Source organism: Sorex araneus, chromosome 9, assembly GCF_027595985.1.
Source record: "Sorex araneus isolate mSorAra2 chromosome 9, mSorAra2.pri, whole genome shotgun sequence".
Classification (NCBI taxonomy): domain Eukaryota; kingdom Metazoa; phylum Chordata; class Mammalia; order Eulipotyphla; family Soricidae; genus Sorex; species Sorex araneus.
Genome location: NC_073310.1, coordinates 61,423,531 through 61,545,426, shown reverse-complemented (window position 1 = coordinate 61,545,426; position 121,896 = coordinate 61,423,531). Strand labels below are relative to the sequence as shown.

General features: G+C 42.5%; 1 protein-coding gene across 5 annotated transcripts; it reads left to right on the top strand.

Moving 5' to 3' along the window:
• Positions 1–4,016: 4,016 nt before the first annotated feature.
• SLC39A12 (solute carrier family 39 member 12) lies at positions 4,017–96,109 on the top strand. 5 transcript variants are annotated; one of them, XM_055147489.1, is made up of 13 exons: positions 4,017–4,112; positions 4,908–5,284; positions 10,072–10,353; positions 11,873–12,080; positions 21,416–21,588; positions 24,755–24,929; positions 26,913–27,085; positions 30,381–30,533; positions 32,017–32,124; positions 34,619–34,685; positions 39,071–39,229; positions 41,575–41,762; positions 95,233–96,109. In XM_055147489.1, the coding sequence occupies exons 2-13, from the start codon at positions 5,027–5,029 to the stop codon at positions 95,263–95,265; spliced, it is 1,977 nt and encodes a 658-aa protein (XP_055003464.1). In that variant the 5' UTR covers positions 4,017–4,112; positions 4,908–5,026; the 3' UTR covers positions 95,266–96,109. The 5 variants fall into 5 exon arrangements, with proteins under 5 accessions (XP_055003464.1, XP_055003462.1, XP_055003461.1 ...); XM_055147487.1 differs by lacking the exon at positions 95,233–96,109 and adding an exon at positions 75,427–77,036 and having other exon boundaries at positions 24,776–24,929; XM_055147486.1 differs by lacking the exon at positions 95,233–96,109 and adding an exon at positions 75,427–77,036.
• The last annotated feature ends 25,787 nt before the right edge of the window (positions 96,110–121,896 follow it).

Sequence of the window (121,896 nt, the reverse complement as noted above, 5' to 3'; positions counted from 1 at the left end):
CTCCTGTGTGGGGGACTCCAACTTCCACCGGCCTCCCTCAGGCAGCCCGCAGCCTGCTGACCCCAGACCATTGGGGAGAGCTATGTGGGGAGAGCTGTCCGTCCTGGCTGCCCTTTCTTTGCAGGAAAGAAATCAGGTCCGACCTTTGCCCGGGTCTCCCGGGTTCACCGTGTCTTCTTGCAAAAAGGAATTTCGGGAGAAGACCTGGGGGAAGAGGTCTTGTCTAGGGAGCATGAGGAGAGAGGAGAGCCCGAGCAGAGGGCTGGGGGCACGGCCAGAGAGAAGGCTCAGGGGATGCGCTTGCAGAGCTGCCTCTCAGGCCTTTCCCAAGTGGCGCCGGCAGGGGAGCTTCTGTGCAGAGAAGTGTCTGTTGCTAGGGCGTTGCCAAGGAATAAGGACTCCGAGTCCTGGGTTGGCGCTGAGCCTCATGCGGAGGGTCCTATCCTGCAGGTTCTGTCCTGGGGGTCTCCAGCCCCTGAGCTTTGGGTGGCATTCTAGTGCTGGACGGGGGTGGGAGGGGGTGCAGGCAGCAGAAATGCCTCTTTCCTTCTTTCTATTTTTTTTTTTTGGCCCACAGCCCGTAGGGGTTTTCCAGGTTTGCTCCTGGCTCCATCACCCCCGACAGAGTTATGGGACCTTGTGCCGTGTAGGGGATCAAACAAGACAAATGCCCCCCGCTGTCTCTGGCCCCAGAACTCCTCTTCAAGTCACATCTCGGTTTTGACAGCTTCTTGAACGCCACTGCCAAGGGCGCCCCTTCCCTTCCCTGCCTCCCCTCTTCACCTTGCCAGGAAAGCACAAAGACACGTGGGCAGACCGGAGCGATGGCGGGAAAGGCGGCTGCTCCCCCGAGGGACTTGTGCCCGAGTTTCAGATCCCCAATTTCGGAGAAACCAGGTCCACACACGATAATGCACGAACAAAAGACGTTTATTGCTAGCTTGAACTAGGGTCCAAGTCTCATCCAACGCAGTGGAGTCTTGACAAGGACCCTGACCCCGAGTCACAAGCAGTTTGTAAAGGGTTCAGTTAAGAAGCGGCTTACATACTGGCCTGGTGTTAGCATTGCCCTATTGCAGCAGTGGTGAGCAACTGGACAGCAGGTACCAGGAACAGTTTGGGGTTTTTCCAAGAAGCCCCTCGTGACTGGCCAGATCCAACTGCCCAGTGTCTTCTTATCTAGGTGAATTACTCAATTGGGAGTTTACCAGAAACTCCAAGTCCTGCTTTGGGGAAACAGAAACTGAGGCCTAGTTGAGACTTAATGTTAGTTGTAGCCTGTCATGGCATCACAGACTAATGCCTTGTCAAGAAGTCTGTCTGCGGTGGCTTGTTACCCTGGGAATCTTATCACCCCTAGAAGAGGAGGGAGCAAGAAACTGGCACAGGGGAGAGGCTGATTTCAGGCTGGTCGGGGAAGCAGGTGCGTTGGGCCAGGAACTTCTGCTCCCAATCAGAATCGGGACGGCAGGGCTGAGTGTGTTTATCAGTCCTGTTCCTTCTGAGACCAGCCTGCCTCAGAGCCAGTCCAGGGGTCCCCCGGCGCCCACTTCCCAGGGCCCCTGGGAGGGCAGGAAGCGCCTCCTAGAGCGTGGGCGGGATTGTTGGTCACTTGGGGCAGAACCAGATGCCCAGATGCGGGGCATGCTGGGAGCAGCTGGAGCTAGTGATGGTTGATTGACAGCTCGTGCTGGAGAGTCCCACGGGGAGGGCCCGGGGAGGATGGGGGGAGGGCTGTGAGGCCGGGAGAGCTGGGACTTTCAGGCTGGACAGTCGTGTCGGGGAGCTAACAATTAGGTCCCCAAGTCCCCCAGTAGGGCAGCGGCTCAGTTCTGCAGCCGTTGGGCAGGGCTTGCAGAGTGGCTGGGGTGCGGGGAGGCACCCAGGGCTGATTTGGGGGCCGGTTCCTGAGCTTGGGGCCGAGAAAGGAGGCTTCACTCCAGGAACAGGGCCAAGCCAAGGTGCTTCGAGGTGGCCGGGGGAGCGGGCCTGGATTCCAGCGCCACCCGAGCACCAGTCGGCGAGATTTGGGGGCACGGGGCGGGCGCTGTGCTCGCCAGTGCGTTTCTGGAGCCCGCGGAGAGTTTGGCCCCAGCCCGTGTGCCCCTCCCTTGGGTCCCGAGCCCCCTCTTCGCTTCCTTCTCCCGCTCACCCTCCCTCCTCGGTGAGGCTGGACTCACCTCCCAGTTTATGTCACACAGACTCAGAGAGGCCCGGTCGGTCCCCTCCTGCCGGGCGGAGGCTAGAGAGAAGCCGAGCTTTCCCGGGAACGTTTGCTCTCGGGTGCCCGGCCTCCATCCCGCCGGCAGTGCTCACCCTCTGGCTCCGGAGTTCACCAGCCCGTGCTGGTAGAGAAGACTGATGACCCCCACTCTTTCTCACCCCTGTGCTCCTCCGCCCCCCACCACCCCCGAGATGAGCTCAGGGCAACCCCCCTCCCACATCTCAGGTTCACTCTGTTTCTGTGTCCCTTGTTTCATTTGTCTGTTTGTTTGTTTATTTATTTATTTATTTATTTATTTATTTATTTATTTATTTTTGTGTTGAATCCCCGTGAAATGCGGTGTTACAAAGCTGTTCACGGTTAGGCTTCAGTCACACAGTGTTCCTCCACCCATTCCTCCAACAATGTCTCCAGTTTCTCCCCCACCACCCTCCTGCCAGCCTGTCTCTGTGGCAGGCACTTTACGCTCTCTCTTGCTCTCTCTCTCTCTCTCTCTCTCTCTCTCTCTCTCTCTCTCTCTCCTCTCTCTCTCTCTTTCTCTCTCTCTCATTATGGTTTGCAATACAGATACCGAGAGGTTATCAAGTTTGTTCCTTTCCCTATTTTCAGCACACGGTTCTTATCCAGAGTGATCATTTCCAACCATCCTTGTCATAAAGATCCTGAGTTTCACTTATACCCAGCTCTCAGTCCCTTTTGATTTCTAGGGCTCCAGCTCTCTTCCCTTCTAGAAAACATCATCATTCCACAACAAATATGGGACCCCTTTCCCCCCACTCCTGAAGGGGCCTTGAATGATTGAGCCCAGCATAGCCACTGAGTTGGTTGGTCTCTGGGGCTCACTGGCCTCCTTTATCCCACAAGAACTCCAGGCCTCAAAAAAATTCATTTTGTCTTGTGTCCATGACCATGCTCTTAACTTATAGTTAAGTATTGTGGCGCTTTGTCCAGGCCCGTTTCGATGTCAGGGTAGCTCACAACTTGCCCTGAGTCCATCCAGTTCCTCGTTGGGACCCTGGGGTGCTAGGAAGTAAGGGCAAGTGAGGCTTAAGTCGAGAGAACAGATGCCCAGGAATGAATATTATTAGGAGTCAGTTAGTTCCCAAGTTACAAAAGCATAGTGTTAACTGTCTTCCTGCATCTATACAAAAAGGACATTGCTCTGAAGTAAGTATGCAAAGAACTTAAGGAAAAGAGAAAAGCAATATTTACAAGTTAACAGGGTCTGATTAGGAGATATAGGTGATTGACCAGTTGGGGGCGCAAAGCACAAAGAAAGAGTTTACAGATAAACACAGAGGAATGGGAGCACTGTGATGGGAGTACCCAATAAACCTAAGCTCCCTGTGGCAAGGCAGAAAGAACAAACCAATGTTATCCTACAGTCTTGTTGGAAAAGCTCTATTTAAAAGCACCCTACCCCTTCTAAACCTCTGAACCACGGAAAATAAATTAGGTCCTCAACAGTCTGTTGGGCCAACAGTCCCGGCTCCAGTGTAGATCAAAGGTATCAAGACAGACTGCAAAGAGAGAAACGATCAGTGTTTTTCACTGTGAAGGTGAAATTCTTTGGCCTCCGTTTGTCCCTTAAAAGGCCGGGGACAGGATGATTCTAAGGTCTGTGATGAAGTTGGGAAACTTTGCACACCAATTTGTTTTCCTGAAAATTTGCCAGGCAGAAAATTCTGCCTTTTATCCGCCTTCATTGTTACCTTCCGAGCAGCTTTCCCCATAGCAACTGAAAACTTCTTTGGACTGAAATTATCCTGCCCAGCTCCCAGCGCACAGTTGAGGAATTTTAAAAACAGGCTTTTGTGGCCATGAAATGCACTGAGATTTAGAAGACCTCAGTGTTGCAGGCAAGTCTTCATTCATCTTCCTTCCCAAGGTAAGTCCCAGCTTTCCAAATATTGTTTGTGTCATCCTCTGTCATTAAAGAAATGCGAACATACAAATCTGAAACGTTTTTAACCATAAAAGTAGACCCAGAATCGTTGTTATTACCCCAGAGTCATTATTAAACTCATCTCTGGGCCAAGATCTGAAGTGAGAGGCTGCTAACATTTCACATTCCTTAAGCAGTCTTACTAAGAGATGTTTGTTTGGGTTTTAAAACTTTTTTCCAGAAAGCTGATTGGCTGTAAAATCACACACCAGCTTTTTTGGTGAGTGTGTGGCTTTATCGTGGCTCATGAGCTCTTGAAACACTTTGTTTTCTTAAGATAGTTTCTACTACTCTTAATAAATCAGAAACTGGAAAGTTCTAGAAAGTTCTAATCCCTATGTTATCATCATTTCCCCAGCCTCTCCTGTCTAACGTCTTGTAACTCAACCAGATTTGGTAACTTATTAACATTTCTCTCTTGATTATTTATTACGTAGAGATATCAACCTTGCCTCTCCGAGATTTCCTTTACAATGGAATTAAGTGGGGGCTATTTCCTGTTCCCAGGATTTGGAGGGGAAACAGAGAAATGTATTCTTCTCAATTTTAACTTTTGGTTCAGAGAGAGGCCCTAGAACAAACTCCTCGGATGGGTTATAGTTGGAAAATCTCAAACCATGGTGGCTTCCTGCCGATTTGGGTTACAAACCACTTACAGACGCCCTGTTGTTCAGAAACAGCTTGTCATGGCAAATCAGCTTAGCTGCCCAATTAAGGGACCTTTCAAACGTGTCGCAGGAGTGATCATTACAGCCGGGATTTCTCGCCTTCTCAGAAATTCCTCCAATTCCAAGTCCACGCTGTGACCACCAGCCCAGCCACCAGCCCTGACAGTCCAGGGGGACAGCCGGGCAGAAATGTGCGTGTGGAAGCTCTGGGCTCTCTGGGTGCTGTCCTCTCTCCTGCTCGGCCTGGTCCCCGCCTCCGAGACAGAAAGCCCCTCCACCCAGGACAGTGGTGGTCCTTGGCGTCCAGGCCTGCTGATGGAGGTCCTCCAGGATCTGTCTGCAGGTGACCATCCACCCCAGCGCCACCCAGGAAGCCCCCTCTGGACCTTGCTGGAAAAGTCTGCATGCCCACGGAGGGCCGGGAGACCACCAGGGGACTGCAATCAGGTTAGTGCCGTAGAGCAGGGTCCCGAGCGGAGCACGTCGGAAAGAGCAGTGGGGAAGCTCATGGGGCAGAGCTGCCAGTGCCCGCCTGGGGCTGGTAATCCCCTTGCAGATGGAGGAGAGCGCCAACCACCCAGCGGGGACCAATCCCGTAACTCAGCACCTGGCCTCTGAGTCCTTGCCAGAAGTGACCCCTGAGTCAGGAGGACGCGCTGAGCGTCGCTGGGTGTGCCCCGGCAGGCTTTGCTGTGTGTCCGCCTGCTGACAGTGCCTCTGCAGGCTGGGAGGGTTTACTCTGCCACTGCGAACTCAGTTCTGCTGTCCGACCCTCTCTTCAGAGGAGCAACAAGCTGGCCCGCGCCCAGTTAGAGGGATGCGGTGACTCCAGGAGAGTCTTTCCCAGCCAAGGGCTTTGTCCTGACAGAAGGGTCTTGCTAATAGAATTTCCCCCTCTGTGCAAACAATAAATACATGATTCAACAACTGGTAAAATTCCCGAGGGTTCCTGGAGAGAATGTGTTATCAGCGCTGCCATTAGTTTATATAGAGGCTCCCCACTGGAAATAAGGAGAAGTCAGAGCTTGTTAAGGTCCTCTGAGAATTTGGTTCAGGGAAATATTCCCTGAGGACTTGAAGCCTTTCTTAAGGCTGGCTGGCTCCCAGTCAGGGGAAGAATGTAAACATGCAAAGTTGTGTTCTCTCTCTTCTCTCTCTCTCTCTCTCCCTCCCTCCCCTCCCTCCTCCTTCCCCTCCCCCTCTATCTCTCCCTTCCCTCTCCCTCTCCCACTCTCCCCCTTCCTCTTCCTCCCCCTCTCCCTCTCTCCCTTCCCTCTCTCTCCCTTTCCCTCTCTCCCTTCCCTCTCTCCTTTTCCCTCTCTCCCTTCCCTTTCTCTCCCTTTCCCTCTTTCTTGTTTCTTTCTCCCTCTCCCCCTCTCCTGCCCCCTCTCTCCCTCTCCCTCTCTCCCTGTCAATCCTCCCTCTCCCTCTCTCTCTCCTCTCTCTCTCCCCTCCCTCCCACTCCCCCCCACCCCCCCCAACCCCGTTATTTTCTACTTGTGTTCTGTAACATGGTCAGAGCTGGGCCAATTGTATTTCCGTTTGAAATAATTCCCTTCCCAGGGAGTGGAAGCCGCTCTATTTGTCAGCTCCTTCACTTTCTTTGTGGGAGAGAGGAAGGACCAGGGCCAGTGTCCGTGGGCTTCTCTAGCTAGATTGCGCTCGCATGCGTGTGTGTGTGTGTGTGTGTGTGTGTGTGTGTGGTGGGGAGGTGCCACTGAAATACCTGGGAAGCATTAAATAGTGCATGTTTTATAAAAACCTGGGGGGAAAAACATGTTCTGAGACCCCTCCCCCAAGCCTACTGCTGGGCTTGATCCAGGGCACAAGCTTGTGGGTGGGTGATTGTTTTGGGTCTTTTCTAGAACTTTCTCCACAAAGAAGCAGGGTTAATTTGAGAAAGCTGTGATAAAGAGAGGGTGAAAGGGTTATTTCATACTCCTGAGTGCCTAGCAGAAAGGGGGTGTAGGAGAGGACAGTTTACATCTTGGATTTGTGGGGAGAAAACTTTTAGTCACGATTTTATTTTAGAACCCACTGGAACGGCCTTTTCATTTCCCTGCAAAGCGATCAGAAGTCGTGGAGAACAGCACTCATTTAAAATAAATCCATTCAAGGTGCCACCCTTTGGAAAATGAATAATGTGGTCTCATGGTAACTCTTGGCTTTTCAGTGATGGAGGGTCTGATTGTCCATACTGCTCACGAGGTTTTCCGTGCACAAAATTCCAACAAGGCGGGGCAGAGGGAGCTGTCATGAATTCAGTGAGGGATTAAGTATCAGTAAAGAATAAATTCCACTTCGCCAATGATGGAACTGCAGCTTCCCGCAGCTGCAGGTGAAGGAAACGTAGCTGAGTCAGCAGCACCATGTTCCGGCACCTCCTAGGCCTGGGTCACACTGGGTCTCTCTTCCCCGTCCATAGACAAGGTGAAGACCACCTCCTCGGGCAGCCCTGCAGGGATGCACGTGTGGGTACAGGTGCTTGCACAGGAGCTGAGGCCGCTGGCCCCTGTGTCCCAGGTCCCTGCTGGTCGGCCCTGGCTCCCTCCGTTCCCGTAACATATTTACACGACTTTGTGGTGTGGCAGAGAACTGCGACTTCTGCAGCCTCTGGGTTGGCTCCCAGCCCTTCGCCTCCCCTGGTGGGTGGAGAACTGCTTCTTTTAAGTCCCCTCTGTCCCTCTTGCCACTCTCCTTTTCCTCTCTCTCTCTCTCTCTCTCTCTCTCTCTCTCTCTCTCTCTCTCTCTCTCTCTCTCTCTCTCTCTCTCTCTCTCTCTCTCTCTGTCTCATTGGTAAAGTGGGAAAGTTTTGTCTTGCAAGTTTATTTTTTAACTCGTCTCACCTAAGATGTTTTTGTCAGCCTAAGATGCCACGAATTCTAGCACAACACCCACAAAATCCCACCCAGAGTTTTGTCCTTCCGTCACCAGCTCTCGTCCTTTTGGTCCCTGAGTTGGCAGGGAAAAGCGTCCATTGTCGTCTTGTACTCGAGCTGCGTCGCTAGGCTGCTCCCTACCTTACAGAAGTCTAAGACTGACACAGAGGGCAGCGGATTTGTTCTTAACCCAAATCAAATTCTAAATCTCTTTGGGGCTTAAACCCTACAGGTCTGGCAATCGTCAACTAAATGACAGGATGGAACCACCTATCACCTTTGCTTTGGATCCCCAGGGCTCTCCGTTGGTCTATGTCAAGCTGAACTAAGATTTGATGCTCTAGAAAATTCTATCAAATATTCTGGTAATACAGTTAATTTAGTTAGGAGGGCTTCTTGTATCTAAAGTTGGGGAGGGCTTCTTGTATATTAAGTTGGCTTCCTGCATTAAAGTTTATCCCCCTAAAGCTTCTCATTATTAAGCCTTCAAAAAGAATGACAGAATCTGTGTTTTCTCCTTGAAACCTTCTGCTCCACCTGACATGATTAAGAGGCAAATCAATGGATTATGCCTGAATGAGTCCTTTCTTCTTTAACAAAGAATGCCTGCACCAGCTTCAGGGTCCAAGATAGATTTTTTTAAATAGGTTTTATTGGATCACCGTGAAATACAGTTACAAACTTTCATGATTATGTTTCAGTCATACAATGCTCGAGCACCCATCCCTCCACCTGTGCACATTTTCCACCATTATTCCCAGTGTCCCACCCACCACCTCTACCCCATCCCACTCCATACCTCTGTGGCAGGTACATGGATGGATCTTTGTGGTGTGTGTGTGTATGTGTGTGTGTGACTCCCAGCGATGCTCAGGAGTTACTCCTGGTTCTACACTCAGAAATTACTCCTGGTGGTGCATGGGGGACCATATGGGATGCTGGGGATTGAACCTGGGCTGGCTGCGTGCAAGGCAAATGCCCTTCTCACTGTACTATAGCTCACAAACAAAGTCATATTAGAAAACCAACTGATGTAGGGCCAGAGCGATAGCACAGAGGGTAAGGCTCTCACCTTGCACATGATTGATCCAGGTTCCATCCCCCGGCATCCCGTATAATCCTCCGAGCACTGCCAGGAGTGATTTCAGCGTGGAGAGTTGGAGTAAGCTTTGGGCACCGTCAGGAGCCTGAATGAAACAAAAACAAAAGCTGTGAAGAGAGTAAGAGACTGAGATTGCCCAAGCTGTCACTTGCTGCTTGCAGCTGCCAGGGCCCCTGGGAGAGTGGCTCATCCCAGTGGTGGTATGGGATCTACACCAGGTCCCCGAGATGTAGCTCAACACACACAGAGTCAAGTTGCTTGTGAAGAACATTCTATAATTCTGCAGCAATCTAAAGCTTACTTTGCACAACTAGAAACCTCGTGCTCGTGTGCATGCATGTGTGTCTGCATCCGTGTACTTGCATGTGTGCATGTGCGTGTGCATTTCTCTATATGTGTGTGTATGTGTGTGTTGTGAGATAGAACCCAGGTGTGATTCTTGCCAGGCAGGTGTTTTACGTGGAGCCAGTCTCCAGCCTGAAGTGGCAATTCAACCCTGTTACTAAAATAATTCATCCCATTTTCCTGATAGCTGTGAAAGGGGCCACTGAAACGTTTTCAATGACCCTCATGCTGACACATTGGCTTTTATTTTCTTCCTGGGTTAGAGGAGGGCATCTATTTCCAATGGAGTGTTTTGGTGTGGTGGTGGGGGGTCGCTAAAGCAGCTAACGTAGACCTCGTTCTGCAGTTGAGAGGGAGGAATGGTGGACAGTTCTCAGCAGGGGCTACCCAGGAAGGAGGGAAGCATGATGCAAACGTCCATCCTCGCCTCTCTTGCTTGGATCTGGCTTGTCTCCCGTCCCTCCCCCACAATGATAAGCAGCAAAGGCTTGTGGTGTGGTCCTAGCTAGAACTACAGTTGACCCCGAACAAGGATCGTCAATTAGGGGTGCCCCCAACACAGGGGACAATTTGAATGGAACTTTGTCTGCCCTAAACTTAGCCACTCACAGTCTATCATTGACCATAATTCTGTCTTAATCCATGAGACAGTCGATTGATGCATCTTTTCTCTGTGATACGCGTGGGATACGTTATCAGAATAAAGTTAACCACAGAGCATGAAACATGATTTAGAAATCACAAGGAGCAAAAAAAATATATTTACAGTTGCAAATTGTATCTATGAAAACCGGACGTTTACAAAGACGATTTCCATGGAAGTGGACCGACTTGCTCACTTCAAACCTGTGTGGTTGAGAACCCAGTGTGTTTGCAAAGCGTTTTTGTTCCTTCCTTTTTTTGCACAGTGCTTTGAGCCAGATGCTCTGTTACTAATGGCTGGAGGAGATTCTGAAGGGTCACCGAGAGAGGAAGTGGCCCAGAGACTGTCGCTTCTTCTCCTCTATTACATTATTCACCGGGAAGAGGTCTGCGCCTCCAAACTCAACATGAGTCACGAAGGGTATGAGTTTTACTTGCGCAGCCTCCTCAGCCTCCGGCAGGACGAAGACCCTTCCTTCCTGTCACAGAACGAGACCGAAGATATCCTGGCCCTCACCTGGCAGTACTTTGAGCCTTCAGGAAGCCAGGTAAGAAGGGCAAAGTGAGCCTGGAGTTAGACCAAAAATGTTTGAGGCATCCTAAGTGAGTGAAGCGTTTCGGGGATTTCAGTGAAAGGCAGTGAGTGACAGAACTTCAGGAAAGGGGAAAGAGAATGACTCATGATCGTAAGTGGCTTAGCCACGAGCTGGGTGGGTGGTTGGGTGGATGACGGGCCAGCTCTCATCCCTCTGCATTCCCTGAGCATTCAAGTAGGTGTGACTCACGGTTTTGGACTGCGCTCCACAGTGTGCAATGGAGCGTGAGGGCAGTGTGGCGGATTGCCTTGTCTTTGGGCCAGGGAAGGAGAAGGATAGACCAATTTGGAAGAGATGCTTTTATCAGCAACTATCTCAGCAAAGCAATGGGTAGCTTTGATGGGAGTTAGCAGTTTCACCTTTCCTCCCCTTCCCTTCCTACCTTCTCCCCTTCCCTCCCCTTCCCTTCCCTCCCTCCTCCCCTCTCCTCCCCTTGCCTCTCCTCTCCTCCCCTCCCCTCCCCTCCCCTCCTTCGCTTCCTCTCTCTTTTTCTCCTTCCCTTCTCCCCTCCACTTTACTCCCCTCCAGTGCTTCCCTGTCTCTTCTCTCCTCTCCTCTGGGGATCATATGGTGCCAGTGATTGAACTGAGGGCTCTTGAAAGAGAAGCATGTGTTCGGTCCTTTGAGCCACCTCCCCAACCTGTGTTGTGGTTTTTATTTGCATGCCTATGGTCCCCAGTGGTATTTCCTTTCCCTTCCGTTCCCTGTTCCCTGTTAGAATAGCTAGTCTGACCCCCAGTGCTCTTTGTGACTGTCCCAGCCCACCATTTCTTTTACCTTTTCTGCACTGTGTGGCAAGTTTGAGCAGCTAAAGTTTATTGAATGTAAGACCATTAAAACTGTCTTTTCTCAAAGAATTCATTGAGAAGTCACTCATACTTTTGCCAGGGAGTCAGGAAATGAGTTTTCATTCTCTTAAATGATTCATTGGCCTGAGTCTTAGCCTGTTGGGTCTCTATAATAAAAGGACCCCTGTAAAGGTGGCTATGAACAATGGAAACTTATTTCTCGTGGTTCTGGAGATTGGGAAGTTCCAGACCAAGGCTCTCTGGTGAATTGATGTCTGGTGTGAGCCTCCATACTGGATCTGAGACAGGTATCTGATCTCTGGTCCCTGATGCTGGATGGGGAAGAGATTCCCTGAAACAGGGCACTAATTCCATTTGTGAGGGCTACACCCACTTGACCTACTCAACTTCAAAGATCATGAATAAACCCCAGTCCTCAATGCCCTCATATTAGTGTCTGTGATTTTAACCTAGGAATTTAGGGGATTTATATACATTCCATCTATGGTAACATGTAGAACAGAATTTTATTCTCGGCCATGTTCCCACAAACACCCCATGCATTTTGAAAGGAATTATTTCCTGGTGATTGTTTTAGGGTTGAAAGGGGATCTAGGTGACTTTGGATCAAAATAACTTCAGAAACTAATATTGTCCTCTCTTGATTTTGTACCTGATTTTAGTGTATGGAAACCAGAACATTGCTGGAACAGTCTGGAATCCTGAGCAGTAATGGTGCGGACGAAAATACCCTTCCCCAGCTGGCAGCCACCGTGATGGCCTTGTCCCTCCGAGGGGTTTGTCTGGGACAAAGACACTTACCTTCCCCAGACTACTTCACAAAATATATTTTCACTTCTTTGAATAGTACAAATACTCTCCACCTCTCCGGTAAGTATGTTTCCAGAAATTTAATTCCAGGTACACACCTATTAGCTAAATAGTATCAAAAAGCAAAGATGAAAACTTTGATGGCTAAATTTATTTTGGTTTTATTTTCAACACTATTTAGTCTTAGCTCAGGTGGCCTTTGGGGGGCAAACTGCTAGGATGTGTAGGTGATGAAGAAGTGATTCCAGCCATAAAGGAAGAATTATCCCTGCAAAGGTGTGGTGTGTGTGTGTGTGTGTGTGTGTGTGTGGTGTGGTGTGGTGTGGTGTGGTGTTGGGAGTGGGGTGAGTTGTGAGCTGCATATCAGCTAAAATCTTGAATACTTGATCTTAGTGCAGGGTTCAGGGTCTGGGGGAAAATATTGTGTAGAATGATGAATTGATATTCTAAACAGAGCAAGAGGTTTAGTAGCAGTTCCCTGGGCTCCATGAAAGTCACTTAATTTGAAAGAAAAGTAACATGAACTAGTCATCTTGACTGCCAAATTGGGGAGACTGAGCCAGACTGAGTTATCAAAATGGATTCAAAATGTTGGCATCACCATTTTTCTTTCTCCCTTCCTCCCTCCCTCCCACCCTCCCTCCCTCCTTCCCTTCCTCCCACCCTCCCACCCTCCCTCCCTCCTTCCCTTCCTCCCACCCTCCCACCCTCCCTCCCACCCTCCCATCCTCCCATCCCCCCCTCATCTCTCCTTCCTTCCTTCCTTCCTTCCTTCCTTCCTTCCTTCCTTCCTTCCTTCCTTCCTTCCTTCCTTCCTTCCTTTCTTCCTTCCTTCCTCCCTCCCCTTCCTCCCTCCCTCCCATTCCTTCCTTCCTTCCTTCCTTCCTTCCTTCCTTCCTTCCTTCCTTCCTTCCTTCCTTCCTTCCTTTCTTTCTTCCTCCCTCCCTCCCTCCCTTCCTTCCTTCATTCCTCCCTCCCTCACTTCCTTCCTTCCTTCCTTCCTTCCTTCCTTCCTTCCTTCCTTCCTTCCTTCCTTCCTTCCTTTCTTCCTTCCTTCCTCCCTCCCCTTCCTCCCTCCCTCCCCTTCTTTCCTTCCTTCCTTCCTTCCTTCCTTCCTTCCTTCCTTCCTTCCTTCCTTCCTTCCTTCCTTCCTTCCTTCCTTCCTTCCTTCCTTTCTTCCTTTCTTCCTTCCTCCCTCCCTCCCTCCCTTCCTTCCTCCCTCCCTCACTTCCTTCCTTCCTTCCTTCCTTCCTTCCTTCCTTCCTTCCTTCCTTCCTTCCTTCCTTCCTTCCTTCCTTCCTTCCTTCCTCCCTCCCCTTCCTCCCTCCCTCCCTCCCTCCCCTTCCTCTCTTCCTTCCTCCCCTTCCTTTCTTCCTCCCTTCCTCCCTCCCTCCCTCCTCTTCCTCCCTTCCTCCCTCCCTCCCTCCCTCCCTCCTCTTCCTCCCTCCCTCCCCTTCCTCCCTTCCTCCCTCCCTCCCTCCTCCTCCTCCCTCCCTCCCCTTCCTCCCTTCTTCCCTCCCTCCCATTCTTCCCTCCCTCCCCCTCCTCCCTTCCTCCCTCCCTCCCTCCATCCCTTCCTTCCTTCCTTCCTTCCTTCCTTCCTTCCTTCCTTCCTTCCTTCCTTCCTTCCTTCCTTCCTTCCTTCCTTCCTTCCTTCTTTCCTTCTTTCCTTTCTTCCCCTTTCAAGGTATTAAAAGTGAAAAGATTTTTTTTAACTGTATCAAAATGGCCTGCTTTGCACACTAGGGCTTCTAAGTATGTCTCCTAAACATTTTTACTGTTTCTAAAACACTTTCTCTAGGGAAGTCACAGAATAAAATACGATAGGAGTTTAACCACGGAACAGAAGATCTTCCTATTTGGAATAGATCTTCCAATGTGGAACCAAGAGCACAGGAGTTGGAGCTCAGCAGTGTAGCTGTTGTTACCAACTTGTTTGCTCAGCAAATTGAAGGCCAGATGTGTTTTCTTATAATTCATTTGGATTTTCTGTTAAGATGAAAGTTGAAATACAATTAAATCATGGTGCCGGGCTATCCTAACCAGGGAACGGTCCTGTGGAAGGCGTGGTATGGTGAGAATAATTTTTATTTTTCTGAGAAATAGGAATTGTGACTTGGAGTGATAGGGTTTTAGTTAGAGAGTTTTTATTGCAGTGGAAGGAATGTAGTGATTCTACTTTTCAACTTACGGGAAAATGTGTGTCACTTGCTCTTCCTAAGAGCTAGGAAGAGACCTCTGGCTGTAATACAGAATACAGTTAGATGTGAGTTGTACTGTGTTTTGCTCATTCTTTTTGGGAGCTTTGTAAAAATGCCTAAATAATCGCTCGTGAGAGATGCTCAATGCATCCATTTGGGCAAATCAGCAGCTTTGCTTTTGAGAAGCCAGAATTCCACTCTGGAGTATCATTATTGTCTCAGTGTAACGGATGCTGCAGAGAGGCCGAGAGAATTTGGCTCTGCAGCTGCCTTTGATCTAGAGTTGTGTTGCTATGTTTGTATTTTGGAAAGACGATGAAATGTGCCTGTTTTAAGTAGCACTGTACCTAAGCGGGCACCAGTAATGTCACCATTTCAAGACTTGTTGTTACTGTTTTTGGCATATCAAATACGCCACGGGGAGCTTGCCAGGCTCTGCCGTATGGGCAGCATACTCGAGGTACCTTGCCAGGCTCTCCAAGAGGGACGGAGGAATCGAACCCGGGTCAGCCGCATGCCAGGCAAACGCTCTACCTGCTGTGCTATCACTCCAGTCCCTGTTTTAAGTAGCACTGTCATCCTGTTGTTCATCAATTTGCTTGAGCGGGCACCAGTAACATCTCTATTGTGAAATTTGTTGTTACTGTTTTTGCCATATCGAATATGCCATGGGTAGTTTGTCAGGCTCTGCCATGGGGGCAGGATACTCTTGGTAGATTGGTGGGCTCTCCGAGAGGGATGGAGGAATCAAACCCAGGTCAGCCATGTGCAAGCCCTGTTTTAAGTAATTTTTAAAAATGTATCTATAATATCATTAAAGTTCTATTTATTTTCATATTTTTCTGATTTCAAAATATTTCATTTTTTTCTCTATCAGGTGCTAAAAAATTCTGTAAAATTCAAATGGTTTTATGTCTCTTAATTTTCCTTTATGAACATTATGCCACCCCTCCATTATTTGTGTGTGTGTGTGTGTGTTGTGGTAGGGAGTGTTTGAACTGTACTCAGCGGTGCTTAGGGCCTATTCCCAGTTGTGTACAGTCATAAACGTAGGTTGTAATACTTGGGGGACCATATATGGTGCCGGGAATTTGGGCTATGTTCAGTCTCATGCAAGGCAAGTGCTTTGCTGCCTGTATTATCACTTTGGCCCCTTTCGCTATCTCTTATTAAAATGTTTTCCTTGGGAGAAAGAGAGAGTGGTTTGTTCCATCTGGACTTTGCTGATTGGTTCACATGACCTTTGTGTAGATTGCTTGTCACAGAGAGAGACTTCATAGCTTTGGGTTGTTTATTTGAAAGCTCTTTCTTACAGTTTGGCAGTTTGGACCTTATATCAGGAGGTAAATAACATTGGGTTGTTTCATTCTGAGGAATTTTAATCTGTTGAAAAGCTTTGCTAGATTGATTACTTAGAGCTTATTAAACAAATGAACTTCTGGGGCCAGGGGGAGAAACAGTGATAGTGCAAAAAGCCTTGCATGTTGCTGACCTGGGTTTCATACCTGGTGTCCCATATGGTTCCCCGAGCCCACCAGGAGTAATCCCTGAGCACAGAACTAAGTGTATCTCTGACCATAGTGGAGTGTGGCCCAAAATCCAACCAAACGACCAAACAACACATTTCTAATCTGCTTTTTTTCTTCATTTTTTTTAGTGTAACTCTCTTCTATTGAAGAAATTTCCCCCTCATCATAAGTTTATTTTATTGCTTTTTAAGGAAAATAACACATTATTTTTATTGTATTGTTTTATTAATATTACTATGACTCAGCTCTTTTTATTGAGGTATTGTGATTTGCAATAGTATTAATTTTTTAATATACTTGCAATACTACCTTTCCCCTTCCACCAGCATGTCAACAGGATATAGTACATTCTGTTGTTTTGTTTGTTACGGTTTGGGGGCCATAACCTACTGTGCTCAGAGATTATTCCTGCCTTCCCACTCAGGGATTACTCTTGGCAGGATGTGGGGGACTATATGGGGTATTAGGGATTGAACCCAGGTCAATTGCAAGCAAGGCAACCATCCTACCCACTGCATTATCTCTGCAGTCCCAATAGTATATTATTGTGTAATTTACCACTTTTCAAAATAATGACATAGTTTCCTTGCATTTTTCTTTTCTTTTTTATAATTTATTTTATTTTTCACTGAATCACCAGGAGAGGTAGTTGCGAAGCTTTTGTGATCAGGTTTTAGTCATACAATGTTCCAACACCCATATCCACCAGTGTACATTTTCCAGCACCAATATTCCCCATATCCTTCCTGCTACCAGCCTGCTTCTATGGCAAACACTTTTAATCTCTGTCTCTCTCTGTCTCTCTGTCTCTGTCTCTGTCTCCCCCCCTCCCCAACTCCTCCGCCTTTTGGGCATTATAATCTGCAATACAGATACTGAGAGGCCATCATGTATGGTCTTTTACCCACTTTCAGCACACATCTCCTTGGATTTTGCAAAGAACAATGAGCTTTTCTTTTTGAGTCATTATGATTTGATATCTCTCAATCTACTGTCATTTTATACTAATTGGTGCTCCAATGGTCTCTTCCACGAGTGAAACCTTATTCAAGTGGATTCTTACATCCTTTTGACAGAATCATTCAAACAGGTCCCTCCTTCTCTCCGATATAAGATATTGCAGGTTGATCTTGTGTATTTCCTGCCTAGGCCTGGAATCAGTCATGTCTCCAGATGCTTTATATCTTTATCTAAACAAATCAAACCTTTCTCATAACACTCTCGAATTTTGATGTGCTTTCTTTTAGTACTCTCATGTTTTCATTTTGGATCCCTTTTGAATGAATTTTGGTGTATGCTGTGCGGAGTTGATCTATCTTTCTTACATAAATACACAGTTTCCTATGAATTCTTCCTCTGATTTGAGATGCTGCTATAATATAAATCTATGATATAGGTGGTAGATATGTATTTATTTTCTATTCAATTCTATTGCTGCATCTGTCTCTTTATGTGCCAGTAATATTCTATTTTGCTGTATAGTTGACTTTAGAGTTCAATGTCTGGCAGGACTTAGCTTTCATCATTGTTCCCAGGGTTATTTGTTTTCTTAAACTAATATTAGCAGTGTCCAGCTATAGAATAAAAACTTTATGATCATTTCATTATTTATCAAATTTCATTATATATAAATAACTTAGGGAGAAATGCTCTAAGATGTTGGGTTTATAACTAAGGAAATGTTTGTCTTTCTGTGGTACTTGTCTCTGTATGTGCTTTTGTGTAATGTTTTGTTATTTTTCTCACATAGTTTTCTGTTTTGTGTTTTTGGATGGGAGCATTGTGCAGTCTGACTCTGGTGGTGCTCCGGTACTATTCCTGGCTCTGTGTTTTAAAATGACTCTAGCTGTGCTCAGGGACCAATGGTGGTGTTTAGATTGAACTGGGTCATCTGCATGCAACTCAAGAGCTTTATCTCTTGTATCTTCTATCTTATTCAGTGTACCCTACTCTAGAAAGTGAGTGGGAGAATAGATTTTTTTAGGGTGCTGAGAGTTAGAATCCTAGCAGCTATCCCCCACTAAGATGGGACAGATTCTGCATCTTTCCAAGACCTTTCATAGTTTCTAGAGCCAGAATGAACGTGCCAAGTCATATATGGATTTGATTCAGCATCTCTCCCACAAAACAGGGGACCCAGAACTCCGCATTTCCAGAGACCAACTCTGGTTCTGCTTTAAAGTAGTTTATGAGGGGCTGGAGCGATAGCACAGCGGGTAGGGCGTTCGCCTTGTACACGGCCGACCCGGGTTCGATCCTCGGCATCCCATATGGTCCCCCAAGCACCGCCAGGAGTAATTCCTGAGTGCAAAGCCAGGAGTAACCCCTGAGCATCGCTGGGTGTGACCCAAAAAGCAAAATAAATAAATATAAATAAATAAATAAATAAATAAAAATAAAGTAGTTTATGAGGTAAACCCATGGTTTCCAGATGAAGGAACTCTTGAAACCAAGATTTGGAAAAAAGTTAAGAAAAATGTCTATAAGGCATATAAGGAAGGGACTAAGATTCCCATGGAATTCTGGGTTACATGGGAGATTATTGATTCTATTCTCCTGTTTGGGGAAAATACGGTCGAGGAGGAGGAGAATGAAGAAGAGGAGAATATTAGTGATAATACGGCCTCAGCTCCTCTCGTACCTAAGTCTCAAAAGGATTTTCATAGTGAAAATATTTCTAAGGCTGAATATAGCTCCGCTTCCAGTGCATCAAATGAAAGTGATATGGATTATGAGTCTGATGCCACTCCCTCAGATTCTGAGTCAGATGAGCGGCCTCCAGACCGCTCGGGACATGCTCCCAATCACCCAGTCCAGATGGAGAAGAAGCAGCTTCCATCTTATCACAGGTTAAGAATAGACTCACTCAGTCATTTCAAAAGGGTCTGTACCTCGTACGGACCTACATCTCTGTACTGTAGAGAGTTTCTTGCAGTTTGGAGTAAAAAGGCTCTTTGGGTACCTCAAGATTTTCACATGGTCGCTAAGATGTGTTTAAGCCCTTCTCAGTACTTGCACTGGATGGTTCAGTGATGAGGCCAAGGCAAGCCTTCAGGGCCTACGCCATGCTGGATGAAAATTTTCAGGGATTAAATTGGTTTATGAGATGTTAATAGGTGAAGGGAAATGTCGCGACCCAAAAAGGCAAGTCACCTTGCCTCGTGCTGTTTTTCGTAAGATCTCTTGTATCGCTGTCCCTCACAGAGCCCTAGACTTTACCTGTTGGATTTTTACCCAGACATTAACGTTTTTTTGGCTATCTTACATGGGGTCCTCTTCTAACTTACCTTTGTATGTATGAAGGGTACTGATAATTTGAAAACTTGATCTTTTAACACATTCCATGATAGATTTTTAATTTTTTTCGTATCTGAGGGTTTTCATATATAATATCTCCAAATGAAAATAATTTCTCCTCATTACAATTTTTATGCCTATATTTACTTCTTACATGACTTCACTGGGCTGGAGCAATAGCACAGCTGGTAGGGCGTTTGCCTTGCATGCGGCCGACCGGGTTCGATTCCTCCATCCCTCTTGGAGAGCCCGACAAGCTACCGAAAGTATCTCGCCCGCACGGCAGAGCCTGGCAAGCTACCCGTGGCATATTTGATGTGCCAAAAACAGTAACAACAAGTCTCACGATGGAGATGTTACTGGTGCCCGCTCGAGCAAATCGATGAGCAATGGGATGAGAGTGACAGTGACAGATGTCTTCATTTGGCAAATAACTCCTGTTTATTACTGGTAGATAATAATGACTATGGATTGTGTTCTTTTTCCTTCTTCTCTTTTGGCTTTTGGCTCACACCTCGCAATGTTCAGGAATCACCCTTGGCTCTGCGCTCAGGAATTACTCCTAGCAGTGCTTGGGGACCATATGAAATGCCAGGGAATGAACCTGGATTGGCCATGTGCAAGGCAAATGACCTACCCACTGTACATTGCTCTGGTCCCAGGACTGCATTCTTATCGAGTTTATAATGTTGAAAAAAGATGCACTTATCTCTTTAGTTCAAAGTCTTTTTCAACATCTAGAGCTTTCTTTCACAGCTTAAAGTTCTGATTAATGTTTTAACAGTAATCCACATATTTATGTTTATAATGTTCTTTATTTTTCCTATAGACTCAATTTACCATTCAGTTCATTACTTTTTTAATGTAAAGATCTTCATTCAGTATTTCTTATAAAGCAGTCAATGAATTCACTGATGTATGCCTGAGAATTACTTTATGTCACATTCTATTTGAAGAATTATTAACCTTTTTATTGAAAGATTTTTCTTCTCACATTAACTTTCTGGACTCCATCATCCAATAGAGAAGGTGGCTATTAATTAATTATATTAATGTTCTTTTATATGCAATGAGTTCAATTTTATATTCAGCATATTTATAATGCTACCTTGAAGTACTTTGCTAAACCTCATTTCTTGGAAAGATGCATTTATTTATTACTTCCTCTACAAACCAAACCCAAGTTGAGCCACACCTTCCCATTTATTTGCAAATCTCAGATATTTTTCTTGAAAACTAGTCATTTTAATAAAAATATTGCAGCAACTCTATAATTTTTCCTTTCACTGAGATAGCATTTAGGAAAAGATGAGATATTTAATTCACAAGCAAATAGATTCATCGAAAAATTCACTGTTATATTCAATTTTTTCCTATCAATCACCTTTTTAAAAAGGTCCAATGGGGAACTAAACTGTAGCCTATAATGCCGCAATTTACCACAGGAAAGCCAATAGGATTTACACCTTAAACCTCCATCCTGCTACATCTGTGCCAGAGAATGAGACAAAAACACGAAGACTATCCAAGCCTTAGGGTCACCTGAGCAGCCCTTAACAAGTTTACAGGCTGGCCCTTTAAGATACAGGCTGGCCCTTCACATCCCAACTCTGGCTCCCAACCTGTGAGCCATTGTTTAAGTTGACAGAGACTTTAAGGACAATTAGTAAGCCCATGAAAATTTAAGATATGTTAAGAACAGAGGATATTACACATAGCCAATCATCAGACACCCTTGATGACTGTAGAGTAAAATCCTGACAGTTGTCTTTCCTGGGCACACTGAAGTCTTGTTATCAAAAAGATCAAAATTGTTTTACCCTGGGGACTATGAGACCTTGAGGTGGCTACCTTGTCACAGGAGCTTTGGGAGACGAGTTCTAGTTTATCTGTTCAACCTCAGATTCTTTCATTTCTACTCTGTGCATCAACACTGAAGAGATACATACTTTGTTCGATTTCCCAATCCAAGTTATGGATAATCTACTAGAGCCTTAAGGGAATATATTTTATATGGATGAAGCCAGTGTCATCTTTTGTTTATATTTTTATTGACACCTAGAAAAAGGTATCATCTGACTCTGTAAAGCCTCTCCATTTGGTGGAATTGCCCGTTTCATCATTTCCAGGAATGACAATGGTGGGGATCACTTGGTGAGATGGATTCTGTCCCCAAAGCCAGTCAGGATGTTGGGAGGGAATCAGTATCGATTAGAAGAAAGAATTATCTTTATTCTCCTTCAGGGTGAAATCTTGACTTGGTATCAGGACAAATTTCATTTAGTAAAATACCCAGTGAAATCATGACCGTTCTGAAATTGACCTGTCTTTATACTACGTGACACCACATTTTGTATGAAATTTCTAGAACTAGACCTACTCCTCAATACTCTCTGGGCCCAAAATACCTGTGTCAGAAAGGATAGTAGCCACCGGCTTCAAAGGAAAGAAAACAATGTAGGAGTTCGTGCTTGGGATTCCCCTAATCATCCTGCTTCCCGGAACCAAGAGGCAGAGGATGGTCCAGATTCCTGGGATCAGGTACTGCCGTTATTCTTACCACACCCTCAATCGCTGTTGTTAAGGAAGCCCAGTTATGAACATGCTAGAAGACTTATAGAGAACTTAAATGAAAGTGTGTTTCCTAAAATGTAAAATCAATATATTTCCATAAAGTGCTTATGCTTTTTCCCTCTCTATCATGGATCTCTGTAAACATAAACAAGATTTTTTTGGACTAAGAATTACATATACTTCTATAAATATATGATATTATTTGTGTTGAGAGAAAATGATCAATTAACCTTTCCTTTCTTAGGTCTAACTAGAATGTATGTCTAATCCAACAAATATAGCTTAAGTATTTACTCTGAGCTGGTCACCATCATACGGATAAGGGGCACAGGACTGAGGTAAATAGGCACAAACTTCGGTGCAGCTTACAGAGATGTGGGGAGGTAGAGAAAGGACATAAATGCTTTGAATAATGAATTAACATTTTCAACCTAGACTGAACTCTAAAACAGACTACTTCAGGCTGTGAGAAGCAGGAATGTTTGTGCAGTAGGCAGTACTGAGTTTTTAATAAGAGAGCTAGCTGAGCTGGTAATCATACCCACATCAGTATTTTCTCAAGTGCATTCCAAACTTCACTCATGAGTCTCTCTTGATGCTCCTTGAAATGGGGTGCTGTGGTTATAAAAATTTGGGAAATACTGGGATATACATTAGCATATCAAGGTGCTGGGAGAACAGGAGTAAAAAAATTTCTTAATCTTACCGAATCCATCACTTTTCAAGTTTTGGTTATAGAATCTCCTCAATTCTAGTTAGTTAAAATTCCCCCAAATTGGTGTTCATGAGAATTATTTATATTTATTGAGTCTTTACTCCGTGTAAGATACTGCCATTTCAAAAATATATTACCTTGTAGTAATATGTGTATAGCCTTATACACACAGACACACACACACACATAGCCTTATAGCAACTATATGGAGTTAGGCTATTTTATCTTACAGGTGAGGAAATTGAGGTGAGGAAATTTATATATATATATAGATAGATAGATGTGAGGATATATATAAATCTATATATATACATCCATATCCTCACAACCATATATAATACATATATAGTATGTACATCTATATGTTTTCTGATGACATATGCTGTGTGCTTGATAATGTTCTTATTGGGAAATATTGATTTAACTAAGTAAAGCTATCTTTATTATCTATATCTCAGATGAGCAATATTCCCTTTGAGCAGAATCTGTATCTTAAAAGAGAAAAATATTTTTAATGTTACTCAAATAATACTTAATATTGTTTCCTTAATTATGAACACATGACTGGGTAGTACATCATATTTTTAGCTATGATATCCATCTGGTGGTGCATATGTTGTGGTGCTAAGTGTCCTCCTGGCTCTGTGCTTAGAGATCACTCCTAGCAGTGCTCCTCAGACCACACGGGGTTCCAGCGATTGAATCAGGGTCGAATGCATGCAAACCAAGTGCCTTGTTCCCCTGTACTATCCCCTAGTCCCACTATTGTATGCCTTTTAGAATGAATTTCTGTTACTTTGGGCATATATATGTATATATATGTGTATATATATACACGTAGAGAGGCATATATCAAGCACATTCTTTCAAATTTATGCTTATAGTAGGGCTGGAGGGATAGCACAGCGGGTACAGTGTTTGCCTTGCACGCGGCCGACCCAGGTTCAATTCCTCTGCCCCTCTCAAAGAGCCCGGCAAGCTACCAAGAATATCTCGGCCCCACAGCAGAGCCTGGCAAGCTCCCTATGGCATATTCAATATGCCAAAAACAGTAACAACAAGTCTCACATGGAGATGTTACTGGTGCCTGCTTGAGCAGTTTGATGAGCAACGGGATGACCGTGACAGTTACAAGTAGTTAGCCAAAGGGGACTAACATCGACACCTGTATTAGTGGTTTGCTGTGAAACTTTTCTTAACTACTTCTTCAGGCCTAGATTTTAGGTGGGAATCAGATCTGTGTGCCGGAGACACTGTTTGCACAAAGAACAGGCTGTTCTTGTTTTGTTTAAATGTAGGGATCACCTACTTTAGGCATATCTCCTCTAAAACTAGTCACCTTTTTGTTTGTTTTGGGGATCACACCTGGTGGTGCTTAGGTCTTACTCCTGGCTCTGTGCTCAGGGATCATTCCTGGTTGTGCTTAGGACCATGTGCGGCACTGGGATCAATCCCATGTTAGCCATGTGCCAATGTTGACAGGGTGGTCCTAACATTTATTGTCCACACTCCAGCGGGCTAACAGTTCAGTTTTTAAAAGTTACTTTAGGAGCTGGAGCAATAGCATAATGGGAAGGATGTTTGCCTTGCATGTAACTGACCTGGGTTTGATTTCCAGCATCCCATATGGTCCCCTGAGCACCACCAGGAGTAATTCCCGAGTGCAAAGCTAAGAGTAAGCCCTGTGCATTGCCAGGTGTGACCCAAAAAGAACAAAAAAGTTACTTTAATTGGTTCTGACAAAAACACGTCAACCTAGGCTCAAGATCATTAAAAACAGGAATCTCACAATCTTGTAGCTCCTGGTACTCGCAGTTTTAGCTGGCTTGTGAAAAACTATCCCTTTTGAGGTGCTGGGAGAAGGCAGAAGTTAGGGTCTGGCCAACGTGTATCCATCACAGGTTTGACTCTCAATGCCACATGGTCTCCTGAGCATCGTCTGCGACAATCCTGGAAGTCCCCAGCATTTCTGGGGTGTCCAGCTAACCTCAGAGCCTTAGGGTCTAAGCAGCACTTCCCCCCAAGTCTATCCCCACTGAAAAATAACAAAGGCATCAATATCTCCTTTGGATGCTGGGAAGAGCACATTCAGTACAGCGTGAAAAACAGCTTTCAGTGTTTGGGAAATAATACCTTGCAAACTCATACTATTCGACGTTATTAAATGGTAGTATTGCTATTAGTATTGCCACTATTATTTAGTACTAAGAATGGAAGTGAGACCCTGTTGTCTTTGATCAGATATTTGAAATAATCCTTGGAATTATTTTTGGATAAAAGTCAGAGGAAAAAGTGTGTGGAGGAAGGCTTCGTTGTCTTAGCAAATCTCGTTAGAATCTTGCTCTTCCTCCAGCTTGGCAGCTGATGATGTGTTTGGGTCAGAGCTGAGAGTCATAACAAAGGGTTTCTCCCATGCAGACTTGCTTCTCTGCCCGGCAGCTGGTGGAGATCTACCTACAAAGCAGCCGTGTGCCCATTTCTAAGGAAGACTTTAAGCAAATGAGTCCAGGGATCATCCAGCAACTGCTCAGCTGCTCTTGCCAGCGGCCTCTGCTCACCCCACAAGCAAAGCTGCCACCCACAGCTCTGGAGAGTAAGTCCTAGTTCTCGTAGAAAGGGATTGGGGGAAAGGGGGCGCACGCTGGAGTGATAGCATAGTGAGGAGGGCATTTGTCTTGCTCACAGCTGACCTGGGTTCAATCCCTGGCATCCCATTGGGTCCCTTGAGCACTGCCAGGAGTAATTCCTGAGTGTAGAGCCAGAAGTAAGACCTGAGCTTCACCAGGTTTGACCCAAAACAATAACTGTCACTGTCATCCCATTGCTCATCGATTTGCTCGAGTGGGCACCAGTAACGTCTCCATTGTAAGATTTGTTGTTACTATGTTTGGCATATCGGATACACCACGGGTAGCTTGCCAGGCTTTGCCGTATGGGCGGGATACTCTCAGTAGCTTGCCGGGCTCTCCGAGAGGGTCAGAAGAATCAACCCGGGTCAGCTGTGTGCAAGGCAAACGCCCTACCACTGTGCTGTCGCTCCAGCTCCCCACACAACAACAACAACAAAGGTGGGGGAGAATGCACAAGGTGTATGTAAGCAGAGTAGCTGGTGGATTCTTGCCATCTAGTGCATGTGCTTCTAAGCACTTTTATTCTTTTTCTTTTGTGGCCACACCCAGCAGTGCTCAGGGCTCATTTCTGGTTTTGTGCTCAGGGATCACTCCTGGGAGGGCTCAATTGGGATGCTGGGACTTTTCAAAAGGCCTGTTTAACTCTTCCTCGTTGGTTTAATAACATTTAAAATGGAGGACAGTCATATTTTTCTAAACTCTTTAGAGGGTATGACTTAGTTGGAAACTATTCCCCAGAAAGTTCTAGAACATAATTTTAATGGATCTTGTGTGGGATTCCGCCCACCCCCCACCCGCCACCACCACCACCCCTGGAATTTAAGGTGATTTTTATGTGGTCTGTTCACCGGATATTATGCCAGGTTGTGAGAGAGAGACACATTCAGGGAAGTGTCTGGGTGCCCTAGTTTGCTCTCATCATGATTCCGAACCATGACTGAGCATCAAGGAGCTGAACTACTGAGCTGCCCATCTATCTATCTATCTATCTATCTATCTATCTATCTATCTATCTATCTATCTATCTATCTACATACACGCACACATACACACACAAACACACACACATGCATGCACACACACACATTTGGCTTTGGGGCGACACCTGTAGGTGCTCAGGGATCATTCCTGATGGGCTCAGGGATGATATGGGGTGCTGGGATAACTAGGATCAGCACTGCGCAAGGTGAGGACTCTTCCTCCATGCTGTCTCTCGCCCCTGTGCTTCCCGCTTTAAATGAAGCAAGCATCACTTCATCTTAACTCTTCAGGGCTAGTATGGTGGCGAGGTTTTCCTTTTTTCCACATAAAATCCTCAAATAGTCACTGGACGTATTTGATTTTGCTTAGATAATCTAAAAAGTTGCACTTGACTGCTTAAAAAAATCTAGAAACCCAGGATAAATGTAGGGATTGTTAAAAATTATTGTCTTCATCCAAAATGGGGGTTACCTAAGCTTAGAACGTCACCCACAAGAGTGCTCAGTCTGACCATGATAAATGCATCGAGCCCGACAAATCCAACTTGTTCTTTAGAGCTTTGGGAAGAAACGCCATCAGATGCAGCAGACATGCCAGGAGCCCCAGGTCTACTCGTTCGCTCCGTGAGACCCACCTGAAGGTTCCACTGGGGGGGCATCAGCCCGCTGTTGCACTGCAGATGTTTCAGTTGAATGTCAGAGAAGTTAATCAGCTGGGGTGGGAGTGAACGAGGGCCTCGCTTGGCGATGCTGATTGCCTTTTAACAAGGGGTTGTCACAGTACCTTAAAAGCAAGAGGGTTATTTGATGAAACGCTCTAATGTCCTCCCTTAAAAATGTAGCCTTTTGGTCCCGTGTAATGCTGGCAAAAGAGTTTCAGAGCCGTCTGCTGCCCGGCCTGAGCGTGCCGGCAGGCCTCGGCCCAGACCCAGGCGCTGACTGTGTCTCCGTCTCCCTCTGCCCCAGAGTACGGCTACAGCACAGTGGCCGTGGCCCTGCTCACGCTGGGCTCCATGCTGGGGACCACGCTGATCCTTTTCCGAGGCTGCGAGGAGAACTACCGGCTGATCTTACAGCTGTTCGTGGGCCTCGCCGTGGGGACGCTGTCTGGGGACGCTCTCCTCCACCTGATCCCTCAGGTAACCCCCCGCCCCCATATTCCTCTGAAATGCAGCCTTTTGAGTTCCTCTTTTAAGTCTTTCAAGATATTGGGGCAAAACCATACCGTGGCTTGCACCGGCAAACAGGCTGAAGTGTTTGCCGTGGAAATAAACGGGACCTTCCTCAAAGCCCCTTTAGGAGAGAAATGACGGTCGGGCCTTAGGATTCACTATGTAGATTGTGCATGAAGGAAACTTCCAGAAACACGTGGCCATAATCTACAAATCAGAAGCCTTGGACAGTAAGATGCTGTTCTCTGCTCGCTTCTGCACCCTGGGGCTTGAATGAGTCCTCTGCTCCCTCGCGGGCTGGTGCTTGTTGGGTCTGGTCAGAAGGAGGCATCCGGGAAACCAGATGGGGAGGAAGGAAGGAGAAAAAGGTATTTCCTTCTTGCTCCCCCTCAGCACAGAAGCCCCTGATACACTCCAATGCCAAGTTCCACGGCCTGCAAAGTCGTTAGTTGTAGCTCCTCCCTTTTATCCTTTGACTCCAAGGATGCCCATGCCTTTGGGGGCTTGTTAGCTTCACTCTCTCTTATTAGCACCCCTGAGCCTGTCCACACAGTGGAATAGCACCGTCAATGACCTCTCTTCCCTGGAGAGGGGGGAAGCAGATTTCTCAGCAGCAGTGGCCCCTGTGGGTGGGAACATGGGACTGTAACCTGGTTCTCCGTTCTGGACACCAGTGGAGAGATGCTGTATGATCCACCTCCCCGCAAAGACACACCGAAAAGAATCCAACAAGATGCAAGCACTGCCCTGTCCGGCAGCATTATTCACGGCAGATGAGAGTTGGGAACAACCAGAGAAACGGGGCCAGGAGACAGGTTATACAGCTGCCATGAGACGTCATTAAGCTTTCAAGTGAAACCCTGCCTTTGTAATCAGCATGGACGGTGCTGGGTGTTTACTGAAATAAACCAAACACCAGGCAATTTCACTCCTGTATGACCGATAGACAGAACAAATGAATGGAGGCAAAAAATAAATAAATAAAATAGCAAACGCTTATAAGAACAAATTAATGGTCCCCGAAAGGGAGAGGACGTGGTTAACACATTAAAGGGGTCAGTTGTACAACGGAGGATGGAAGCCTAAACTTCTGGGTTGAGCCTGCTGTAACCTAGAAAGACGCTGGCCCTCGGACTGTGTACCCAGAACCTGTGTAATCAAACAGTGTTGCTGCTAGACAAAAAGAAAAAGGAAAGAAAAGAAAGAAAAGAAAAAATAGTTTTTTTCTTTCTCTTGCCCAATTAAATAGCATCAAGAAAAATATCAACATTAGGAAACTGTCTTAACAGGAGTTTTCCAAGATATTTTTTTCTGGAGATGAAAGGATACGAATGAAGATTCAGGAACTCCGGCGCTCTGCGTGATGGGTCATGTGATGGGTCATGTGATGCATCTGTGATGGGTCACGACAGATGGGCTGAGAGCCTCGTACTCAGCACCCGGATGCCCAACTCCACGGGCCTCTGGCAGTGCCCACGGGTGGCTCATTGCCTCAAGGCTCAGAGATTATTAGATGTTCTTTTTAGTGCCCCTTGACATTTCATTTTCTAGAAATTTCTTAAGGCTTATTGGCTTGGGGTGGTTTTTCTAGGTTCAGGGTTGCAGGGCTGTACCTGTTCAGGACCCAGGGAACCAATAAAAGGAATTTCTGCTGCCTGGGCCCTCTGCTGGCCTCATGTCTCAGGGAAGCAGGGGTAAATTTGGGGGTGGGGCGGGTTTGACTGCTCAAACCGGGCATTTAAAGATTAGCTGTAGTTCAGGAAATTTAAAAGGCAGACTTTTTGGTTTCATTATGTAGTGTTTTGTTTGTTTGTTTTTCACTGAAAAAAAAGAAAAGAGATGAGGACAGAATTTATTGATAAAAGAGAAAAATATTCAGGAAATATATGATGAAGATAAACAAAACAAAACTAAAAAACCCAGTTATTCCACTATGGAATCCGTGGCAGGTTGTCCGGCAAACCAGAAAAGTCAGTTGTGATTTGTTTTAACTGGGTGTATTCTAGGAGAGAGCTAAATGCATGCTGATATTGTGGTGATTTCTTCTGTTTTGTGATATATTCTGATGCCTATTTTATGAAATGAGAAAAGTTAGAAATATTAGGTGGCTACCTTTTAATATCTTTATTCAAAGGAAAAGTTTGACTAAGATATATGGGTTTTGAGTTATGTCTATGAATTCAAATGTACAGATATAAATACAGACATGTGCACATGTGTATAGATCTACAGATATGTATGAACACATGTACACACAGAATCTTACATATAGTTTCTCCTTCCCAATTTCCAACAATTTCCTAAATGTTGCAAACCACTGAGCTATTTTCCACAGTGCCTTTTCCTGGAGTGGGAGACAATGACACGTAATGATTTTCTAACTGGCAAAACAACCAATAGGATAGGATGAGAAGATTTCTGATGTTTTCATTGTGTTCTCTTGGGACCTAGAAGCTGATAATATTGTTGGCCAGAGAAGTTTACACTCAGCAGAAAAAGCCTTCTGGTAGATTTCTGACTTGTATAAACATTTATTGAAAGTTTTCTTTCATTGCGGTGGGTCACAAGGGAAATAAATCTCGAATGAATGGTTGAAAACTGTGGTGTGTGTGTGCATGTGTAAATTATATTGTTCTATTATAAAGCCGGGCTGGAGTGATAGCACAGCAGGTAGGGCATTTGCCTTGCACGCAGCCGACCCGGGTTCAATTCCTTTATCCCTCTCGGAGAGCCCGGCAAGCTACTGATAGTATCCCACCCCCATGGCAGAGCCTGGCAAGCTCCCCATGGTGTATTCAATATGCCAAAAACAGTAACAACAAGTCTCACAATGGAGACGTTACTGGTGCCCGCTCAAGCAAATCGATGAACAACAGGATGACAGTGCTACAGTGCATTATAAAGGCATTATCTGCAAACAGTAGATTGAACTCCTAGAAGAGAAATTCAGCTAAAATGAAGTATCTGAAAATGCAGTGGTTTTTGCTGAAAAATACTTAGGCTTTTTACTTATGATCAGAAGCTGTTCAAAGTCTTCTTTCTTTCTTCTCACACACATTTTATTTAACCTTGATTCTGACATGGCATGCAATACTTCAAGCATCTAAAAGCAAACTGTGCTTCGAATGGTTTTAGGTGCTGTCATGGGGTTTCTCAGAACGAAATGAAAGTTAGGTATATTTAATACCAGCCTTGCTATAATTAATAAAGGTCTCTCTCTCTCACCACCCCCTCCTCCTCCTCCTCCTTCCCATTCCTCCAGATTCTTGGCTCATACAAGCACGAGTCCTCAGACTTTGAACATCTCCATGAAAGCAAGGACCATATTTGGAAACTGTTGGGCTTGATTGGAGGAATTCATGGATTTTTTGTGATAGAAAAATGTTTTATTCTTTTTGTATCACCAAGTACTGAGGTATACTTCAAATTTTATTTATCTTTTGTTTGGACTTCTTAAGGCTTATCTTTTTGCTCAAAAGGACTTTGTCAAAAAGGAAATGGTATGTGTAGGCTGTCTGAGGCTCTGCTTTCCAGAATATGCAGATCATTTTGACGAACAGCACCTCTGTGGGTATTGTTATTGACTTTTTAAACATCTGTTGCTTGCTCCTTTCTTTTATGTCTGGTTTCTAGGAGGTTATTTCATATTTGGTAATGAAGTTTTCCCAATAGAGGACTGCATACTAGTCAGTGCCTGGGATTTCTTTCTTGCCAAAATAAAGTAAATAAACAGAAGAAAGATTTTTTAAACATAATGTTAGGGCTGGGGAGATTACTCAGAGGGCAGCAGGACCTACTGGGCACGCAGGAAGCCCAGGTTTGATCCCTACAACTGCTTGGTCTCCTGAGCACTGAATTGAGAGTAACCCCCAACCACCACTGGGCATGACCCTGAAAACAAAATATGTTTTACAAGATTACCCATCATTTTCTCTCTTAAGAGCATTTAAAATAATGAAAAAAATGCTCAGGAAGAGACTGTGGTCTATTCTATTTGTTTATTTTTGGAGTGGGGGGGACCAGGCAGGATTGGGAATCAAACCCAGGCCTTCTGCATGCAAAACACATGCTCTACCCATTGAGTTAGGTGTGTCTATAATTTTTTTGAATTTTTTTCTTTCATTTTAGGAGCATTTATAGATTTCGACATATATGGTAAACATCAAGCACAAAATGGTTTACTTACAGATTTTTTTTATTTTTTTACTGTTGTCCTTATACATTATGCTTGGTGAAAATTAGTGAACTGTTGAGATGGTGAGATTCATAATGTGACTCAGTGGAAAATGACATGCTTTGCATGCGTGAGTCCCAGAGTTTCAGTACCATCAATGTTTTAGAAAGACTTCAGAAAAATTAGAATACATTTTTCTTTCTTACAATGTCTCTGAGTTCTCAGTGCTCAGTCCTTTATCAATGCTAATGATCTCTGACTCTTCCTGGCCAGAGTACATGCTTTTCCCCAAATATCAACACTTGTTTGTTATCACTCCTAAACTCTTTTCAAAATTCTATTTTGTGATCAAACCTCCAATTCAGGTTCGATCCTCAGCATCACATATGGTCTCATGATCCGGGAACCATCCCTGCACTCAGAGCCAGAGTAAGCCCTGAGCACAGCTGGGTGTGGCCCTAAGATGAAAAACAAAGTGAAATGATAACTATCCTTGAAGTTGCGCTTTAAAAGCATTCCAAATATGCATGATGTTTCAAAATAGTCTGGTGCTTCTCCAAGGTGAGACATTTGGGCAAATATTTATCGTGATGAGACTCTCTGGCTCTTTTTCTGCCACCCACCACTTTGGCCAATAAGCAGAACATTCCAAGAAACATGGAATTGTCTGAGGCTGCACTGGTGACCTTTAGCACTAATTTTAAACCTCCCTCCTCTCTGGCAGGATCTGTCACTGGTTCATGGGCATGGAGGACAGTCCCAACATCTTGCTCTCAACTCTGAATTAAGTGACTCATCAGGCAGAGGCAAATCAACTTCAACAATCCAGTTGGTAGGTTACTGATCCGAAGCAGTTTACTGATTTGATTATCCTCTTTCCTTAATTCTTTGATGAATAGATGGAAATCAGTAGGATAGATAAGTCGAATCTGCTTCTGATTTGTCTATTCTTGACCACAGTAATTATTGTTTGGAAAACTTTGCCCAGCCCCTGGAAATCCAGAGCGTCAAGAGCATAGCTCCCAGATTCTAATCAACTCTCTCTACTCTGCACATCTACTTTATTTTTAAAATGTCATAAGCCCATTGACCTTTAGTTTGTTTCATTCTGACTAATCGTTAGTCATGATGAGGTGGGTGCAGAGAACTGGTGAACAAAGAATTTAATGCATCTGAACTGGGGTGTTTGTTTCGTAACGAAGGGTGAATAGATCTGCCTCTGGCGAGGTCTCATAGGATGTGCCTTCTGTTACATTGAATGTTTCGTGACAAAACTCTTTCATGGTCTTGAAATACACCTCAATCAGGTTCTAAATAGCATTCCCATCCTAATGGGACAGGAAAATATGAAGGGAATAGGTAGCATAAAACATGCCTCCTATCCCTAGGACCTTAGGAAAGGGGGCAGCAATTTAAGAACAAGTTCTTGAATCTGTTATACAAAGAAACTAACAACCTGGCATTTGATTGCAGACCCAGGCTAACTCAGAGGTAGGAGCAAAGTTGGGTTTCTAAAGCAATCCACTCAAAGCCTTGTTGTGTTTATTATTTAGAAACTTCACATATGGGTTGAAAGCAGATAATGTCATCAAGCTGATTCTCAGACTGAGAGTCTTTAGAAATCACTTTAGTGTCGGCTTGATTACTTCTTTTGGAATAAGGAGTTCGGAAGCCCCAGGTGCATCTAAGCAACTGTCTGGAGCTCCCTGGATGAGTGATAAACAAGTTGAATATTCGAGCTCACCTCCGTTTGTTATTTATAATGTATGACCAGCCCATACTGGAAACAGAACGATATAAAATTTTAAGATTGCTGGACTAGTTGGATTTCCTGTTGTCATGTTTTTAGGATGGCAGGGAACTTCCAATTCTTTTTAATCAAAAGGAGTCTTGAATGTTTATCCAAATTCCTTCACACGTTGTGACTATTTAAGGTTTTTGGGGGGATGTGGGGTGGGGGCGGACTTGGAATAAATATTTGAACTCCTATATTTAATAGACCCAGACAGCCTTTGATTATACTCAGGGTTTTAATAGAAGATATTAAAAAAAAATCACATAATTTTTTTCTAGGCCCATCAGTTTCCAGCAGAAGACACATAACCCTATCATCTGACTCAGCTATCTCTCTAAATGACTGTGTCATTGCATCTTTTGAATGAATAATTGCTATTTATTCTAACACAGCATTCACTTTTGTCCTTGTTTCCTCCTTGTGACCCCCTTTTCTACCTGTTGATCCCCAAATCTTTCAGTTCTCCATTTCCATGATTTTCACCTGTGAACTATCCAGGGGGGTATATGGCCCCTGGTGGAGAAATGCTGTTATAACCAATGAATGCTAGGTTTACTTTCTCTGTTTTGTTTAAAAAAATAAATAAATAAAAGATGATTCTGCTCTCATTTGAAATCTGTCCCAATGTTTCCATAACTTGACTAAAATGAATAATGGTTTTTCAGAGAGCGTGTTCAATGGGCAGAGAAAGGTATTTTTCTCCTATAATAGAAGAATCCGTAGCAGAGAGAAAGGAAGTGACTTGTCTGAAATTGAGTTCCGAGTCAGTCTCAGACATAAAAATCACATCATCTTCATACAGAGAATTCAGTTTCCAAATGTCATTTCTCCGTCATATGAAAAAAATTTCCAAGAACCTTATTGTATCTAACTTTTAGGGCTTGTTGAATTATTTAATTAGCAGTATTCTTTTGTCAACTGGCAAAGCAACAAAACAGAAAATTCAGCTATAATAAATGAAATAAGGGATTGGGTTTTTATTGGCACCTCTGTCTCCTGTAGGGGAGAAGTGCCAAATTAGGTCAAGAATTAAGAATTGGTTTTTAATTCCCCACAAGTTTTGAATTTCATAAAGACTTGCATAATTTATGTATTAATATTGATTTGGAGGAGCCAGTGATGCTCTGGGCTTACTTCAGTGTTTCCTCAGGGAGCACTCCTGGCAAGCTAGGGAGATTGGATGCGGAGTTGGGGACCCAATCCAGGTTAGCCTGTCCGAGCACCTTAGCTTCTGTACTAGCTGTCTGCCCCCTGCCCGCAAGCTTACATAATTTAAGAGTCTGAATTACACTGTCTAAGTAGCCTCTGGCTCTAAATGGAGTTGTGTGATTCACAAAAGTACTAGTTTTTGTCTAAACTGGTGCAAAACTCTGTAGATATTCAACTCTGTCTTCAATGTTTATTTCCAAAATTTGTTTCATTGTGCTCTAGTGTTTTAAAATACCTCGAGGAGTAAACATAACTCTCCAGATTTTTTTTTAAAAATGATGGATTATCTTTCATTGGCTGTTTCTTTTTTCATTTAAAATAGAAAGGCCCAGAAGATTCACAGGCAGCTGAAATTCTTCCAGGCAGTATGACATCCCCTCGCAGAAAACGTGAGTACCAGTTCAGGAGGTCAACTTTATTTTCAGAGAAAAAAGCTTGTTTGATTTCTAATATGTAGGTCAAAACCATACAGAATTTATTTGGGGATTGGCATTTTATTATTGAAACATTTGCCATACAAAGTTTAATACTCATTCCTAATAGATGCCATGAATGACAATGTTATTTCCTTCTTTGAAAGTGATGTTTTTCTTCAGTTATTGAGAACAAGTCCTCTGAAAACATCAGTTATTACCTGCCTGTGCCTAACTCTCTGGGCTCCTGAAAACTCAGGCTTTTCTGAGGAGCCAAGCCTTTCCCAGTTGTTGGGCTTATTTCACATCTACTGCGATTCATGTCTGCCTCTTTTCTTATATTGTTTTGAGATGTTGGACAGCAACTCAGTGAAACCTTGTTATCAAATATTATTCTACAACTACTTTCTTCCTCTCTGTGATTTCTTTCCCTCCCACTCTGCATAATTTTTTCCTTTTCCTTCCCATAATTTATCCATCAATTTATCCTTTCCATGATTTCCCCCTATTTATGAATTTCATTGACCACGGTGGTCTGTGTGGTGTGTGTATGTGGGGGGGAGGGGGGTCATAAAACTTTATTCTCTTTCGCTTATATTTCTGAATAATTTTATGAATTTTCATTTACTTTTGATATTTAGTTTTTTTAATTGATTTGCTCCTATTTCTTTCCCTCCATCACTCTTTTGTGATATGAATTTGTTTCACTGTCCCCTCCCCCATTTTTATTGAAACACTATGATTTACAGTACCGTTAATGATAACTTCATGCAGCCATCATTCTGACACCACACCCACCACCAAAGAACTACTTCTCTCACAGTGTCCCTTATCTTAATAGTCTAAGGGCAAGATGTCATGATCAGTTATTCTCTTTCTACCACTGTTACCTGGTAATAAAAAACGGCAGCCTTTTATCAAATACTTCTTATCACACCTAACATAGGTGATTTCATTTAATCCTTCTACAACTTGGTGAAGCAATTGTCATTATTACCCAGCCATACAAGTGAAGAAACTAAGTATAGAAGAACTTAAGTCAGTGCCCAGGGCTGCACTTTGGTTCCAATCTTGAGGAACTCAAGAAATGCTCATAGGGGTTGGAGCGGTAGCACAGTGGGTAGGGCATTTGCCTTGCACGCAGCCTACCCGGGTTTGATCTCAGGCATCCCATATGGTTCCTCAAGCACTGCCAGGAGTAATTCCTGAGTGCAAAGCCCGGAGTAACCCCTGAGCGTCGCTGGGTGTGACCCAAAAAGCAAAAAAAAAAAGAAAAAGAAAGAAAGAAATGCTCAGAGCCAGAAGTTGTACAACTGGTGTGGCACTTGCCTTGCATGAGGCTGACCTGGCTTGATCCCAACATCTTATATGGTCCCCTGAGCACTATCAGAAGTGCCCCCTGAGCATGGAGCCAGAGGCACAGCATGCTGTGGCCTGCAAACCAAACAATAAATAAAGAACTGCCAATGTCACGACGGTATCCTTCTGACCCTTAATTTGGACATCCATGCATTTTCTCCCCTTCTTTCATGATGTTGGAAGGGGCTGGGAAATGGGCACAGGTCTAGCATCACCAGGTCAGCCTGGGGAGCCCAGCTGGGCCCAGAAGCCTGGCATCCTCTAGCTCTTGTTTTGAACCGATGGCTCCGTTTGCCGAGGAGAATCACAGTGAGGATTCTGGGCCTCCTGGAAACTTCTTGGGAGATCCGACATCCCCTCCCTCACCCCCCAAGAAATGTCTGCAGATATGTCATCTTTCTAATGCTGTCTGCAACTAGAGAATGAAGGTCTTCCTCTCTATGATAAAGTTGGGAATAAACATACAAATAAAAACAGGCATGACTCAAAACATGTTTGATGTGGTAACTCCTGTCATCTATGCATTTGATTCCAAGTATGGAAATACAGCCTGCCCACATTTTTCTTTCAGTCTTTAGTGGCAGAAGTTTGTTTTAGCATGCTTGGTATCCAATAGGACTACCATAGACATTTCTTTCTATCTTCTTTTAAAAGAAGGATGAGTAAAGAAGAGAAAGCCCTAGAAGTAGGAGCAGAGAACAGAAGCTTGATCAGGGAGTAGTGATGGTTTTGCTGGAGTGTTTCTAGGACCTCGTATCTTTCCACTTCAGATATCAAGCCTTGCATGCAGAATGGATAGTGAACAAATCCAAATTTGATTACTCGGTGTTCTTTTGCCAGGAACAGATTGAATTAGCTTCAAATATTTGATTGCTTGTTTCATGTTACCTCATTGGTGAAGCTCAGCTTGTGTTTCAAAAGACAGGATGTGAAAATCCTCACCACCGTGTGATTTGAATAAACAAAAAGCAAAATGATACAAGGCCCAGACCTTATATCACCCCAGAAAACCTCTGATAAGTCAGAAACATGGAACTTAATTTGACTACCAAGTGCATGAGGAAAGGTAAAATACTCCCGATAATTCTCTTGTGAGTACATTGTTACCAGCAAAAGCTTGTCTGATCTTCCCCTATACAGTGTTTACATGATCTTAAAAAGTACGTGCACAGTATGTCCCTGTGGCTTGCGTGCAAATATGTTACATTTGCCTTGTGGTTTGTTACATGTCCACGATCTGACATTTAGGAACCCACAATCAGAAATAATAAAATAACAGGCAACAAAACATGTCACTTTGTTTCTTAGAAGAGCAAACATTTGGTGAAAATTTTCCATCTGAATATATGCTCTCAATATCAAAACAGTATGTAAGCATGTGGAAATCACAGTTCATTTGCATGTTGTGATGCTGTTAAATGCATTGTTTTATTTTCACCAACCAGAGTCTCATTTCTAAAAATTGGCAGGAACAGCTCAATGACCTGGAAGCATTATTAGATTCTGAGAGCTTCCAGGCAATGCCAGTAAGCATTCCCAGAATTCAACAACTTGATATTTACTCTGTGATTTTTTGACCGTTGCCAAAAGTTCATTTTTTTCTACTGAAGGATAAAATGAATTAGTAAACCACAGAACGATATAAGACAGACTTACAGAGATAGTCCTAAATGAAAGAAGGATGATTTGGGAGGAAGTAAAAGACACGGATGAATTTTTAATATAGTTAATAAATCTCCTGGCTGTTGGACTGGGCTAACTCAGCTGTTTACTGAAGTTATTTTTTTTATGGTGCAGGATATGAAATGAGTCAAACCATATTCCGCCAATAAAAAAAGTGAGCCATATTATATGACACCCTCCCTTGCAGCCTTAATGTAACAGAAACCAGTACCCTTTCTGGTTTTAATTGAGAGTGTAATTATTAGAACATTGTGTTCCTTTCTAACAGTAACAGCTGTTACTACTTACACCTGACAGTAAGTAGCCAGCAATGAAGTTATTAATGAAGTTTCAGACTTTGACAATTGATTTCAATGGCCATACATAGCAAATGCATACCGAGGTAGGTTACTTTCACTAAAGTGTTCTACCTGAAATGCTGTTTGTCACTGTTGGCTCTTCAACTCTGTCACGAACCCATGAATATTTCATGAATGAAGGTATTTAATGAATTAAGCCCATTATGGTCTGTTATGGACTGGAGCTATAGCACAGTGGGTAGGGCGTTCTCCTTTCACTCGGCCGACCTGTGTTCGATTCCTCCGCCCCTCTCGGAGAGCCCAACAAACTACCGAGAGTATTGCACCCACACGGCAGAGCCTGGCAAGCTACCTGTGGTATATCAGATATGCCAAAAACAGTAACAAATTAGTCTCACAATGAGAAATGTTACTGGTGCTCTCTTGAACAAATCAATGAGCAACGGGATGACAGTGACAGTGACAGTGATGTCTATTATGCCATTGAATATCAATGAATTTAAAAGTCGGCGTCATATAATAGAAGCCTACAAATATGACTTCTCTTTATTGCGTTTATTGCCTCACCAATCTAGTACTGAAGGCTACTTTCAGGAAAAACAAGGGATTTTTGGCCCAGAGCTGATTTGGGCGCCTGGCAGGACTGATAGAAATGGTGTCTTGGTCCCAGTTGGGGAACGAATGGGGCACTCTGACATGAGATTCATACCCACCAACAAAAATATATGCAGAGGTCACTAAAGGGCAGACAACTCCTTGACCATCTGTCTGCAGATTGACATGAAGGATAGTCTGACCCAGACCAGAAAGTTCTGGTAAATAGCCTCCATCTTAAAGACACTCCACAAGGAAATTCTTAAGTTATTTTTAAAATGCTTCACAAAAGATACAGCTAAATCATTTAAAAATGTTTCACAAAACATACTCCCGTGGTATGGGTGGAGTGTTTTTGCTTCTTTGGACGTGGTCCATCCCACCAACGGGCAGCGCTCTGCTAATGCCTCTCACACCTTTCTACAGGCAAGAGCATGAGCCTGCTGGCAATAATGATTCTCGTTGGGGACAGCTTGCATAACTTTGCCGATGGCTTAGTGATTGGGGCAGCCTTCTCGTCTTCATTAGAGTCGGGTGTGACGACAACCATTGCTATCTTGTGCCACGAGATCCCACATGAGATGGGTAAGTCCCGTGCAGCCATCAGTATCCTGCTTATTGAGATACCCCATTTCTACCTTCTCCACATACAATGGAAAGGTGAACACGTTCTGCTCACAACACCTTCTTTAGACCAGGAGAAGGGGAAACCTAGAGGGAAAGTTCCTGAACCTTGGAATGCAATCCCATTAAACTCCTTTCTGATTATTTCCCAAGATCAGAGGGACATTCAAATTCTGGAGTATTCTCCTTGGGAGAACAACATTCAGAGAATCCTCTAAAGAACTCTGGCAAGATGGATATCTGTATATTCAATGGGGGGGCATGAAGAGGAGAAATTTGTCCATTGTGTGGGCAGACAGGCCAATGAGATAAAATAACATTTAAATTAAAGTCAAACTGTGGTTTTATCAATCTGATTTATACAAAAAAAAAAAACCATGTTGAAAACCAAGCATAAAATTAAGGCGACAAGCGTATAGTAGCAGATGCGCCTAAGACTCTTTGGGGGAATAATCTTAATAGCCCTGAAATTCAAACCCTGCCTCCCAGGACCCAAGATGAGATAGTGGAGAGATTTCTGAAACAGTCCCAGGAAGAGCAGAGACACACTCCTGCAGGGTCTGGAGACACAGTTTGGGCTGCCCCCACTAGCAGGGTACATTCCTCCTTGGAGCAGCCCTCATCCTCGTGGGGCTCCATGGTCAAAGGTCCATAATCCTGTCACCAACTCATCAATGACTCATCCCCCGTGGGAGCATTTATCTGAAGACCTTCAGGATCCATTAGAACATTCCTGGGCAGGAGCATTTGTCCTCTGCCCCCACTTTTCCCTAGTACCCTAGCAAACCCCCAGAAGATGGAGCAGTCTAAAGTAGGCCAGCCAGGAAGTGTGACTAAGACCTCTTCCTCATTTCTATTTTCATACTGTATAAAAAACACAGAATGAGACTAATGCCTAAGGACAGTAGAAATGAGGGACGGGGGAATGGTCCACGGTGGGAAAATTGTCACAAGTAGGGTAAAGAAGGCAATTGGGACAGACAAGAAACGTCTATGACAATTAATTGGAAATGATCACTTTGGACAAGAACTGAGTGCTTAAAAATAGGAATATACATGGTAACCTTTCAGTACCCATATTGCAAACCATAATGCACCAAAGGAGAGAGAGACTGAGAGAGAGAGTGAGAAAGAGAGAGAGAGGGAAGAGAGAGAGTGCCTGCCATAGAGAAGGCTGTGGTGGGGTGACAGGAGGAAAACTGGGGACATTGGTGGTGGGGAATGCACACTGGGTGAAGGGATGGATGTTGAAATAGTGTATGACTGAAACCCAATCATGAACAACTTTGTAACTGTGTACCTCATGATGATTCAATTAAATAATATTTTAAAAAATTAATAAGACCGCTTCCTAGAACCAATTAAGCCATGAATTGAGGAAATACAGTTTTTGGGTGTCTCTTGACTGGATTTCAGCCTCTTCTCGGTTCACCAAACTAATGGTAAGAAGCTCTCAGATTCAGCAATTGTTCTTTTGCTAGGAAGATATGGAGAGGAAATTGTTTCCTGGCCCCCAGAACCCTAAAATTATTAAGATAATAAAACATATTCTAGGGGAAAAATTGGTTTCACTGAACAACTTTGGCAATGATTTAAAAATCTTCAACTTAGGTGGTCTTTTCTCATGGTTATTTCTGCATCCGAAGTAAGAAATAGCCTGAAGGGGTTCACCACCTCTCATTTTGCCCAACATATGCCCAGACAGCAATGCTTGGGGAGCCTGGGACCACACCGGCGTTACTCTGCATGGATCACTGTCACTGTCACTGTCATCCCATTGCTCATGAATTTGCTTGAGTGGGCATCAGTAACGTCTCCATTGTGAGACTTGTTGTTACTATTTTTGGCATATTAAATACTCCTTGGCTAGCTTGACAGGCTCTGCCGTGCGCGTGAGATACTCTCGGTAGCATGCCGGGTTCTCCCAAGAGGGGCTGAGGAATCGAACCCAGGTTGGCCACGTGCAAGGCAAACGCCCTACCGGCTGTGCTATCGCTCCAACCCCATTTTGTATGGATGTAAGATGAAAATATCACAGACCAACAGGAGCTATAAAGTTTTAGGCTTTGTTCAGGAGCTGTGAAGGGAAGAGAGTTCTTGAAATACAACTTCCTAATTGAATCATGAGGCGATGAGTCCTAGAGAAATTGCAGAAAGCACTTTATGAACTGACCTTTCCACCGTTATCAGATTTGTATAGTTGTGGAAATTTTAAACAACCTAATACTTGCATATATGCAAGTATTATAACCGAAGGTATCATCCATTAAATGATCATGATTATTTTGCTTTCTCTTAAACTTCAGGAGACTTTGCTGTGCTGTTAAGCTCCGGTCTTCCCACCAAGCTTGCCATCCTGATGAACCTCGTCAGTGCTCTGACGGCCTTCGTTGGCCTCTACATTGGTCTTTCAGTCTCTACGGATCCTTGTGTCCAAAACTGGATCCTAACAGTTACTGCTGGGATGTTCTTATATTTATCTTTGGTGGAAATGGTAAGTTTGGGGAAATTCCCATTCTCTTTTTCTAAACAGTGAGAGCAGAAAAGAGAAAAAACATGAGAGGTTAGAGGAGGAGAAGAGAATTATACAGATGGCATTGTGAAAGATTCTGGGTAGTCCTGGAGTGGCAAGCAGAGAAGACATCATCTGTAAGTGAACAATATCAACTTTCTTTTGGTGGATTTAAGTGGAATGAAATTTCTATCGTTGCCAGGAAGGGATCATCAATTTTCTCTGCTCTGCCTCTGGGTCTATACATGATGCCAGCTTTAAAAATGAAAGGTTCTGCTTTAACCAGCTACTTCATTTATACTCTGGAAAAATAGTTCAACAGAGTTTGTCTTTCAATGAAGTAGCTTTAAATCAAGGAATTGAACCTGGGTTTGATTCATGCTGGGCAAGCATCCTAATTTCTGTACTTACTCCCAGCCCCAATGGTTAAGGTTACCTTCTATTGGATTTGCTTACAACTTGAAGTCTTGTAGTGAAAATCTTTATTATCCTTTTTCATAGGTTGGAATAGAGTTAATTTTTAACATGCCATGTATCAACAAAAATGCCAGCATTGTGATCTCTCACTATGTCTCTCATTAGTGAGGTCCTGGGTTCAAACACCAGCATCTAAAAAGTGAAATGAAGACTGGAAATCAAGAGAAATATATTATTTTGCATAACTCATATAACAAGTCCATTTAGATGAATTTATAATGGGTCATATCTAATTATTATTCTGGAAATAAATAAAGAGCAATGTCTTTTGCAGGAACTTGCATTGACCAAATCTGTATAATGGCTCTAAAAGTTGACTTTAATCAGGCATCACCCGGAAAACACCAATATTTTGAAAAATGTTATTGAAATGCTTTATCTACAATGAGTACATTTTTTAAAAGGGCGGGGCTGGAGCAATAGCACAGTGGGTAGGGCATTTGCCTTGCACGTGGCCAACCTGGGTTTGATTCCCAGCATCCCATATGGTCCCCCAAGCACCGCCAGGAGTAATTCCTGAGTGCACAAGCCAGGAGTAACCCCTGTGCATCGCCAGGTGTGATCCAAAAAGCAAAAAGAGATAGAGAGAGAAAGAGAGAGAGAGAGAGGAGAAAGAGAGGGACAGACAGAAATATTGGAAATATTGCATTCATTTGTGGAATATAAAGTAACAGAATGGGAGACTAACACCCAAGAATAGTATCAATAAGTACCAGGAGGTTCATTCCATGCCTTGGAAGCCGGCCTTACATGCTGAGGGAAAAGGCAGCTCAGATAGAGAAGGAACACCAAGTAAAGTGTGTTTAGAGGGCCCATTTGGGATGGGAGATGTGTGCTGAAAGTAGACTATAGACCAAACATGAAGGCCATTCAATACTTGCCTTGCAGACCACAACACCCTAAAGGAAAGAGAAAGTTAAAGGAAATGCGCCCACCACAGAGGCAGGGGTGGGGGTGGGGGGAGAGGAGTGGGGAGGATGGGAGAGATACTGGGAACATTGGTGGTGGAGAACAGGCACTGGTGCAGGGATGGGTACTCGATCATTGTATGACTGAAACGTAAGCACGAAAGTTTGTAAGTCTGTAACTCTACGTCACAGTGATTCATTAAAAATTAAGAAAAAGAGTAAAGAAGAGACTGGACAATTAGCTCAAATGATAGGCCCTGAGTTCAATCCCTGACAGCACATGTACCTCCCAACCCAGCACCACCAGAAATAGCTCTGGGGAATTCCTCTCCCCAAATATCACTGGACTCTAGCACCGCCCCATAAGGCTAGTATCTTCTGGTGAAGAATCACAGGGGGATTAGCCCCCAAGCCCTCAGCAATGCCAGGTATGCCCCTATTTCAAAAATAGGCACAAAGAAAGATGAAAAGTGGTTTCATTGCTAATGTTTCCTAGTTTCTAAGAAGTTACCTCTTAATGAGTTGACAACTGCTCCCACAGATTGCTGGAGGAAAGAGTTAAACTCCAAGCACCTAACCCCATTGGCAGGTGGAGGACATCCTGGGATGAGACAGTCTGAGGGAACAGAGTGGGACAGGGTGGGGGAGAGCACAGCACCACCCTTGTCACAGCCTGGAGCCCAGGAGGGGAGCCAGTAGCAGGGAACTGACCCTCTCAGAGGTGTTGCTCCAAGAGATCGTCCCAGACCTCAGCCCCTCAGTTGTGAGGTTGATTCGGAGTGTTGGGAAAGGCTCTGTGCCCTGGCCAGGCTTCCAGATCTCTCTATTCCAGCACAACATGCAGGTGGGTGCCTTTGGACCCTTGTGGTACCTCATACCATCCCGTGAGTACCAAGCACCATCCACCAGTTCCCATGAGGAGAGCGACCCCAATATCTAAAGGCACAGAGTAAACATGTCTGAATTCCTGGCGGGGCACCCTCCTTCTCCTGTCTCACCTCAGACAGATGATGCCAACGCCACACCATGTTTGAAACTGCTCTTGGAGACTCTTGGTGATATCCAGATAGTTTCTTAGACTCAGATGAAGAGAGCTAAAGCGATTACATTTTTTTTAAAAAAATGAAACATTAGTTCATTATTTAAAAAGTATAAAATCCCTTAGCAAGCGAAGACTAAATGGACATGTCTTAATTGAGTAAAGACAACCCTGGCTCCATTAACAAGTGTCAAACTCAGTGGCCAAGTGAAGCGATAACTCTTTTTTTTTCCTTTTTGTGTCATACCCGACAATGCACAGGGGTCACTCCTGGCTCTACACTCAGGAATCAGCCCTGGCGGTGCTCAGGGGACCATATGGGATGCTGGGAATCGAAGCCAGGTTGGCCGTGTGCAAGGCAAACGCCCTACCGGCTGTGCTATCGCTACAGGACCCAGAAGCGATAACTCTTAATCCTGTGACTCAGCGTAAAAAATCTGTATCTGTTGTCTTTTGTGGGCCAAGGGCCCTAATCGGGGAATGGTGGGAGTTACCTTTGGTTTTAACTAAATATCATCATCATCATCATCATCATCATCATCATCATCATCATCCCATTGATTGTCAATTTTCTCGAGCGGTCTCAGTAACATCTCCATTCATCCTAGCCCTGAGATTTTAGAAGCCTCTCTTTACTCATCCTTCCCAATGGTGCTGCATTGGAGGATCGTTAAGGGTCAGGGAAATGAGACCCATCATTGTTACTTGTTTTGGCATATGAATACGCCACAGCGAGTTTTCCAGGCCCTCCCATGCCAGCAGGAAACTCTTGGTAGCTTGCCAGATTCTCCAAGAAGGAGAAGTAGGTTATAAGATGTCAACTAAATATATGTTCTCAAATTCATTGTCCCACCTTTTGATTTCAGTTTTCTTTTTGTAATGATTTCCTCACTTATGAATAGGTGGAGGGCAGCTTCTCCTTTTAAATCTATTCTGGCTGTCCTTACTACACCTCCTTTTCTTAAACATGGAGTCTGGATCTCCCCTCAAGAGCGATACATTCAATGTATGTAATCAGAATCTCCTTCAAGAGCAGTACATTCAATGTATGTCATCAATTAATCCTTTTTTCTTCGTTAGTCTACTCTTCCAAAATTAACCTTGGGAAATGATGAAAAGCCACTTTTATCATCATGAAAGACTAAGCTAAATAGATTATTGTCTCTCAATGGGTCTGCCTGTCTCATAAGAGTGAACCATTGCTTTTAAGAAAGCAGTGTGGGCTGGAGTAATAGTATAGCAAGGAGGGCATTTGCCTTGCATGCAGCCAACCCAAGTTCAATTCCCAGCATTCCATCTGCACATTCCTGAGCACTGCCAGGAGTAATTCCTGAGTGCAGAGCCAGGAGTAACCCCTGAGCATTGCTGGGTGTGACTCAAAAAGAAAAAAAAAAGAACAGTGTGGCTGATAGCTGCAGAGAGTCCAACTAGAATAAATCTTGACCTTACTGCAGATTATCATCAGCCTAGGAAAAGCCAGCATCCTGGCAAAAAGACAGGGAAGAAAATATTCTGAGTTTCCTGGGGCTACTTCCTATAATCCAGGTCGCCTGCTCTCACGGCCTTTTGAGTAACTTCTAAACAAATATGACTCTTTCACATAGCGGAAAGTTTAACTGTTGCTCTGCCCTGGGTCAGTGCCAACGAAAATAGTCTTTTGTCATCTAAAAGGAAGAAAACAAGGTTTCACAACTCTGCGAAATGGCAAAGAAAATAAATGAGAGTAACTGAAGGGTAAGAAGGATCCCTTTCAAGCCCTGTTCTTCACTAAACACTGGAAACTGGCCAGGTACCTTCTGAGCTGGTTTAATGGGTAAAGATTAGCTCCATTTTTTTTGCTTGTTTGTTTCAAAGAAATTGGATGTGTTATTTCAATGTTTAGAGAGAAAAAGAATTTGGTGCAAAAAGGCGGGGGGTGGTGGGGTAGCTCTTAACAATGAAGTCAATAAGGAAAAAAAGTCTTCTCCATGGAGATGCAACATCTGAATTCTGCCAATGATACGGCCTCATCCAAGCGCACCACCCCCCAGCTCATGGTGGTTTCTAAGGAGGAGAGAATGCAGGCCACTCTGGGTGGCCTGAGGAAATGCATTCTCTATTATGAGATCAGTGCCCAGGACTGGCTGTCTCTAGGCAGATGCTGAGGCGCTAAGGTGATTGCTTCCCGAGAGGATCCCAGGTAGGAGGGGAAAGGGGCAGGCGGGGGTGAAGGAGAAAGGCATGAGAAGTCAATGAAACTTGTTTGATGAAGTTGACCACTTCTTAAGAGAAACACACACAACTGCCCACCTGGCTTTATCCATGCTACCCCCCACCCGGGCATCAGGTTCCCCCTACATAAGTCTCTGGCCTTGGATTCCCATGGTAGTGCCCTGGCATGGCTTCAGAGCAAGCCCATGCAGGATCGAAAGGAACGCTGGTGTGGCTAGTGGCAAAGCTATGCCAGAGTAACCAGCATCCTCTTAGAGCTGGTCTCTGTGTTAGAGACTGGGCCTAGAGAATGGGAACTTGCACCTAACTGATGTCTACTAAGCATCTACCTCCTGGAGGGAAGCCAGTACTCTGCTGGTGGTACAGTGTTGGGACGATGCTGGCGTGGAATTCTCATTCAGAGTGTGAAAAAGCACAGTACTTCAATAAACATGGGAACCAAAAAGAATCTACTTCTCCCACCCCTCAAATAAATTCAGGTTCTCCTTGTAAATCCCAACTCTCCTGCTGTCTCTTTATGGTGGTCGGCAACCTAGCTCGGTAAAGACTTAGCTATTGACTTAACGTTGAGAAAAGCGTGGACTCCAGGTGGGATGTTCATCATCTCTGTCCTCAGGCACCTGGTTTTACTCTCTGTACCTGCAGACAGCTCTTTGGTTGACCTCATTTGTTACCAGGTAGGAGAATCCATGTCTCTGTTAGGACATGTCATTGTTTACTCTTGCCATCAGGCATGGGAGCACCAAGACATGCTCCTAAAGTCCCTGAGATGGATCATCTTCTAGAAAAGTCCATTGCGTAGCAATAACTTCAGTCCTCCTGGTCATTAATGACAGCTACTCCCTCTAGTATCACCACTTTGTTCTCCATTGGTTGGTCCATAGGTGTGATAAGCTCAAAGAACCTAGTGGCACTCACAGTTTTGAGTTCAGTGAAAAGGTTGCCTGATGTGTGCGCCTCAAGGGCAAGGCTCTGGGGTCTGGCCAGTCCCCAGATTTGTTGGAACAGGAAGTACACATTCCACAAGTGGAAAAAACTGGCAAAGATTATACAACATTGCCTCACGAAGTTCTCTTCTGTTTTTGCTCTTATCTCTCATATTTCCTGTTTGTGCTCACTTTGAGCTTGATTTCCTGTTTATTTCCTTGCACTATAAAGTATAGTGCACATCACTGGTTTTAAATCTTCTTTCCTAAGATAAAAGCTGTAAATTCCCCTCTATGCACTGTATCACAGAACCCCATAGGTACTAATATGTTGTGTTTTTCATTCCTAACCATTTTGAAATTAAAAATTTTTTTCTCATGATTTTTTTTGATTCACATACTATGTGGAAGTATGTTGCCCAAGTTCTCAATGTTTGGAAATTTTCAAATTCTTTGATTCTTAATTTTAGTTTAATTCCTCTATAGTCAGAATATGCGCTCCATTTAATTTTAGTCCTCTGCAATATTTTAATTTGTTTTATGGCCCAGTATCTGGTAGCACCTATGGAATTATCCCCTGTATTTGGAAAGTACAGATCCCTGGCTATTCGGGTTCTGAGCCCCACCCCTCCCTGGAATCCTCATTCTGTTTGGTTTTTGTGTGTGTTTTGGGCCAGCAATGCTCAGGGCTTACTCTTAGCTCTGAGCTCAGGGGTCACTATTGGCAGAGCTTGGGGGACTTTGTTTTCTACCATATGTTTTCACAATGATATTGTGAAACACAAAAAGGAAGGAAGGAAGGAAGGAAGGAAGGAAGGAAGGAAGGAAGGAAGGAAGGAAGGAAGGAAGGAAGGAAGGAAGGAAGGAAGGAAGGAAGGAAGGAAGGAAGGAAGGAAAGGAAGGAAGGAAGGAAGGAAGGAAGGAAGGAAGGAAGGGAGGGAGGGAGGGAGGGAGGGAGGGAGGGAGGGAGGGAGGGAGGTAAAGTATGGAGCATATTAAAAGTGGATTTAGGATGCTCTGCTTTTTGAAGAAAATTTTTTTGTAGACATCATAACTTATAAATTTGTTCACGATAAAGTTGTTCCAGATATACAATGTTCCAACACCAACCCCACCACCAATGTCCTCTTCCCTCCATCTGCCCATAGTTGTCTCACAGGTGGGTCCCAGTAGCTTCTATACCTAACTGAGTCATATTAGGATACTGTGCTTTTAATGTAGACTCAAACACACAAAAATAAGCTCCAAGTGTCAAATGCAGACAATGAATTGGATGAACAGTACTGCCATGGGCACTGGGATGAGAGGATCACGCAGAACAAGGAACAGTAGAGACCCCCTGTAGCCTGCCCTCCACCACGCCTCCACCCTGGGCTGCCCCCAAAACTATTTTACAGTTCAGCAAATGTAACAGCCTCAAGATAGTAAATGAGGTAAAAGAACATAAATTGGTGGCAAAACTGCTACTTTCTGATGACATGTCTTCTCAATCATGACTATAATATTAAACAGACACATAGACCTTTAGGATAGACATCTATTACTTGCTCTTCATCATTATTTATCTTCCAGTTTGCTGAGTTTGATCAAGTCTGTTTTTCAGAGAAACTTAGGTAAGTCATTGCTGGTACACCAATGAGCTATAATCATCAAGTTGGGCCTAGTGAATGAGACTGTTCTCCCTCAAGAAAATAACAATCTTTTCCTTAGAATTTTCTGACACATAGGTATATTATCTTTTTAAAAATATTCATTGCATGGACCAGAGAGATAGTATAGCAGGTAGGGTGCTTGCCTTGCATGTGGTCAAACTGGGTTCTATCCCTGGCATCCCCTATGGTTCTCTGATTACGACCAGAAGTGATCTATGAGCACTGAGACAGGAGTAGGTGCTGAGCACATCCAGGTGTGGCCCAAAGTAAAACAAAAATAAATCCATTTTATGTAGGTGACATTTACCTTGAAAAATATATAAAATAGTATTGATATACATATTTGCTTTCAACAAATATTGTACTTGAAACCAGCAAGTGAAAAAGACATTTAAATATTCCTTTGCTTTGAAAATTATGTACATTTAAAAATCATTTAAGGCAGAAAAATTAGTACAACTTAATATTCACAATTATTCCTTCATAAAAGCAAGTATAAATCACTCTTGCCAATTATTCTGAAAGTCTTCTTTCTATACTTTTTTAAAAAAAATATTAATTCGGGGCTGGAGCAATAGCACAGCGGGTAGGGCGTTTGCCTTGCACGCGGTCGACCTGGGTTCTAATCCCAGCATCCCATATGGTCCCCTGAGCACCGCCAGGGGTAATTACTGAGTGAAGAGCCAGGAGTAACCCCTGTGCATCGCCGGGTGTGACCCAAAAACCAAAAAAAAATTATTAATTCACCGTGAGATACAGTAACAAAAATCTCATGTTTGAACTTTGATCGTACAGTCAACCATCCATCCCTTCCACCACCAAAATCCCCAGTTTCACCCCTCATTCCACCCCACCCCCTCATCCCCCTGCCTGTATGGCAGACAATTTGCAAAATATTCTTTCTCTACTTTAGTTACCTTAGATATTTCAAGACCACTCCTACCACCCCTAATATTTGCTGAAAATGCAATGCTAGACAATGTGTTTTGTATTGCTTGTTATGGATATAATATAATGTCGCTCAAGGAATTCTAAGTGTTTAATAATTAGGGTTTGAAGAAATCACTGCAGCAAGCTGCTCAGGTCTGAGATTCATGCCTGTGTCTCCGGATCGTGGCCACGTGGGAGCTTAAGTAGACAGTGGGCGAATGTGACATCATCTCGGCATCCCATCAGAGTGGGGGAAAGGACGGCCCACTCCTCCCCTGTCCCTTGAGACTTGGGATTTGCCATCACCAAGAACTGGTACCTGGTGCTTCTCGCTGGCTTCTAGAAAATGGCACCCACTGAAGCTCTTAGAGGGCAGGCAGAGGGACAGCATCTGACCCCACCTGGAGCAGCCCAGTGGAGAAGGCCTTTTGTAAAGTCCAGGGACATCTCTGCTGCAAGTTGCTCAGGTTCAAGATTCACCTTGGTGTCTTTCTTCCTATACTTTTTTTTTTAAAAAAAATCAAGCTCTATACTTCTGTTTTCTCTACTGATAAAATGATTAGTAATCCCACATTTGTGAAATGCTGAGGTCTGTAATTTATAAAAATTGATCACCAGGAATCTGTGTTTTTCAGCTTTCTAGGACTCTCTTATTCTTTTTTTTTAGTTTTTAATCTGTTATTATTTATTTATTTTTTTTTATTGAATCACCATGTGGAAGGTTACAAAGCTTTCAGGCTTAAGTCTCAGTTACACAATGCTCGAACACTCATCCCTTCACCAGTGCACATATTCCACCACCAAGAACCACAGTAAACATCCCCCCACCCCTTCACCCCCAGCCCCCCACTCCACCTGTGCAGCTGATAAATTTAACTTTACTTTCTCTTTACTTTGATTACATTCAAACAAAAAACTCACTATTATTGTTTGGAGTTCCCCCCGTCCCAGAGTCGGACCTGCTGGAAAGGAAGCATTTGATGATTTGTTTTCCATTGCTGAGAATGAAGAGATATGAGGTCATGCAGCCACAATAGCAGCCGAGAGGTTTTGGATTTCCGTATTTTAGTATTTTAGTAACAAAGTTCAGAGGAATTTCTGCCAGAAGTTGCATCATTGCTAGCTCGTACCTCTCTGCTACTTTATATTCCACATATGAGTGCAATCTTTCCATGTCTGTCTCTTTCTTTTTGATTCTCTCTTTCTTTCTAATTTCACTCAACATGATACTTTCCATGTTGATCCACTTATATGCAAATTTCATGACTTCATCTTTTCTAACAGCTGCATAGTATTCCATTGTGTAGATGTACCAAAGTTTCTTTAACCAGTAATCTGGTTTTGGGCACTCTGGTTTTTTCCAGATTGTGGCTATTGTAAACAGTGCTGCAATGAACATAGAAATGCAACTGTCATTTCTACTATACCTTTTTGCCTCTCCTGGGTATATTCCAAGGAGTGGTATTGCTGGGTCAAATGGGAGCTCAATTTCTAATTTTTTTGAGAATCATCCATATTGTTTTCCAAAAGGACTGAACAAGTCGGCATTCCACCAGCAGTGAAAAAGAGTCCCTTTCTCCCCCCATCTGCGCCAACACAGGTTGCTTTTGTTTTTTTTGGATGTGGACCAGTCTCTGTGGTGTGATATGGTATCTCATTGTTTTTTTGATCTGCATCTCCCTGATGATTAGTGATGTCAAGCATTTTCTCATGTGCCTCTCAGCCATTCAGATTTCTTCTTTGGGGAAGTTTCTGTTTATTTCATCACCCCATTTTTTTATCGGGTCGACAGTTTTCTTCTTGTTGAGTTCAACCAGTGCCTTGTATATCGTTGATATCAACCCCTTATCGGATGGGTATCACTTGTATCACTTGTAGTCCCGTTGATCTTCATTTGCTCGAGTGGGAGCCAGTAACATCTCCATTTGTCCCTGTTGTGATCTAGTATAGCCCAATGATACCTGCTCGCTCCAGGAACAGAAAGAGCCTCAAATTGTTCACTCAAAGATTTGACGAAGAAATCTGACCATCTAGTTGGTGGGCGGCCACGAGGTCTTCTGACATCCCATGGAATCCAGTCTGTAACAGCTCTAGTCCAACAGTCATCTCTGAATCACATTACATGACCGGCCCATCTGATTTTTGATGTCTTGGCAAATGAGACAGCATCCCTGATTTTTGACCGTCGACGGAGGTCAGAACTCCGGATTCCTTCTCTCACGTGAGTGAGACATGATATTCCCAGCATAGCTCTTTCGATTCCTCTTTGGGATACCCTAATAGCATTCTCATCCTGCTTGCGTAGGGCCCAGGTCTCTGAGGCATATGTTAGTGCAGGAAGAACGGTGGCATAGAAAAGATGTGACCGGAGTCGGAGGTTCTTCGTTCTCTTAACCACCTCTTCGACGCTCTTGAAGGCATTCCACGCTGCTCTGTTCCTCCTGCGCAGTTCTGGCACCAAGTCATTCCTCATGTTGATTTCTCGACCCAGGTACACATAGCTGCTGCATTTGGAGATGTTCATTCCATTGAGAGCAAATGGAGCTCCATTTGCTCTCAATGGAATCGGATGGGTATTGAGTAAATATCCTTTCCCATTCTGTAGGGTGTCTTTGTACTTTGGCCATTGTATCTTTTTTTTTTTGGCTTTTTGGGTCACACCCAGCGATGCTCAGGGGTTACTCCTGGCTTTGCACTCAGGAATTGCTCCTGGCAGTGCTTGGGGGACCATATAGGATGCCGGGGATAGAACCCAGGTCAGCCACGTGCAAGGCAAATGCCCTACCCGCTGTGCTATCGCTCCGGCCCGGCCATTGTATCTTTTGAGGTGCAGAAGCTTCTTAGTTTTGTTGTTGTTGTTGTTGTTTAATTTTATTGAATCACCATGTGAAAAGTTATAAAGTTCTCAGGCTTATGTCTCAGTTATACTATGTTCAAACACCCGTCCCTTCACCAGTGCCCATATTCCACCACCAAAAAACCCAGTATGCCTCCCACCCCCACCCCTCACCCCCGCCTGGGTAACTGATAAATTTCACTCTTCTCTTTACCTTGATTACATTCCATATTTCAACACAAAACTCACTATTGTTGTTGGAGTTTCAACACAGACTGACTATTTTTGTTGGAATTTATCCCCCAAGAATACAGCCCTATTGACAAGGAAATATTTGGTATTGAGTTTTTCACTGATGAGAATGAAGAGATAAAAAGTCGCGCGGCTGCTACCGCGGCTGCGCGGTTTACAATTTCTGTGTTTTAGTAATTAAATCCAGGGAGATTAAAGTTGGAAATTGAATCATTTCCCTTCCTGGAGCAGCGTGGAGCAAAAGCTTAGTTCACAGTCCGCATACACAGTTGCAAGCACTCGCCAGAACCCCAAGTCTTATAGCTGCCTCTGGTTCCTGCTCGTTCGGCATTCACTCGGCTGTGCAGAGGCATGGCCACCCGGGTCGAATCTCGGCCGAGCTCCGGCCCTGGCCCGAGCCTGCCCAGGTGTCCCGGTTTCAAGTTCGCTTCTTAGTTTAAGGTAAGGTAGTCCCATTTATTTATCTCTGTTTTCACTTGCTTGGCCAGTGACGTGTCAGCTTTGAAGATACTGTTGGCTACAATGTTGTGGAGGGTTTTGCCGACCTTGTCTTCAATGTACCTTAGGGATTCTGGTCTGATGTTGAGGTCTTTAATCCATTTTGATCTGACTTTTGTACATGGTGATAGGTGGAGATCTGAGTCCATTTTTTTGCCTATTAGCTGTCCAGTTTTGCCAGCACAATTTGTTAAACATGCTTTCCTTGCTCCACTTCACATTTCCTGCTTGCTTATCAAATATTAGATGATCATATATTTGGGGTGGTGTGTCAGAATATTCAACCCTGTTCCATTGATCTGCAGCTCTGCCTTTGTTCCAGCATCATGCTGTTTTAATTACTACGACTTTGTAGTGGAGTTTGAAGTTGGGGAGGTTGATTCCTCCCATTTCCTTTTTCCCAGGAATTGCTTTAGCTATTCGTGAGTGCTTATTGTTCCATATGAATTTCAGGAGTGCTTGTTCAATTTCTTTGAAGAATGTCCAGGGTATCCTTACAGGGATCGCATTGAATTTGTACAATGCTTTGGGGAGTATTGCCATTTTGATAATTCTTCCAATCCATGAGCAGGGGATATCTTTCCATTTCTTCATGTCCTCTTTTATTTCCTGAAGTCGCATTTTGTAGTTTTCATTATACAAGTAAGTCCTTTATCTCCTCAGTTAAGTCGATTCCGAGGTATTTGATTGTTTGAGGCACAATTGTGAATGGGATTGATTTTATCATGTCGCTTTCTTCTCTCTCATTATTTGCGTATAGGAAAGCCATGGACTTTTGGGTGTTGATTTTATAGCCTGCAACTTTATTATACAAGTCTATTGTTTCTAAGAGTTTCTTGGTAGAGGTTTAAAGGTTCTCTAAGTACAGTATCATATCGTCTGCAAATAGTGAGAGTTTGATTTCTTCCTTTCCTACCTGAATGCCCTTAATACCTTTTTCTTGCCTAACCGCTATTGCAAGTACTTCCAGTACTATATTGAACAGGAGAGGAGAGAGTGGGCATCCTTTTCTCGTATGACTCTTTTATTCTAAGAATTTCTCAAACTGTGCACACACACGCACACAGATAAATGTTCCAAATGTTCCATTTGCAGTGAAGGACTAAAAAAGTTGAGGGCTCATTTCTGTGCTGTGAATATAAGCATTTATTTATCCTTTCAGGAAAGCAAATGGGGAGGGGGAATATTCAGTACCAGTAAGAAGCAAATCGCACTTTGCATCTCCTATATATATCAAACAATGGCGTGGCTTTTATCTTGTAGGTCAATTTGCAAAAGAAAAATTATTTTTTTCTCAAACTTTCTTAATCTTTTGGAGAGATACCATTGATAACCTAGACGTTTGCAATAATCTTCTATATTTGAATATTCAGCAAGTAAAAGTCTGAGGCCAAATATGAAGATTCACCTCAGTGAAGCCTCCAGTTTGGATACCTCTCAGATATACCTGACCAAGTAGTTCTGGCAGTCCTTCTCTGTGAAGAAAATGAGAACTGCCCTAAGAAGCTGTTTGATAGAATAACAGCTATTTTTAAAAGTCTGCTATTCTCAATAGGCCCCATGTCACTTGTCACTTGTCATCTTGTTGGTCTTTGATTTGCTCGAGTGGGCTCCAGTAATGGCTCCATTTGTACCTGTCGTGTGCAAGTGTAGCCCAGTGGTATCTGCTCTCTCCAGGAATAGAATCATTCATTCAGGGTTTTGACGAAGCCTGACAATCTCGTTGGTGGGCGGCCACGTGGTCTTTTGAATCCAGAATCCAGTCGGTATAGCTCTAGTCCAGCGGTCATCTCTGAATCGCATTACGTGTCTGGCCCATCTGATTTTTGACACCTTGGCAAATCAGACAGCATCCCTGATTCTTGACCATCGACGAAGATCAGAACTCCGGATCCCTTCTCTCACTTGAGTGAAATGTGATACTCTTAGCAAGGCTCTTTCGATTCCTCTTTGGGATACCCGAATAGCGTTCTCATCCTGTTTTCGTAGAGCCCAGGTCTCTGAGGTGTACGTTAGTGCAGAAAGAAAGGTGGAATCGAAAAGATGTGCCTGGAGCCAGAGGTTCTTCATCCTCTTAACCACTTCTTCGACGCTCTTGAAGGCGTTCCACGCTGCTCTCTTCCTCCTGCGCAGTTCTGGTGTCAAGTCATTCCTCATGTTGAGTTTTCAACCCAGGTACACAGAGCTGCTGCATTTGGAGATGTTCATTTTGTTGAGAGCAAATGGAACATCAAGGACTAGTTCATTTTTTCATGAACATCGTTTTGCTGAGATTTAGCTGCAGTCCGACCTTTCCACGCTTGCAGTGGAAATCTACCAGCATTTATGCTGCTTGACTAATGTTTGGCATTATGAGAATGATATCATCAGTGAAGTGGAGGTGGTGTAGTTGCTGACCGTATATATATATATCCACTCCCATTCCTCCCCATTTCAGTTGTCACATCAGTGGGAACAGATGCTGTTGTTGAATCAACCTAGACATCTGTGTTGAGGGTCAACAACCAAATATAATGCTAAAGTAGAAAACCCTCTTCTGTAACCCTATCAGGAGATTGCGAACAGCAAGGTGGTCTGATTTTGGTCTGATATTGAGGATGTGAAGCACACCCTGCGCTGAAGATACACGAATGCCTTGTGGTCACTCTGAGTGAAGATGATGTGTGTTTCTCTTTGTAGTGGAACTCTAGACAGTCTCTATAGTTTACCGGTTTTTCTCCAAGATGTGATTTCAGCGGTGACTCCTTCAGAACATTTTCTTGGAAACAGAACAGGACCAAGAATCCTATATATCAGGTGTTAGGTTTTGTGGCTACAAGATAAACTTGTGCATGTTAAAACCCCGTCATAAATCTCTTCCCCCCTATTTAATGGGAGAACTTCTCCATATGCCATGTAATCTCTTTTCTATGATTTAATATTAATGGATATTATCAAATGATCCCTCAGAAGCTCTAGAGAATTGTTACCTTAATATTTAACATTGCTGTCGCTATCTGGAAGAATGAATAATCAAAATACTATTCTTTCTCATGAATTAATGTCCCAGTGATTCTTTGTAAAGTGTGATCATAGGTAATCATTTGAAAAAAATGTAGCCACATTAATGGTATAAAACTATAGCAAATGTTTGTAAGAAATAAAAAAACCTTCCTGTCTTGAATATAAATAGTAGACTTTTAAATGGCAGTGTCTAGTTTGGCCTTAGAGACCAAACAGTCCGGCAACTCAAAATATGCTTTAGTTTTTCCTTCTTCTGCTTCTTTTTTTCTATTTTTTTATTTTTAGAGTAGTAGGAATGTGTGGGTGGGGCATAATAAATGCAAAATAATCCACAACCATTCTGATTCTTCTCCCAGTGGACTTGTATTTCCCACTCAAATAAGAATATTCCTTTAATTTACACTAGTGTTAGCTCTTTATTCTAGCCTGCAACTCTCCACATGTGATTCTTCTATCAAGCACTTGAAGTGCAGTTAGGATGACTAAAAAATGGGGTGTTTTTTAAATTAGAGAACTTAAGTTTTTCAAGCAAGATTAGGTTCATGGCAAAACTGAGCAGACTCTGTAGGGAATTTCCTTAGAAATTTCTTAATAGAGAGAGCCTTCTAAAATCTCAGGGCTTGGATGAATGGAGATGTTACTGAGACTACTCTCGAAATTTGACAATCAACGGGATGATGATGATGATGATGATGATTCCTTAGAACATCTGGCCCACTGCCACCTCCTCCACCTGCTAACTCCATTTCTTACCAGGTTTCCCATCTGTCATGATGAATGACACTTACCTTGCCACATTGTCCTCACCCAGAGTCCAGAGTTTCATTAGCATTTTTTCTGTGGTATTATATCTATGGGTTTGGACAAGTGACTGTGTCCACCATTGCAATGTCGTACAGCAACTTCCCTGTCCCCAAATGCCTCTGTGTTATATATACTAATTACTTGCTCTCTGTGAACTTCTGGAAGCTATGAACATTTTAATTGTCAGTATAGTTTTACTTTTTTCCAGGATGTGAAGTAGTTATAATCATGTGGAATGACTCTCGATATTGGGTTCTTTCACTCCAGAATATGTAACTTTAAGTTCTTAGTTTATAAAGATTGTTTTTATAGCCTTTCTTTTTTAAAAGTAAAATAGAAAAATATTTCACTGTCTAGACTGATCATATTTTATACCATCACACACTTACTGCTTGCTTCCACATTTTGACAATTATGAATAAAGCTGCTACCATTATCCATGTACAGATTTTTGTGTTTGCAATCTTTAGTTTTAGGTCTATTTGGGTAAATTTTGAGAAGTATAATTATTGGATCTTATGGTAAGAATATATTTAGTCTTGCAAAGAACAAATGCAACAAAAATAATCAATGATTAAATAATTTATTCATAAATTTTCTTTATAAATTACTGTATTACTGTCATCTCGTTGCTCATTGATTTGCTCGAGCAAGCACCAGTAACATATCCATTGTGAGACTTATTGTTACTGTTTTTGGCATATCGAATATGCCATGGGTAGCTTGCCAGGCTCTGCTGTGTGAGCGAGATACTCTCAGTAGCTTGCCAGACTCTCTGAGAGGGATGGAGAAATCGAACCTGGATCGGCCGCGTGCACAACACCCTACCTGCTATGCTATCACTCCAGACTTCCTTATGAATAAATAAATAAAAAGAACCAGTGATGTAGCTCAGAGATAGAGCATTCCTTGCATGGTGAGAACCTGGATTCCTACCCCTACAAAACTAAGAAATGTCCAACTCTTTTCCAAAGTGATGTACTGTTTTGATTGTCATTAGCAGTGTATGAATTCTCATCCCCCCACATTCCCATCAGCCTTTAGTGTTGTCAGTATGTGGACTGGGGTCATACTCATAGGCGCATAATATTCCACTATTTTAATTTGCATTTCACTGCTGACATAGAATGTGGGGAAACTTTTCATACGCTTACTCGCTCTCTCTCTTGTGGGGATGTCTGTTTAGGTTTTTGCCCATTAAGAAAATCTAGGCTGTTAATTTTCTTACTGTTGAATTTTGAGTTCTTTGTATACTTTTATAGCAGTCTTTTATCAGATATATCTTTTACAAATACTTTCTCCCATCTTATGGCTTATCTTATAATTGTTTTCATATTGTCGACAGAACAAAGTCTTTTAAAATTTTATTTTAATTAAGTCCTTCTATAAATTATTTATTTCAAGAATTATGTGTTAGATGTTGGACTTAAAAAGGCATCACTATTCCAAATATTATCTAGTTTTTTCCCTATATTATATGCTAGGAGTTTTATATTTTCCTTTAGATCTATAATCTTTTCTTGGTTTTTGTGAAGGGTGAAAACTCTATTTGTGTAGCTTTATGATGGTTTTTTGGTATGTGATTATACAGTACTTCTAACACTATTTGTGGGAAGATTATATTTGTTCCATTTTATTTCCTTTGCTCCTTTGTCAAAGTCAATTGACTGTATTTATGCAGATATATTCCTTGTCTCTATTCTGCTTCATTGATCTGTCTTTTATCAGTACGTCAGTCTTGATTATTATGCTTCTATAGTGGTTTTCTCTTTCTCTTATTTTACTTTTTTAGATTTAATTTTCTACATTTACTTTAACTTTTTTAGATCTTGCTTTTAGATTTTATTTTTTTAGTTTTACTTTATTTGTTAATATTATTGCACCACATTTGTCTCAGTCTTACTTTCTTCACTTAGCACAATTCCATGAGTTCCATGGCAGTGTTTCCTTCTTTGTCCCCCTTGCCTTGCCTGTGTTGTCATTGCTGTATTGTAGCAAGATCACATAATTTGTAGTGGCACTTGTATGTGTTCAATGGTGGTATGCTGGAAGTTACCTATCTGGTACATGTTGCAGATAGCATGCAGTGTGGAGCAGTGCCCATGACCACATTTTTGTTTCACGGGTGTAAGTGCAGATGCTCTACCACTACCCAAATTCCCCGGACACCCCTATTAAGAGCCTTGAATCAGGTAGTATCAATTCTCTAACTTCGTTCTTCTTTAATATTTTGTTGGTTCTTCTGGGTCTTTTACATATCCATGTAACTTTTGACATTTTTTAAAATCACCATCTATGAAATAACTTGCTGGATTTAAAAAATTCCTAAAATTTCCCTCTAATCATTTTTTATACTTTTCAACAACAGGTTCACTGGGAAAGTGGAGGACAGTAGCCTAGACATGGCTAATTCCCTTTGCTTAATCCCACAGACTTTGGCAAGCTGTATTTTCATTTTATTCAAAATATCAAACAAATTGTTTAGCCTTTTCTTCTCTGAATCTTGTGCTATTGAGAAATGTTATTTGATTTCTATGTTTTGGAGGATTTTTTCAGCTCTCTTTCTGTTATTGATATATTTAAGTCCATGATTAAAGCAGACATTGCATGGGATTTCTGTTCTTTAATATATATACAGATGTGCTTTATGACCTGGAATTTGGTGCTTACTGATTAATGTTACAGGTGAGCTTGAGAAGAATGTATATTCTGCTTTTATCAGATACTGTAATCTATGGATGTGTATTGCACTCAGTTGATTGATAGTACTCTTTAGGTTGACTGTAATCTTACTCTTTTCTGACATTTATTCTGTCCATTTTTGATAGGGGGATGTCAATGTTCAATGTCTCCCTCTATATTTGTAGATTCATCTCTTCCTCCTTGTTGTTCTATCAATTTTTGCCTTGTGCATTTTTTTGCCTTTTTGGGTCACACCCACCAATGCTCAGGGGTTACTCCTGGCTCTACATTCAGAAATTACTCCTGGTGGTGCTTGGGGGACTGTATGGGATGCCAAGGATCGAACACAGTCTAGCTGCATGCAAGGCAAACACCCTACCTGCTGTACACTGGCCCCACCTTGTGTTTTTTTTACTTTCTTTTTTGCAATGTTATATATTTTATTTTCATAAAGTAGTGCACAATAGTTCATTACAGATAATATTCAAACACCAATCCCACCACCAAGCACCTTCCCACCGCAATAAGAGGAAGTTGTGTGAAGATTGTTGTATTTCATTGTGGAGCCTATAAGCCCGTCTATAAAAGAATACAAGCAAGTATGTTAAAACCAAACAGATGTGGACTACTTTTAGTAAGTGAGCTAGAGTATAAGAGGTCGCGTGGCCACGTGCTCCAGGAAATTCTGTGTCTCTCTCTTCTGGGAGCTTTAGTTTAAAGTTTTTGGATCTTGGCCATTGATGAGATTACATGGCGCTGGGGGCAGTTTGTGGGTGTGACAGCCAGGCTGCTGGAAAACTGGGGAGCTGGGGGAGGAGGCCCAGTTGCGATCTGAGCAGGCTTGGAGGTCTCAGTCATCACAGGTCCTGCATTACCTGGGTCTTTCTGCCTGTTCCCCCTTGGTGAGTCTCGTCACAGTGTGTGGAGAGTGGCCTTGAGCATGGCTGCAGCTGGGCTCTGGAGGTTTTCGGCTGCCAGGGTTCTTCTTGGGGTGGGGAGGGAAACTCAATCCGCTCCCCTCCGAGGTGCCCCGGTGAAGACAGCCTGGCACTGGGTCAGGACATTCTGCCACCTTGTGTATTCTTCTAGTTTGTTGTTAGATATGTGCACATTAGATTGTTTTGTTTTCTTGTTTTTTTGTGTGTGTCTTTAATCCTATTTAATGCTGATCTGATAACTCTGCTTGCTGTGAGGTCAGCCTTGTCTGACATTGTGTAACTGTTTTTACTTTCTTTTGATCAGTGTTGGCATGATGTGTATTCCTCCACTCCATTAACCTGTATGTATCTTTATATTTAAAGTTTCTGTAAACAGCACATAGTTCGATTTTCTTTTTTGATCTCCTTGAAAATCAGTTTTAAACTGATGTGTTTAAACCAGTGTCACTTAGACTGATTATTTATTTGGTTGGATTAAATCTGCCAGATTTGCCACTGTTTTCTTATTATAGCCCTGATCTTTGTTATTACCTTTTATTTTCTATATTTATCAGTCTTTTCATTTTAATTAAGCCACTTGAATCCTTTCTTAGGACATTAATCATACTTCCTTTTTTGTTTTTCAAATGGTTGCTTTGGAGTTTTCAATATATACTTATAACTAATCTAACTCTGCTTTCAAGTAATGGTGTGCCAACTCATGGATAATATAAGTACCAATTATAGCAAAACATTTCTCACCCATCCTTCACTCCTGTTGAGTCATTGCTATGATTCATTTAACTAGTACATAAGCTTATATAAGCAAACACACACACAAACACAGACACACACAGCTTATATAATTGAATACAACATTGTTATCATTTTAAACAAATTGATATCAGTTCAATTATAAGAAGAAAATAAAAATTAAAAATGAAAGTTTCTATTTTACTTCCCTTCATTTATTTTCTGAGATTCTTCCTTTCTCTACAGATCCTAGTTTCTGACCTAGGTCATTTCCTTCTGAAGAAGTTAGTTGAATATTTCTTATAATACAAGTATAATGGCAACATATAATCTAAATATTTGTTTGATCAATTCTTTATTCTTCACTTTGGGGTTGGAGGGCTTGGAGGAGGATGGGGGCACACCAGCAGTGCTCAGGGCTTACATCTTGCTCTGCACTCAGGGATCACTCCTGGTGGGAATTGAGGGACCGTCTGGGATATTGAGGACTGATTCTGTGTTGTCCACATACAATGCAAGCTCCCCATCCGCTGTACTATCTGTCCATTTCCCTTCATTTTTAAGGGTCAGTTTGGTGGGTATAGAATTTTAGGTTGGTGGATTTTGCCCTCAGCACATTAAATATTTTACTTTACTCATTTGCTTACATAGTTTCTTTACCTTGCTGTGTAACATGATGTATTTATGTATATATTATTGTCCATATTTTATATATTATAATTCTGTGTCATTTGGGGGCACACCTGGAAGTGCTCAGAGATCACTCCCAGTAGTACTCAGAGTACCGTGTTGTGCTGGGGAATTGAACCCAGGTTCTTTGAGTTCTTTGAGCCACCTCCTCAGCCCTATAATTGTAATTCTTTATTTCTTTCCTTTTTTTTTGCTTTTGGGGTTACACCCAGCAATGCTCTAGGGTTACTCCTGGTTCTGAACTCAGGAATTACTCCTGGCAGTGCTCAGAGGACTATATGGGTTGCTGGGGATTGAACCTAGGTTGACCACATGCAAAGCAAACATCCTACCTACTGTGCAATAATTCCAGCACCTATATTAATTATTAACTATTAACCTTGTACTTCTTTAGTAAGATTATTTTTCTTCTAGCCGCTTTCAGGAGTTTTTTAATCTTTGATTTTTCCGGGGGAAAAGAAAATCTTATATGTAGGGTTTTTCTGGCATGTAGTAGCCTGATTAATTTTCTCTAAGCATCCTGGATCTGTGACTTGATGATTTGGTTCTGATTGGGACACATTGTCAGTCATTGTTGTTTTCAGACACAGATGCTGCTGTCTTTCTGCTGTCCTCATTACATATATGTTAGATCTTTTCTATGTGTCCTATGACTCTTGGATACATGTTTGTTTGTTTATAGCATATTTTCTCTGCTTTCTACTTGGGGAAGCTTCTAATATTCAACTTGAGCCCAGAGAGTCCAGCTGTGTTTGATTTATTTTGGAGTTTTCAGAGCCTTTCTCATTTCTGTTCATGCTTTTTATCTCTAACATTTCTTCTTCGTTCTCTTAGGATTTCTATCTCTCTGCACAGAGTATCTATAGTTGATTGCTTATGATTTACTTTCCATCCTATAGCTTTAAGCAAAAATGAATCACAACCTTTGAAATTCTCGGTCTGATATGCCAGTCTTCTTTTTTTATCTGGGCCTGATGATGCTCATCTCTGCAACCTATGTTTTTATATTCCTTGCTGTTTTGTTGGGAAAGATGATGTAACATGCTGAGTGAAACTGTGGTCAATAAATGTCCGAGTCAGGCGTGGAGCAAGGGGACGCTTTCTGTGGTACTCCACTTGGGCTAAGTCCTTAAAGAAACTTTCCTCCCAGCCTGTCAGCTTCCTGAGTGAAAGAAATGGCAAGGCAACTGGAGTTGGGTATTTCCCTTTCCCCTTGGGCTAATAAAATTGTTTCTCCCTGGGGCAGGACTTGTTCAGAAGAGAGAGCTTTCCAGGGTGAGATACAACAATCGTCACACACTTTCTTCTAAGGAAGTCCTTTTTGATCATTTTTAGCAAATTATTCATAACAAGCAATACAAAATGAATTATTTAGGGCCTGCTATTGGGGCAGGCTTGGCTGGTTGTTGGGAAACTTGGAAATAATGGTAGTGGGAAGATGTCATGGTGGGATTGATGTTGGAATATTGAATGTAATAAATCATCATGAACAACTTTATAAAAATAAAATTAAATTAAAAAAATAAATTTTCAATCCCCGTTTTGAAAAAAAAAACAGAAGAGAAAGCTTTGATATATTCAAGATGTTTCTCTTTGCCCTTCTTCTCCTTCGCTTCCCTTCCTCATGAGAGGATTTTGCTCTAAAGTTTACTGTGAGAATTTGGTGGCTGCTGGCAAGAAAATTTACCAGTGTGGGTGGGGAGAGGCTAGGGGGTTCCCCACAATGACCTCCCTTCTCCACTATGATTTCCTTTCAACCCAGAGTTTTTAGGTTTTGGACGCTTTTGTCTGTAGTGAGCTGCTCACAGCATGTCAGCTACAGGCCAGGGTTCTCTACCCTGGTGAGGATGCTTTTGAAATTGCGTTCAGGAAAACATTCAGAAAGTTCTCGACTGTGTCTTAGTGCTCACTGATTTGAGTTTAGAAACTCCCTAAGCATGGAGGGAGGTAGAAGGAATGAGGGGAAATGTCTCCCTCCTCCTCACCCAAACATTGGCTTTGTCTCTGATAAATTGTGTTTCTCTGTATCCACCTGTCCTTCTTCCTACCTTTGGGCCCATAGTTTTCTTTGGGACCTCACTTCTCTGACATAGCTGAGAATAATTGTTAAATTTTCCATGTGTGTGGCCACTCAATGCCTGTAGTTCAAAGTACAATACCCAAAAGGAAAGAGAAAACAAAAGGGAATACCCTGCTACAGAGGTGGGTAGGGCGGTGGTGGGGGGAGGGGGCTGACGGGAGGGATATTGGGATCATTGGTGGTGGAGAATGGGCACTGGTAGAAAGATGGGTACTCGATCATTGTATGACTGAAATGCAAGCACGAAAGTTTGCAATCTGTACCGCACGGTGATTCACTAATTAAAAATTTTTTCTTTTAAATTTTCATGTGTTCTGCTTTTCAATTGTTGTTAGATAAAGCGGACACCTATAATGTTCTTTTTGGCTACCTGATAAGTTGGAGGTCTTCCATATTCCCTTTGAGGTGTACAGTTTTCCCAGGCAAATAGGTTGTTACAGATTTGCAAGCCAGATGGTGACTTCTGGGAACAGGTTTTCATTTTGTTCTCAGATACAAATCTTCAGCAAGAAGGAGAGTCACCATTAAGAAATCAAGTCACCTTGTAGATTATGTACGCATTGAATTCTACAAAATAAGTTTTTGAGTTTAGTTTGTCCTCCTCCTCTTTCTTAGAAATAACCAGGGTTCTTATCAAATGCAAATGTATACCTGACACAAGTGCCTCATGGGTTTTAGGGTCCCTCTATAAAGATCAAATAAATCAATTGCAATTGAGTTTGATGAATGAAGAAAGAAAGAATTTCTCTTGAAAGCTGATGATGAATGGCAAAAACTCTCTATTCCTGAGTGAGAAATAAAACTGAATGATAAATTTGCCTTTAAAAGAGACATCACCAAATTTCTTCATTAACTGAATGCTGAATCTCTAAATTTGAATTATTAATGTTAATAATAAAACAACTTTGAATTTGTTTACTGTGTTTTAGAAGCATTGATGACTTAATTTTCTTTTTAGTATTAAGCCTGAAACTTAAATGTACAAGGAGAAGATACAAAAATCTTAATGCTAGTGAGGATTTATAGATTATAGACTTTTCTTTGTGACAGGTCCTTCCTAGTACGTAATTTGTCCATGGAAACATGACATTATTATTCATCCACTCTCTTTACTTATGTGTCTTAACATTCTCCATGAACATTCATTTTAATGTTTCAGCTTGATCAGAAATATAAACATAAGGACTTCTTTTTTTTCTATATTGTTCCCCAAACTTCTGAATTACTTTTTAATTAAATCACCATGTGGAAAGTTACAAATCTTTCAGGCTTAAGTCTCAGTTTTACAATGCTCAAACACCCATCCCTTCACCAGTGCACCTATTCCACCACCAGGAACCCCAGTATACCTCATCCCCCACCCTTCCCCCACCCCCAGACTGTGTAGCTGATAAATTTCACTTTACTTTTCTCTTTACTTTGATTACATTCAATAGTTCAACAAAAAACTCACTATAATTGTTTGGAGTTTCCCCCCGAAAGTCAGACCTATTGAAAAGGAAGCATTTGATAATTTGTTTTCCATTGCTGACAATGAAGAGATATGAGGCCGCTATTGCGGCCGCGTGGTTTTGGATTTCTGTATTTTAGTAACTAAGTCCAGGGGAAATTCTGCCAGAAATTGCATCACTGCAAGCTCGTAGCTCCCTTTTGTGGTTGTCATAAGATGGTGGCCGGGGCTCAGTTCACAGTCTAGAGACATTTCTGCAAGAAGCTGCTGGTGCCCAGGGTAGTTTAGCTGGCCTCCAGGGCCATGGTCGTGCAGCAGCGGAGAGCGAGGACTTTACTTCTTATCACTTTCTAAACTCTTAAGAGTTAGTAGTTGATCAGCCTAATTGCATCCTTAGTTAGAACTAAATCAGTTTTTTGGTAGACTTGGTACACTAATGTATAATATAAAAAATGAGATTAAAAAAATTTCATTAAGGCAGAGGGATTTATAAGACTATTAATGATAGGTTTTCATGCATACAACCTTCCAACACTGCACTGTCCTTCCCTATTATCTCAGCAGCCCCAAACTCTACCCACTGTCCCCCTCCCTTGGTAAGCTCAGTTCTGTAGGCCAGTTTCATGATCTATTGCTTTTGTGCTTTTATCATTTCCTTGCTTTGTTCCTTTATGTTCCACATATGAGAAAAATCTGTCCCTCTTCTTTTGATAACTTCACGCTGCCTGATTAACTCTCATGTAGCGGCAAATCACATGGTTTCATCTACACCAGATTTAAAATTGAAAAGAAAACTATGCAGTAAAATGTTCAAGGACTAAATCTTAAGTAGGAAACATTCAGAAAGTTAGCGACTCCCTGTCTTAGTGCTCACTGATTTGAATTTTGAAACTCTCTAAGCATGGAGGGAAGTAGAGGAAGGAGAGGAAATGTCTCCCTCCTTCTCTGAGTCCTCTTTGAGTTGTATCATCAAATAACATCAGTTAGAGCAGGAGGAGAAAAAGCAAATTATTACATGTATATGGAGAATTTCTATCCATCTGTAAAGTCAGTGATTAAAAAAATGGGCGTTTTCATCCTGAGCCCAGGAGAGTGGAAGACACCTGGTGATGAAAAAGGGAGTGAGCTATATGCGAAAGAGACAATTTCTAAAACTAGGCATTTGTTCTTTCAGATAGATAGGTTTTTCAGATAGAGAGATCACTCCTAGCAATTATCCTACAGCTGAGTCAGACCCCAATTTTCATTCTTTTAGGAGTTAAAGTTGTCATAGGAAGGTTCCTGTCAGCTTGCAGCACCTCAGTTGACTTCAGATCCAAAAAATTCATGTGCTCAAGGAGCTGCCAGTTCTGAGCATCTCGGACAGTCCTCTCCTTCAGAAGCATACAAGGAAGCTACTTTACACTTCAAGCTTTCCAAGTTTTCAGGCAGAAATCTAAAGAACATTTCCGTTAGCTCTATCTCTGGGCTTTTTGCTAATATTTTATCTCTCCGTCCCTCCCCGAACTTTTATTTCTGTTTTAACACACGCTAACCATCATCTCACCCCACCCCCGGTCTTAAGGTATAATTCATCATCTGTAAAATTCTTCTGTAATGGACTTTAGTTGCCCTGAAGAGAAAAGATGCTTGAGGTGAAAAAGAGGAAAATGCTTGAGGTGGAAAAGAGGAAAACGCTTATTGAGAACATTAAAAACAGAAGCATATATGTACGTTTGGAAATTAATTCGCATATTTATTTTCCTTTATAATTTAGTAACTAAAATTATTTTGAATAGAGTGCATTTGGACAAAATGAAATTCTATAATCAGATAGGGGTTGAGCTTTGGCATTTCATGTTTGTATCTTTTGGACAGCCTTCCTTTACGCTTCTCTGGTATTTTGGTATGCATCCAAGGAGACATTATGGTTCATATGTTCATCCATAATCATCTAAAAGAGAGTCAACGATTGGTTCAAAAACAATCTCATCTGGGTTTTTTTCCTAAACCATCTATGTGTTGACATAAAAAAAATCATAAGGCGATCCAAATGAAGATGAAAGCTTTTGTATCAGATGACAATACTTTGAAATGTTGATTTTTATATGAAGGGAGCATAATTGGCCACCCCAAAATATGCCGTTTTGGCTTAAAGATTATTTTGAGCTGGTTATTTTTAAGAAACAGCAGACTTAGGGAAAACACTGAAAAATCAAGTAGAATAACCCATTTGTGAGAGGTATTTATGCATGTAAGGGGAAAGTCTCCATTTGTAAAGGTATTTCCCCTGTTTTGTTAGTGAGAGGTAAGATGAGGTCTTGGAAATCTCCTACTTGCAGAGATGGTGTGAATTAAATCTGCATAATTAGTAGTGCCTCTGGCTAATATGTTTTTCCTAATAATTGCCCATAACTGACCTTCCCATCCTTCCCATCTTCACACACACACACACACACACACACACACACACACACACACAAACACACACAGAGTCAATTTCTTTGTCTTCGCTGGAGGTATTATCTAAGTTGCTATTTTATTGGGTCACTCAATTTTCTCAAATCTGTATGCTGGAAATATACATGCTATTAAAGCTTTGTTTTTCTCCTGTTTTTTTTTTTATCAGTTTTATAGACCATTACTGGCAGTGCTCAGGGCTTACTTTTGTCTCTTTGCTCAGGGATCACTTCTGGTGGTACTCAGAGGCCTGTGTAGGGGAGCAGGGATTGAAATTGGGTCCACTGCATGCAGGGCAAGTGTTTTGCTCACTGTACTATCACTCTTGTCCCCATTTTCCTCCTGTTAGTCTTTTATTATAAAGGCTATCTCAGGAACTTAGACAGGGAATAGAAGGGGGGAAAATTTCCCCTTGCCACAGTTTTTTTTCTATAGTTTTATAGTTTTATAGCGTTTTATAGCGTTTTTAAGTGCGGATTGTGTTTCTTGAAAACAGAAGTAGAGACAAATCTGTAACACAAAACGTAATAACATAGGACCAAAGGCAAAACAAGGAGAACTGGTCCACACAATTGAGTGGGTGGTGTGTATGTGAGAAGTGAAAAGCGTCACTGAAATGGAGAGTGTTGGTTTCCTCGGGGGAGGGAGGTGGGACCCTGCTGATGGGTTTAGTGTCGGAATTTTATGCATGAAAGACCGTCATTAATAGTGAAGTCTGGGGGCTCCCACAGGTGGCTTATGTGAGGCAGAGGGGACAGAGACAGTCACGTTCTCTGATCTCCCTCTGCCACCCCTGGACGGGCTGGGAAGGCTAGGCTAGGACCGAGAAGGTCTGCGGATGAGCCCCGATGCCACACGGGCCAAACCCCCGCCAGCTCCACCAGTTACCGTCAAGCCATACCTGACGTCCGCTTGGTCTTAGCACAGGAGTTAATCCCTATGAACCGATTTTCTCAGGGAGCTGTGAACTCGGGCTGGAATGAGGAATTGATCTTTGCAGGAAAAGAAAGCCAGTCCTAGACCTTAGCTACCTCCCATCTCCCAGAAAGGAATCTCGGGAGGAAATGAACAGTCAAGTGAAAACAGATTTTATTTGGAGCCTTTTAGGAAGGAGAAGGAGGGAGAGGTAAGTGGGAGTAACACATACAAGAGAGAATCAGGGTTTTTCCAAAGGCAGAGAGAGCCCCAGTTCACATCTTAAGAGGGGAGACGCGGGCAACACGTGCTCAGCCTCATGGGCACAATCGGCCCATGGGCTTGGGCAGCATATGGCATGCTTCCTTTGTTCAAGGTGCCTTTTATAGGGTTTCTCCAAAGTGCCCCCATGTGGGGCTTTCTAGCTAGGTAGGAATCCAGTGCTAGGGTTGCCGAGGAGATAGAATTGAGAGTGGTCGATGGTCCTCTTTAAAATTCCTTTCCTTGGCCTTTGTTCCGCTGGAGGTTCTCTTGGAAGGGGGTCCAGCTTTTTCTGGATCTGTTGCTGGTACCAGGTGAGGGTCTTAGTCAGGCCTTAGTTCCTGTTTCTGCAAAGTTGGCATTTTGCAGCCACAGGGCCATTGCTTTTTATTACTTCCTAGGAATTTCACTGCCATGGGGCCTTTCCCTGTCTACCTGCCTACATCAACAGTATTGTAAATCATTGTATCTCAAGCCTTATATCATTTTGCGCTGTATTTTTATCATATGGAGTGACTGATTTATACCTAACTGGTTATTTTTAGTGTTGACATTTTCTGCTTCATTTGAATTAATTAACAGTGTACTAATTGTAGATGGGGGTGAGTCTCGATACAGAGCTGGTGTTTGCAGGTCTTGGTATGACCTCTACAGTAAAGATTTTTCAGCTACTGGTCTATGAACCACTGCTTGTTCTTAGCATAAGAAGGTTGAAATCCACTGGCCTGCTGCAATGGTTATTGACTGCCAGGTCAAGAGTCAGGTCAAGGGTCAGTGCTGAGACCAGTGCCATCCTTTGGTATAAAACAGTTGAGAACCTCTGCTCTTCAGTATGGGATGGTTGCCTTCTTGTCCAGGTGTTGAGATTGCCTGTGACTTTGGCTAAGTTATTCACTAGCCTTCAGCTGTGTGTTCTCAAAATGAAAATATAGTAAAATTTTTAAAAAGCCCAAACTTTAAAATATTTTTTTTTTTTTTGCTTTTTGGGTCACACCTGGCGATGCACAGGGGTTACTCCTGGCTCTGCACTCAGGAATCACCCCTGGCCGTGCTCAGGGGACCATATGGGATGCTGGGATTCAAACCCGGGTCGGCCGCGTGCAAGGCAAACGCCCTACCCGCTGTGCTATCGCTCCAGCCCCAAACTTTAAAATATTTTAAAATAATTTAAAAGATAAGTAGAAACTATAAAAATGGCATGTCAAATTGTAGATGTAAATCAACATAAGCATTATAGAGTTCAACCTAAAGATTCAGATGACAGTTTAAAAAGGCATAGGATATTTACTTAGGAATAAAAGAGTTGCAATTTGGGATACACAGATTCATCTTGAAAGCTGGAGACATGCCCATCGGAAGGGACAAAGTCCAGGGTTTAGGGATAAGAGAAGAGGAAAATGAAATAAACGGAATTGTACATGTAGTGCGTATTCATATGCATATACATCTATTTGTGTATATTCATATACATGCATATATTGTGTGTATTCACATGTTTTCATATTTATATGAATTTATATGTACGTTTTTCTATAGTCATATGTACTGAGAAGCTTAAGCTTTTCTTGGCCTGCCAAAAATTGGTTGCTGATCCACTGAAAAGGATGAAGAAAAGAACTGATTGATTCTACACTGTGGATACATGTTTTTGAGCATAGTTCTCAGACAATTTGTTGGTTCCTTAAAACTATTGCTTTCATCCCAGTTCAGAGACCTGTGATGTAGGTCAAAGAAGACAGTGAATGCAATTTCTTTGTAGTGGCTCAATGGCATCGTTTTAAAAATAGTTTAAACGACTTTGCACACACCTAAGATCTTTCATCCTCCCCATCTCTCCCCCCTCTCCCACGCACACCCACACATAGGGTACTGGGAACTACTAGAGGAAGGTGAACTGTGAGACAACCAAGAGAACGGAGGGCAGCAGTCATTGAATCAATTGTTATAAACAATGCATACAAGCAGGAAGACCTTTGCAGTACTTACCAGAATACCTTCTGTTCTCTGGGGATGGATGGTGCCTTGGATGGTGACATCTAGTACTCAGAATACAGTCCCGTGGGTTTCCTCACTGGGACAATGCAGCCAGTGTCAGATTCTATTATAATCACCTCACAGTCAAGACAATGTATGTAAATATCTGGAGTGTGAGGTTAGGCTAAAGAAAATAGCTCTAAATCTCTCTCTCTCTCTCTCTCCCTCCCTCTCTCTCTCTCTCTCTCTCTCTCTCTCTCTCTCTCTCTCTCTCTCTCTCTCTCTCTCCCCCTCTCTGTGTGTATGTATGTGTGTTTAAGGTGACATTTTTAAAGTTAGGACACAAATTGGAAATTTTTGCAGAAATTCTTAAGACACTAACTTAATCTCTGTGGTTTTTGTACTGAAAAACTTTAATTATTAAATCTACACTAATCAAGCCCAGCTTCTTCCCAACCAAAGAATCAGTGGAAAACTGGAAATCAGAAAATGAATTTAGTCAGATATAAATTCATTAAGACACTTACGAGGGTTGGAGAGATAGTACAGTGGGCAGGGTGCTTGTCTTGCACACACCTAGCCCAGGTTCAATACATAGTATCCCATATGGTCCCTGGAGCCCACCAGGATTGATTCCTAAGCACAGAGCCAGGAGCAACCCTTGAACACAGCTGGGTGTGACCCCCAAACAAAAACAACAACAGCAAAAGACACTGTTGATTTGAAAATGCACCACAAGTCCTGACTATTGAACTAGAGCCATTTTTACCATGCTTGTATTTTGTCTGAAGTACCTTTACAAAAAGTCATGGAAAACAAATCCCAATGGGTTCAGAAAATGGTTCATATTTTATAAGCACTTCTCAAGTAGATCTTTGTAGAAACTGCTCTGCTTTATCAAAGATGAGTAGAGGTCCCTTTGGACCCTGCTGCGGAGCGAGCATGATGGAAGAGCCCAAGGAAGCGCCCTTGGACTCCAAGCAGCCCACTGAACTAATTCCGGCACGGGATCGGAGAACACACGGCGGGCTGAAACAGTGGGAACCGGGCATCCCCCAATTCTTTTAACCTCTCTCTCTCAACCCCTTCCTCCCGAGCACAGCGCAGGGTCCTCGGCTTTCTGAGCGCAAAATGGAGACGCCGAGCCTCTCTCTAGGTTTCTCCATCTTATGAGCACCATAAAAGGGTAAAAGTTTGTAGTGATGTTATTTCTGGTTGTACTTTCCCTGGACTTTATACAGAAACCCAGCGGCTGCGCGACCTAATGTCATCTTAGCATCAGCAATATGTAATGGTTCCTTTTTAAGGGTCGGACTTTTGTGGGAGATCCTAACAAGAATAGTAAGTCTTTTGCTGAAATATTGAAGGCAATCAAAGTGGTAGCCATCTCTCTAGACTGAACTAAGCTATATCCCCACGCCAGCTGAGAAGAAATTTTCTTCTTTCTCGGGAAGAAACGCGGCGTGGCGTCAACCATAGTGTGATGTCCATTAAGCAAACAGACCTGGTGGCGTGGGAATGGAATATAAGGGGAAAAATTATGTACATGGAACAGTGGGACGCTGGTGGAATCTCGAGCCGGAGCCGATACCAGCGCAAGACCTTTGGTTCCAGAAACTGCTTGCAGACACTCTACTAGACTATCAACTAAGCCAGAGCCCCACGCCTGCTGATGACGGGAAATAACCATCCTTTTTGGTTTTTTTCCCTTTGTCAGACAGCGTGGCGATTACTAAACAGGCGTGAACTCGGTGGCACGGGGCAAGGGGGAAAAAGAAAAGTTATGTAACAAACAGCGGGACTTAATATCTCTATATTCTTAGCAATGGAGAACTATCAAATGCCTCCTTGGCAATAGGACTGTCTTTTTCTTTTTGGGGGGAAACCCCAACAACGGTAGGGAGTTGTGTGTTGAAACATGGAATGTAATCGAGATAAAGCGTAAACGAAGTGAAACTTATCACTTATAAGGGTGGGGACTGGGGAGGTGGGAGGGGGCGGCAGGTATACTGGGGGGGTTGGTGATGAAAGATGGGCACTGGTGAAGGGAAAGGTGTTTGAGTATTGTATAACTGACATAATCCTGAGAACTATGTAACCCTCCACATGGTGATTCAATAAAATTTAAAAAAAAAGCCAGCCAGCCAGCCAAAGTAATATATATATTAAATCATTATAATTTTCATGCCCCACCTCAATTTTCAAAGACTTCATTTGCCACATACAAACCGATCCACAATTGGGACTTTTTCTGAACTCTGTGGTCATCTTTGTGTGACTATCCAACTGTTTTAATTACTAGAGCTTTATAGCACTTTTTTTTTTGTTTAAGTTTCACTCCAGCCGTGCTCAGGGCTTACAAAAAAAAAAGATGAGTAGAGGTAAAATGAATTGTTAATCAGCCAAATATTATATAAATGGATATTAAGAGCAATACAAAGACCCAATCCTAGTATTTGGAAATAAGGTTCATCAAAGTTCAAGACTACATGACCAGAGATGGCATAATTATGTCTCAGAGATTGGTGTGAAGTACAAATTACTGAGACAAAAGAATGCCAGGTATTTCATCGAAATTTGGAGTAAGCTAATATAAGTTGCTTGAAAACTACTGAGAATCAGATGCAATCGGGAACCCCAGTCCATATTCTTGTTATCCTTCCAAGAGTGTCATTGATTACAAACTTTTTGAGAACATTCTATGAATTTTCAATCTATTTATAACCTCTCATGAATCATCTAGGTTGTCTCTAATGTGGCATGACTGATGTCATGTTTAAACATGGGAGAAAAAAATATCAAACAGGGCAACATACTAGATTTTTTTTTTTAGTTTACTATCCAAGAGACAGTCTGGATCCTAGTAGATCTCACTGTTTTGGTCCACTGCTCTACGTAGAAATGCTACAAAATAGCAGAATCCAACAATCCTCACACCTTCATCATAGCAAATGAAGAAATATCCATTTCAAGCCTTGACAAACAGCCTTCAGAAAGTTCTAGTAGAGGAATTAAAAAGAGAAGTCAACGTCAACCTATATTCCAAAGCTCTAAATCTATAAACTTTGCATGTTTCATTTCTCAACCTTTTCCTTGCTAAATAAAATAACTGAGTGGTTCCCAACTGCAGGTGATTTTTATTGCCCAAGAAATATTTGACAATATCCAAAGACGTTTTTGGTGGTGGGAACTGAGGGCAGTGCCATCTAGTGGAAAGAAACCAGGGATACGGCTGGTGTCCGACGGCACACAGGAGGGACTCCACAGCAAATGATCCAGTCTGAAATGTCAGCAATGTGTGTGAGGCTTGAGTTCAGTTTTGTATCATTTGACTTGAGCCTCTTCTCCAACTAAACTGACACTATGGTAAAAGAAGTAAACTCACTCTTTCCTTCACTGGGTGAGTGATTTAAAGTAATGGGACTAGCAGACATTTGAGTGAAACTTTTCCTTGAAAGGGTGTTAAAACATTTCACAAAATGATTGCACTTGTCCCTATGAGAATAAAATTTAGCCTTGGGAATGAATTCCTCTTTTGTCAAAGGTCAGCAAGTCTTTGTTCATCCATTTGAAAATAAATACATGCTTTGTACTAATGAGTGCATTTAACAATTTCATAAACCGCTAGAACCACTATTGAAGTATTTCCTTGAAAATAAAGCATAAGAAGATTTTATTTTAACAGTTGATAACTATGCCCTCCTTTTAAGCAAAATAACTATGTCATCGATTTTAAGAATTCTGGAAACACAAGGATTCTTCTAACCACAAGCAAATGGCTTAATCTTACCAAAATCTTTGGTCAGAGAAGGTATTAGGCATCATGTAACTGGGGAATTTGAAAGGTTATTAAGTTCTAAATAACAAGAGTCCCTTGAGTTTTCCCACCAAACTTTTCCCAGCAGTGAATATATCTGGATCTTACTCTGGTTTTTTATTCTTTTTTTAGCTTCCTGAAATGACTCATGTTCAAACACGGCGACCCTGGTTGATGTTTCTCCTGCAGAACTTTGGATTGTTTGTAGGTTGGCTTTCTCTCTTACTCTTGGCTATATATGAACAAAATATTACAATATGAACTTCAAAACCCTTAAAAATAAATTTATGTGGCCTCATTTTGTTTCTTTCACTGCATTCTATGGAGATTGGCACATTTGGTTTTTATATTGTTCAAGAGATGTCTTCTCTTTCCTTAACTTATTAATTTTATAATACATTTTTTGTTTGTATAGTGTGTCCTCTGAGTTCTTCGGCAATATGATGTTCATACCTTGCAGTAATTCTTGAATTTTAAATTATTTCTAAGCATTAACAGCATTGTTTCCTTAATAAAGAATGTGTGCAGTGTCTAAAGTGCATAGTCGATGGGTGGGATAAAATCTGCTTCAACTTCTTTGATGTCAATAATATGTATATTTTTTCCCTGAGATCACAAACCACAAGCAAAATTACAAACAAATGTGATGAAGTTTTAATGTGATGGTTTGTATTACCTTCTATGACTGGATGTCAGGTTTGGAATATATTGCTCACCCAACAAACATGGAACATTCACCTGCAAGCACTGCCCATTGGCACATAAATGCTAATAAGGAAGCAAACGTGTAAGCCAAGAGGATACGACGTCAGCAATCTTCTCGGTAATCACCAAGTGAAATCTTTTCTATGCAAAAAGGACTGGAAACAAAAGATGCAGTTCTGATATCTTTAAAATAACAAAGCCTGAGCGGGAAGGAGAAGGATGTATAAACATTCAGATATTTAGCATAGGAAACATATTTTATATTCTCCAGGGAAACAGAGAACCCCAAACTTTGTGTCAGTAAGTAACTGCATGCAATAGGCAGGCAAAGTGGCTGACCTAGAAAAATGATTAAAAGAGAAAACAGCTCTGTGTTTTTAGTCATTGTTTTTTGGAAAATCAATGCCTATTATTGGGCCTGATATATTTCAACAAGGGAAAAAGTTCGTTTTTCTGCCAAAATGACTCTTGGCATTCAAATACATCCCCTGTCTTCTACTCATCAGTGGAAAGGCCTGCTGTGGCCTGTCTTTTCATAAAATCTTTTCCAGTCACCTTTCTTTGATTTCCAAAGTTACGTTCTTTCTTCAGGAGAGCTTGATGGAAGTGGACTTCTCTAGAGAGTGAAATGACTCCCCAAAGTTTGCAACGTGAGGATCAACTCTGAAACCCAGGCAGGGGCTCGGCTTCATCCCAACTGTTCCTGCTTCTGTGGGCCTGGGTGAGAGCTCAATTTCGAACAATTTACAGATGATTTGGATGTAGGTACTGCTGGTCCTGATTCCCCTCTGAGTTAGTTCTCTACTGAACAAGCAGAAATCAGCAGCTCCTAGAAAGAGCAGGCGCACAATGCAGGCACCCAAGAACCACGTGATTTCTCTACAGTTGGAGTTTCCAGAGTCAAAACCTCCTTCTTTTTGCCTGCTTGTCTCTGAGCATCAGATGGGTCCCGGCTTGAGTACCGCATGAAGACTCTGCTGAGAATACATTTATTCACTTTTTCCTTTATAATAAATAACCACCTGAGTATTTCTGTATCACTGTCATCCCATTGCTCATTGATTTGCTCGAGCGGGCACCAGTAACGCCTCCATTGTGAGACTTGTTACTGTCTTTGGCATATCAAATATGCCACAGGTAGCTTGACAGGCTTTGCCGTGTGGGTGGGATACTCTCAGTAGCTTGCTGGGCTCTCCGAGAGGGACAGAGGAATTGAACCCAAGTTGGCCTCATGCAAGGCGACCAGTCTGAGTATTTCTAATTAAAAGAATGTAAATGAAGGCTAATAACAAGTTCAGAGGACTGGAGCAATAGCACAGCGGATAGGGCACTTGCCTTGCATGTGGCCGACCTGGGTTTGATTCCCAGCATCCCATATGGTCCCCTGAGCACCGCCAGGAGTAATTCCTGAGTGCAGAGCCAGGATTAACCCCTGTGCATCTCCAGGTGTGACAGAAAAAAAGCAAAAATAAAAGAGAGAGAGATAAAATGGCGTCACCCTCAGGCCCTTGCATTGAGCCCACGATCTGGTTGGCTGAAAATTGTCGGGTGGAGGACACCACTTAGGAAGCCCCTGCAAAATGCTGTAGCTCCCAACTATTCATTCCGTAGCCTTCAGCATCTAGCAGGTTCAAACTTAACCATTAGGTGAAGTTGTAGCTAGAACTCATAGGGTCTTCTGAGATCACTGCCAGGGGTAGCCAAGGAATAAAACTTGCCTGCGGCCATCTCCAGTAACCCTCGTCCCTACGCCCACTCCCTTCCTTCTTGGTTCATCTGCATCAGGTGGAATCTTTTGCTACTCCTTAGCAACCATCCAGGAGCCTGAGGTGAACCTCCAATCACCAGCAGTTTTAGAATTGCTAGAAACCCTCTTGTGTTTGAAATTGAGTGGTGCTGATAAAAGCTGTCATGACAATGATTTGCTCCTAAATATGGACTGAGTCTAAATTTAGGCTGGCTGAATATCCTCCTGCCTTTAAATTGTGTAAGTTATGTGTTACTCACCAAGTTTGGGGGTAAATGGTGTTATCTTTGAGACCCCGTTTCTCAGTCATGCTCGAATAGTCTTGGTTGGCCTAAATTTAGGATTATGCTGTATATATACTTGATGATTGATTTGTTTGTTTTTGCTCACTGAAAAAGAAATGCTCCTGAGACAAAACCAGAGAGGAAGTTACACAGAATTCTTACTTGAGTTTTCATCATCCCCTGACAGGCCATCTTCCAGAAGAGGAGACTGGTACCCCATCTTGGGAAAGCTGAGTGTTAGTCTTTGGATCAGGGCCCAGGGTTGCATCACTGAATGAGACCAGGTAGCATGTAATTGTGCCCAGAAATTATAGCTATCACCCACACCTCACCACTCAGAATTCAGACTTTGAAGGTGAGTCTCATTGACCTTGGAAGACTACACTTGGCCATCTTCCTTTCTCTTCTATGCCTGAAGGGACGAGTTGGGTCCCAAGTCTGCTAATCACTAGTGTGGACCGTGCAGAGCAGTTCAGGAATCTGATGTGATCCCTCAGAATTAAGATTCTGAACTGAGATCTTGGTTCGAATGCCAGTACTGTCACATAACAATAAGAGAGCAGCATTTCCTCTCATGTCTAATGTGACTAAACATTAGACATCTCCTACCTCAAATATCACTCGGGATTACTCAGTGCTCATGAAGCTCTAGTTTAGTGCCTTAGACTACCAATAACTCAATAAAGATTAAAACACCACCCACCATCATTGCTAATCCCTTCGCTCAGCCGTTCCATGACTTACATGTGGTGGGTGGGAAATGTCCTTGCTTGGTGGAGAATATAAATCACACCTTCATGAGTATTCACCTTGACTCACTTCCTGAGCCAGAGAGACCAAGAATTGCCCAGTTCACCCTACTCTGCCTGTCTCCCCGAAAACATGGGGCTGCAGTGTTGGGATGGCGAGTCTTGACAGAACCCTCTCGTCTCCCTTTGGAATGGCTCTTTCATCAAGGAAACCTGCTGTCTTCCCACTCCCAGCACTCGTCTAAGGACAGGGGTATTGTGTGCCGGGTCCTATTGGAGAGGAAGCACGAGGGTCAGGGTGATCACAAATTGATTTCAACCCCGAGTTCTGATTCCAAATCATGTCCTAGGGTGTCTGCCAAGGGGGTGAACTGGCTGTGGTCGTGGCTGCCCCTCGGGGTCCAAGGAGCTCAGTAGGGGTTGCCCTGGAAGAGGTTGCCCACCCTGCACCATGTACAGTGTGCTGCATGCCACTCAGGGGCAGCCTGTGCCCTCGTTAGCACCCTCGCTGCAGGGATTTTGAGTCATGCCTTACCAGGCTATGACTCACTTTGGCTCCTCTCAAAATCCAGTAGAAACTGTCAAACGTTTGAGAAACTAGAGAATTAGAGTGGTGTTCCCAGACCCAAAGACATGCCATTGCCATTGGAAGGGCCCATGACAATTTTTTTTCTGGCCTATTCCCCACTAACTTTCCCTTCCCCACTGATCCGGATCCCACAGGCAGAACTCCCCCGACCCCACTCCTTATTTTGCAATGTCTCTGGTTTCCCAGCAGCTACTTTTATTGTATCATCAATTTTCCTCACCCCTAATAATAATCAACACCTGAGTCTTTCTCTTCCCCTACACACCATGGAAGCTTCATTCCTGTGTGGCCCATCTAGGGTTCAACAGATTCCATCCATACCCTTGGCGTTGCTCACACTTTTCTTTCTTCTCTTTGTTTGGTTTTGGGGCCGTACCAGCAGTGTTCAGGGCTTACTCCTGACTCTGTGCTCAGGGATCACTCCTGTTGACAGGGCTCGGGAGACACATGTGATGCCTGGAATCAAACAGGCAAAGCAGACGTGCAAAGCGAGTGCCCTACCTACTGTCTTATTGCGCTGGCCCTACACTTTTCACAAGTATCTGGGATTTGTGGCTTTATAGTTTTGGTGAAACCTTAGATCTCAGCATTTCTTTTCAATATCCCGGTATACCACAACACCCAACCAGAGAGTTAATGAAGGGCTTTGATTTTATAATAGTGGCATTGTAGCATTACTTTTATAGTATTTTGTATGTGGTAGATATTATTAAAAAGTGCTCGATGGGTGTCATTTACTTTTAGAACCCTGAGAATATAGGTCTAAAATTTTTCAGGGAGAAGAGAGATAATATGAGGGTAAGGCACTTGCCTTGGTGCTGGCAGCCCCTGTTTGATCTTAGGCACCACATATGGTCCCCTGAGCACCACCAGGAGTGACCCCTGAGCACAGAACCAGGACTAAGTCCTGCATACCACTAGGTGTTGTCCCCAAACCAAACCAAACTGTTTTCATGTCACTTTCTGAGCAGTAAGGCTCAGAGATGCCAATTAAGTTTCTTAAGGTTGTAGAGCAAACATTCAGAACTTCTGTCCATTTTCAGCGAATATTTTTGCTCTCAATCTACGTGAATATATTTTGTGTCTGAATCCTTTGCTGTAGATATGATTTGTAACTTTCATTCCACAAGTCACTTTTTCATCTTGTTGGTGATTTCTTTAGCTGTGCAGAAGCCCCTTGGCTTTATTTGGTCATTCGTATATTCACTTTTAGTTATGTTAGCTTTTGATATCAAATTGCCAGAGCTATGTCAAAACCTCCCTACATTTTCCTTTAGGAGTTTTTGCGATATAGACCTTATGTTTAAGTCTAATTTTTCTTGCATTGACCTTTGTGTATGGTATAAGATAGGAATTGATTTGCATTTGTTATAAGATTTAGATTCTTGCTGGCTTGTCCCCTTATATCTTTATATGATGACCTCATCTCTTATTGCTGTCTTGGTCTCAAAGTCTATTTTACTATTAATTTAAAGTATATTGCAACAATGACATACATAAAATAATCTAGCTTTCTTTTGATTTCCATTTCAATTTGTATCAATCTTTTCCCCTTCACTTTCTCTCTGTCGTGTCCTTATATTTGAAGTGAGTCTCTAGTAGACTCACTTAGGGAGATTTGTTTTTATAATCTGTTAATCCATTCTGTGTATTTGATTGGGAAATCTAGGCCACTTACATTTCAAGTGTTTGTGGATGGCACTTACTGTCATTCTGTTCATTATTTGCTATCTGGTTTGAAATTCCTTTATTCCCGGTCTTCTCTTGTTTTCATTGTGAAGTGATGATTTTGTATGTTTTTATGCCTCGATTCTCATTTGTGTACAGCGATAGCCTTTGCTCTATGGTTACCATGAAGATTACATGAAGTATCTTGTATTGCAAAAACTCAAACTTTGTACCACATGCAATCAGGGAAGAGAAGCACTTTCCCATCTATTTTTGGTGCTGATTTGTGTTTGCCAACTATATCTGGGTGTTCTTTTCTCAAATATCCAGGTCACTATCATAGCACTTAGCAAAAATTTTTGAAGTTAACTCTTTACTAGTCAGTCTTTTCCATGAGACTCTTGGTTCTTTGAGGAAGTTTTTTGTAGTCTTAGAATGAATCCTACTGCTCAAAAGGTGCTAAATAAAAAACCTGTACAAATGAATTGTCTGAAAAACAAATAGCATTGAGTCACTCTCCTTTTTAAAATATTTTGTGTTTCCTGATTGCCTCCAAAGAAATGACCAACTTATGCTTCACAGGGAATAAAGATCTCTGGCTTGTCTTTTTTCTGCTTCTCCTCTTGCATTTTCCAATTCTTCCTTACTGTTTTGTATTCCAATCAAGAAGGATTGCTTATGCATTCCTTCTATTACTGCTTCTGTCTGTGTATTTATAAGGTTATTCTCTAGAATGTCTTAAGCATGACCCCGTCCAGAATTTCTTCTCTCCTTCCTCTAGGTCTGTCCAATCCTAGTGGGATGACATCTTCCAGCCTCCTACTGAAGTTCTATCATGTCTCCCATGGCTTGTCATCTATCTGTGATATTCACTGTCTAGGCAGCCCTCTTCCCACAGAGCAGAAATCTTAGAACAGAGATTGCATTTTGCTCATTTACAGGTTTCTGAAACTGTGATATTTACCTGGCTTAGAGAAGGCAACCGGTTTTAATGTTTTAATGAATGTATGAATCAACCAAAATACTTTGATAACAACATTGGAATTTATCTGACTGAAGCATTTTTAAATTCTCTTCAAAGTCTATTGATAATTCATGGAAATTCCTTAAATATCCCAAATTCTTTGTCTTCATAACCAAGCAGATCAAATTTGCCTAATGACAATCTATGGTAGAAACCATCTGTTTACTTTACTGAGGATAATTATCTGGCTACTTCAGAGGTTTCTAAGTTGTTTTGATTAGCCGAGGTGTGCTTAGGAAACTGGCTTTCTGCTGTGTTTCAGAGTTATTCATGGGAACTCTGCTAATCCCTGATAGATTGTACAAATCTTGACATATAGAAAAATTAATTTGCATACTTTTTTTTAAAAAAGGGCATACAATTCTTCTTCCAACATCATTTCAATCAAGTGTTTCAGGAGGCTTGGGTTATCAGAAAGTTAGGTTTATTCCTTACATTTTTTTCTGGAATAAATAAAAAATTCTCCACCTCCAAGACCACCATCTTCTTCTGTAGAGTCTCACTAAACCACAGGCACTAGGCAGGCACAGTGAGGAATATACAGTACAGCATGGAGGCAGTACATGATATTTAGGATATTTAGCAGCCATGCAAAAGGATCATTCAATGATTCAGGTTAATTTACTACATGGAATTTGTTGAGTCCATAGTCCAGAGTATTGCAATAACACAGGCTTTGAGGTCTGATTTTGGCTCAGTGCTAAATTAAACAAATCCTTTAACCTTCCTTAATCCCATCTCTGTCAGGGATGTAACATTTTCTGCCTTGTAAGGCTGGTGTGATATGGCTAAGCAACAAAGTTTCTGGTGTAATGTGTAATTCATAAATTCATCTTAGTATTCTTATCAGTCCATTTATAAAAATGTGAGTACAGCTCGAGTGTATTCAAAAGCAGCAATAGTGTTAGAAATATATGGCAAGCATTTTATGTGGGAAAGTATTTACAGTGAGCTGTATCATACTTACTGACACCTCTCCCCTGTCCTTTTGGGGGCTATTATGTGAAGCAAAGAGTAAATACTTCTAAGTAGTCTAGTTTCTGAGAGATGATTAAGGCTCTGTGTACTTTCTAAACTGAAAGAAGTAAGATGCCATTATTTCTCTCACTTATTAGGAAAACTGACTCACAGAAATTAAACAACTTGGCCAAAGTTTATGGGACTGAAAAACAGTATGGCTGGAACCCAAACCACCTGGCAGGCCAGTTTCTATTCCTCACACTTCAAGGTCATGCTCAAGGGTACTGAAATTTCCCACAGAGCAGCAGATTATGCATCAGGATGGGGAGAGTGATTCACTGTGGGGTTACCTACTTGGTTCCTTAAATAATCTCTCTCTTTCTCTCTCTTTCTCTCTCTCTCTCTCTCTCTCTCTCTCTCTCTCTCTCTCTCTCTCTCTCTCTTTTCTCTCTATGGGTGGCCCTTTGTCTGCAGGAAGTAGCTCAAATCTGCAGGCTCTTTTCTTTTTAATCACATAGGGACCTTGAAAGTCATTGTTCTCTCTCAAAAGTCTTAGTTGTCAAAAGTCTTAGTTGAAACCAACCCACTTTCCGTCCACACAGTGAGTGAATTGCAGGTCAACCCAGATCTGAAATATCCCTATCTCTTGCCCCCTGTCAGTTCCTCCAGAATGCTCCTAGTCGCCGCTGTGCATGAATCTGTCATTTGCCCGGACTCCCAGGAAACCCATTCTGGAAAACATCTGTCTGCCCGTCAGTGTGACTTTCACAGGAGAATCTTGTAGGCACCTTTGGGCCCGCAAGTCGGAATGAGGGAGCTGAATCCAGAGGCGGGAACAGGAGCGCAGGATCCTTGTTCGTGCCATCTTGAACCTTTGCTTCCCCGTGAATTCCCTGTCTCATGCGGGTCTGCACAAAACCCCCCTACCTCTGTCCTCTAAGTCTGAAATGTAGACTAGCAGATTGTTAGAAAAATAAAAATAAAAGTCACCGTTATTTGAATTCACTGCTCCTGGGCCTGTTTTGGCTTTTCCAGTGCTCAAAGTTCTTCAACATAGTGAGATGAAAAACATATTGTGCCTCCCCCTCCTCGCCCCGGGGGTGCTTTAAAATGTAAAATATAAATATTTCTCCTTTGAATGTCCTTAGCTGAGCAGACTGGTGTCTGGTTTGTCTCCTCACAGCCTTCACCCTGACGGCGTGTTTGCTGGGCCTCAGAGCCGTCTGCCCTGGGCTGGGGAAACAGATATCAGGGGGCCACTTTCCTGCACCCGGCATCAGCCCTGGGGCCGCTTCTCCACATTCTCCCTTGATCTCACGTACCTGTGAGATTCGGTGCAGCCCTGAAGGTGACCCTGCCACGTGCCAGTGTTTTCCAGGGACAGTTCTGCTGGCTCAGGGTCCCCACTGCTGCAGGCGCACTGCAAGGCGGAACTTACAGCCAAGAGTCAGCCACCACCTAGACATGGACTGTCCCCGTGACGTCTCAGGGCCTACTGGAAGCCATGCCCCCTCTCCCCACCCCTGCTGGGAGTGTCCTGGGTGTCCTTCCCGAAAGGAGAGGAGCATTGTGGAGGAACCCCTTCTCTCTTCTGGCCTCGGCCCTGCCGCTCTGACTCTAACCATGGTCCAGCCAGTCGGGCTGAGGCAGTGGCTCTTGTGGTCCTGGTTTAGAAACTTGCATGGGCGAAAGGGCTCTAGAGGTGTTGAGACTCCTTGGTTCTGCTCTGTGGGTGGAGATTAGATCCTGAAATCTCTCAGTCTCACATATGAGACTTTCTGTAGGTTCTTAAGTCTCTTGAAGACTACTGGTAGAGGGCAATGGCCATTGTTAAGATTGGGGATACTGAGTCACACTCCAGGGGCAACACTGAGTGGGCAAATGGCTTTGGAGTGTCCTAAGCATGGAACCCTTTCTTTGAGCAGAATCTCCTGGGGAAAGGCCAGAGAGAGTATAATGGGTGGGGTGCTTGACTTGCACAAGACTAACACGGGTTGGATCCTTGTCGCCGCATATGGTCCCCCAAGCCTGCCAGGAGTGATCCCCAAGTGCAGAATCAGCAGTAAGCCCTATACACAGCTGGATATGGCCCCTCCAAAAAGGTATTATGGGGATATCCCTCTTTAGAAGAGAACTGAGGGCATGGGAGGGTTGGCTGGAAAAATAGCACAAAGTTTAAAACATTTGCCTTGCTTGTGACTGACCCTGATTCATTCCCTGAACCACATTTGATCCCCCTGAGCTCTACCAGGTTTGATCCCCCAATATGAGAATGAGTGTGTGTGTGTGTGTGTGTGTGCATGCATATGTATGTATGTGTGTATGAGAGAGAGAGTGAGAGAGAGAGAATTAAAGGATTCGGGAGGCCCTGGAGCCTATAAATGATACCTCTCTTGATTAGTTGAGGCTTTGAGGAATAGGGATGGGAAAGATTTAGATGCTGTGGGAGTGAGCAGCCTGTGGTGTGGTTCTGGCTCCAATTTTCTGCTCCAATCTCCTCGAATGAGTTTGGGCAAGTTATTTCATGCTTTGAAGCTCATTTTCTCCTCTGTCCTTGGATGTTCAGACTAGAAGAGGGTGTTGGGTTCCAGGCACTAACCACAGAGCCTGCTGGCTCACTCTGTTTGCAGAGGAGTATTTGGTACAGAGACATCCTAGCCAAACTTCTGATTTATTTCCCATCCCTTCATCACTGCGTACCTATCCCTGGGTTTATCCAGAGAAGAGACTCTATCTGGAGCGATCCCATCCTCATGGTCTTTGTCTGGGCTACTATCACAAAGTATTCTAGACTCAGTGACTTACAACTGTCTGCACTTCATTCCTCATTTGGGAGACTGGAATACCAAGATCAGAGTGACAGCACAGCTGGGCGCTGATGGGGGTCCCCCTCTGGGGTGCAGAATGCTTGCTTCCTGCTGTGTCCTCTCATGACAGAAAAGTGAAGATAATAGCCTTCATAATAACTCCCTTTTATTACAAGGGCACTAATCCCATTCAGAAGAGCACCACCCTTTGTAATCCAATTATTGTGCCTCTGCCCTGGAGGGAATATCATCAAACTTTTTCAAATTCTTTGACTCGGAAGATGGTGCAGTACTGAATTTTGACTTTCAAGTTCCCCCCTCCATCTTTTTGTGTGTGATAAAATATATTGAACACAATTTTTTTCCATTTTAACCATTTTAAATGTGTGATTTGATGGCATTTTGTACATCTTAGCTATTGTGCTACCATCTCCCCTGGCTCTGTACCTCACATTTCCTTCATGAACCTCAACAGAAGCAAGAGCTCCCACCCCCCAGACAGGAACTGTAATCTACTCTATGGATTTATCTGTGCTGGGAACTTCATATCAATGGCACTGTGTAATATTTAGCTCTTTGTGTTGGTTTATTCACTTAATATGTTTTCAAAGTTGATGCTAGTTGTAAAATCAGAACTTAACTCTTGTTTATGACTAAACAATATATTATTGTGTCTACATAGCACTCCACCATTTTCTGCATGGGGAAATTTGTACATGCTATTGTTTCCTTTCTGAAATGCAATCTAAAATTATATCAAAATGCCCTTGATAAGAAATATGTCATCACTTATGAAAACAACCATGAAGTTCATCATGTAATAGGAATGAGAGATGCCAAAAACAGTAACAATAAGTCTCACAATGAAATGTTACTGGTACCCACCCGAGCAAATCTGTGAATAATGGGATAACTGTGACTGACATACCACATTTTGTTTACCCATTCATCCACCAATATGACACTTGGGTTGTTTCCCACTCATGCCAATTATGAATAATGTCATAATGAATGTTATAATACACACATCTATTTGTGTGCCTACTTTCAGTCTTTGGGGGCTTGGGATTTTTTAAATACCCAACTATTTATTGCAACATAATTTGAAATAGTCAAAATATGGAAGCAATCAAAAAGCCCCATTGAGGCTCTCTGCCGAGATGCGACCCGGGTGGCCACACATTTGTGTGACCACTCTGTGGCTAATTGACCACGATCCAGAGGACAGCTAGACTACCTTTGGTACTGGCAGCTGCTCGCAGAAATGTCTCTAGACTGTGCCCCACACCGGCCGAGGAGGGAAAAGGTCTTTCTTTCTCGGGTTTTTTCCCCTTTTTGGGGAAAGATGGCATGGTATCCGCCATTTTATAAGGACCCTTAAGGAGGTACGAACTTGGAGGCTTGGGAAGGAAAAAGAAAAAGTACAAATTTGCAACAGTGCGATGCGTGCATGATCTCCGGACAGGGGCAATACTGGCGTGCTCTCCGCTGAGATGAGACTCGGGTGTCCACACGTTTGTGTGGTTGCTGTGTGGCTGATCGACCATGATCCAGTGGCCAGCTAGACTACTTTTTGTACCAGTAGCTTCTCACAGAGATGTCTCTAGACTGTGAACTAAGCCATAGCCCCATGCTGCCCCAGGAAGGGAAATGATGCAATTTCTAACATAAATCTCCTTGGACTTAGTTATTAAAATACTAAAATACAGAAATCCCAAACCAAGAGACTTTATATCTCTTCATTCTCAGCAATGGGAAACTAATTATCAAATGCTTCCTTTTCAGCAGGGCTGTTTTTTGGGGGGAAAACTCCAACAACAATAATGAGTTTTGTGTTGAAATATGGAATGTAATCAAGGTAAAGAGAAAATTAAGTGAAATTTATCAGCTACACAGGCTGGGGTGGGGACGGGAGGTATACTGGGGGTTTTGGTGGTGGAATATGTGCACTGATGAAGGGACGGGTGTTTGAGCAATGTATAACTGAGACATAAGCCTGAAAGCTTTGTACCTTTCCACAGGGTGATTCAATAAAATAAATTTTTTTTTTTAAGAAAAAGCCCCATTGATAGCTGGTTGAATAAAGATGATGCAAGTGCCATTCCTGTTTTCTCCCTCTCCCAGGTTTCTGCCCCCCCACCTGACACCTCCCCCACATCTCGCTAGTGGGCGTGGCCTCCGCAGAAGTGGGTGTAGCCTATTAGGGGGCAGGCGGCCACTCAAGTCATCACAATTATTTTCCCTTTTCCTGGCACTCGGAAATCAAATCTTCATTTCGGTCACCTAATTCTATGGAGATTATCCTGGTCACCTCAAACACATTAGAACAGTAGTCCAGTAGTGTGTTCCAATTGCATCATAATACTGGCCTCAGTAGAATCTCTGTGAGTCCAATATAAAAAAAAAAAACACATCCTCCGAAGCTTCACTAGAGACCTCACCTAAGCCGCTGAGGAGCACCTGAGAGGAAGAGGGGAATACTGATAGTGAACTGGAAGTTTCCACCATGACACTACTACAAAAACATGAAGAAACAATGAAAATCCCCACCACAAGGAGAAGATGATGAAAAGGGTCCAGGCACCTCAACAAGCATTATCCACAAATATGATCTCTCCAATAAAGAATTCAGAGATGAAATATTGAAGATGTTCAGAGAACTAAAAAATATGGCTCAACAGATATCCAGGAAGTTAAAGGAGGAAGTGAAAGAAACAATGGAACAGACAGCCAAGAAAATACAGGAAGAAATGAGAGCAGAAATAAAAAAACTACAAAATGAAGTGTCTCGAATTAAGGATTCTGTAGATGAAATTAAAAACTCAGTGGGTGCCCTCAATAGTAGAATGGTCACAGCCGAAGACAGAATCAGTGAGCTTGAAGATGAGCTGCAGGAAGCTTACAAGCAATGGGAAAAGACCTCAAAATAGCTCTTAGGCAAATCAGAGACCTAGGGGATGATTTCAAGAGAAACAACATTAGAATCATTGGAGTACCAGAAGGACAGGGAGACAACTTTAGTGAAAAAGCCACAGTTAAAAATATCATTGCTGAAAAGTTTCCAGAGCTGGAGAAGGCAGGCATCCAGATCTAAGGAGCCCGAAGAGTGCCAGCTAAAAAGGACCCTAGTAAAAAGACTCCAAGACATATCATAGTCAAAATGATAGATGCCACAGATAGTGACATAATACTGCAAGCAGCAAGGTCAAAGAAGGAAATCACATATATAGGAGCACCCCTTAGGTTTACAGCAGACCTATCAGAGGAAACCCTCCAAGCCTCAAGACAATGGGGGAATATAGTGAAAAACTCAATGAAATTAACGCCTCACCAAGAATACTTTATCTGGCTAAACTCTCACTTAAATTCGAAGGAACCATACACTATTTCATGGACAAACAACAGCTCAGGAACTTCATAGACTTAAAGCCAAACTTAAAAGAAGGACTAAAGGGGCTACTGTAAGACAAGAAAAAATCCTATAAGCACAACAGACCCCTACAGAAAGATGGCACAGAACCCATGATAATAGTCTCCTCATGTCAGTGGTCTAAATGCGCTAATTAAGAGACAGAGCGGCAAAATGGATTAGGAAACTAAACCCAACATTCTGCTGCCTACAAGAAACACATCTAAATAGTCAGAGCAAACACAGACTCAAAGTCAAAGGATGGAAAACAATCCTGCAAGCAAACAACTCTCTCAAAAAAGCTGGGGTGGCCATACTAGTATCCGACAACATAGATTTCAGGTTGAAAAAGATTAGAAAGGACAGCGAAGGCCAATTTTTACTAGTCAAGGGATATGTACAGCAGGAAGAAATCACACTCCTAAACGTGTATGTACCAAGTGAGGGACCAGCTAAATACTGAAAACAACTGCTAACAGATTTTAACAAGGACATTGCTAACAACACATTAGTAGTTGGAGACTTCAACACTGCCTTATCACCTCTAGATCTACAAGATTAAAACTCAGCAAGGAAACACTGGCTTTGAAGGAAGAGACAGAAGAGAGAGGGCTAATAGATCTATACAGGGCTTTGCATCCCAAAAAGAAAGAATACACATTTTTTCCAGTGCACACAGAACATTTTCCAAAATAGACCATGTGCTGGGTCACAAAACATACCTCAATAGAATCAGGAAGATAGAAATTGTACCAACTACCTTTGCAGACCATGATGCACTGAAGATAGAAGTCAACCATGCACAGACTGCTGGTGGGAATGCCGAATGGCTCAGCCCTTTTGGAAAATAGTATGGACACTTCTCAAAAAATTAAAAATTGAGCTCCCATTTGACCCAGCAATACCACTTCTGGAAATATATCCTGGAGATGCAAAAAAGCATAGTAGAAATGACATCTGCACTTATATGTTCATTGCAGCACTGTTTACAATAGACAGAATCTGGAAAAAACCTGAGTACCCAAGAACAGATGACTAGTTAAAGAAACTTTGGTACATCTACACAATGGCATACTATGCAACTGTTAGAAAAAATGAAGTCATGAAATTTGCATATAGGTGGAGCAACATGGAAAGTATCATGTTAAGTGAAATGAGTCAGAAGAGAGGGACAGACACCAGGAAGATTGCACTCATTTGTGGAATGTAAAGTAACAGAATGGGAGACTAACACCCGAGAACAGCAGAGATAAGTACCTGGATGATTACTCCACAGCTTAGAAGCCAGCTTCACATGCTGGGGGAAAAGGCAGCTCAGATAGAGAAGGGACCACCAAGTAAAGGGTGCTAGGAGGACCCGCTTGGGATGGGAGAGGTGGGCTGAAAGTAGATTATAGACAGAACATGGTGGCCACTTACTACCTCTACTGAAAAACACAACACCCCAAAGGAAAGAGAGGGCAAAAGGGAATGCCCTGCCACAAAGGTAGGGTGGGGCGGGGGTAACAAAGTGGGGATGGTGGGAAGGATGCAGGGATCATTGGTGGTGGAAGATGGGCACTGGTGGAGGGATGGGTACTAATCATTGTATGACTGAAACACAAGCACGAAAGTTTGTAAGTCTGTAACGGTAACTGACGGTGATTCACTAATAAAAACATTTTAAAAATATAAAGATGATGCAGTCCTCATTTACTCAGCTCTAACAAAATGAGATTTTTGCCATTTACTACCAAACAGCGGGAGCTCAAAGGAAGTATTTGAAGTGAAATAAGTCCGAAGGAAAAAAGACAAGCATTGAGTTGTGTCACTTGTCCATTATTGTAGCACTCTAGCACTGTCATCCCGGTGTTCATCAATTTGCTTGAGCGGGCACCAGTAACATCTCTATTGTGAGACTTGTTGTTACTGTTTTGGGCATATCGAATACGCCACGGGTAGCTTGCCAGGCTCTGCCGTGCAGGCGGGATACTCTCAGTAGCTTGCCGGGCTCTCTAAGAGGGATGAAGGAATCGAACCCAGGCCAGCCGTGTGCAAGGCAAACCCCTTACCCGCCGTGCTATCATTCCAGTCCTGTCAATTATTAGCATACATAATTAATGAAGCAGCAAAAACAAACAGAAAAGGGGTGTTGGCCACTGACGATGAACAGAGGTTACCTGAGGAAAAGAGTGGCAGGAGGTAAAGTGACTGTAATAGAACAAGGATGAGATGCAGATACTGCTCTTGCCTGCTCCTCCCCACCTAAAATTACAAACTTGCAGAATACTTGTCATCCTTTCATTTATTCAGATGTATAACTAGGAGTGCAAATGCCAGGTCCAACCCTCTAGGGCTCTTTTGTGGGGCTTGAGGAGCTGCCCAATTGTTTTCCTTTGTAGCTGCACCTTGAACATTGGTACCTGCAGTGAAGGAGGATCCCACAGTTCCTACATCCTTGCCCAGTCTTGTTATTTTCCACTTTAAACTTGACATTATTGCCTTTCTAATATTGTTTCTAAGATTGTTCCTGTGGTTTTGACTGGCATTCTTCTAATGACTAAAGATGTTGAAAAACGTCTTTTTTATGTGCCTATTGATCATTTGTATTTGCAGAAATATCTATTTAGATCCTTTGCCTTTTTACAAGTAGACGGGGTTCTTGTTTAGATTTATTTATAAGTATCTTATCTACTCTGGAAATAGGATTAGAGGTACACCAGTTATATATATTTTCCAATATTGTCTCCCAATTTGTAACGTTTTCACTTTCTGGATAATATCCTTTAATGTCTAAATGTTTAATTTTTTAAATTTGGGTTAAATCCAGTTTACTTTATCTTTTACTTTTAACGAAAGTTTTATGTTTAATATTTATTGTCATAACTACCAAATTTAAGGTAATGAAAATTTACCTCTATGTTTTTAAAAATTTTAAGGCCTTTCCAAGACATCAGAATATCATGTATATAATTCTATTTAACTTTTGTGGCAAACCTATGTGGTATCATTGTCTTTTTTGATTCAAGAGGGAATTTAAACTTAAAATAGTAATCTGCCCAAGATTCTGAGCCTAGTAAGGGGTTAGGTAGTGATTTGGTCCATGTTTCCAAATTTCTAGCTGATACTAATTTGGGTCTCAGGAATAAAATATAACTGACAAGAATTTTGAGAAGTTCCCCCAATCATAAACTATTATTAAAATATTGTTAATATCCTTCATATACTTTACTCATTATTATGGTTACCTAAAATTTTCATTTTGTGGTATTTGTAAAATAATAGTAAATAGTCAAACACTGGAAAATTCCAGCATAGACCACTATTAAAATAATGTACTAGTTGGACCTCCTAGGGGGTCAAAGAACTACTAAAAAGTCACATGTAGAAATTTCCAATTTAATATCATTTTTTATAATGTGTTATTCCTTAGAACATAACTGATAGTATTTTAAATGCAGCACATATGATTTAGAACAAACTGGTACTTACCATGTGCTATAAAGACTCATTATCAGTAGTCAGTTATACCCCCCACACATGGCAACAGTTCCAAGCAAGTGTGACTGGTTCAATTAGACAACTTTCCCCTTATGTTCCTTACGTTGTGATCCTTGCTAGAGAATTACAATATTTTCCTCCTTTCCCAGATTCTTAACTGATTTTTTCTTGAGATTCAGAGAAGCATAAATATTCTGAGAAATGCCAAGAACAAATTCTTGCAAAGAGACCCTAATTAGAACCAGATCTGAGTTTGTCCCTTAAATCTCACGTTCTTTCTCCTGTTATAAATGGCGGCCTCCCGAAAGAGGCAAAGAAGATGAGGGAAAGGAGAACCCTTTGGGTTTTATGACTTGGAGGTCTTCAAAGTAGCATTCTGAGAGTGATGTAGGATTTGTGTCTTTTTGCTGATGTAACAAAAATGCCACAACTGACTGACTTCCATCTTCCATCCATGCAAATATATTCTCAACAGTTATGGCGGTTAGAGCTTCAGAATCTCTTCTGGGCTAACATCAAGCTGTCCAGTAGACTAGTTCCTTCTGATCTCTGGCTCTGTGTGTGTGTGTGTGTGTGTGTGTGTGTGTGTGTGTTACATTGTTCAGCTTCTAATGGCCACCAGCATTTCTTTGCTTGTGGCCCCTTCCTGATCACCCTAGCTTTGGTTCCGTTTTTGCATTTTCTTCTCTTGCTCTTACTCCTCCTTTATCCCTCTTTTAATAACTGTTGTGATTATATTGGGCCCATTGGATAATCTTTCTCTTCTAAAAGTCCTTAAATTAATCACATCTACAGGTGCCAGGGATGAGGCCAAAGGATCTGAAGGCTGATTCAATCTACCACATTTGGAATGTGTTCCACTCTTCGAGTTCAAATGAAAGGCAGAGAGGGGCAGCTGGGCCCTGACAATGGGTGAATTGTGTAGGGCTGATGCATTGTCAGAATCTTATCACAATCAGGATCCTATTATGATCAACAGATAATGAGATGCCTATGCTAAATGACCTGGGGCACAATGTGAAAGGAATGAGAATAGGGACCCTGATGACTGATGCTTTGAAGCTTAAGAGGGTGGTCCTGATGGGGCCCCTGTTTAGGTTCTGACTTGGAGAGGACTCTGGACATCTGGAAGGCTTCTTATAATAATCAAAGGACCAATTTATTCTTGCACTAGCAATTTAGAACTTAGAAAATGCAAATGCATCCTTCCTATGGCCTGAGGGTCTCCGGAGAGTGTCGGTTTTGGAAATCATATTACCTGAACCTAACAGGGGAAGTTAGGTGTGGGATAGATGAGCTGTGACTTCAAGGACTAAGCTCATCAAATCTGGCTTATGGAAAGTAAGTCATTCATAAGACTGTTTAAGAAACTACATCTTGTACCTGTGTACATGTGTACTCATGGGAGTGTGTGGGACTTAGAGAGACATTTCAGTTGCCCACTCTTCAAGTGAGATACAGCAAGATCGCCTGCTGCAATGATTGTGCTCTAGTATGTCCCCTTATGGGCCCCTATGCGTATTACTTTGAATATCTTGGTAAAATGGGATTTGGGGGTTAGAGGTCATATCAAAGAGGCTGTCACCTTCCAGGGGAAAAAAAAAGGGTATCAGTATAGGTTTCCTGCCATTGTGATGAGTCAGACATTCCCACAATCCTCTCACCCAGGGCTATTTTTAAACAGTGACATACCTTTTTAAAGTTAAGAAAGCTTTTCTTTAGAAGGGGTGGGATGACAGCAGATTCATTTGAACAGCTAGGTTGCAGTTTTAAAATTTCCCTTAATTCCTTGCTCTTCTTGAAACCTCTATTTCCTTAAATGTAAGACTGGGGTCCCTGATCTGGGGGGCTGGGGTGATTCCCCAAGAGAGCTATATTCATTTCTCTAACAGCATCTTCCTGATTCTGTGTTTTCAAGGCAGGGAATCATCCTGGTACTTCCTATGAACAGGCTGTGTGAGCTTCCACATTGGCTTCTATGTTGACTTGTCCGTACTAGAGCTAGTTTTTTGGGGTGTTTTTTTTTTTGCTTTTGGGGTCACACCCAGAAATACTCAGGGGCTACTCCTGGCTCTCTGAACTCAGGAATTACTCCTGGCAGTGCTGGGGGGACCATATTAAATGCTGGGATCCAACCCAGGTCGGCCACGTGTAAGGCAAATACCCTACCCGCTATCGCTCCAGCCCCCGCTAGTTTTTTGTTTTTGTTTTTGTTTTTAAATAATCCAGTGTGGGTAAAATATTTAATTCAGGTTTTCATAAATGTATGGTTGGGACTGCAGCCAAAGGGCCCTGGCATGAAGCGTGGGGATGGAGCATATCTTTTAAGGAGGCCCTGTAGATGCAAAATGCCCCTTCTCAAATTTGGCCCCTTTTCAGATTTTTTTCAAGGACTGAGGTTAATTCTTAGTAGGTGGCCCTTTTTGAATTGTCTCCCTTGGGAAAAGCCCTCAACAGAGAGGTGTCTGTTACAGTCCTGCTACAAATGAAATGGGGGTCTCTCTGCTCTGTCCTAGGAACTGGATTTTTGGCTTCTGAATGTTCCATAAGGCTGTGCATTTACCAAGAGTTGATGATCGATGATTAGGAACGACAGAGCCTGATGAAATGTTTCCCCACGGCTGCTGCTGACGCTTCCTCCCACTCCTTTGATCTGTTCTTTGAGTCTGGTGACTAAGTTTCCTGAACTCTAGGCCCACTTTCAGCAGAGCTCTTGCCCTCCTCCCTTTGCTGGTTCCTTGGCGGCAGGGTTTCTACTCGGGATCAGCGTTGCTTCCTCCCTACTCTCCCTTCCCATTTCCAGATAGCTGATACCTGCCCTGTCTCCTCCCAGGAGCACTTTGAATGTCAGCTGGGTGGAGAGTGTGGAAATCATGGTCTGTCACTGAGACTCAGTGATTCTGTGTCCCTCCACGAGAATATCCTCATATGCTGCTTTTCATAGTCTTCTACATTTTGCCTCCCTTCCAATTTTCCCCTTTTCTCTCTGCCACAGTGTCTGTTTCACACATGCATGTTTGCATATATGTGCATGATTGCACAAATATACACATAAAGCACACACATTGGTCCAGATACAAGACAGAATAACATCTAGAAAATAGTATGGATAGCTATGGACTCCCAATTCTTCTTATCCTCGATAAGAGTCCCTTAAAAAGTGGGGAGGGGCAAGTTTGATCCTTAGCACCACATATGGTCCCTACTAACAGCCCACCAGGACCCTAACAGAATTTGGTAGCAAACTATCATGAAGAACTTTGTAAACCACAGTGTTTAAACAAAATGGGAGAGGGGGACTTGGGGGAGTGTTGCAGGATTATTTGTGGTTCCATTAAGTAAAGTAGCAGTTCTTAAGGAAGACTATTGTCAACACAGTAGCAGAACTTTAAGAATCCATATCTGTCTGCTCCTGGCATTCCTCTGCTCAGAAGCCCTCCCATCCCCCCCACCCTTATCTGCCCCTCTCATAGAGAGCACAAGCCTTGACCAATTCTTTCGGAGCTCTCCAAAATTCTCTCTCCAGCCTGGTATCTCCATTCCTCCTGTCTCAACATGCCATATGTATTCTCCCGGAAGAAATCTGTCGTTGCTTTTGCCTGTGAAGCTCTTTCCCCAGAGGTGCAGATTATGCTCCCTCTCAACCTCGCAGTGTAATGTCAGAAGCTGCTTCTCAGAACAGCTCATGTCGCTGCTCACAGGAAGCGGTAAGGAGGACCCTTCTGCCATGGTGTGAAGGTCAAAGACAGCAGCTCCGCCCCTTCTACCTCTTAACACCTCATTTCCTGGATGTCCTTTGTGAGGAAGGTCTGTGTGTGGATGCTTCTGTAGAAAATGTCAGAGTTTCACCAGGGTCAACCTTTCCCAGATGTTCCATTTCTGAAAATGCCTCCAGCACTTTCTCCGTTCCCAAATTCCGTCATCACCTCTGTTTCCTCAGAACTACTGAATTTGCTGGGCATAGTAAACATATGGCCACTTCAAGGAGCTGATTATGTTTCTGTAGAGGACGTTTGCTTCTCAAGGCTTATTGATCCGATCAATTATTGGTTCAGTAGATGGTGTAGGGAAGTTAATTTTATGGGCCTTGGTGGTGGTGTGGAAGTGGAAGCCCACATTTTAGAGTTGTCAGACTCTCTTGAGGGAGATGGGTGGAGGAATTGTTTTTGAAAAGGCCTTAAATGAAAGGAAAGAGAGAGAGAGTGTATGAGAGAGAGAGTGAGAGAGAGAGAGAGAAAGCTCGTGACAAGAGTGAAGGAAAGAAAAAAGTGCCCACCATAGAGGCAGTCTGGAGGGGAAGCGGGGATAGGAGGGAAACTGGGTACATTGGTGGCAAGAAATGTACACTGGTGAAGGGATGGGCAATGGAACATTATATGACTGAAACCCAGTAATGAACAACTTTGTAACTGTGTATCTCACAGTGATTCAATTTTTAAAATAATTAATTAATTAATTAATTAATAAGGCAATTTGTTGATACACTGGGATTTTAATAGCAGTATGCCCCAAATGATACTATTTCATTTCATGCTTTCTACAGTGTCATCATCCCGTTGCTCATCGATTTGTTCTAGTGGGCACCAGTAACATTTCTCATTGAGAGACTTATTGTTATTGTTTTTGGCATATCCAACACACACGGGTAGCTTGCCAGGCTCTGCTGTGTGGGCTCCATACTCTTGGTAGCTTGCCAGGCTCTCCAAGAGGGGGGGAGGAATCGAACTCGGGTCGGCCAAATGAAAGGCGAATGCCCAACCGCTGTGCTATTGCTCCAGCCCATTTTGTTCCATGTCTCACATAATTTTTCAAGTGTCAGTTTTTGGGAAACATTCTAGTGCTGCAGTGTTGAAGTATAGCCCTGGTCCTGAGGAATCTTTGAGGAAAGGTTCCTCTCTCATTTAGTGTGTGGTCATCACTTCAACATCTGTTCTGTTGTTCAAGGCAACGTTTATCCCCAGAGCAGGACCCCTAATCACAGCCATTTCATTTGATATGGAAATATAACTTTCCTTCTTCTGTTTCTAGGATGCTTAGTGGCTATTAAGAAAGGTAAAGTGGCAGAATCAATACTTGAATTCTGGTTCCTGGGCCAAAAATACTTTCAGAAAAAAAAGACCTCTCTGGCTGGTCAGAGTGCTCAGCACATGGCGATGTGTGCCAGCATGTGAGACCAGAATTGACAGAACACTTCAAACAAACACAGCCCCTTCCCGTCCCTGAGCTGTCCTGGGTTGGCCGAAGGCCAAGAGAAGATATGCCGAACTCCCGGGAAGAAAGCCCAACACAAGATTTCAAAGCTCCCTTTTGAACAGTCTCCGAGTCGCAGGAGATAAAAGGCCATCGTCATTTTGAAGAAGATTGCGGGTGTTTTTCTGCGGGGCTGTCTCCAAATATTTCAGAGCAAACTGGTCTCTAGACCTATTATTCATCACCACTGCCTTTAATCATCATCTTCACCCAGGCTGTGTCTGTTTGAGAAGGGATGGGGCTGAACAAAATATAATCGCTTTAGAAATTACAGAGTAGTTCGAGTGAAGATTTGATGTAGAAAGGAGCCATTGTATATAAACTCCCATGATGTAATTTCCCCCAAATGATAGGATTCCGGCTTGGTGCATATGTAGATTTCAGATGAGTGACTGTTTCCGAAATCAAGTTGGGAGAGAGCAGACCAACATTCTCCATTCAAATTTAACTTGGCATCTTAAGAAATTCCCTAACCTGCTGCCATCCTTTAAAGATAAATATATTACATTATGGCCTATTATCACTCAGTGTTGACTTTATAAGCTTTCTCAGCACCTGTTGGGTACTTAGTATCAGATGCAGAATTTTTGTGCATCACTGAGGACTAAAAAATACAATAAGACCATTGAAAATTTTTCCCCTTTGGTAGATATTGTATAAGTTATTTATCTTTTGGGATATGCCTTCTGCCACCCCCTCCCCACACACCCCAACAGCCTAGCACAGTATCTTGTGCATTTTAAGTGTTCATTAAGTGAGGAATGAATGAATGAACATATGAACATTGAGAATTTATTTTTTAGGAGGCACAACTTTTATGTGTGTGTGGGGGGCGAGATTCTAAGAGGAAATTCCTATGACACTTAAACACAGCATTGGAGGGGTCGGGAGAGGGTTCAATGGCAAAGGGTTTGCCCTGAGACTATAAATTTGGTTCTCAGCCTCACCACATGTGCCAAATGCAATCCTGCCCACTCTGCTGTTTGAGCCTAGCAGGCCCAGCTGAGACTCTGGTTGCTTTAACTGATTTCTGACTCAAGCCAGATGTGTGCAAGCACCACTACTACATGCTGTGACCTCAGGCAAGTACTGATGGGTAGGCACTGTGGCCACACGAGTGCCCCCAGAGTTTTTTCACACAAATCACACAGAACAAGTCACACAGCATCTCCCAGCAAGCATCGCGAAGAGTATGCTCAAGCCCCACAGCCAAGAAGGAGCGTGACCCCAGCCAAGCACGAGTATCTGAGTGTGTGAGCATGGTACCATGAGGGACAATCCATGGCATGTGCCACAAGCATGTCTGAGTGTGACCTCTGGTCACAGGTAAACATCACAACAAAGTGCAGGTGGAAAAGGGCAGGAGGGGGGGATGTAATTTTTTTTAAGGAAAGAAAACATGAACTAGAGCTTTGAAGACTCCTATGAATCCTGTATGGAGAAACTGGCTTATTCCTGAATGAGAATGGTTTGCTCATGGAACAGAGACCAGGCCTGGGCTCACCCTGTAACTTGAGTCAAAGCTCATGTAGGCTTTGGAGAAGAAATTGAAGCTGGGTGGGCTGAGAGGGATCATGTCACATTGAAAACACAGCAAGGGTGCTTATTTAAAGAAAATGGAAAGGGAGAAGGAGTCTTTGTATATCAATACCATAAATTTTGGGGCCAGAATGATGGTACAGTGGGTAGGACATTTGCCCGGCACATGGATCAATCCCAAGCATCCCATGTGTGTCCAAACACAACCAGGAATATTTCCTGAGTATAGAGTCAGGAGTAACCCCTGAGCATTGCCGGGTATGACCCCCCCCCAAAAAAAAACCCCAAAGTCCATAACCTTTAACGTGATTGTAGCCATCTCATTTAAACTACTATATAGGCATATAAATATATGTGGATATAATATTTTTAAAAAAAATTAAATTGTTGATGCCAAAATCTTTTTTAGCATTATTTTAGTATTATTGCATTTGACCAACAATGGGATCTATTTTCATTTCAATGTCTTCCTATCAAACCACACTCAAGGCATGCATGGACTTTTCCAAACTTCTTAGCCCTCAGGTAATATTCCAACCTTCATGAGTTCGTTAACATGCATTGATTACCTGCTCTGAGCTCAGCACTGTGTTAGCTACCATAAAGGTCATACTCCATCCCATGTCTTGAAACCCAGTGCCTTCAAAGAGATGCTCATTGGGCAACTAGGGAGATAGAACAGATGGGAACCCAACATACCAGGAGAATTCCAAGAAGAGGGACATCCTTGGGTTGTGAGCTAGCCTATGAAAGCCTTTGGGGCTGGTGTTTGGGTGTGGTAAGATGAGTAGGAGTTGAAATGGGGAAGAAATGGGGGTCTTGCAAAGGAGAGCCAGGCAACTTGAAGAAGGTTGTGTGCATGCATTGAATGTAGGGCAAGGGGGAGGAAATGAGGGTTGACCTTAATGGGGTCATAGACCTCAAGCAAAGTTTCTGTAGCATTTTAGGCCTGCGGTAGAGTTGGGGTTTGAGGATTTAGTGAAGGTGGTGAATCCATCAGGTCCTTGAAATAAATAAAAGGAAACTAAGAACTTCCTCGATTGGCTGACTGTAAGAACTGGTGATTATCACTTGCTTTTTCCTTCTCCCTGCAATTTGGTGTTCTAAAGTTCCTGTAACATAATGTTTCCTAAATTTCTGAAAGATGATGTCCTCTTTGGATTCATCTACAGCAGCCTGTCATAGATTGAAATAATAGAGAACATAATGGGCTGACAGTGTTTGGCTTAGAGTACGGAAACCAAACCTGGAGGCAAGCTGAGGTCTTCATGGTCTGACCATGGACGAGTCAGTTAACTTTTTGAGTTAACCTTTGCAAATGGACTATCTGGGTTATAGGCTGGCGAAGCTCCCTATGCTCTAGGAATTCCCTTTCCTCTCTTTAGAAAGTTCACAAATCTCAGAAATTCACTGGACTGCTTAGTTCCAGGTAATAGAACCTATCCATCAGCAAACAGCAGCCCTTGGAGACACATGTCCTTCTGGTCATTCCAGAACCAGTACAATCCACACAAAAGCTCTTCACCAGCCACACTTCACACACTTCATTTAGCTGTGTGCCCCTCCCTCAATAGCTGCTGGAGTTTACAGCACAGGAAAGAGCAGAGAGCTGAGGACCCTAACAACAAAAACTGCTAGCCTTTGGCTTTCAACGGGTCTTTTTTGAACCAGGCCTTAATTTGTTCTTCCTGCCAAGACCATCTCTGAATTTGGTGCAGTTCACTTGTAAACAAATTCATCGTGTCCTAAATGAGTTCTATTTTTCTTCACAAAAACAGAAAGCTCAACTCTGCAATAACAAGGTTGAATGTTTAGCTCACTGCATACTGAAAATACATCAAGTAGCAATGGTTTAAAGGACCAGCAAGGAGAGACTAAGTGACAGAAGAGAGTAGATAGGATCATATTTTCATGTAATCTGTGCAGATGGTAAACAAAGGTAATAAGAACTGAGAATATATCAGAAGTTACAATTCATAAGAGAAGACCTAAGACAAATTTTCACTGGAAATTCTGCAAATTAAAAATATTGGCTGGAAGTTTTCAAAGTTCTTTAGTACCTAGAATTAACAGATTAAAAAGTAATCCCATAAAAGGAGAAGACTTGAATTCTACTGAGTAACAGAGGTAGATAATTATAGTACAGATTAATAGTTGTCACGTTGGAGACAGTTACCACTTTCTGACTTCCTAGCAAATACTCTGGAATCATTTATATCACCTGTATTTTTCTTTAGATTGGCATTTATTTGAAAATTAAATCCAGTTTTCAGAAATAGAAACATAGGTATCTATATGAACGTTTTATCAAATTCACCTATGCATCCTTCTATCATCTCTCCCTACATCTGTCTATACTGTCTCTCTCTCTCATCTATTGCTTCTCAACCAGGGACTAGTGGCCCTGTGTGAACCCTCAGAATATTCCAGGGGAACCACAGGTGAAAATGGCATAAATGGGCGTGCACAGCGTAAGACTAGGGGCTCAGCCAGTAGGCCAGTGTGACCACAGTAAAGATGCAAGGTTGGAAGGGGATCATGGGAGAAAAAAAGGTCGAGGAACATTGATCTAATCTTTCCATTCATCTGTGTCTGCCACCCCAATCTCTGCCTCTCCATCTGTTTTTTATTATATACCTGTCCCCATCTCATCTCTCTGCATCTCTCAGCTGTCTCTTTTATCTCTGTCATCTTTACATCTCTCATTATCTTCTGTCCCTCGCCCACTTATCAACCTACTGTATCTGCTTTTCAAAATAATTCCCTTCTGGGCAATAGAGATAGTACAGTGGCTAAGGCACTTGCTTTGCGTGCAGCCAACTTGGCATTAATACTCGGCACCACATATGGTTCCCCTAGCCCACCAAGAGTGTTCCTGCCTACAAATACAAGAGTAATCCCTGAGCATCACCTCACCCCAACCCTGTGCTCCAGGGGTGCGTATGAGGGCCTGGAAACATCCTCCTCATCCTTCTCCTCCTCATCATCATTCACTCCTAGTTAGTAGACTAACCTAGCCTATACTCTCAGGCTGAGAATTCTTTATTCTCCTAATATGAAACGGTACTTTCTACATAGAACAACTACATAATTCCAATTTCAAAGGGGGAAACAAAATCTCCTTCCAAATAACTGCACTGTGTGAATTGACACATATGGAAGGGAAGAGGAAGAGGGTTTCTGGGGAGGACGTTGAATCCTCCAAGGAGCCCGGGTGGAGGCAGTACTAGGGGAGTAGGACTAAATGGGTCCACCCACTCAGAAAAAGCCCAGCTCTGTGCTCAGATTCTGCAAGTCTATGGTGCTCTCTCCTTTACTCTCTACTGCCCCCTCTTGGTGCTCACTGGGAGTCACCCTTATGTACTAGGAGGACACCATAAATCGAATGCCACCAACACCAAATCAAAGATTGCCCTTTGATCAGGTAAAAGAACAGATGGGGAGCCACACAGGTCTATCTTGATATACTTTACTGCTCAAGCTGAGTATGTGATGAGCTTTCCAAGAAATCCCTGGTAGACTGCTTGACAGAAAGAGAGACCACTGACAAGATGACCCATAGAGTTTGGTTCATAAGTTTGTAACTGTACCTCACAGTGATTCACTAATAAAATTTTTTAAAAAATAAAATGAAATAAAAAAGTGATAACCAGAAAAAAAAGAGTTTGACCAAGGGAAGGTAGATGCTTGGGGTGAGTTCCATTGTCTGCTCAAGATCTGAGATTCTCCAAAGAGATTTTAGGAAAAGGAGAGGTGAGATTCCTAAGCAATCATTATGGACATAGCAAAGAAGAGAAAGGATTTGGGACTTGTATGCCCTGCATTTAGTTTGTATCTGTCCAGGGACAAATAAGTAAATAAGTAGTTCTCATGGCAGTGTACACACACTTTCTCTCTCTTTCAGTAAACTTTTGGGGGGGACATACCCAAGAGTATTCAGGGCTGACTCCTGGGTCTGTGCTCAGGGATCACTCCTGCTGGTGCTCAGGAGACCATACGAGCTGCTGGGGATCAAATTCAGAGCAGTCATGTTCAAGGCAAATGCCCTTACCTGCTATACTACCTCTTTTTTGCTTAATTCCGTGAACTGGATCCTGAGGGACCAATAGTCTTTCCCCCGTTGGCTACTGATCAACTTCCTGGCCAGAGTTCACAGCAGCTGGAATCCAGTCTTTGAATCTCAATGTAGAAGACTCACAATCAAGATGGCACAAGATGGCAGCGCACGTGCTGATGATGCCAATACAGTTCTCACTCTCTCACTTTGCATTTGTCTGTGGCAGGCAGATGCCTCAAAGCCCCCTCCCCACCACCACCCCTCACCCCCAAACTAGTCATAGAATTGAATCCTATCCACCCAATTACCTTTCAGGGGAGCAATGCCACCTTCTAATCAGCCAGGATTATTCGGTAGGAGGCTGGTTTGTTGTTTTATCCCTGATTTCCCCCCCTATCATTTTAATTCACACAGCTTCATGTCATAGCCTGGTCAATTTCTTTGCTCCCACTTAATAGCATCTCTAAACACGAGGCAGTTTGGGAGTGTCACATCTGAAAGTAAAGGCTAGGGATAGGATTTCCAGAACATCTGAGAGAGGTCACGTTTTTGAGAAGCACTCCAATTTTGTTTCCTTTTCTTTCCCTTCATTTTCCTTCCCCCTTCCCTCCTCATCCCTCTCTATTGCTCTTGTGCCTTACCCACCGGAGCTCAGGAACCATTCCCAGCACTGTGGGTTTAGAGATCACTTTAGGCGGGCATTACTTGAGGAACTCTAAGTCGGGAATAAAACCAGAATCTGTTGCATGCCAAACAAATGCTCAACCCACTGTACTGTCTCTCTGATCCAAACACTCTGAATTTTAGCTGTTTTTCCATTGCCCCTTCTTGCTTTTTCCCTCATCTTCTCTCATTGGAGTTAAGTAGAGAGGCAGTCAGGTATTTTGGGAGAAGCACTTCTTGAGGCCTATTTTAAAGGGGTGGGACTGGGCTGGAGTGATAGCACAGCAGGTAGGGCATTTGCCTTGCATGCGGCTGACCAGGGTTTGATTCCCAGCATCCCATATGGTGCCCTGAGCATCACCAGGAGTAATTCCTGAGTGTAGAGCCAGGAGTAATCCCTGTGTATTGCTGGGTGTGACCCAAAAAGCAAAAAAAAATTCAAAAAAATAAATAAAGGGTGGCAAGAATAGTAGTATATAATACCAGGAGGTTGGCTCCATAGCTTGGAAGCTGGCCTCACACGCTGGGGAAAAGTCATCCCAGATAGAGAAGAGAACACCAAGTAAAATGTGATTGGAGATCCTGCGCAGGAAGGGAGATGCGTGCTGAAAGTAGACTAGAGACTGAACAGGATGACCACTCAATACTCTTATTGCAAACCACAACACCCAAAAGGAAAGAGAGAGATCAAATTGGAATGCCCTGCCACAGAGGCGGGGTGGGGTGGGGTGGGGGGGTTGGGATTGGGGGGTGGGAGGGATTCATTGGTGGTGGAGAATGGATACTGGTGGAGGGATGGGCTCTCAAACATTGCATGAGGGAAAAACAAGCACAAAAATGTGTGAATCTGTAACTGTACCCTCACTGTGACTCACTAATTAAAAAATAAATTAATTTAAAAAAATAAAGTTAATAATCATGCAATTAAAATTAAAAATAAATAAATAAAGGGTGAGACTTACAGGTGTAATATTTAGAAGGGGTATTTTTTGGAGAAGACCTCTCTATATGGAAAGGGAGTGAGTCGTGGTCATGGGAATATGCTGGGATGGGGGGGGTTGATTTGTCTTTTTTTATTGAATCACCGTGAGATACAGTTACAAAACTTTCATGTTTGAGTTTCAGTCATACAATGATTGAACACCCATCTCCCTACCAGTGCACATTCTCCACAACCAATGCCCCAGTGTTACCACCCCCTTTTCAGCCTTCCCCCTGTCTCTACAGCAGACAATTTCCCCCAAAGACTCTCTCTACTTTGGGGCTGATTTTAAGGGAAGGGAGAAGAATCAGGAAGCTCAAGGAAATTTAGGTCTTTTACAAACAAGGTTGAGTCATAGCTGAGACCTACCTATTTTCACGCAGGGGAAGAAAGGCCACAAAAGTGCCTTTGACTTTTGCTTAAAATGGTGACAATCATTCATCCACGCTCTGCTGGTGAATATTTTAAATCATGGAGATTTAAACAGTTTCTACAGGGAACTATTTCCAAAATTATTAAATTCTGGAGGGAGATGAGGATTGCAAAAACCACGTTAAGTTCTCTTTGCATAGAAGGAGTATTACCCACAGGTTGTCTTTGTTCCCATCTTTCAGGAATATTAAAATCTTTTTTTTAATTAAACTATTTTGAGTTCCCCAGAGAGAGAAGCCCTGAAATGTGCAGCGATTATTATTTTTTAACATCAGTGCGAACCACTCTTTTTCCATTAGATCATATTCACACATGTGGATTTTCTCAGATTTTAAGGTCTTATGTTCTTGATTCTCGTCAATTTTCCTTAAATGGATTTTCATGTTGATGGTATTTATTTGGGGAAAATCAAGAACAGCAAAGCCACATTGTGAATCTAATGACTGTTTCTGCTGCAGCTAACAAATGAAAATAGGGACAGTTAATGTGTCCACTGGAACTTGTCTCCTGAGCCTTTATGTGACTCATCTACCTTTTTTCTTTAAAAGATTTTTATTGAATCACTGTGAGATAGACCCTTACAAAGAAGTTCATGATTAGATTTCAGTCATACAGTGTTCCAACACCCATCCCTCCCCCAGTGTACATTTCCCAGCACCAGGGTCCCCAGGTTCCCTCCCATCACCCCACATCCCACCAACCAGCCTGCCTCTATGGCAGCACTTTCCTTCTCTCGCCCTCTTTCTCTCTCCCTCACTTACCCCTCTCTCCCTCTTCCTATCTCCCTCTTCCTCACTCCCTCTCCCTTTCTCTCTTTCCCTCTCTCCTTCTCTCTCTCCCTCCCTCCTTCCCTCTCTCTTTCTCTCTCTTCTTTTAGGCATTGTGCTTTGTAATACAGACACTTAAAGGTTATCAAGTATATCCCTTTACCTACTTTTAACACTCAGTTCTTGTCCAGCGTGATCATTGCCAACTATTATTGTCATCCTAGCACCTTCTCTCCTGGTCAATGATTGGAATCATCTACCTTCTTGTGTATTACCTGTTCTTAGAGGTTCCAGGGAGCCAGACTTTCCTTCTCCTACATCTTGCTTTCAGTTATGACGGTTCATTGTGAGGGCGTGGATCAAATGTGAACACCCTTCCTTGCACATTCTGCAATTTGTGGGGGCAGAATATCCATCTCCAGGAGAAGAGAGTGCTTTACAGAAGCATCAGAACTTGAAGTATAACCTCTGTTTTTTTCATTCCGAGGCCTCCAGGTTTGCTTACTGGCACCCCTGAGTACCTCTTCACACTCAATAGCCACCAGGGTGGACAGCTCAGTGCCCTTCTGGATACCCCCTTGCAGTGCTCAGGGCTCCCTCCTCATTGTGCTCAGAGATCACTCCTGCTGGTGCTCAGGGGACCATTTGGGGTGCTGGAGATTGAACCTGGCTCAACCAACCACATGCCAGACAATAGAGTTGAGATGGTGGCATGTGACTTCTGAGGTTGCGGAATGTTGGGGAGTTCCGTAGATTGTGACACACCACCATGCTCATAATGTTGTCTACTATTACCCTGCATCACTTGTACTTTGAGATCATCACTATCATTAATGCTTTTGGAAAACTTAGCCAGGAACCCAGTCCCAGTGTAACCCACAGAGGCATCATCTCATTTCTTCCTAAATGGACTCTGTGACATTGCTGCAACTTCTGTTCCTTAAAGAATGGGGGTTCTGGGGGCTGGAGCAATAGCACAGCGGGTAGGGCATTTGCCTTGCACGCAGCCGACACGGGTTCAATTCCCAGCATCCCATATGGTTCCCTGAGCACCAACAGGGGTAATTCCTAACTGCAGAGCCAGGAGTAACCCCTGTGCATCACCAGGTATGATCCAAAAAGAAAAACAAAAAAAAAAGAATGGGGGTTCTTAGGGATGGATATCCTGCCCCGCATAGAGCAGAATGTGCAAAGAAGGTGTTCCTATTTGATCTGCGCCCTCACGAAGAACCATAATGACTGAAAGCAAGATGTAGATGAGGGAACTTCTGGCTCCCTGGAACCTCTAGGAATGGATAACCCTCAAGAAAGGGAGATGGGTCACATAAAGGCTCAGGACACACGTTTCAGCAGATACAATAACTGTCGTTGTTTCTACTTGTTAGCTGCAGCAAAAACAGTCATTAGATTCACAATATGGCTTTGCTTTTCTTGATCTTCCCCAATAAATCAATAAGCCCATTGTATGGAAGAGGAAATTGAGGGCTAGTGAGGTTAGGAAATTTGTGATGGCGACGTAGTGAACAGTCTCCAGCTCTTGCCAATGCCAGAACTTTTGTCATCACTAAGTAGACAGCCTCTTCCGTTGGGAACTGCTCAAGGTTAGACACTGTTGGCAGGTACCGTGGGGAGCAGAGGCTGAAATGATGACTACAATGCCTTTACTTTTCAGTAGAGGTCATAGAAAACTCTTAAATACTCAGCAGCAGGGATGAATATTTTTTCCAAGAAAAAGATGTTTTTCTTTGAGAAGAACATAAGGTAAGTATCAAGAACTGGGATAACATCATGCACTTCCTGTAATAAACAGAGAATATGTCAGTATTAAAATGATTATTTCTGTCTTCAGTCATTCTTTAAAGACACTGCCGAAGGAGCAGATTTTCTTCCAGAACTTTCTTTGCCTCCACCTCCATTCACAACCCACATACATATGAACACACACGCAAATATATAGACTCTTATTTAGATGTCAAGCCCCCAAAGCTCTCTTTTAGGTAACCTCAAAAATTTTGTTGTTGATTTGGTCACAAAATGAACTTTGGAGAATAGGTAATTTGTAAGACACTTGCAAGTATGGGAGGGAGGGACACATTTATGACAGCCATTCCACTCCACTGACATAAACTATCGCTTCTCTCTGCAATAAAATTCTACAAACATCAGCCTGTCAAAGCTGTGTTGGCTTCAAAACACAAAATGAAATGTACCTCCTAAAAAGGATTAACTTTATTTATAATATCTTCCATTTTTTATGAAGAAAGTTATCTTTGATGTTTTATGGATGAATGCAGTAGATTCTATAGATCGGGGTACATGGTAGTCTCAAGTATTAAATAGATTGATGCTGTGGTGATTATGAAAAGAAAAATTTTACCCTGTTTTTGTCCAAGTCACTGCTTTTCTCAGATTCAGTCTGATACTGAAATACTGACTGCCTCATGGGCAGATAGCATGAATGACCTAGTCCGGGCAGTCTATCCGAAGGACTAGAACCACCAGAACCTTTTTTTTTAACATGCAAACATACACAAAAACATATGGATAAGGAGAGAGACACAAAGGAGGTTCCCAGGCCTTCCTCCTCATTCCGTGCTCAGGAATCACCGCTGGTTCTCCTTGTGGAGCCATAAATGGTACCAGGGATCAAATGTCACATGTCAGTTACATATGAGGGAAGAGCCTTACCCCTGTACTATCTCTCCTGCCCTTACAGTGTTTCTAAACTTTTTCCAATTTTGGCTTCCTTCCAACTTGGCTTCCTTCCCATGTCCCCCCTCTCCCACTGGTTGGCCCCTATCTTATGCTGTGACCCCCATTGATGCAAATTTTCACCTGTGGCCTTGGAAAATCTAAGGAGGTTTATATGGCCCCCACTTGAGAATTGCTGCTCTAAAACATAGTCTTCAACATTTCAGATTCTTTTAAACGCTTCTGTAAGGATGACATGGCTAAAATAAAAAAAGCATAATCCTCAGCAGTTATAAATTAGTAATACTTTCAGGCACATAGCTGCCTTCAAAAGATTTCAGTGCTTGGTTCCAAAAAGGATGCTCAAAATATTTGTGTATGTTTTAGAAAAGGAAGGGGCATATAGAGTTTTGAGGACAAACTTTAGCAAATGATTTGTATTTTCTTCTCTTTTGCCAAAAGTAATGTTCAGGCCTCCTGCTTTTCATGACAGGGTCAATAAATGCCCTTTGTCTTCCCCCTGTCAGAAACATACTAAATCACTATGGGTTGTTTGAAGTAATAACTTCTATTTTTGGTCCTGTTTTCAGGAGTGTGGGCTCTCTCTTTAGAACCAGGGGACGCTTTCTGTTTAAAAGCCACGTTACAATATATTAACTGGTGATGGCCATTCTCTGGGCATCTTGTGGTCCCAAGGGATCAAAGTCACTTTTAGAAAGAAATTCTGTCTCGTCCACTTGGGCATTCAGCCAAATATAGGGAGTCAGCTCTCTCCTGAACATCTTGCTGGACATGTGAAAGAACTGTAGCTTAAAAACAAAAAAAAAAACAACTTCCTTTTAAGAAAAGTGAGTGATCACTGTTTGTTCTGCCCCAGACAAGTGACAATAACCCCCTCCACACCCACTTTCTCCTGTAAGTCTAAATCCCTCATGAAGCTTTCCTAATTTGCCACACTGCCCTCTGCTGGCCCAGCTTGTAATGGTAACAAGGACCTCTTAAACTGTCGTTTCGAAGGGCAATTTCAGAATCTTCCATTCGAACCATTGATTACAGCTCCCCCAAGGAAATCCCTAACAACCCCCCAATGGCCACTATTCTGCTCTGTAGGATCCAGGATCGCTGGTTCTCCGTCAGCAATAGAAGCCCTGAGGCGTAACAACAAAGCGTGGATCTGTAGAAGTGTCTGGTCTAGTGAGCAGGAGGGTTGGGTCAATAAACCAGTGATAATTACGTGGTGAAAAGGCCAACATCGGAATAATGATTGCGTTGGCAGTCTTCTTGACTGGGTGAAGCCCGTCTGTTAGGCTAAAGAAAGCCCGTATCCTGCTGACGATGCCTGGACCACAGATGTTTGGTAGCCTGGGGCTGGGACCTCGCGGTGTCACTGCTGGTATGAAGACGATTGTTATGGTAGCCCGTCTCATCATTTGAACACAGAGATAAAATGTGGTGAACTGGGTAGGTCGGGTTTAACCTACAGTCACAGAAGCATTCTAACTCAAGAAGACCCATCAAGAATAACACCCCAGCTTCTATTATGTTGATGTTTCCTGCCTCCTGGAAAGTATTCCTTGCTTACAACAAATTGCATTAGCAATATTATTGGTTGGTTAAAGCTTGAAGAATAATGAATCAATTCTGTTTGTCCATACAGTAATCCAAAGTCTTGTTTTTTTCCTAAAAAATGATATCTTTATTTGAATATTTAAAGATAAAAAGATTACGAAATTTTAAAGGGTTACTTAAAATATTCAATTTAAGAGAACCAGTCAAGTACATATATACACACTTGCTCAGGTTTGTAAAGCAATACAAATTAAAGTGAAACCCATAAGCATCATGAAAATGAACAGCTTATTTTAAAATTTGTCATCATCTAGACACAGTCCTATGTATTTTAAATTGTGCCTAGTTTTATTCTCAAAATAAATTCCAGTTCTGAAGGTCAAACATAATTCCTTGTATAATTACATAGGCCCAACAAAAGGATGTGATTTTAATAAAACATCAAGATGAGGGAGCATCTCTAAAATGCTAATTTAACAGAATTACAAAGGGCAATCAGAGATTTTTGTAACAAAGTTTTTTGTAACAAAGATTTTTGTAACAAAGAACAAAGTAGTACATAAAGAAAAAAGCCATGTGAATCAGATGCTCTGGTTCACTGAATTACACTAAGGTCTATCCAGATATCCTAGACACAGCAAGCTGAGATTTAGAAAGAAGCAAAAATCTGTTACAGTGACTGACGGCTGCATCTTCTTGTTTCTTCCTGCTTATTTCACATTTCTCTCCACTCTCTGAGTATTTCACTTGTATGGAATTAGAGAAATTGTCTATCTGTGGTAGATAATCCAAAGTCATTAGTTAACTGGCTAAAAAAATGCAATAATTTCACTTCGCTGTGCTTTTTCTGTATGTCACTCTATATAATTCATTAAAATAGATTTAGATCCTAAGAAATGGTACAGGTGTTAAGGCATTTGCAGAACCTGGTTCAGTTCCAAGCACCATTATAGTAAGCACCCCAAGTTTTGGGCACAAAACTAGGAGTAGCCCCTGAGCTCTCCTGGGTGTGACCCCAAGCCCCAGCTCCACCATTACATTTGTTTATGTGTTTTGGAGTCACATCAGCTGTGCTCAGGGATTACTCCTGGCTGTCTCAGGAAACCATAAGGGGCTCCAGGGATCGAACCCAGGTCAGCCACATGCAAGGTAATGCCTTGCCTATTGAACTATCACTCTGCACCCCCCCAACTCCATATCCACTTTTAAAATTTAGGAGATTTTAAACAATCTAAGGCAATGAACTTGAGCAAAAATATTTCATATATCATCACCTTGCTAATAATCATCTATGTCTGGTTAATCATCTACTGGCATTAATAGTGCTTAGCTCCAACTACTTTGCTCTTAAACCCGAGGAGATTTACCTACTTCCTTGGCTTGGATTTTCACCCCCACACACCCTTTTATTTTGGCATTTTTTTCTCCCGTGGTTGTGTCTTCACCATCTGTATAGCTCTTTCTAAACGTTTCACATTGGAATTTTCTCACAGTTCTGAATTTTCCTCGTTGTTTTTTATTTTATTTACTATTGGTTTACAACACACATTTAGAATTTTTCTAAAGTGAAAATTTCACTTTCCAACTTCACAAGAGCAGTTATTCCTGTGCCCACTTAACACTTGAGTCAGTTCTCTGAGTTCTGAACTTTTCTGCTGTGTTCCTGTAGCATCTGTTCTCATCTCTCTTCCTCAAGTAAATACGTAAAAATATGGGGGCAAGGAGACATGTACAACAACCATGTGTCAGAGAATTAAACGTTTTCACTCGTGGCTTTTAATTTTATTCGTAGAGAAAGGTTCCTTCAGGGAAATGAACACCTTTTATTATACCCCTTTTATTCTTTGTCACCAATGGAGCTTGGAAACTAGGAAGAGTAACCAAGAAACCAGATTTCTCCCTGTGGGAGGAGAGTTGGTGCATAGGTGAAACCCATCACAGACTCAGAACTAAGGAGAATGGAGCACGTGAGTCTGTGGAGTGAATGAGAATGTAGTGCATGTCCGCCTCGTGTCACCAAGAGCCATCAGTCGGGGACATGCTCATTAAGGCTTATTGAGCAACCCAGAAGTGATGCCCAAGTTCTTCGCCTCTACCAGGTCTGCCCTGCATCCTTCCACCTGCCGTGGTAGCGAGGACTGAATGTCACTCAGGCCTCTTTCATCTGCATTCACAGTCACATCTGAGTGATGGGTACAGGTGGATGGTAATCTCTTTCTTTTTTTTTTTCGGATTAGTTTGGTTTTAAGTTTTTCGACCATACCTGGTGATGCTCTGGGCTCACTCCTGACTCTGGGCTAAGGAACCATCCGTGATGCCGGGGCATCAAACCCAGGTCAACTGCACGCAAAGCAGCAGTTTACCCGCTGGGACTATCTCTCCGGCCCTGCTTTTCTTTTTTTAATTTTGGCATTTTGAGAACATGTTTTTGTTAGGTGTTATGATTTGCTCAGAATGTAAAACATGGAAAAGGAAGGTGGTAAGAAACCAGTGGCTTAAAAAATTCAGCTAAACTACCTAAATGTATGCTGTGAATGGTTTTCTATTAGATTTAAAAAAGAAAGAAAGAAAGAAAAGGGTTTTGCTGTATTTCTGACACCATAAAATGTGGAACCATTTTTAAAACCTCTTGGGATCTGGAAAATAGAGGCATGGATAATGACCTGCCAGGAACCAGTTTATTTTACTCATTCAGAGCGGATTACATCCACCAATTAATTTTACCCCTAAATTCACAACCCTCCCTCTGCCCCCCAATTGGAAAGGTAAAATCTGACCAAGAGAGAATAATTTGGTTGCTGGGGCGGGGGGAGCGGGGAGGCGGAATATCAGAATCCCTAAATATCAGAAAACATAAAATGGCTCTTAAGTTATTTAAGCTGGAAAATGTCCTTCTAAAAATGGCCCGAGATCACAGGAGGAAGAAAGCCGGGAGCTGAAAGGTCTGCTATCAGCCAGAGCAGCAAAGTGCAGGAAACGCGATCCCTTTTCAGCCAGTCCTGGAGGCTGGGGAGCAGGTACTCTGCCATCCCCTGATAAAGTGAAAATGACAGGGCATTTATCTGGATTGGGCGCTGGGACAGGGGAAGAGGGATGGCTGCGGGCTTAGAAAGGACCCTCAGATCCTCAGGATAGACAGATCAGCTTTCCTTTTGGAAAACTTTTCAAGTGTTTGTGTCCCGATGTCTTTGATCAATGTGTAAAGATTCTCCAACACGTGGGACTATTTATACGCCAACGACCTCTTCCCAGTTGACTGGGGCTTGAAGAATTCTCTCATGAAACTGAGGGTTTTTTTTCCTTTCTTGCCCAATGAATATCACCCATCTGTGAATTTGAACATTCGCATGTGAGATGCCCCAGCTTTCTTACGGAGGAAACACACGAAGTGCGCGTCTCTATCCTTCTCGTCCAGTGAGCCACAGCAGTGGGATTCGGAGCCGTGGCGGGTCGGGTGAAAGATTCAGACTGAAACCCCAGTTTGGCGGCTTGCTCAGTCCATGAACCTCTGGGCATGAAACATTTTGGTTTTTATATAGCTAAGAGGACAATTCAAAGCCACATCGAGTTAGGACAGAAACATGAGATAGTCTTTGTAAAAAAAAAAAAAATCTTTGCTCAGTAACTGGCCCTTAACAGAAGTTAGTTTTAATTATAATCATTTCCTCCTCCCTGCTAAGGCTCTGGCATTCTACAGCGAGCAAGTGTGTGCCTAGGAGGTCCAAGTGTCTCACAGCCCTGAGTGCTGACTTGTCACCTCTTTGATCCTACAGCTGTGGGGAGAGAAGGAAAGGGAGAGAAGGAGGAGGCGGGGGGAGGAGACACTGAGATTGTATAAGTGTGGAAGAGAAAAATCACATTCTGGATCCCTCTAGTTTTTCTACTACTCTTGACTGGTTTCATTTTGTTCTGTCCCTGCTTCTGACCTTGGGGCTCTTACTGCGGTCTGTGCACTGTCCCTAGAGAATCACATCTCGGCTCACGGTTTCAACTCACCCATCTGGTGATGGCCCCCAAGCCCTCCAGTTCTCAGGAATGTCAGATTTACATTCCAACAACTCACTGGGACTCTTCTTTGAAGTTCTCTAAGCTTTTCTAGTCCACATTTTTTAGATCTGGACATATTTAATTCCCTCTCTCAGCTGCTTACTGCTCACAGCTCCTCCTGAGACCATTTTCTTGGCAAGTAGCCAAGAGAATAACCAAGTCACCCTCTACTCAAAACCTCTTACTTAAAATCCAAGTCATTCTAAACCTGGCCTTCTTAGTCACCTCACACTTGTCCCTTCATCTTCTAAATCAATTTCCATTTCTCAAGAAGACAGCTTAGGGGGCATCGTATTGAAAATGAACACTAATTCATTCCAGAAAATTTGACTATGCTGTGGTTCTTTATGAAAACACTTTGCACAGCTCAGAAATACTTTATGGTATTACCATCTTCATGACAGCTTCCCCAGGGCTGTCTCCCCAGCTTCTCTGTTTCCTCTTTCGATGTTTTATACCATCATTCCCAGCCTCATACAGATCATTCCTTATTTAATCTCAGGCAATAGACTTCAGTCTTTCTATACTGCTTTAGTTTGTATAGAAATTTAGTTTGGGAATTATAGGTATAGTCAGTCGTGACAAGAGAATTCAGTTTTGATGCAAGACAGAGTTCAGTGTTGATACAAGCAGGGTTGTTGAAGAATCAGAATGGTAGATAAAGACAACAGAGGCATAATTTCTTCAGCACTAGGGTTTTTTTGGCTCTTCTCTTATCAATACTTTGTAATTTTGTGTTCCCATTCTTTCCACATTTCTTTTTGAATGTTGTGCCCTTTTGCTCAGCTTCCTGACCATCTATTTGTTCCCTGAGATTTAATTTTAAGATTCCTTTGTGGGTGTTTTCCCCCTAAAGATTTCACGACTACCCTGCCCTCAACAGAGTCAAATGACTCTCTATTCTGTATTCTTGAAGTACTCTGAACACATAAATTATGCCTGTACATTCTCTCCCCCTGGAATGTAAGCTCTCCCATGCTAGTAATCCTCTAATTCGGTAAATGATGATTGAGCTTTCTCTATGTGTTGGGCTATGATCAAAGTGATTGGAAGTCATCACTGAACAGAACAGATAAAAAGTTTCACCCTTTGTTGAGCATCGAGTTGCTTACATTCTGGTCAAAGGACTGGACAATAAACAATAGCATTCCAAGTGAGTAAATCAGGCTCTGTGAGAAGGTCATACACATTTCAGAAATAATGAAAGAGTGTCGAGAGATATGGTCTTCTGGGAAGTGCATGTTGTGATTTTGGATTAGGTGGACAAGAAAGATCATGGAGAAAGTGAAATTTCAGAGAGGGGGGAGAGAGAGAGAGGGAGAGGAAAAATATATAGAGAGTGATAAAGATAAATATGGGGGCTGGAGTCATAGTACAGTGGGTAGGGCAATTGCCTTGCATGCGGCTGACCCAAGTTCAATTCCTAGCATCCCATATGGCCCCCCAAGCACTGCCAGGAGTAATTCCTGAGTGCAAAGCCAGGAGTAACCCCTATGCATCACCAGGTGTGACCCAAAAAGCAAAAAAAAGAGATAGAAATCTGAAGGGTGTGGCTATTTGGATATACCTAAAGGAAAACAATCCAGAAATATAACACGAGTCATAGTTAATACCCCAAGGTGAGAGAAGGCTGATGCAAGTGGAGCAGAGTGAGAGAAGGAAGAGTAGGTGAGGTGCAGTGGAGACGTCATGGTGACCTTCTCTCATCCTGCCTGGAAAGGCTTCCACATTCACTCAGCATGAAACAAAAGACTGGTTCAGGATATTAAGCTAAACAGGGACATGCTCTGACTTGCATGTTCAAAAGATCATTTGGGCTGTTGTATTGAGAATTTACTATACAAGAACAAGATTAGGAATTTGTTGGGAAGAGATTATTATAGGAATTAAGATGAGATGGTAATTGCTGGAACTAGGGTAGTAGAACTTCAGTCGGTAAAATATGGTTAGATTCTGGATATCTCTCCAGGATCAAGTCTATATCAATCTGAGAAAGAGCAATCAATGATGGATGTTCAAGATTTTGGTCCGAGTCACCAAAGTATTTTCATTAATGATATAACAAAGACTTTGAATGAGTGTGACAATAGCAGTATTTCCATTTGGAACACAATAAGTTAAGATGTCTCTTCAATATCCAGTCCAATATGCCAAGAAGAATATTTGGTTATTTGGATCATGCTGGGGGGTGACTCTGAACTGGAGATTAAAGTGTGGGTATCATAATTGCAGAGGCAATATTTGTCATCCTGTCCACCAAGTGCTGGGTATTCAACCCAAGCTTCTTGCATGCTTGGCATGTGCTTTACCACTGAGTCACACCACCAAGCATGTGATTCTATAAAAGGTTAAAGGGAGTAAGAACAAGAAGGGCTAAGAGACCCTGATGCTTGCCACTGCTAACTTTTCAGGAATCAGGAGCAAATTAGCAAAGGAGATTGGGGATCCACAAGAAAGCAGGAGGACACCCAAGAGTCTGGGTGTTCTGGATTCAATGAGCTTATAGACAGTGTCATAAACTGTTGGTAAAATTAGGACTGAAGCACAAGAGCAATTTAAGTACCATGGTGGGAGAAATGATCTGATAGGAAAGAGCTTAAGGGAAAATCAGAGAAGAACTCACATTTCCGAGTATTAATAGACCTTTTAAGGAATTTCGCTAAAAGAAGCAGAGAAATTGACAGCTAGAACAGGAGGAAGCACATTCAAAGGGATGTGCGGATAGATTGGTTTCCCATTTGTGTTAAGGTCAAAGAATGTCTGAACTCAGAGAAGCAATATAGCAGGTTTTGTGCTTGTCATGCTTATGGATTACCCAGGTTCAGTACCTGGCACCCCATATGGTTCCAAGAGTGATCCCTGAGCACAGAGCCAGGAGTAAATCCTGAGCACTGCTGAGTACCCCCAATACATCCCCCCATAAAGAAAAAGTATGTATGTATATATGTGCTGACAGGCATAATTCTACGGGAGGTAGAAATGTATGGACAAGGGAGCTAATGGGAGAATTGCTGGATCAACATTGAGAAAAAGAGTGGACAGGTGCTAATGTAAGACTGGATTTGTCACAACATCTCTGTAACAGGATGAAAAGTTTCCCTTTGTGTCAATGACCTAGAATGATGCTTTGGTCCATGATCATTATAGATGATACATAGATAGATAGATGATATATAGATAGATAGATAGAATTGCTTTCTTTTGTTAATGTATAATACATATTTTTTATCTTCTTCCCACTCTCCTTTTCCCTTATAGTATTTATTTCATTCATTTATCCAACATCTACATAGGGAAAAGAGAGATCAGAATATATGGTTAGGGAACCTGGAAAAGTTTGCAGAATTTTATTGTTCAGTTATTTAGCAAATGAAAGTCAGATAGTGAGGAAAAGTTGTGAGTCCTGTCCCTGATTGTAGGTAACCCGGAAGGTTTCATATTTGTCTAGTGGGGAATCACCTAAAGTTCTCAGATTCCTGAACATCACTGCTGCTGGAAATGGGCTGAACCACTCCCTCTCCCTCCCTCTCTTCTGATGTACTTTGTGATTTTCACTCTGGCTCTATTCCTGTGTTCCCAACTGTCTCCACCCACATGCCGAGGGACTGATTGCCTCTGTGGGACAAAGTTTCTATTTTCCTTATAAAACTTTAATGCACTTGGAATGGTTAAATGAGTTCTCCCTCTGCTCCGTGTTTACAGAGCCTGTTCTCCACCTGCACTGAGCATCAGCTTCCCCTGTTCGTGTAGAAAGACAGTTGGAACTTTTCCTAGTGTTCTAGTAATGAAGCATCTCCCTCATCCAACGCATGCTGGGCTTAAATCTTTAACAGTGAAACAAATCAAACCACCACTCAAAATCCTCACAAATTATTGAGCTAGAACGGGGCCATCTCACCTGTTTTCAGTTTATTTGATATTCGATGGCTCTGGACCTAAGAATGAATAGTCCAACTGCAAATCTAACTATTTTGGAAGGTCATCTTCCTTCCCGTCTCTTCCTGTGTCAGGAGCACGAGATTAGCCATGGATTCCTGAGTCTGTCTGGGGCTATTTTAAGATTTTAGAGTTCAGAGTCTTAATACTAGTAATTGGCTCAGAGAGTGCAAACTGATGCCAAATGTCTATGGATCTGGAACTTTCTCTTACATATTTAAGAGCTGAAAATTCCTGCCATACCTTGATCTATTGGAATGCATTAGGTTTGCAAGGTTCAGCCTCTGAACTTCTGTCCCAAAACTGAAGTTCCCTGACGAATTAAGTTTGGACAACTTAGCTGTGTGATAGAGATGACAGGCAAAGCCCTATAGCTCCTATTTGCCTGTGCTGACATACAGCAGCCACAGTGTCCTCCTAGGTTTGGGCCAGACACCTGACACAGGAGGGTGGTTTTATAGCCTGTGAGCAATGGTAATGATGTGGGTTTTCTAGAGAAGAAAGGCAAGCTGGGTAAAGCCCATCCTACTTTTAATTTTTAAACTCTGAGAGACTATTGTGAAAGAATCTGAACCAAAGGTGAAAGCAAGAGCGGCTGGAGGCATCTTTCTATGTACGAGGGATGAGTTCATGAAAAGACAGAAATGATTGATTACCGTTGTCAGGACATCAGGTGATAGAAAGAAGACTGTTTAGCTCCATAGAAGAAGCATTGCACTGCTGTTTCACCTATGAGAAGATGGGGGAAAGGCCATGGATTGAAGGCCCACGGGCTACATAATTTAAAGTCTTCTATAAGAAAGAGAATGTGAGATCACCAATATGAAATCACCAGAAACTTTTCTGGGTTCTTGATGAAGATCCAAGGCACCCATAAGTCCTGAAATTTGAAATTTATTGAGCTTATACAAAATTTATCCTTGCCCAAAGGCTTGATGCCTAAATGTGTTCGGATCTTTTCCTTTTAAAAAAAAAATTAGTTAAACATTCAACTGTGCAATGTGCTCCTTCACAACTGAAGTCTGATTAAGGATAGGGTATATATATATCAAGTACCTTGACAGCATGTCTGCATGTTAGTAGATGTATGATTGGTCTGATCACTGTGGCAACAGAAAAATACTAAATGTGATGATAAATAACTATCTAGGTTTTTATATCTTTTTGTCCAAGTTTTTTCATCTTTCTGATTCTCAATGATATCGAGTCTCTGTTGTTGGAATGTTATGTCATCTAAACCATTGAGATTATAGTCTGAGATTATAAACCACTTCTTTTACCTTGTTTTTATCTTAGAACCTAACTCTACGATCGAATTGGAAAGGGGCCTGAGAGAAAATAAAGGGGAAAAATCAATAAGAATAAGTTGCTTTTGATTTTTGTTCCCATCAGCTAACTAAAAAAATCCAACTTTAACATAGTCAAATTTATCATTCCTTGACTTTAAACATTGTCCTTAAACTTTATGCCTAGCATCTTACTGGAATAATTCCAAGTTTAAATTTTAACACAGTCAAATTTATGGTCAAATTTGCCATTCTTTGTCTTTTAGTTGATGTAATGGGGATCCTTTTCAATAAATCTTTGCTTTACAGTTATATAGATAGTCCATCTGTAATTGATTTTTATTGCAATGTGAGGTAGGAATCAAGATTAATTGATCTGATTGGCTCAAGCTATTTATTTAAAAGACATTATTTTTCTTACTGTACTTTGATTTAAGGGACTGGAGTGATAACACAGCAGGTAGGGCGTTTGGCTTGCATGCGGCCGAAACCGTCCTTGTCCTTCTTGGAGAGCCCAGCAAACTACCAAGAGTATCCCGCCTGCACAGCAGAGCCTGGCATACTACCCGTGGCATATTCAATATGCCAGAAATAGTAATAACAAGTCTCCCAATGAGATGTTACTGGTGCTTGCTCGAGCAAATCGATGAACAATGGGTCGACAGTGCTACAGTGCTACTTTGATTAAAAACAATCAGATTGAAGGCTAATGAGTCCATCTCTGGATTCTTTATGTCATTTCTTTATTTGTCCATTTTAGGGCAAATTTCATAGTTAAAAACATAGTTATCAAGTAACAAGAGCATGAAAAAGCAAGCCATAGAGAGATTTTATAAAATATCTATCAGACAAACCACTAGTATCCAGAATATTTGAAGAATTTCTACACATAAATGAGAAAAAACACCACCATACAGCCAATAGAAACTTACCAAAAAAGACTTGAAATAATGCACTTTATTATTTTACAATACCAAATGTTGTAATATTTTATAATAAGTATAAAATATTTTCAAAAATAATGTATTTGTAGAGAGTATGCAGAGTCAAAAGCAGTGGAAAGCTGTTCATTTATCTTTTTTATCTATTGGTGTGGCACATATTCATCCCATAAAGCACTAACAATGCTCCCTTGGAAGTACTCCCCAAAGGTCTCTGGGGCGTTTGCACCTTCTGCAGAATTAATGCTCTGCTTAGAGAGTCAGCCTCAAAGATGTTTTTGTTATATACAGCCCTGGAGGATAGAGTTTGTCTTGCCGGAACACAGCAGGCTTGCACACTGCCCCAAACAATAAGTTCAGATTCCCCAAGCAGAGGATTTTTCTCCTAGAATGCAGCTCACTGCTGATATAAGGACTATCTGGCATTCTCTGTGGGAGCTGGGGCTCAGAAAATGGGCAGAGGTTGCTATTCTGATGACTATAATGGTGGTAAAATAACAAACTGTCCTTCGTGTCCGAGCCAGGAATATTGAGTCCTCTTCCAAGGCCTATGAACTTAGAATAAGGTAATTCATTTGATTGTAGAATAAAAATTATAGTTCCTGACAGCGTATACCCTCTGGAATGGCTAAAAATATAAAGATTAATGATACCAAGTTGGAAAGTGATAGTAAAATCACTTTCAAATGAAACAGTTAGAACTCTGTTATTGGGAATATAAATAGTCACATCCACTTGTGATAGTATCAGCTAAAGCTGAGCATCATTTGATGTATGTACTCGAGCTCAGCAAAATCCTTCTCTGGGTGTAGTCCCCATAGATATGCACCCATATGTGTATCAAAAGATAGGCTCATGGCACAAGCTTCATACTTGCTTCAAAGGCAGAACAACCCAAATGCCAATTCACAGTATAATGGAAAGATAAATTGCCATAGATTCATATAATGAAATACCATAAAAAGCTGAAAATAAACAAGCTACAGCAACTTGGAGAAGTCTTTGAGGCATAGTGAAAGT

Coding starts and splice junctions, on each gene's coding strand:
- SLC39A12 (XM_055147486.1), top strand. CDS start 5,027: ATGTGCGTGTGGAAGCTCTGGGCTCTCTGGGTGCTGTCCTCTCTCCTG. Junction 5,285..10,071: donor CACCAGGGGACTGCAATCAG/GTTAGTGCCGTA, acceptor TTTTTTGCACAG/TGCTTTGAGCCAGATGCTCT. Junction 27,086..30,380: donor TCCTCCACCTGATCCCTCAG/GTAACCCCCCGC, acceptor CCATTCCTCCAG/ATTCTTGGCTCATACAAGCA.